Source organism: Oncorhynchus mykiss, chromosome 2, assembly GCF_057628025.1.
Source record: "Oncorhynchus mykiss isolate SJ-2025 chromosome 2, ASM5762802v1, whole genome shotgun sequence".
NCBI lineage: Eukaryota > Metazoa > Chordata > Actinopteri > Salmoniformes > Salmonidae > Oncorhynchus > Oncorhynchus mykiss.
The window spans coordinates 33,245,068-33,387,500 of NC_143023.1; the positions used below are offsets into that span (position 1 = coordinate 33,245,068).

General features: G+C 42.7%; 1 protein-coding gene across 41 annotated transcripts; it reads right to left on the reverse strand.

Annotated features, from left to right (window-relative positions):
- Positions 1 to 60,494: 60,494 nt before the first annotated feature.
- On the reverse strand, positions 60,495 to 120,579 carry LOC110487942 (DNA-binding protein SATB1). Of its 41 annotated transcripts, none has more exons than XM_036946554.2 (14): positions 119,892 to 120,331; positions 107,279 to 107,514; positions 105,218 to 105,394; positions 104,384 to 104,510; positions 99,773 to 99,896; positions 90,744 to 90,855; positions 88,681 to 88,758; positions 85,874 to 86,358; positions 84,090 to 84,317; positions 81,998 to 82,069; positions 81,370 to 81,600; positions 64,223 to 64,432; positions 63,993 to 64,034; positions 60,495 to 62,569 (listed from the first exon to the last, which is right to left on the reverse strand). In XM_036946554.2, the coding sequence occupies exons 2-14, from the start codon at positions 107,487 to 107,489 to the stop codon at positions 61,979 to 61,981; spliced, it is 2,688 nt and encodes an 895-aa protein (XP_036802449.1). In that variant the 5' UTR covers positions 107,490 to 107,514; positions 119,892 to 120,331; the 3' UTR covers positions 60,495 to 61,978. The 41 variants fall into 41 exon arrangements, with proteins under 41 accessions (XP_036802449.1, XP_090054000.1, XP_090053871.1 ...); XM_090197874.1 differs by having other exon boundaries at positions 81,370 to 81,525; positions 84,105 to 84,317; positions 85,874 to 86,361; XM_090197745.1 differs by having other exon boundaries at positions 84,105 to 84,317; positions 85,874 to 86,361.
- Between the last annotated feature and the right edge of the window lie 21,854 nt (positions 120,580 to 142,433).

The following is a 142,433-nucleotide window of genomic DNA, read 5'->3' on the forward strand; positions in this document are numbered from 1 at the left end:
CACCACCCTAACCCTACAGTGATTTAACAGCAGTAACAGTGCAGTGTACCATTGGTTCTGTAATTTTTTACGAATGAGTGAATTCAAGATGTAAGTAGGTCTCAATGATCTAACAAAATCGATTGATTGAAATTGTAGTTTTCTTAGATAATGGAGATAGGGTGGGGAACAGGATGAATAATTGAGTATATTTAATGTGGGCAATGAGGTGGCGTTAATGTATTAGCCTCAGGCAAAGCTAGTGGTTTGCAGACCAGACTGTCTAGTCCAAAACATTTGTAGGTTTCAATTTTGTAGTTGTAAATGTCACAACTGACATCACACAAGCACTGTGATTATAGTAGTTCATAAATCACATATAATATTACTCCTGCTTGAACAAGGAATCGACATCATAACAGGTACTGCTTTGAATTTGAACGTTCTTTCAAACCGGTGCAGACAAATCCACTAACTCAACCCATTAAAATCCATTAAAATCCATCCATTCACTCCTGATGATTGCAAACAATGCGGATCCCAAAAAAGGTGCCGGACACAAAGATTAATTTAAAAAACAAACTGTACAATGGACACATGAATTGTTTCATTAGAAGCCAGTGTGCGGATGCAGAAATGCCAAGAAAATATGAATGAGGTCCGGGATGGACAGCGCTTAAGATAAAACAGTCAAAAAATGTGCAACAGACAAAACAGACGATCTGGAATGGAGGAGGCCCCTAATGAAGCCAGCTGGTCCCAGTCCAGACATGCAGAGGAGGGGGAAGGATTGATAGAGGGAGAGACCCAGGGGGGGTGGGTGGAGAGAGAGAAAGCAAGGGAGAGAGAGGAAGACATGCAGGATGTATGACCACTGAAGCAGCTCTATTGTATCAGTAGACACCAGTAGGTGTATTTCTTCCAAACTCAGGAAAAACCTCGAACCATGCCAAATACACCACGTCTGCTAATCATGCTGCAATTACTAACCTAATAGATGTTTTTTTGTTCACTTTCTCCCTACACACAGCCGCCATGTTGTGAAAAAAGGGATAATTATGGGATAGGAAGGCAAATTTCACAGGCCATGGCTACAGCAAAATGTTTTCCCATCTACACAGCCTATTTTAAACATTTATTTCAACGTTAACTTTCTCTAAAATGTGGAATTAGTTTTTATTTTACATTGTGAAACATGAATAATGCGTTAATAAAGTTAATAACCTATATAATGTCTTTCTCAAAAAAACATTCAGAATGTCCTTAGGTTTTAAGTACAGTTGTAAATGGCTAAATGCTTTAAAACCTTAAAATAACTGTCCAGTGTTTCCAGATTTCTATGAAATATAACCTGTAATTAATTATAATATAAGTGAAATATCTTTCCTTGCTAAAGTGTGTGTGTGTGTGTGTGTGTGTGTGTGTGTGTGTGTATGTGTGTGTGTGTGTGTGTGTGTGTGTGTGTGTGTGTGTGTGTGTGTGTGACAAAAATAACCAATCTACAGTCCTATACCTTACTAACATTGCTAACACAAGTTTTATCCTCTCTCTTTGGGACATCTACTGTTGCATACAGTATCCAATTACGAGACATTTAACTTTGTGAGGCTGCAGTTAACATAATGGCTGTGTCTAAAAATATCCTAAATTAAACGACTGATCATTACTATCAAACTCTTTTTAGCCTACATCAGCCTGATTGCATTATGGTAGATCTAACTGAAGTGCTTGATAGACCATTTTTTTAAAGGATGTGCGCATGACTACAAACTTTTCCACGAAAGACAATTTTTCATGCAATAAAACAATAAGCTCAAAAAATGTTAAGCAATAAAATATTATCACAGGTTATCAAGTACATTGGCAATGTAATGTTTTTATTCTTTATCAATGTACTTATTTTGTCTGAATAAAATATTTTTGCTGTTAAGACTTAAGTCCAAATTGAAATGATATTCCCCTAAGCTACAGTATGTCTCTCAATGCACTATTTGAACCATTATGCACTCGCATTTACCCTTACAATGCAAGGACACAGACACATTCAATCAGCTCAATAGCAGAAAACAAAAATGTATGTACTGCAATCTAGTACATATCCATTAACCCTTTACTGTGGTTGTAGAAAATGAAGAATGCGTCAAAGATTCAAATTGGTATTCTCTGTGTTTTGAATTTGTGGACAGTCACAGGCTGAATTGTAATTAAACACAAGATACAAAATCATTTCAGCACACCAAGTTTATTTTTTTATTTTTTTTGTTCGAGCCACAGAGCAGCGTATTCACATATGCTGCTTGTTCCAAAGTGGTTCTTACCCAATTTGCTTCAGCAAACTGGATCCTTCATTCTCACATTATTATGTATTTTCGTCTTCAAACAAACCTCCCCCTTTAAACTTCCTGCATTACAAAACATTAACATATGGGCTTATGTTTTTTAAAATGAGTTTGTAAATCATGGGCTGTCTATTACAGAACTATTTTCTAAATATATGAATGCTTTTATTTAGTAAAGAGCGTTTCCCCTGGGTTTTCCATAGTTAACATTTGGAACTCATTATTAAATGTTAATTTTAAATGGATATAAAAACACAAACTTTTATTTTTCCCCTTCATTTCCTCGGGTCACTAACATGCTAAGCAACTCATTTGAAATCGACAATCTATAGCATAGTAAGGTTTGGTTTCTTTCTGTGACCAATGTCCTTTCACCATTGTAAGGTACTCTCAGACGGGGCACCATTTATGTAAGGGAATGTCCTATTCCATCCAACATGTTCACATTTTTCAACATATGGCATTACGACACATCACTACACTGTCTTCTTAGTCATAGATTCGTGCGAGACCTATGATTACTGGAAGTGGTTTCGAGTTAGGGTCTCTCATGCGTACACACCACAGCATCTTGGACTTTAATGACACTCCGTCTATAGTTGGAACGTTGTAAATTTTACAAGACTGACTGACACCCCCTTCATTTAATTCCAAACATTTCTTGACCTCCATGACAACACGTGTGAATTGTTATCTCAGTATCAAGGAGAGACATTTCACCTCTTCAACTATGGCAAATGGCCTATGACAGAGAATGAACACTGGTGAGCCAGGAAGAATTCTTCCTCTTTCCTGTAGGAAACACATTTTACCAGGTTTCATTAATTATAAAATGATGTGGTTACATGCTTGGTTGTAACAACATGGAGTGACCCCTTACAGCTATTACTGAGCTCAAAAACATATTGTTGAGGTGCTGGAGAGTGTTTCATGGCAAGAAATTGAGCAGCTTTTTTTTCTCTCAACAGCAGCCATGAAGCGGTACTGCTTTGCAAACAAAACTTATGGATGACACCTTTGACACAGAGTTATCATAGGTGTAAGTATTTCCGTGATGGGACCTCGAAAGAAACTGCACAAACATTGTAATTATCATCACTACAATTATATTCATTATAACTCATTCCAAAACAACAATATACAGTTGAAGTCGGAGGTTTACATACACCTTAGCCAAATACATTTAAACTCAGTTTATCACAACTCCTGACATTTAATCCGAGTAAAAATTCCCTGTCTTAGGTCAGTTAGGACCACCACTTTATTTTAAGGATGTGAAATGTCAGAATAATAATAGAGAGAATGATTTATTTCAGCTTTTACTTCTTTCATCAAATTCCCAGTGGGTCAGAAGTTTACATACACTCAATTTGTATTCGGTAGCATTACCTTTAAATTGTTTAACTTGGGTCAAACGTTTCGGGTAGTCTTCCACAAGCTTCCCACAATAAGTTGGGTGAATTTTGGCCCATTCCCCCTGACAGAACTGATGTAACCGAGTTAGATTTGTAGGCCTCCTTGCTAGCACATGCTTTTTCAGTTCTGCCCACAAATGTTCTATATGATTGAGGTCAGGCTTTGTGATGGCCACTCCAATACCTTGACATTGTTGTCCTTAAGCCATTTTGCCATAACTTTGGAAGGATGCTTGGGGTCATTGTCCATTTGGAAGACCCATTTGCGACCAAGCTTTAACTTTCTGACTGATGTCTTGAGATGTTGCTTCAATATATCCACATCATTTTCCTTCCTCATGATGCTGTCTATTTTGTCAAGTGCACCAGTTCCTCCTGCAGCAAAGCACCCCCACAGCATGATGTATCAACTGTACCTACTGTATAAACTTGCCACACTAGGGTTGGGCGGTATCCAGATTTTCGTATCGTCCTTCTCTAGTCCTGGTATTTATGGTATTACTGACTTAGTACACCACGGGATGCCAAAAAATGCAAAAAAGGCCATTGGGTGTCTATTACCAGAATGCTAACAAAATCAGCTCAAGTAATAGCAAATTTCCATAGAGGCTGCTAGCTAAATATTCTAGCAAGTGCAAACAAAAATAAACAAATTGCAAAGACAAGAAATCCAGCTCATAAAGTTATACATATTGGTAGGGGCTACCGAATGTCATTACAAGCAAATGTGAATGAGACATTGTGCAAATGAACAAAGTTTTGACGCATGCTTGTCTGACGGAAAAACAGTACTGTGTACCCGCTGTGTCTGTGTGGAGTCGCTAAGGCAACGGGCCTGCCTGCTCTGCACAGAGAAGATGGGGAGGAGCAGACGGGCTGAGAACTGAGGAGAAAAAATGCAAGGTAATCAAGCTGCTGTGACAGCTGTACAGATAACTCATCCAAAGTGCTTTGACTTCTCAAACACAGCAGAAAGCTAACACAGTATGATGCACCATCACCTTATTAATTTAGTCACTTACTTAGATAACTAGCAAGTTAAACTTAGAGGTCGCGTTAACGCCTCATCGCCACCAGATGCATTAAACTCTTTGTATTCTAGCGGAAGTCATTCATTATCAATAGAGCAGTCCGCAACAGCTACATTGGGGGTGCCGCACTAGGCTGCGGTGCGTTCTGTGTACTGCATGCATTCAATATTTTCTTTCAACTTATGCATTGCTTTACCATGCAGTCATACAGACGGAAGTACACACATACGCTAACTAGCTGAAAAGCAAAGCAGGTGTGCATCAAGTATGGAAAACGTGGGCTAGAGTTCTGGTAAAACAAAACACATACCAATCAGGTGGACATCAGGCCTAAGGCAGAAATCTTTGTTCTTCACGCAGGAAAAAAAGATAAAATGCATAAGAAATATTGCTGCGTTTTGTAAATTCAGATCTAAAATGCTTTTTATTGTAATTTCTGCTTGGCATCAAACAAATGTTGTGCTTCAGTTGCACTTCTCCACTCACGCCATTCTATCAGCAGACAGCGCTCTGACTGATGTGTAGCTACTTTTCTCAGCAAGCCTACTTTTCTCCAGTAAAATACAAGATTAACTTTAAAAAGAACATTAGGAAATGTAGCTGGCTACATTCCTTCAATGGTAAATATTATAAATAAATATGGACATGCATCATGAAGAACTTCAAAGAAATAGTTTCAATGGTATTGACGGTATTGAAAAAAACATTCCATGGCCTATGCCACACCTAACAAAGAGTTACCATCATCACATCTCCACAAATGTTGTTGATGCTATATTCCCAAGTTTTGGAGAGAATAGCAGAGCTGGGACACTATTATTCAAAGTTACTATTATTCAAGTCACAAGCAAGTCACAAGTCACAAGGTCTGAGTCTCAAGTTTGAGTCCCAAGTAGAACGGGTCGAGTCTTGAGTGAAGTCCAAGTCGTGCATTCTAAGAGCAAGTCAAATCGAGTCTCAAGTGCAGTAAAAATATATATATTTATGCAACTGTCACACCCTGATCTGTTTTACCTGTCTTGTGCTTGTCTCCACCCCCACCAGGTGTCTCCCATTTGTCCCCATTATCTCCTGTGTATTTATACCTGCATTTTATGTTTGTCTGTTGCCTCTTAGTCTTGTCCCGTCAAGTCCTACCGTGTTTCCTATGCTATAATTTGTTTTTTATAGTCTTCCCAGTTCTGACCTTTCTTCCTGTCCTGACCCAGATCCTGCCTGCCGTCCTGTACCTGATTTGGATTAAGACTCTTTGCCTGCCTTGACTTACCTTTTGTCTGCCCCTTGACCTATAGAAAACTCTAAGACATCAGCATCTGGGTCTTAGCCTGAGTCGTGATAGCAATGACTTGCTAAAGTACAAATATTTGTCTTTTTTTTCAATTTCGTGGTATCCAGTTGTTTTTAGTAGCTACTATCTTGTCTCATCGCTACAACTCCCGTATGGGCTCGGGAGAGACGAAGGTTGAAAGTCATGCGTCCTCCGATACACAACCCAACCAAGCCGCACTGCTTCTTAACACAGCACGCATCCAACCCAGAAGCCAGCCGCACCAATGTGTCAGAGGAAACACTGCGCACCTGGCAACCTTGGTAGGCCTGCACTGCACCCGGCGGCCAGTTACGACAGAGCCTGGGCGCGAACCCAGGGTCTCTGGTGGCACAGCTGGCGCTGCAGTACAGCGACCTTAACCACCGGGAGGCCATTTGTCAATTTTTTGAAGCTACCTGACAGCCCTTTTGATTATTTTGTTATGTAATTGTAAAATATGGACCTTGTAGCAGTGGTAAGGGCATGAAATCAGCAGAAAGCAAGGCAGGTTGATGTGCTCAGAGTGTAGATTTATTTACTGGTCTTGGTGATCCAATGGTGAAAGCACCATATCATACAAAATATTTAAGTAGATTTACCAAATATACACACACGGGCAATAGCCCAAAATAAATAGCCTCTATATCAGGCTTAACCTGTCCTATCTGAACTGACACAGCTAGAGGGCAAAACTGCCCAGCCTCCCCTTAAGAAACCACATTGAATCTGTCTAAACGGAGCTCAAACAGGTAGCCTACAAGCACTTTACCCCTTCCAGGACCATACAACTACCCAATTGGCAAACAGAACCAATAAACTGGTTCTACAATGTAATAGGCAATTTCCACATCCATTGTTACATCCGTCTTAGTCAGACTTAATGATTATTAATGATATTTCATCACCATTCATACATGGAACGATCATTTTCTCTTATTCAACGTACTGGCAGGCCTATTTCTATGTGCACTGTGGCACTTGCGCTCCTATCACAACCAGAATGACAGAGACATAGGACACAGACACGCGGAACTCCGACATAGCCCGGGAAAATGAACAAAGGAAACCATACATTGAATGAAATAAACAGAAATTCCACCTCGTGAGTCTTGCAAATGTTCATGTGCACAATAAACATTGCGCCCACTCGGAGGGTAAGAAATGGTAGGCTAAATTAAAATGTATCATATCAAACATGAAACAAGTGTTGCGATAAAGAGTATGGGGATGGAATGATGAAATGCTAGCAATTATTGTAGGATTAGATTGAATATAGATTTACCACATATGCATTTATTAAATGTGTGAAAACAACATCAAACACTTAAACAAGAGAACAAAGCCCTCGCCTCTGCGTCTTCGCCACAATAATAATTTTATCAACTACAAATTTTACAAATTCAAAATGCAAGCTTCATAAATAAATGACCAATTTAAAGCAATTTTGACATACCAGAAGGCCAGTAGGCCTATGCTGGTAATTGTTGCTTGATGCCAAATTTCTGGTGAACTTACAAAGTAAATAGTTCATATTCTTGATCACCAAACAATTTTTGGAGTTGCATTTTATTTATTATGTCAATCTTCTCTCGCAACAATTTGAGGTTTGCGCTGCACCTGATCCTATAGCTGTGCAGCAAATCAGCAATCTGTTCGCTAGCTCACCCGACCTGTGTTGATTGACAGTTTGCTGGTCCAATCAGAGGGCAGAATGTGTGTTTCACTAGCCAATCTATTGCACTTTTTTTTTCAATGGCGATACTGCTGCTACTGTCTCAGACTGCATGGAGAGTAATCTATGGAGACTCTGTGCCACAAAATGAGTGACAAAATGATACAAAACCTGGCCAGATCATTTCTAGTCATCAGTTTCAAGTCAAAGTCAAGTATCAACTTATTTTATTTTATATCATGTGGAGTCTCAAGTCAAATTTGTGACTTGAGTCAGACTTGAGTCCAAGTCATGTGACTGGAGTCCACAACTGGAGAAGAGAGTGTAAGTATGAGGCATCATGGTTGATTTAGTGCTGCTATTTTCCTTGCAAATGTTTGACTAACACCTCAAGCATCCCATATACTCCCTGGGTTCCTCCATCCCATCAAAGCTTTGGAGCCTAAGTGATCATTAGGTTAAATGAGGAGCCCCTCTCGCCACGCTGTTCGTCTGGATGGTAATGGCACTGTAACTCTCTGCAGGATTGTCATAGGAGGCAGAGTATGGGAGGCTACTGGGCTTTTAGCACACCATGCCCCCGACTCATATACTTCCTTCTATCATCCCATTACTCTATTGAATGCTGATATTAAAACAGTAGCTAACAATGTGGGTTCCAGATGCTGTGAGATAGATGCACGTCCCCGGCTTGTTAAGCATGCATTTAGCAGTTATCCTTGCGCTTAATTATTCAGATACTACACTGTTGTAAATGACTGGGAACATGACAGAAGTAAATATCAGGGGCTACAGTAACAATGGGTTTTAATGTAGCATTCGTGTCACTGTCTGCGATGACACTGCTAATTAGATTGTGAAGAACCCTGTCAGATATTATGAGCCAGGGCAGATATCAAAACAGGAGATCCTTTAGGGGAAATTGAGCAGTTTATGGTTGACTGTAAACTATAGTACAGAAAAAATAATGTGTCATACAGTATCTCAAGTACATGCTGTACAGTTATCTTCTTATGTAATATAGCTACCAAATATCTCTGGACTTCAACTACTACTTGGGTTCCAAAACTCAACAAAAGAAGTCAGAGTCTCTGGCCTGGAACTATAAGTTGAAGACCCCGAAGTTCAACTGTTGGTGTGCTTGTGCAGCAAATCAAATCAAATTATATTTGTCACATGCGCCGAATACAACAGGTATTCGATCTTACAGTGAAATTCTTACTTACAAGCCCTTAACCAACAATGTAGTTTTACAAAAAATACCACACAAAAAAGAAATAATAGCAACAAATAATTAAAGAGCAGCAGTAAAATAACAATAGCGAGGCTATATACAGGGGGTACCGGTACAGATTCAATGTGCGGGGGCACCGGTTAGTCAAGGTAATATGTACATGTAGGTAGAGTTATTAAAGTAGATAATAACAGAGAGTAGCAGCAACGTAAAAGAGGGGGGGCAATGCAAACGGTCTGGGTAGCCATTTGATTAGATGTTCAGGAGTCTTATGGCTTAAGGGTAGAAGCTGTTCAGAAACCTCTTGGACCTAGACTCTGGTACTGCTTGCCGTGCGGTAGCAGAGAGAACAGTCTATGACTGGAGCGGCTGGAGTCATGGACAATTTTTAGGTCCTTCCTCTGACACCGCCTGGTATAGAGGTCCTGGATGGCAGGAAGCTTGGCCCCAGTGATGTACTGGGCCGTACACACTACCCTCTGTAGTGCCTTCCAGTTGGAGGCCGAGCAGTTGCCATACCAGGCAGTGGTGCAACCTGTCAGGATGCTCTCAATGGTGCAACTGTGGAACCTTTTGAGGATCTGAGGACCCATGCCAAATCTTTTCAGTCTCCTGAGGGGGAATAGGTTTTGTCGTGCCCTCTTCATGACAGGACCGTGTTAGTTTGTTGGTGATGTGGACACCAAGGAACTTGAAGCTCTCAACCTGCTCCACTACAACCCCGTCGATGAGTATGGGGGCGTGCTCTGTCCTCCTTTTTCTGTAGTCCACAATAATCTTCTTTGTCTTGATCACGTTGAGGGAGAGGTTGTTGTCCTTGAACCACACAGTCAGATCCCTGACCTCCTCCACATAGGCTGTCTTGTCGTTGTCGGTATGCAAATTGGTGTGGGTTTAGTGTTTCTGGGATAATGTTGTTGATGTGAGCCATGACCAGCCTTTCAAAGCACTTCATGGCTACAGAAGTGAGTGCTACAGGTCGGTAGTCCTTTAGGCATGTTACCTTAGTGTTCTTAGGCACAGGCTCCACTCCTTGAAAGTGGCAGCTCTACCCTTTAGCTCAGTGTGGATGTTGCCTGTAATCCATGGCTTCTGATTGGGGTATGTACGTACAGTCACTGTGGGGATGATGTCATCGATACACTTATTGATGAAGCCAGTGACTGGATGTGGTGTACTGCTCAATGCCATCGGAAGAATCACGGAACATATTCCAGTCTGTGCTAGCAAAACAGTCCTGTAGCTTAGCATCTGCTTCATCTGACCACTTTTTTATTGACCGAGTCACTGGTGCTTCCTGCTTTAATTTTTGCTTGTAAGCAGGAATCAGAAGGATAGAATTATGGTCAGATTTGTCAAATGGAGGGTGAGGGAGAGCTTTGTATGCATCTCTGTGTGTGGAGTAAAGGTGGTCTAGAGTTTTTTTCCTTCTGGTTGCACATTTAACATGCTGGTAGAAATTAGGTAAAACGGATTTACGTTTCCCTGCATTAAAGTCCCCAGCCACTAGGAGCGCCGCCTCTGGATGAGCGTTTTCCTGTTTGCTTATGGCCGTATACAGCTCATTGAGTGTGGTCTTAGTGCCAGCATTGGTTAGTGGTGGTAAATAGACAGCTACGAAAAATATAGATGAAAACTCTCTAGGTAGATAGTGTGTTCTACAGCTTACCATGAGATACTGTACCTCAGGCGATCAAAACCTTGAGACTTCCTTAGATATTGTGCACCAGCTGTTGTTTACAAATATACATAGACCGACCTTGTCTTACCAGAAGCTGCTGTTCTATCCTGCCGATACTATGCTATTCATGTCGTTGTTCAGCCACGACTCGGTGAAATATAAGATAATACAGTTTTCAATGTCCCATTGGTAGGATATACGTGCTTTTAGTTCGTCCACTTCATTATCCAGCGATTGCGATCGGTACAATTGGCCAACGTACAAAGGCAGATTAGCCACTCGTCGCCAGATCCTCACAAGACACCCCGATCTCCTTCCGCGAAACCTCCGTCTCTTTCTCCTGCGAAATGACAAGGATGTGGGCCTGTTCGGGTGTCTGGAGTAAATCCCTCTCGTCCGACTCATTCAAGAAAAATAATTTGTCCAATTCAAGGAGAGTAATCACTGAGAGTAATCTGATGTCCAGAAGCTCTTTTCGGTCATAAGAGACAGAAGCAGCAACATTATGTACAAAATAAGTTACGAACAATGCAAAAAACTAACAAAATAGCACGGTTGGTTAAGAGCCCATAAAAGGGCAGCCATCCCCACCAGCGCTATTCTCTTCATTGACCATCATTAACATAGTGAGAGCACTGGGATGTCTACAAAGCCCAAGAGGACACAGTTGATGTCACTCTTCTCACCAGAATGCAGACCGTCTTTCTCAGAGTGAAGTATGTAGCGATAACGATAGAGCAGCGGAATAATTCAGTTTGAGTCGTCAGGCAACTCTGGTGTAACATACTCTCTAAGTAAGTTTTTCTTGTCCTCCTAGGAGTCACCCCATACAGAACTGTGTAACGTGAGTATAGTGCACAAGAGAAGCAAGCCCTTGCAACTGTACTGTTAGTACAACAAATCTAAATATAAGCCTACAGTAAACAATAAATACATTGTATTACGTACGATATGCTGACATTATATTACGATATGCTGACATAATTTCTAACTAATTTCTTGGTTTGTATTGAATTCAAGGACCGTGTTTGTTTAGTGCGCATTTGTTTTTAAATCATTTAAATCTCATGAAACAAAGCGGCTTTTCTGTGATTTTCTTTTTTTAAACACTAGCAAAGAATGCATAGTTTCATAATGTTCCATTTTTGAAATTGCAGGAAACAAATTAGACAACAATGCATTGTGTCTTAAGAATGTTGCAGACAGAGGCAAAGCAAGGCAATAACAGGGGATGGCATTGTTTGAGGATCATACAAGACCGTGTGCAGTAAGTGTGTGTTTCTGCGTGTAAGTACATTGTTAAGACATCAGCAACAGAATATCATTCGTTTGGGGGGTGAGGAGGGAGAAAGCTGTCCTCTGGGGAGAACAGGAGTCAAGGGTGCTGTGTCTGCACTGAGCTGGTGTGTGTTGCCCCGGTGAGAGAACCTTGACTCAGTGGCGTTTCCAGGGGGTACAGAGAGGTTGTGTTTTTGGGCAGGATGCGGCCTCTGTGAGGGCATAGTCTACAGAGACCGTACTGTACCACAGAGACTGTCTCACCTGTCAATATGACCAGAGCCACAAAATAGTCCAGTTTCACTTTCAGTCTGTACAAATTAACATTTGATACCTCATTGCTAATGGAACAAAAAATATCAATATGATATTCATTAAATCGAGAAGAAAACATTCACAGAGCAAATATATCGTACGCTGACAATGAATAAGACTTTGCGGTCTCCTTATTGATACTCAATTCATTTCATTTTCATTCCATTTTATGGCAATATGTTCTACAAATCAAACCAAAATGAATCCAGAGTACATTGCAACATCTCATGTTAAAAACCACGTTAAATAACATGAAATGAAGCAGCCTGTATCCCTCTGGTGTAGTAACAGCTCTATTTACCGTCCCCACGGACCTGCACTTGTCAGCGAGCAGCTCTAGAGAGTTAGATCCTTCCACTGACTCGCAGAGAAATCACCTCGTTTGTTTTATGTTAATCGACTCCATTCGCTCCCTGCTATTGTTCCTTTACTTTCTCTGCACCTGTCCTTGTGAATACATTAAAGATATCTAACCTCGTTTAGAAAAAGAGACCCAAACGGTCAACCTCACTGAATCAGATGCGTGATCAAATAAACTTACAACAAATAGCATGAAGAGAGAATTATGAATGATTCTATATTCTAAAGGAATGACAATCTTTGTACAAAAGTTAACACATCATACCTACTAATAGTAAAGAAATATTAACTTAGTCATATCGTCTTTAACTTTTAACTGCATAGGTTTATATCTCGTAATCATTCAGTAGAATAATTAAGGAAGAATGGTCTAATTTCCTGGAACATCAATTTGCATTGCATTACTTAAGTACACACTATTATTTGTCTTCTATGTACATGTCATGTAGGCTGATGGGGCGAAGAGAAACGTCAGGAGGTCTAACTGTTAATCACAGTTGATTCATGTTGATGTTCCTTGCTTTGCTTGCTTCCTCAGCAACATAAGCCATGCTGTGTGAGAGACTTTCTTACCACCTTCTCTATTAGGGAAAACATTCCCAACCTGTTGGAGGCGACAGAGTTAAAGCTGTACACACAAGTAGCTCCAACAGAAATAAGAACTATTGTTGAGCAGAATACCAGCGCAGGTGCAGACACCCCCACTCTTCCCTCCCTCCACCCCACCGAGCCCCCGTCGCACACAGATGTGTCCCATCAAAGGCTACCCACAAGCCTCTCCACCGTGGAACGCAAACCAAGATAAGGACTTATTCAAATGGAGGGATCACTTTACACCATGCACCTTGCAGCATGTCTTTCCTTTCTCTTCACAATGCACACTTTTAGCCATGGAACAGTTTATTTTTTATTTTTTAGGTCACATATGGTTGAGCGCTGTGAGCAAAACATTCACGCTTTACCCCCGTGATAGGCGTTTGTACATTGACAAGAAAAGCTGATAATGCCAGAGCAGTGTTTCGGCGCGGAGGAAAAAAGCGAATGATTGAATAACAGTAATTAAAGCAGTTATTCGTTCGGCGAGCACCTGCATGAGGGATGATATTGCGCCTTAATTCAGCTCAGTTTAACTTCTCTCAGCCGGTGGTTCCAGCATCGCCTCATTAATCGCTGATTGGCATCGAGCTGTTCACAGGAACAAACTGTTTACTCTGTCATCGCCTGTTAAAGGCCTGCTTTAAATACTGCACTTTACTGTGTACTGTAGGCCTATATATGCTTTTGAATGTAGACTCAAACAGTAAAGAGTATTTATTTTGAGTTTAAAGTTACGGTACCTAGCTGTTTCACTGTCACGTTTCTTGGGGCAACGTGAAGACAGACATTTCACTCTCACAGTCTCTAAGGACATCCTCCAGTCATGTGTCTAAGTGGGGTCAAATCCCAGAGGGCATTGTGTTACGATACTTTACCCAAATAAGCTGTTTGACTGGAGGATGGAAATAAGTCCTATAGTTGTTATGTAGTTGTTTCTTCGTGAACTAATCTACCATAGTGTGGCATATTAATGGTAAATATATTAGGACACTGTACTCAATATTTAGAAGAGAGATGTGCGTCAACAGTCAAACAAGGTAGAAAATAAAGTCACCTTAAGTTCTTTTTCAAATCTTTTTTTTTTTTCAACAATGAATGTGATGGTATGGTTAAATATTATAATGATCTTTATCTTTCAGTTACAATTGATGATGTTATAACCACTTTTATTGATAATCATTAACTACGATAATATTACGTTACACTTGGTAATTTGGAGGATTACAAGTTTAGCCAATTTACAGCTTAGAGATATGCTCACTATTACAAGTGGTGCAACACTTCAGATATCAGTGACACATTTGAACTGAGCAACATACATAAACACACACTCACATTTCTCACATCAATATGTGTTGTTGTTCCATTATTGTTATGGTTTAGAGAGCATGTGAAAGAGAGAGAGAGAAAGAGAGAGAGAGAGAGAGAGAGAATGAAGTGAATGAGCAGCTGTAGCTGTCTTCCCAATATTGACTCTGCTCCACAGAGTGCTATTGCACAGCCCTTCGAGGAGCTATCAAACACCCGGAGATGGTCGCAAGATTCCTCCCTGTAAGCCACAAGGTTTTACTTGGGAGCGAATACCTTCTGTCTGTAGGATTTGCAGCCATTTCATTTAGTTCCGTCTGTTTTTAAGTTAAAAAATGAGAGGGAAAATAAACGTCTATTGAACAGAGCATGTTTGTGCATCATATTGTGCTTGACGTAATGTAGGTCGGTCTTCTGCAGAGCACCAGATAAGACACGGGGAACAAGTGTTGTGTGTACTTACAAGCAAATATCTGTCAAAATAGCAATTGACAGATCTACAAAAGCAGTTTTGGCTGGAGAAGTGTTCCTTCGTCATTAGCATTTTACAAAAAAAGGCCAGAGATTTGGGCCTATCTGCCTCCACTCGCTGCAAAGCCAGTCTGGCCCAGGTTGTTATCTGTTCAGTACAGAGGTGCAGCTGTTGAGCAAATGGATTTGCAGATTTTTAAAAGGAGATGAGAAAAAAAAGAGGGAGAAGAATCAGGTACTCGCAACCCTCCCCAAACCGCCATTCAGTGCATGTGTGTGTGTGTGTGTGTGTGTGTGTGTGTGTTTGTTTTTGTGTTTTCTTATAAACCATACCTTCTGTTTCTGGGGCCCACATTATTTTTGGAAACGGCATTAGACAAAAAAGCATGAAAAATGCTTATTCTCTCTTTCACCATTTTCTTTATTCACTTTCCAGTCTCCTGAGGGCCCTTTTCCTGAGCAGCCGCCATCATCGCTGCCTGAGTGGACTGAGGGAGCCGGTGAGAGGATGGGGAACAAATGGGGTGCTTTAGGTGGGGTAGGGATGTTGTTGCCTTTGCTGCGGCTTCTGGCAAGTGCCTCTCCTTTGTCTAAAGCAATCCCGCCATGGCTAACACAGACACACACACATACAGACACACGTGATGGAATTCTGGCCCTAGTCAAGGGCCCCCACGGGAAAGAAAAAAAAGGCCCCAAGCCATCAGCACAGACACAGAGGGTGGTTGGCTTTGCTGAGCAGGAGTGTTAACGTGTATGCACACACACACAGACTCAGACATACACAAACACAGACACACACCATCTCACTACTGTAGCTGCACACACACACACACACACACACACAGTCCCAGGCTTCACCAGGAGGGGTCGTATTAACAGAACGGTGGATAGAATGAGTCTACTGCTAAACAGATTGAGGTAAACTCCCACTGGGGGAGACCTAATCCTGAAGACAAGCGTTCTAACCATGTCAATGTTTCTCTAACTATTATACAAGTTCTACCACTGCTAACTAGTCGAATCATACAAATACCATTTTTTGTTGTTGTAATAGTTTCATAGAAACGTATTCTTGTTAAGATTAACTGTTGTCAAAGTTATGGCAGAAAATGTATATTTAGGGTACTTCGCATTTCTTATTGATACTGTATATTGAATAATCCATTGTGTTGTTAAATGTTTTCACAATTTTGGGGGCTAGGGCTAATGTAGGTAATGACTGAACGTGTAGCTTTGAAGAACAGTGAACAAAGAAATCTATTCAATTAGAAGCGAGCCGCATGCAGGTGTTCCTTAATTTTATTCATCAGTTTCTTTTCAGAGCCATTGCTGCTTTTTGTCTTGTACATCTATTAAGTGGGCGGCTAAAGCAACAATGAAACTATTGTTAAGACAATTGGAAACTCAAAGTTGTATTTAGAGAAGATAACATGAAAAAAATCACCTGACTATAACCCCAAAATATTCTCAACCTAATGAAACAAAAAAAAGTCAACCAACAAGGTTTGACTTGTGTATAATTTAAAAATGCTATATCAAAGTTGGGGAAACAAATGGAGTTGTATTCAAAAAGGCTGAAATCAGGATATATCAATTAAGCTCTTTAGAAATCATATTAAAATGTGCACCAACATCTAAGAGTTAAAATAACGTAGTTAATCATGTAGCTTCAGCTTGAGGTAGGCTAGCATTAGCAATTGCAATGTTGGATGCTAACAAAGGTGAATGCACACCAGTAATCCTTTCCTCAGAATGTGAAAAAAAAATTGGCCTTCATGGGGGTCTAACAGATGCTGACTGTCCGCATGTTTCTCCTCTCTGCCAGAAATATCAGGCCGGGAATTAGTGGAAGCTATCTATTATTTAACGTTACAAGTGACAGTTCATATGGTACTGCAGTAAAGACCTACAACAGGAGTGCATCTTGATGTTAGGGATCCAGGCAAGCCCGAAGCCATCGCCTCTCCCTCAAAGTGGAGGAGGAGGGAAGGGAGAGAAAGAAAAACGACAAACACCAACAAATGTAGCCTATTCCCTAGTACTTAGCGCTCTTGGTTTCTGCCGAAGAAAAACTCCAGTGCAGTATAATGACTTTGCATCGAAACAATAAGAAATAAATACCTTGGAGCTCCTCTATTAGTCAACACTTAAAATCTTTTTTCTCCCCTCTTAATGAGCCTCTCATTGGAGGGAGCTTGAGCGGTAACGAGGGCCGCCGTTTTGCTCTGCGGCGTTTGTGAGGAGAGTGTTCCTATAATCACGCGGCGGCTTGAGATGGAGGGAGACTGGATTAGCTCCTTTGCCGTATGTGGAGTGTTTAACATGGCAAACGCGACAGGCTCTTCCCTTCTTCACTAGACAAACACTCGCTGTCATTAATTTCATTTGCTTATCACAATCAGCCCCCATTCCCTCCCTCCCCAAAAAACCCTCAATTTGGTTGTTTCCTCCTTCTCGTTTCAGGCGTCAACGCAAATTATTGTTACCCGCTGCTAAGAATTAGCAGGTAAAGAAGCTAAATGAAGATGAAGAATTGGAAAATGTTTCCAGTTGGAAGAATGTTGATTACCAGGCCGTGGTCCTGGAGGATTCCTCACTATTTCTTCTCATATTTTGGGCTGCCTCACCCTTCCCATTCCCCCCTCGACTCTCCAGGGGCCCAGAGAAGCAGCTTGCACTCAGCACTGCCAAAAGAATGTATTAGAGCAAATGGTATTGTAAGCCCTATGGAAAGCATACCTTATGTGGAGATTTAAAAGATATTAGGAGGATGGTGCGGCCGGGAACCCAGGTGTGCCTGGTAATAGCCATTGTCTTGTGTGTGTGTGTGTGTGTGTGTGTGTGTGTGTGTGTGTGTGTGTGTGTGTGTGTGTGTGTGTGCGTGCGTGCATGCATGCGGGGGGGCTCATCATGCCAGGAAGGAGAGGTGAAGGGGGAGCAGAGTGCACCCAAGGCAACGTGAAAGACTCAGCCTGGCAGGGAATGTTTCTATGTAGCTACCGCACTGCACTGCACTGTGGTGGAAGCTGCACCAATTCACAGCTTTAGCACCATCAACACAGCACAATGCAAAATGATCCTGTGGACTATTTTTACGTAGGATGGGCATGTTTTTAAATTGGGTAATGGTACTTATAGTATGGTATGCTGAAAGAAAAGACTGATATGAGCCAGGCCTTTTGATCAAATGACATGGTTCTACAGTCAATAAAACAACAACAACAACTATGAGCACATGATAAAAAGTATGTCTCATGACTGCCTTTTTAATTCGAAGGATCCCGGTGACCTAGAACACTGTTAAAGTCGATGGAATTCAAACCCTGTGCGGACATTTCGCTACACCCGCAATAACAACTGCTAAACACGTGTATGCGACCAATCAAATTTGTTTTGATGTGAAGGCCTCTTCAAAAGTCTCACATGGTGATGAGAAGTTCTAACTGCAACGATATCCAAGTGAAAACTGTGATAAGCATTGTTTCATAACGGCCAAAACTTTCCCCTAGCCAATTCCACCTGTCTCACAAACCACACTTTTACTTTCAAATTGAATAATGATTTAAGCTTTTCTACTGATTGGAACTGTTTTTGGTTCCTGAAATGCATAACAGTTAAGTATAGTATGGTATCAACACCTTATCCACATTATGCAGCTCAATTATTCCATGTGCAACACCTGCAAAACAAATTTGGCATTCAAATTTGCTAAGGATGATCAAACAACACCGAAACACTGTCATTATTTCTCCCTCAAATACAGCAGTGAAAAATGACTTGTTTTCCCTAGATTTACCAAATTAGCTATTCAGCTGGAAGTAAACTCCATTTTATAGGTTTCATTTACTTCATTTCCCAAAAGTGTATTCAACTGTCATAGCAAAAACACAGACGTAAATGTGTTTGGACCCACAAAAATCACACCTGCCACAAAATTTCACTCTGGGAAAAAAACTCCAAATGGAAGTTTTCAAATGTGTCAAAGTGTTAGCCTCAACATTTAGCGAAGACGACTAAATTCAACTCATTAAAACAGATAACTCCACAAGAGTGGCAACTGTCCTCCCCCTACATACTGCATTCTAACCCAAACCAATAGGTTTCTCAACCAAGATTCAAATCCTTCTGAAGACACAACTGCCTCCTATCTGGTTGGGAGGAAAATAACATTTATCTAGCACTGCACCGCTAAGCTAGCCTTGCCCTCCAATGTTAGATAAAGAGAAATGAGGGCTAATGAATTGCACCTCCCCGGATATAATTCTGTAATAGCTATAATCAGGCTGTTCCGAGTCCATGAATACACATGGACAACATCAGCTGCAATCCTGTTGGTGGTCAATATTCTTGAAGCCCTGCCAGTTTGGGAATATTCTCGCCTTCCTCTCTCCCTTAATGTTATCAGGTAACGCACACTGGCATTAAATCCCACAACATAATAAAATCTTCTTTCTGGAAGCTTTCACAGCAGACAATGCGGCTCTCGCCGAAAGCCCTTTAAGTGTTCGTGTTTTAATGTCATTACGGCACCACGAAGCACGCAGGCCGGGCAGAAAAGGCGCAGCTTGAAAAGAGAAACCCTACACAAGACCTCAAGGTACATTTGCTCAGAGGAGAGACAAAAAGGCTTCAGCAATGGCAGAAACAAACAGACGGGTTTATTACGTTTGTGCGGTGAATGGCAGAACAACAGTTCCAGCCATCCTCACTGACAGCGTCTAAAGCTGCAGATTTGTGCCCATTAGTCACACATTTTAGGGAGAAGGTGGTTTGTAAAGTGCATTGATAGGGATTACAGTTCTATCCTTTCCTGTCTTTCTTTCACTGCTGAAACATGTGGTTGATTTCAGAGCCGCCAGGAGGTTCCTCCAAAGAAGAGAGTGGGGGGACTATTGTATTTGTTTCTAAAACAGAAATCCATTGGATATTAAGGGGCTTAATCTGTGATTAATATTTTAATGATTCAAATAAGCACAGCATTTTTTAAGTTTCATCGTCCTACACTGTAGCATTACCCTTATTTACATTTTTCTGGAAGGAAAAAAAAAACTAATTTGATTTAGATTACATGGTGGCACTTTGGTATTATGATTACACCAAGAAGGATTTGAATAATCTGGAGTCTATCGAGTTCAAGATATTTTGTAATCGTAGATTAGTTTGAACAGAACATGTTCATGTTCTGGCAGCTTCATTAAATAGTACCCGCAAAACACCAGTCTCAACATCAACAGTGAAGAGCCGACTCCGGGATGCTGGCCTTCTAGGCAGAGTTGCAAAGAAAAAGTCATATCTCAGACTGGCCAATAAAAATAAAATATTAAGATGGGCAAAAGAACACAGACACTGGACATAGGAACTCTGCCTAGAAGGCCAGCATCCCGGAGTCGCCTCTTCACTGTTGACGTTGAGACTAGTGTTTTGCGGGTACTATTTAATTAAGCTGCCAGTTGAGTACTTATGAGGCATCTGTTTCTCAAACTAGACACTCTAATGTACTTGTCCTCTTGCCCAGTTGTGCACCGGGGCCTCCCACTCCGCTTTCTATTCTGGTTAGAGCCAGTTTGCTCTGTTCAGTGAAGGGAGTAGTAGACAGTGTTGTACGAGATCTTCAGCTTCATTTCTCAGAACAAGAATAGACTGACGAGTTTCAGAAGAAAGTTCTTTGTTTCTGGACATTTTGAGCCTGTAATCCAACCCACAAAGGCTGATGCTCCAGATACTCAACAAGTCTAAAGAAGGCCAGTTTTATTGCTTCTTTAATCAGCACAACAGTTTTCAGCTGTGCTAACATAATTGCAAAAGGGTTTTTTAATGATCAATTATCCTTTAAAATTATAAACTTGGATTAACTAACACAACGTGCCAGTGGAACACAGGAGTGATGGTTGCTGATAATGGGCATCTGTACGCCTATGTAGATAGTCCATAAAAAAATCTGCCATTTCCAGCTACAATAGTAATTTACAACATTAACAATGTCTACAATGTATTTCTGATCAATTGGATGTTATTTTAAAATGGACAAAAAAAGTGCTATTCTTTCAAATACACTGACATTTCTAAGTGACCCCAAACTTTTGAACAGTAGTGTACCTATATGAGAGTGGATTCTCTGCCCTCACTAGCATGAAAACTAAATACAGGCACAGACTGTGTGTGGAAAATGATTTAAGACTGAGACTCTCTCAAATACAACCCAACATTGCAGAGTTATGTGCATCCTTTCAAGCACATCCTTCACATTAACCTGTGTTGAGTTATTCACAATTTCCGATGAACAAATAAGGTTTTATATGTAAGATGGTTAAATAAAGGACAACATTATTGATTATTATATTATTATTTATGCCCTGGTCCTACAAGAGCTCTTTGTCACTTCCCATGAGCCGGGTTGTGACAAAAACATGTTTAATAAATGTATCACATAGTGTTGTGTGGCAGGCTTACAATGATGGCAAAAAACAACATTTGAGAGTATGCTGACCCTGGTGCTAGAGGGGGTAAGCAGCTGGAGGTTGAATGTTTGAAGGGGGTACGGGACTATAAAAAGTTTGGAACCACTGCTCTAGGATGAATAACACTGACAGTGTTAACCAATGAACTCCTGGCCTCTAAGAGTAAGTCTCTTCTTGAGGATTACTCTTGTGTTTTTGATGTTGTCCACCAGATGTTTAACGGTGAGCGAGCAGGGTTGGATAGGTTACTTTCTAAATGTAATCCATTAAAGTTGCCTGGTTACTTTCAGTTACTTTTTGATTACCTTCCCCTTAAGAGACATTAGAAGAAGACAAAAAGGAAGACACTGAATTTAATGTCATTGAGAAAACAGAAAGGTGGCATAATGTATATATATTTTTTTTTACAAACATCCTTTCTGAATTTAAAAGTAACTCAAGAAGTAATCATCTAGTTTTTCAAAAGTATCTGTAATCTGATTACAATATTTTTCCTTGTAATGTAACCGATTACAGATCGGTTTTTTGTAATCAGATTACATCTAATCAGCTACTCCCCAACCCTGTGAGCAAGGTAGGCATTGGTAGTAACTGGGTAAGCCAAACCATCAGCATATCAAATTATATTAATTCCACAAACAGTTTTCTACTATAACCAGGTTGTCATGACAGAATTTGAGGCAGTGTGCTGTGGGGTCAATATCACTGTCTTTCTTATGAAGTCCACCCCCTATAGGATTTCCATGATGGATGAAACATATGTACATAAAATAACAATCCAAATGACATATTTATTTAAGAATTAAGACATAATCCTCTTTGTTAATTCCTTTTTTTGAAGAGAAAGTTACAGGTACATAAAAACTATATTCCGCTTCCTTTTTGACTCTACTTTGATGGCAGTGCTATAAAAGACAAGCTTAAATATCAATATCAATAGTCATCCCCACGCCTATGGTTCCCATTTACACTCCCCTTGCCAAAATACTAATATTAGTATCTTCAGAAAATAATCTCTCTTTATTCTGTAACTTCCCTGCGAAGGCATTCATATTCACATCTATCAGAGGATTTAAATGCGGATGAAATAGTATATAAGCTGGATCCCCTCAGGAGAGGTTCTCATTCTCTTGTATTCTTTCAGATGGGAGAGAAAGAGGGAGGATGCTGCACCTTGGCGGAGAAAGGGAGGAGGAGGACGAGGAGGAGGAATTAATTTTTCCCCTCTGGGAAGAAACACATGCTGAATCTCAAGAGTTAGCAGTGAATCTACCTATCTTACTCTGATTGGCATTAAGAGGGAGGAAGAGAGATAGACATAAATAAAATAAGAGATGATGTGGTTGTTGTTAATGGTTTGCTGTTAAAAGCAATGTGACAAGTGTGGTTGTGGTATATGGAGACAGTCAATTCTATGTTATTGACAAATGCCATAACAAGTTAAGATCATCTGTTCTCAACATCAGACAAATAGCTAAATACAGACGTACCCTATGATGAATGGATAAACATTTCCCCCTATACTCAGAATGGAGAGCGGAGGACAGACAGAAGGTTGAGGAGCTGCATATAGATCATGCATGTATTGACAAATGAATTTAAGGGCTAAGTCCTTCTGTGCAAATTGTGGATTTAAGTGCCACTACAGTTCATTCCACTTAGTCCCAACACTCACAGTGCATATCTTACTCATAATCCCACAGCATGGGCAGTCAAGCTGTGAATTCTCCTGTTAATTATTATAAAATAATATCATGGGATATAATAATATAATGCTCTTGTGATTCCTTCTGAAAAATGACCTGACAGACTTGTGTTATTCAAAATAAATAGGCCTAACCTTGTTCTTATAAGGAACTTGCAACACTAAAATGAATCCTGCGATGCTGATATAAGTACTATGCAAATAATGAGCCATTAAGAATTGTAAAATAACATTTGTAGATATGAAATTGAAAGATAACAAACAAAACATAAGGTTTATTTTCCTCCAAGATTTGAGTCTACAGACAACATTATAAAGCAATTAAACATAACTATTACATTATAAAAGAAAGGAATTCACTTTCAGTAACTACACAGTCAGTAATGCATGTTTTCTTCACACACATGTTGGAAATTAAACTCTTCATTAAGGATAAAAAAAAAATAACAAAGGAAATTAGTCAGGAAAATGAGCCTTTAAATGTTCATTATTATTTGTATTGTTGTAATGTGCACTCCGAGACATTGTGAAAAAGCAACCACAAACTTAATGAAATAATAACTTTATCTAGTTTTAAAGTTAATATTGGAAAAAGTAAAACAAGTCATGAGCTGAAATCAGGCAGTAGTTTTTCTGCAGCATTTCTTATACAAAGACACAGCAGGTGTTGGCTCAGGAGAAGAAGTTTGGGTAAATATTGATCCTCTAAATATATGCGCTTTTCACCCCCCCCCCCTCCCCCCTCTTCCCCCTCCTCTGCCTCCCCTCCACACGAAAACATGCTCCCTCCCTGGAGCCAATGGGGAGCTAGTTAAGTGAGGTATCATCTTCGGCCCGCGACTAGCCCAGATACTCCCACAAGGGCATTGTGGGTAGGGTACAACTGTTGCGAGTGGGTGGCACGTCTGTTCCCCGAGACAGGCGAAGCCCTGGGGGTCACCCCTTGCCTCGGATAGCATTTCAGACAACACTGCTAATAACTGCTCTGATATCCCTGTTTAGCCCCAGACAAAGGGCCTTCGCAGGTCTACTTGGCGTCAGATCCGAGCCACGACATTTCTAATAGAGGGAGCATTAAAAGTCATGCTTGTCTTATTCTCCTGCGTCTTTCCATCTGGCATACCATTCCAGCGGCCTAAGTATATTCAAAGTGTACACCTCTGAAATTGAATAAATTCACAATAGATGGCACAGCCACTCGATTGTAGCACCATATGTACAGTTCACCATTAACATATACTTGCCAGGCTACAAATGGTAGCTGCTGAAATATGTAAAAGAACAATGTGGATTACCAATTTATGCATGAAAAGAGCATCACATAATACCTCCATTCACCACAAGACGTTCGCTATCAAAATAAGACTTTTGAATCTAAGATTTGTCTAAGTAACTAGTGCTCAAAACACACAATAGCCAACAATACACCCCCGCATTAAACGAACAAGTTTCAAATCCAACTGTGGCTCTGCTGTGATGTCGCTGTGTGTGGTTGGCTGAGCCAAGGGGGAAGAAGAGAGTGGGGGAGAAAGAGACAGGTGAGTTTGTGTTTTTGTATTGGAGGTGGAGGAAGAAGAGGGTGAGTGTGTGTGTCCATGGGGATGGTTCACTAGCGCATGGGAAGCAGCGATGGCTCTGGTAGTAGAGGGCGAGAAGAGAGCGTGGAGGATGAAAGATGGAGTCTAATCCTCCACATGTGGCCAACTGGAGCCATTCTTTGGACTGTAGGCCAAGGGCTCCGGGAAAACATTGCCTGAAGCCAAAGCACATAGTGTGAAATGAGAAGCTAAAGCTTGAATGTGCTTTTGTTTATCGGAAAAATGCACTCTAAGTGGGATTGGCAGTAGAGGGCCCAAACTCCATAAGTCATATAGACTGGCGCCGGCCGGAGTGGGGATGGCACGGGGATGTTTCAGGCATGAGCGGCCCAGGAAAGGCATCTCGACAGTCAGGCGTTTGGCAGTCTCCCTCCCCTGCATCGTCTGTTCCCATAATCTTGGTGCGAGCACAAAGGAGGATCAGAGGGGTCAATCTAAAGTAAGAAATGTGGTCACAAGTTGAGAACGGGAGAGGAAACAGTAAATATCCGCCGGTCTGGTTGGAGCAACTGGAGCTGTGTAGGCTAAGGAAGCTGCAAAGGCCAACCTAAGCCTAGGGAATTGGGGACGCAGATTTCTGGGCAAGTGGTGGCCAGCGGGTGCCAAAGACTGATCAATCTTCCACAATAGTGCTGTTCTGTTCCACGTTCCTCCGCCGGTGGGTGAGATGGATTGCCAGTGAGATCTGCCTTGGTCACGTGCCTTCGGCTTCAGAGTCGAAGAAAGACAACTCAAACGTCGGCACAAAAGTTAGAGGAGCTAGAGGCTTTGGAGAAGTATCTGAGGAGGTAGAGGAGTCAGTATAGCGGCAACTAGAATAGAAGACAGTTGAATGCAGTTCATGGATATTTTCCTCCACAGAAAACTTTGTGTGTGGTGTCTGTTGTATGAAAATACAAATATCAGAGCTAAAGGTCAGAGTGATTGGCTGACTGTTCACTATGACATTCTCTGATTGGCCCTTTTTGCACATGGCTTATTGCCAGGGCAATTTGTAGAATTGCCGGCATGGCATTTGACAGTGTTCTCTCTTGTTTTAGTGTTGGCTAGAAGTCCAAATGAGTAACGCATCAGTGGGTCACTCAACCTCATGCAGGTGATATTCTGCAACACATCATGGTAAATTAAAGCCTTAAATCTCCCAAACATTGCATCATGTAAAACCAACCAACTAAGTTCACTGGCGATAGATACTTCCTGATGTGGTCCCTGTTGAAAAATCTTTTGGAAAAAACACACCACATCATACGATCATACTGTATTTACCCTAGCTAGTACAACAGCCCTGCTTTACTCCTTCATTTAAAGCCTACCATTTTTCAGTCACACGAGGAGAGAAACAAAGAGCAGCCGCTTCTAAAGGCCCTATAGTGGAGCCCAGTGAAATTATTCAATTAGTGAATTTAGCACCTGATCTGGTTAACAGCCCTGAGGACGCCACAGCTGCAGTGCAGTGCAGTGCGAGAGAGAGAGAGAGAGAGAGAGAGAGACAGAGAGAGATAGAGAGAAACAGAGAGAGAGAGAGACAGAGAGAGAGAGAGAGAGAGAGATGGAATTAGAAAGACTGGTCAGAGCAGGTTTGGGATTCATTACCTCCTATACCATCCTTTGTTTTAGAAGGCGGAGAGCCAGATGAGCCAGAAAACCGTCTCTGAAATATATATATTAGTACTACTTTACCATCATTCATTCTGTAAATACCCTATGTGCTTTATGTTTGTACTTAGTAAGTTTTCACTGAAAAATTTGCCTTAAATTGGAAATAAAATTATGACGAATTTGAAAGGCTAAGCCCAACAACAAGCAGAGCGAGCAGCAATTAGACAGATAAGCGACATTCATTTGAGAAAGAGAGGAGAAAGCGAGACGGAGAACAACCACATACACTTGTAAAGTTCTTGCTTATCAAGTCATATAGACTGCACTTGTGTAGGAACAGTATTGTCTGTTTGGTAACAGTGAGAGAGGGGAGAACTCGAACCCCATTGTATTTCATAGATTGCATGAGGGGCACTTTTTAACAGATCGTTGATTTGTTATTCATATTGCTACATTTCCTGAGGGTTCCCTCTAAAACAAATCGTCAGAAATGGGGAGACGATATCTCCCGGTACCACTGTGTGGCAAGTGAGGGGCACCAAAAAAGACGTACTTCGGCACTGCATGAAAGAGGAGGCAGGAAAGTGCTACAAATGCTGAAGTCTTCCAGCTGCTTGTTCAAATTGCCGTGTTTCCCTAATTTCTTAGTTAGTTAACTTTCATTCACAGACAAACCGCATTTATGAAGCTCCGTTCTCACTTCCTTTAGTGTACAATGTACCAAAGTGGGAAAATGTCAGGGGCTTTCTTAAGATAAAAAAACAAACAAACGTACGTACAACACTTTGCGATACTTTGTTATTAATGTTTTCTTTTATGTTTTCAACACAGCCTTGCAGTAATTTTTACATGTACAGTTGAAGTCGGAAGTTTACATACACCTTAACCAAATATATTTAAACTCAGTTTTTCACAATTCCTGACATTTAATCAGAGTAAAAATTATCTTTCTTAGGTCAGTTAGGATCACCACTTTATTTTAAGAATGTGAAATGTCAGAATAATAGTAGAGAGAATGATTTATTTCAGCTTTTATTTCTTCCATCACATTCCCAGTGGATCAGAAGTTTACATACACTCAATTAGTATTTGGTAGCATTGCCTTTAAATTGTTTAACTTGGGTCAAATGTTTCGGGTAGCCTTCCACAAGCTTACCACAATAAGTTGGGTGAATTCTGGTCAATTCCTCCTGACAGCACTGGTGTAAATGAGTCAGGTTTGTAGGCCTTCTTGCTCGCACACACTTTTTCAGTTCTGCCCAAATATTTTCTATGGGATTGAGGTCAGGGCTTTGTGATGACCACTCCAATACCTTGACTTTGTTGTCGTTAAGCCATTTTGCCACAACTTTTGAAGTATGCTTGGGGTCATTGTCCATTTGGATGACCCATTTGCGACCAAGCTTAACTGATGTCTTGAGATGTTGCTTCAATATATCCACATCATTTTCCTCCTTCACGATGTCATCTATTTTGTGAAGTGCACCAGTCCCTCCTGCAGCAAAGCACCCCCACAACATGATGCTGCCACCCCTGTGATTCACAGTTAGGATGGTGTTCTTCGGCTTGCAAGCCTCCCCCTTTTTCCTCCAAACATAACAATGGTCATTATGGCCAAACAGTTCTATTTTTCTTTCATCAGATCAGATTTTTTCTCATTTTGTCTGTCATAGTTGAAGTGTACCTATGATGAAAATTACAGGCCTCGCTCATCTTTTTAAGTGGGAGAACTTGCACAATTGGTGGCTGACTAAATACTTTTTTTGCCCCACTGTAGATACTTGTGTACCTGTTTCCTCCAGCATCTTCACAAGGTCCTTTGCTGTTGTTCTGGGATTGATTTGCACTTTTTGCACCAAAGTACATTCATCTCTAGCAGACAGAATGCGTCTCCTTCCTAAGAGGTATGACGGCTGCGTGGTCCCATGGTGTTTCTACTTGTGTACTATTGTTTGTACAGATGAACGTGATACCTTCAGGCGTTTGGAAATTGCCCCCAAGGATGAACCAGGCTTGTGTAGGTCCACAAGTCTTGGCTGATTTCTTTTGATTTTCCCATGATGTCAAGCAAAGAGGCACTGAGTTTGAAGGTAGGGCCTTGAAATACATCCACAGGTACACCTCCAATTGACTCAAATTATGTCAATTAGCCTATCAGAAGCTTCTAAAGCCATGACCTAATTTTCTGGAATTTTCCAAGCTGTTTAAAGGCACAGTCAATTTAGTGTATGTAAACTTCTAACACACTGGGATTGTGATACAGTGAATTATAAGTGAAATAATCTGTCTGTAAACAATTGTTGGAAATATTACTTGTGTCATGCACAAAGTAGATTTCCTAACCGACTTGCCAAAACTATAATTTGTTAACAAGAAATTTGTGGAGTGATTGAAAAACGAGTTTTAATGACTCCAACCTAAGTGTACGGAAACTTCCGCCTTCAACTGTACTTGTGAAATGAATAAACACAAACAAAAAGGGGGAAGAAATAGTTGGTTGCTCTGATATGACAGGATGACGCTTTGATAACTGTAATTAATGAGGCAATTATAGACAACTGATGAAAGAAGTTTCATGAGTTGAGAAGAGATGGAATAGCTGTGAACAGCTATGAACAAGCCTTTTAGGGTTGGGTAACACTAAAAACACTAAAAACAGTTTAAGGTTGGGTATCTACACTGAACGAAAATAGAAAAATGCAAGTTGGTCCCATGTTTCATTAGCTGAAATAAAAGATCACAGAATTTTTCCAGTTGCACAAAATCATATTATTTCACTCAAATGTACATCCCCGTTCGTGAGCATTTCTCCTTTGCCAAGATAACCCATCCACCTGACAGGTGTGGCATATCAAGAAGCTGATTAAACAGAATGATCATTACACAGGTGCACTTTGTGCTGGGGACAATAAAAGGACACTCTAAACTATGCAGTTTTGTACATACAATGCCACAATGTCTCAAGTTTTGAGGGGGTGTGCAATTGGCATGGTGACTGCAGGAATGTCTACCAGAGCTGTTGCCAGATAATGTAATGCTCATTTCTCTACCATAAGTTGCCTCCAAAGTCATATTAGAGAATTTGGCCAAACGGTTCACAACCACAGACCACGTGTATGGTATCGTGTTGGCGAATGTGTTGCTGATGTCAACTATGTGAACAGAGTGCCCAATGGTGGCGGTGGGGATATGGTATAAGCTACGGACCACGAACATAACTGCATTTTATCGATGGCAATTTGAATGAACACAGATACCATGACGAGATCCTGAGGCCCATTGTCATACCATTCATCAGCCACCATCACCTCATGTTTCAGCATGATAATGCACGGCCCTAAGTCACAAGGATCTGTATAGAATTCCTGGAAGCTGAAAATGTCCTAGTTCTTCCATGGCCTGCTTACTCACCAGACATGTCTCCCATTGAGCATGTTTGGTATGCTCTGGATCGACGTGTACGACATTGTGTTCCAATTCCCACCAATAACCAGCAACTTCGCACAGCCATTAAAGAGGAGTGGGACAACATTCCACAGGACCACAATCACCAGCCTGATCAACTCTATGCAGAAGGAGATGTGTCGCGCTGCATGAAGCAAATGGTGGTCACACCAGATACTGACTGGTTTTCTGATCCACGACCCTACCTTTTTTTGTGAGGTATCTGTGACCAACAGATGCATATCTGTATTCCCAGTCATATGGAATCCATAGATTAGGGCCGAATGAATGTATTTCACTTGACAGATGTATTTATATGAAGTGTAACTCAGTCAAATCTTTTAAATTGTTGCATGTCGAGTTCTGATTTTTGTTCGGTATAATTTGCGCTTGCAGCAGTATAGTAGATGCTTTTACTGCTTCGTCGGGTACACAGTTGTTGCTTGATCCCTATTCTGACAGACCTTTCAGACATGCCGAACAGACCAGCTGGGTTCTGACAGTGGAAGAGATGTTTTCTAGACTGTTCCAGCGCTGACGAAGGATTTTCCAAAAGTTTAAAAGTTACAGTGGCAACGCTGGCAACAATCACCAAGATACCATGGCTATGTAAACATCAAAGTTATGAACATGTATGAAAATATTCCAGAAAGAAATAGGACATTTTCCTTTGGCTAAGAATTCTCTCCTTGAGAATGGATTTCCACCTCTGGAGTAACTGTACAACACATTGGAAAACTAAAGGCCAGAGACGTTATGCTTTCATAGCACCAACAGTGGCTGAGGGGGCGACAACACCCTTCATAAGAGATGAGAGTCACCTGACGCTGACATCACATAAACAGGATGGGCTCTCTGGCCCGGTGGCCGGTTCCGTTCCCAGTGTGTGTCTGGGGCTTTATACGTGTGCACCGTGTGCCAGCTCTCTCAGCGGAGAGGGTGGCCGAGGAGAAAGCCGGGGCCTGGGGGCAGACTCTGTGTCAGCAGATAGTGCAGGGGGTGGGCAGGGCCAGGGGGAGGGAAGCATGCCTGGGCGACAGAGGCTCGCCAAGACCCACACTCTTTTGGCATTTTGGCAAGGGCGAGCGGCGCAATGAAATGATCCAATTTAATCTGGTTAAGGAGCGCCGGAGAATATTCAAATATTTATTTTTGCAGGGCATTTGGGAGGCTGTGCTGCTCTGACTGCAGATCACCAAAGCCCAAGTTCTCCTCTCTAAGCTCCGACCGATGCCATTTTGATAGCCAGTTGGCCTCCAGTGGTGGAAAATGGATCTGACGATGGTGGCGGGTGAATTCCGCGTTTTTGCCCTCTCCTCATTCCTCTATATCTCTCTTCATCCTTGCTCTCTCTCTCTTCCTTTTACATTCTGCCTGTCTTCTTCTCTGACTGCCTGGGTATCCCTTTGTCAGGTTCCCTCTCTATCCTTCCTCCTCCTCTCTGCACCACTAGAGCTCACCATTGTTTTTCTGACCAGTACTTCAAAAGTGCTTATGACTAATACTGTTTTAATATTGTCACAAATATATTCACAAATTCCAATTTTAAGAAATAATATAAAGAAAGTCAATATTTGATAAAACACCAATACAACATAACCAGAATAAGAAGACATGAACAATATAAATGATGAGACTTCTCTAATACGTCTACTTACTGTAACCGCTGTATGTAAATCAGCTTCGTACATCATGTCATTTATTTTAAACTAAAATGATTTGGCTCCATCTTTCTCAATGTCCAATGCCAATCAGTCACCAAGTGCTGTAGGTCTATAACGTTGACATTGATGCCTGAGAGGGGAAACTTTGTAATGACCGCATTTAATGTCATTATTGTTATTATCGTTATTATTACAGCTAATGAAGGAAATGCAGCCCTGGTTTTCCTCAGCAGAAATTTCACCATGGAAATAAATTAGTAAAACAAAAAACTTTATTGAATTACGCTAAAAGCAATCTCAAATAAATGGGTCTTGAATATGTCTCTATATGAGCTGAAGCTTAGCATCCTGTAATTTCATTGTGCAGAGAGAGGCTAGGAACAGGGAGGGCAAAAACAGAGCCATGATACTGAGACAACAGTTCAGTCTTATCTAGGCTTAGCAAAAGCATTGAACATTACATTCTTTAGTTTTTGACTGTGATGATGAATATATCAACTATTTACTTATGTAACCTTTTAGCCTGTATGTTTTTTTTCTTCAAAGCTTGCTAGGCCAACACATTGTACATTATTTCCAACAAAAACAGTTACAAGTGATTCAGACTCATACCGTATGTTTCCATTATATGCATGTCAATTGACCTCAACAATGATGTCAACACCACACAGACATTTATATATCTGTCCACTCTATAAATAAATGTCAACAATACTAAGAGTTAACAACATACTCATTCTATACAATGGACTGCCAACTCATGTACATGAGACACATCTTGACATCTTTGACTGAACTGTGTTCAATGATCTTACTGTAAAAATTGCTAAGGGCTACGCTCCATTGTGCTTGAATAGAAATAAGTCACGTTACCATTAATGCCCCTGAGAAATCAGTGTCAACCAGAGATGTAGAACAGCATAACCTAGTTGGTGACAAGACCCTTTACCTGACTGCCACATGACAAGGAGATGATTGTGGACTACAGGAAAAAGAGGACAGAGCACGCCCCCATTCTCATCGACGGGGCTGCAGTGGAGCAGGTTGAGAGCTTCAATTTCCTTGGTGTTCACATCACCAACAAACTAACATGGTATAGGCACACCAAGCCAGTCGTGAAGAGGGCACGACAAAACGTATTCTCCCTCAGGAGACTGAAAAGATTTGGCATGGGTCCTCGGATCCTCAAAAGGTTCTACAGCTGCACCATCGAGAGCACTGGTTGCATCACTGCCTGGTATGGCAACTGCTCAGCCTCCGACCGCAAGGCACTACAGCGAGTCGTGCGAACGGCCCAGTACATCACTGGGGCCAAGCTTCCTGCCATCCAGGACCTCTATACCAGGCAGTGTCAGAGGAAGGCCCTAGAAATTGTCAAAGACTACAGACACTCTAGTCATAGACTGTTCTCTCTGCTACCGCACGGCAATCGATACCGGAGCGCCAAGTCTAGGTCCAAGAGGCTTCTAAAACAGCTTCTACCCCCAAGCCATAAGACTCCTGAACATCTAATCAAATGGCTACCCAGAAAATTTGCATTGCTCATAAGTAAGCATTTCACTGTAAGGTATTCAGAGCAAGTGACTTGATTTGATTTGAATTATACTGATACTGTATGGAGTTGCTTGTCATTCTTATCAGACTTCTCATGTTTATTAAAAAGCATGAGCACGACCCACATTTTTTTGTAGAGGTGCTGACTAACGAGTAGTCACACACTCCATATATGCGCCAAACAATTGAATTGTTATGTCTGTGAATGAGTGAGTGAGTGAGTGAGTGAGTGAGTGAGTGAGTGTGTAAGACGCAGAGGTAATACACACACAGGTCATGTCTAATCATTAGTAAATTTGGGAAATTCACACGCAATCTTAATTAACATACAACAGCTTACTATAATAAACTGTTTCCCGTTTTCCCACACAGTATCACCCAAAGACTTCAGTCTTCAACAATGAATTGAAAATGATCTGAGACTTAATAACAGAGTGAGTAGAGACAGAAGAAAGCTCACACCAGGGGGCCTAAAAATAGTAGAAAAGCGCTCAAAGCTCCCAAGGAGAAGGGAATTATCATTTGTTGAGGCACGTAACAAATCAACCCATTTATCCACTACTGACTCCAGGACCCCAGAGCATGTATCAATTCATTTATTACACGAAAAATACAGTGAAATTAATATTTACACTTATGTTGCCATGTCTTGTCTCAGTGCTGAGTGCGTTTTACTCATCAACATCCAAGTTAACTGAGCCATACATTTACTGCACACAGATTGTCACCGCTGTATCTATAGGTCTTCAGCTAATGATTTATTAAAATAACATTGTTGAGTGCTGTAAAGTATAAAAACATGATTTTGTAAAATTTTACTGCGTTGTTAGGAGCCACTAACCTAAGTATTTACTGCACCCACTATAACATCTGCTAAACTGTGTATGCGACCAATAAACTTTGATTTGATTTGATCCCAAGTTAACGTTTATTGTATGATTTCAAGAGAAGCAGGTGATGAAATGGGTGGGTCCATTCAGCCAAACTAGCCACAAATGCAGCAATACCAGTAAATACCCACTGGGCACAGACGCCAACTAAAGCGTCTATTCCACAGTGATTATGCGTAATTTCCTTGAAATGACGTGGAAACAACATTGATTCAACCAGTGTGTCCCCAGTGGGTATATTGTATTGGTCAAGTACAGCATATAGTGACACTGCCTCCAAACCATGATGGGACTAAGGTAGAATAGTTATAATATCAGTTACTTACAGTAATACATTGTTGATGTTGTAAAGTTTCTATGTCAAAGCTCTCATAAGAGCTTGCATAATGTTGCCCTCACAAACAACTTAACTTCGTAAGATTTGATATAGGATTAACCTCTGTTGACACAAAATATGATAAAAATGGACGGGATTATGTTAGGCTGTCACTCAATGACTAATTTAATCCAAGGAGAGCTTTAAGATTTAAATTAGAGAGGAGGTACTAACTAGGAACCAGGACATTGTTGATTAAAGGGGCAATATGCAGATGCTACATACATTTTTGGGCTAAATAAATGAATGAATATAGTATAGAATATAGTATAGCCCTTGGTTCACTCCAGACCTGTCTGCCCTTGACCAGCACAAAAACATCCTGTGGCGTTCTGCATTAGCATCGAATAGCCCCTGTGATATGCAACTTTTCAGGGAAGTTCGGAACCAATAAACACAGGCAGTTAGGAAAGCTAAGGCTAGCTTTTTTAAACAGAAATTTGCATCCTGCAGTACAAACTCAAAAAAGTTCTGGGACACTGTAAAGTCCATGGAGAATAAGAGCACCTCATCCCAGCTACCCACCGCTCTGAGGCTAGGAAACATTGTTACAACTGACAACTCCACAATAATTGAGAATTTCAATAAGCATTTCTCTACAGCTTGCCATGCTTTCCACCTGGCTACCCCTACCCCAGTCAAACGCCTGGCACCCTCCACAGCAACCTGCCCAAGCCCCCACCATTTCTCCTTCACCCATATCCAGATAGCTGATGTTCTGAAAGAGCTGCAAAAATTAGCCGGGCTAGACAATCTGGACCCTCTCTTTCATAAATGATCTGCCGAAACTGTTGCAACCCCTATTACTAGCCTGTTCAACCTCTCTTTCATATCGTCTGAGATTCCCAAAGATTGGAAAGCTGCCGCGGTCATCCCCCTCTTCAAAGGGGGAGACACTCTAGACCCAAACTGCTACAGACCTATATCTATCCTACCCTGCATCTCTAAGGTCTTCGAAAGCCAAGTTAACAAACCATTTTGAATCACATTGTACCTTCTCCGCTATGCAATCTGGTTTCCGAGCTGGTCATGGGTGCAGCTCAGCCACGCTCAAGGTCCTAAACGATATCATAACTGCCATCGATAAGACACATTACTGTGCAGCTGTATTCATCGACCTGGCCAAGGCTTTCGACTCTGTCAATCACAACATTCTTATTGGCAGACTCAACAGCCTTGGTTTTTCAAATGATTGCCTCGCCTGGTTCACCAACTACTTCTCTGATGGAGCTCAGTGTGTCAAATCGGAGGGCCTGTTGTCCGGACCTCTGGCAGTCTCTATGGGGGTGCCACAGGGTTCAATTATTGGGCTGACTCTCTTCTCTGTATACATCAATGATGTTGCTCTTGCTGCTGGTGATTCTCTAATCCACCTCTACGCAGACGACACCATTCTGTATACTTCTGGCCCTTCTTTGGACACTGTGTTAACTAACCTCCAGACGAGCTTCAATGCCATACAACTCTCCTTCCATGGCCTCCAACTGCTCTTAAACGCAAATAAAACTAAATGCATGCTATTCAACCGATCATTGCCCGCACCTGCCCGCCTGTCCAGCATCACTACTCTGGACGGCTCTGACTTAGAATACGTGGATAACTACAAATACCTAGGTGTCTGGATAGACTGTAAACTCTCCTTCCAGACTCACATCAAGCATCTCCAATCAAAAATGAAATCTAGAATTGGCTTCCTATTTCGCAACAAAGCTTCCTTCACTCATGCTGCCAAACATACCCTCGTAAAACTGACCATCCTACCGATCCTTGACTTCGGCGATCGCATCTATAAAATAGCCTCCGACACTCTACTCAGCAAACTGGATGTAGTCTATCACAGTGCCATCCGTTTTGTCACCAAAGCCCCATATACTACCCACCACTGCGACCTGTACGCTCTCGTTGGCTGGCCCTCGCATCATACTCGTCGCCAAACCCACTGGCTGCAGATTATCTCTGCTAGGTAAAGCCCCGCCCTATGTCAGCTGGCTAGTCACCATAGCAGCACCCACTCGTAGCACACGCTCCAGCAGGTATACAGTGCCTTGCGAAAGTATTCGGCCCCCTTGAACTTTGCCACATTTCAGGCTTCAAACATAAAGATATAAAACTGTATTTTTTGTGAAGAATCAACAACAAATGGGACACAATCATGAAGTGGAACGACATTTATTGGATATTTCAAACTTTTTTAACAAATCAAAAACTGAAAAATTGGGCGTGCAAAATTATTCAGCCCCCTTAAGTTAATACTTTGTAGCGCCACCTTTTGCTGCGATTACAGCTGTAAGTCGCTTGGGGTATGTCTCTATCAGTTTTGCACATCGAGAGACTGAAATTTTTCCCATTCAACCTTGCAAAACAGCTCGAGCTCAGTGAGGTTGGATGGAGAGCATTTGTGAACAGCAGTTTTCAGTTCTTTCCAAAGATTCTCGATTGGATTCAGGTCTGGACTTTGACTTGACCATTCTAACACCTGGATATGTTTATTTTTGAACCATTCCATTGTAGATTTTGCTTTATGTTTTGGATCATTGTCTTGTTGGAAGACAAATCTCCGTCCCAGTCTCAGGTCTTTTGCAGACTCCATCAGGTTTTCTTCCAGAATGGTCCTGTATTTGGCTCCATCCATCTTCCCATCAATTTTAACCATCTTCCCTGTCCCTGCTGAAGAAAAGCAGGCCCAAACCATGATGCTGCCACCACCATGTTTGACAGTGGGGATGGTGTGTTCAGCTGTGTTGCTTTTACGCCAAACATAACGTTTTGCATTGTTGCCAAAAAGTTCAATTTTGGTTTCATCTGACCAGAGCACCTTCTTCCACATGTTTGGTGTGTCTCCCAGGTGGCTTCTGGCAAACTTTAAACAACACTTTTTATGGATATCTTTAAGAAATGGCTTTCTTCTTGCCACTCTTCAATAAAGGCCAGATTTGTGCAATATACGACTGATTGTTGTCCTATGGACAGAGTCTCCCACCTCAGCTGTAGATCTCTGCAGTTCATCCAGAGTGATCATGGGCCTCTTGGCTGCATCTCTGATCAGTCTTCTCTTTGTATGAGCTGAAAGTTTAGAGGGACGGCCAGGTCTTGGTAGATTTGCAGTGGTCTGATACTCCTTCCATTTCAATATTATCGCTTGCACAGTGCTCCTTGGGATGTTTAAAGCTTGGGAAATCTTTTTGTATCCAAATCCGGCTTTAAACTTCTTCACAACAGTATCTCGGACCTGCCTGGTGTGTTCCTTGTTCTTCATGATGCTCTCTGCGCTTTTAACGGACCTCTGAGACTATCACAGTGCAGGTGCATTTATACGGAGACTTGATTACACACAGGTGGATTGTATTTATCATCATTAGTCATTTAGGTCAACATTGGATCATTCAGAGATCCTCACTGAACTTCTGGAGAGAGTTTGCTGCACTGAAAGTAAAGGAGCTGAATAATTTTGCACGGCCAATTTTTCAGTTTTTGATTTGTTAAAAAAGTTTGAAATATCCAATAAATGTCGTTCCACTTCATGATTGTGTCCCACTTGTTGTTGATTCTTCACAAAAAAATACAGTTTTATATCTTTATGTTTGAAGCCTGAAATGTGGCAAAAGGTCGCAAAGTTCAAGGGGGCCGAATACTTTCGCAAGGCATTGTATCTCACTGGTCACCCCAAAAGCCAATTCCTCCTTTGGTCGTCTTTCCTTCCAGTTCTCTGCTGCCAATGACTGTAACGAACTGCAAAAATCACTGAAGCTGGAGATTCCCATCTCCCTCACTAGCTTTAAGAACCAGCTGTCAGAGCAGCTCACAGATCACTGCACCTGTTCATAGCCCATCTGTATACAGCCCATCTATCTAGCTCATTCCCATTCTGTATTTATTTATTTTGCTCCTTTTGCACCACAGTATCTCTACTTGCACACCTACCATTCCAGTGTTTAATTGCCATATTGTAATTACTTCGCCACCATGGCTTATTTATTGCCTTAACTCCCTTATTTGACCTTATTTGCACTCACTGTATATAGACTTTGTTTTCTTTTTTTTCTACTGTATTATTGACTGTATGTTTTGTTCATTCCATGTGTAACTCTGTGTTGTTGTATGTGTCGAACTGCTATGCTTTATCTTGGCCAGGTCGCAGTTGCAAATGAGAACTTGTTCTCAACTAGCTTACCTGGTTAAATAAAGGTGAAATAAAATCAAATAAAAAATGTACCCATTGATAATTCAAGAATATAATGTATAAATGCTTCATGATCTTAGATCAATTGTGGTACGCTAAAATTGAAGCTTTGTTTACTCCAATGTTTGTAAACAAAGTAAATGTAAACAAACACTATATAGCCTGAAAACAGATACAACTATAAGTTTGATATCATGGATGATCAGTCCTTGCATCCATAGCTCTGCGTATGAATTTGAGAGTGGCTACATTTCTCCAGCCCCATCCCTCACACTTGGTTTTTGTTTCAACTACTTGATTACCACTTTAAGTAGAAGTAGAAAATGCTTGAATATTAGGACAACAGCACCATGATGCACTTGATGGAGTAAACTGATTGAAACGGTTTGTGTTGATAGCTCTACTAATAGCAAAGTAAGTAGTGACGTTGGAGCAGGCATGTGCACAGATAGGGGTCTAACTGTAATTATATATTATGAAGTTATTATTTAAGAGCATTAAAGATAAATCACAAACAGTAGGGAAAAAATTGAGCTAGCTAACTAGCAGATTTAGTTCAATCATCAACAAAAAATGATCAGCTGATAGCCCACCAACTTTTCCCAATGTCAACCATGTCTTTAGGAAGCACTGTAACTAGCCTGCTTACAATTTGTGATAAGTGAGTGATTTGTTTCAGAAATATATAGGCCTATGCGGGGAAAAAAAATAATATAATAATCACTACAGATGCAGTTAGTATGTTATGAATTTCGAGATATGAACAACAACAAAATGACGGTCTGTGCACCGCCATGCGTAGTAATGATATATTTACAAAATAATTGTAAAAACTGTGTCAAATAAATACCAGAATAAGATAAACAGACATGTAAGACACATGATATACTAAGAACAGTGACATGCTTATTGCCTGGGGGAGAAGCTGTGAAGAAAACATTAGTTTTCTCTTTCAGAGTGTCTTTATAAACACCCAGGCAGAAAAAAAAGCCTTTACGTCTCCATTAATGGTGCTCTTAGCACACATTTGCTACCTGCAAAATGTGGCACGTTGAGACACCTGCGCGTTACCGCAACGAGAGGCCTCCTCGCCCCCCTACCATTTACCCTGGCAAAGATAACAGCAAGTAGTGAGTCGGCGGCGAATTGCGAGGGGACTGTTAACTATGAGGGATGATGCCGATTTATCATGATATTACAGCTCTGACAGGGAAACACACCTGTACTTTTTGATGTAATTTATTGACTGGTTGTGGATGCTGAGCGAGAGAGGGAAAAAATTAGCGCGGCTTTAATTACTGCTGCTGCTGGTTAAAATATTAATGGGGCACAGAGTGTTGCATGCTCATTTCTGTTGATTTTTAATTAGCAGTAATTCATTTCGCACAAAGCATGTTGATGCCTGTGCCGCAGACATTAGTGAAGAAGCTGAATAAAGATGTTTTTCAGAGGCGAGAGCGTGCATACTGAGAGTGGTGGGCACGCTCGAGACGCTCTCGGGCCAAAGAAGAGGCAAGGACAGCCGTCTCCAAAGAAACCCCCTCCATCATATCTGACAAGACCAAATCAGTGCCTCAACTACTGCTTTGAGGAAATGGGGAGATGGGTTGAAGTGAAAGAAGATTCCAAGTGAATACAACCTGGCTCTCTCTCTCAGTCTCTGAGCAGACTCTTGGTTGAATCGCAGCCATTTTGTCACAGCATAATCATGACACAGTTTAATACACATTGTCTCAAAATTTGTTGAACAGAAGTGAATTGAGTTGTGATGACTTCCAAGTCTGCATCCATCCCTGTGTTAGTTTTTATGTGAAATTGGATTAATTCCATTTTTTCTTTAAACGAAGCAATTTGTTTCTTAGTGACAGATGTGCACACGCAGGCCTATTAGAACACAGACAATTAAAGAATCCTTGGACAAAAACAGCTATCTAAGACGTTGATTTGTGTTGGGCACGGTGCCAGGGCTTCTTTAACTGTTGTGTCACGCTGTACCCACGTTCCGCACCCTGACCCCATGTCCCTTTGACTGGAGAGATGCTCTCCCCTAGCCCTGCTCTATTACCCAGAGTTCCCTACTTCCCCCAGTGTGCGTGCCACGCCAGAGTCCGGGTGGCATCTGGGAGGCTGTGATTGAGAAGTGTAAATAAATAATAATCCCTGGAAAGGAGACCGGCACATCAGCATCTGTCTACTCCCCAGCTAATAGTTTTATTGTGGTGCCATCAATTTAGCACTCTTTGTTTCCATGAATCCCTCCATTCGGGGAGAGATAGCTCCGGTTTTTAATTGAACTGAACAGCTTTTGTTTAAGGATCTTTCCTTCCGGTCCTTAGCATTTTGGAGTAAGAAACAGAGATAAACTGTTGATACTTATTTGAGAGCACTGAAAACAATGAATACAAAGCTTTTAACCATGCTGATACTATGCTATCACATTTAGAATGCAGAGAAATTAGACCATCAGCTCATTTCTGTTCAGTGTACAGTATGTGTGTGTGTTCAGTGGTACAGGGATGTGTGAAGGGATGCATGCACACGCATATACAGTTACTAGAGCATGTGTGCATGTGCAGTATTTGGGTCATTGAGGTTGGAATGGCTGTTGCAGATAGAAACTGAATGGTGTTAGTGGAGAGGAATATAGGGCAGTTTACAGGTTCTAGATGCGATAACGGTGCCCTTTTGTAACCAAAAACCATATAGACATACTGTATACGATCATCTCAATGTCCTTATCTTTCCACAAATAGTGAAATAGTCGCTATGATTGACAGCTACAGAACCAAGTCATAACTTGAAATGTCAGCTAATTGACCAAATTGTACCTGTTCCACGATTCCAAATGAAAGACAGGAGCACATTTACACACAAAATCACAAAAAAGTGGCGCCCTTGCAGAAGGCAGGTGCTATGCTGTATGTGTGAGTTTAAAAGGAAAATATATGCTGGTGTTTTGTGGACATGGGAAGCTGGCTGATGGGTGCATAAATAAGGCATGTTGGAACATCTGGTCTTTGTTGTGCGTTCAGCTTTTTCATGTCTTCAAAGAGCAACTCTGACGCATCGCTGACTACCACTCCTTGCTCCCGCTTCATTTTAGCACAGAATAATAAACCATCTTCAGGGAATTGCAGCGGCTCTCCCCTCTCCCTCTTCATTTGGATACGCCACTGCCATGTTCCCCCCCCCCCCATTTACGGCAACTTTCTTTTTTACTTAGTTCATTTTAAATGTTTATACCTCAGGGAACACCAGTGTGTCACTGTAGTTGGTGGCCGTGTAGCTGCGAGCACAATTAAAATTCACACACACTTCCGTCCTCATTCCCTGTATGCTCTTGCGCTGCTACAGTGGAAGGCACCAAGACGGAAAGTTGTACATTTCTGATTATATGATGAATATATTTAGTCTGGAGGGGCCCTCTCAACACAATTAAGCACCCAGAACCCATAAATTAAACACATATAGGATTTCAAATAAGAATGATAAAAAATGAATCCACTTGACCAAGAGGGCCCTGTTCAACTTGTATATTCATTATGGCTGCCTGTAGGCCTAGTTAGTGCTGTGTTAAAACAGCACTGTCTTTTCTAAAGTCAAATGAAGTAGCTACGCGACACATTAGGCTGTTTTCCATCTTGCCACAGAAAAGTTGCTCCATTGTGGCAGTGGCACTCTGCGAGATGGCGACATACACGGTAATGTGTAATGTTATTATTTTAAGAATTCATTCACTTTCACACAAGGTAATTGAAAGACGACGACAGGCCTCTATTCCCTTGGAGAATGATAATTCAGTAATGGTTCAATGGTAGGAAATGTCGAGGCACAAAAGGCCTTTTTATGGCTTTACTGAAATCAGGTTGGGGAAGTAAATGCTGTGAATGTGAATGTGTGTGTGTGTGTGTGTGTGTGTGTGTGTGTGTGTGTGTGTGTGTGTGTGTGTGTGTGTGTGTGTGTGTGAGTGTGTGTGTGTGTGATGAGATCAGGTCTGTATTGTTAGACCATGTCCTGTCCAGGATGATGGCAATGCTATTTTGTGTGCAGAGAGTATACTTTTTTGTTTGGGTTCAAGCAGAGGTGTGAATTGCCAGGATATGGCATGTCTGTAAATGGTTGCCTCATCAGTAAAAATAAATAAATGGCCTACTGTACTTTACCTTCCGCATCTAATACTGTCAGGTTAGTGTAATTAAGTGTTTACTGTTGACACTATTTTGTATAAAAGAAAGATGCAGAACAACTAGATGACTTTCATTCCCTTATTTAAAATATTGTTCTAACTATGTATTTATCTATATACCACAATGATACAAACAAGCCCCCACTCCCTTTCTCTGTGAAGAAAACAAACAAAAAGTAGGTTTCCTTTCCACTCTCTAACCTACTGCAAAGCAAATCTCCATTGCAGACCGCAAATAATCAAAGTCAAATATACTTTGGCTAATGCAGTCCCCCCAAAATATGACAAAATCAACCAATAGACCATGAATAATAGGCCTTTCTCTGATTACTGTTGATATTGATAGACTTTACAAACAACCTTTAATTGATTAGGTGTCACGAAATATATATACAACACATTTGAAAAAGAGGCTTTAGAAAAACATTGAAATCACCAAAACACGGTTACAACTAATAGTATGCACCCACAACACTTTACTAAACTATACTGCAATACTTAACTGGCCACAAGAGGCTCTGCTGCTAACTTTAAGACAATTACATTCCCTCAGTTGAGTGCAATATTGTAGGCTTCAAATGGTTACAGATTTGACACAGGAAAATGAATTAAAGTGGAAGACTCTAAATAACTATGATACTGTGTTGGTGTTACCTGGTGAGCTGATTTCAAGTCCGTGGATATGATTCTCTTTCTTCCATCTCACTAGGCATTGGCTTACTGCATGAGTAGCACATCCCCATTCCCCTGAAAAATCCAAATGGAGCTGGTGTAAACGTTTTTTTTTGCATTATGTGTAAAGGATGACAGCACGACTTCTGTCTACATGAATCTGAATATCAATTTGCTGCCTGCAGTGCAGTTTGAGAAAACAACAGACATAAGTGCAACGTCTCAACTGCATCTGTGCCACACCATAATATAATACAATACACAAATAAAACCATTTGTAATTCTCAAATACTGAAAAAGTTACCATACATGCATAGTTATATAGAAAATGAAAGCAACAGGCACCAGTTCACAACTGCATACACACCTATTGAATATTTTGTTTATTTATTTAACCTTTATTTAACCAGGTAGGCCAGCTGAGAACAAGTTCTCATTTACAACTGCGACCTGGCCAAGATAAAGCAAAGCAGTGCGACAAAAACAACAACGTACAGTCAATAACACAAAAGAAAAGACAAATTGAAAAATATATGTAACGTTACAGTGTGTGCAAATGTAACGTTAGAAGAGTAGGGAGGTAGGCAATAGGCCCTAGAGGAGAAAATAATTACAATTTAGCATTAATAGCAAATCAATATAACCCTTAGTGCCTGACCAGTGAAAATACAATTCATGTGTTTTGTTTTACCACAGGAAAAACAGCCTAGCAAAAATGCTTAACATGCTAAGCTGCATAGTTGGCGAAATACTAAAAACAACAAGTGCTAACGTTAACTTAGCTCCTGTTCAAAATGTAGGCTACTAGTATTATGATAAACATTCCATTAAGTTCATGTACAAATATAACTTTCTAAACAAACAGAATTCCATCTTGATTTTACAAATTACGTTCACAAGGAACATATTAGGCCTACACTACTTTTAAGTAGCCTAGAAACAGAACAATATTTACATACTTTTAATGTCAGAAGCCGATCAGAAAAACACACCTTCTTCAAATGGGAAATAGGCGGGAAAATAATGTTAAATGTTGACGTAACAGTTCACGGAAAATGGACTGAACCATTCTACAATTATTGGTCGTCATATTTTCTTATACCAGTTCTGCTCAACTCAGATGACTTGCATTGATTTTTAGAAATTAATGATACACCAGCATAGTCATGGTAAATGAATAAAGCAATACCACAATAGAAGATGAATTCAGAAATACAGTAACCCAAAGTGAACTAGCTCATTGGCCCATTCCAATATACACAAGATCACTCTGTTGAATCAAAATAAAAGCAACAGTCTAGGTGTCATACCTGTTCCTGTTGTTCATAATAAGTAGGCCAGGGAAACAGCATTACCACATTGGAATTTATCTTTAAAATATACACTTTGATTATTCAGTCAAAGCAAAATCATACCCAAAACGTACCAATCAATAAGACAGCACAGTTCCAGGACATAGTGTAAATGTGCTTCAAGTGGACGAATTTATACCAAATGTTAATGTTTTTCTATACTATCTGTTTTCCTTCTTACGTCTTCCCTACTAATTGAGGCACCCTGAGAAACACTGACACAAACATTTGTTCGTACTACTTTAAAGTGGGGATGGAGAAATAGCGGCGGTCCTTGCACTAACCGTACATTCCTTGTTCGCTGTATTGTACATTTCTCACCAATACACATTTTTAAATGGTTATTAGCAGAGTATACATGATCCCAATTTTAATTCCAAGACGCTAGCAATTTTTTCAACAGAAAAAGTAGATTGTGCTGTTTTATTGTCACATTAAACTATATCGCACACCGTAGTTTTAAAACTAAGTGGATAGTGCTAAAACAATGACATCATATCTGAATCCTGCCATATTTATGTACATTCCATTGACTACTACTTGCCTCACAAAAGTTACCATTGTCAAGACTTCCGCCGAAATCGGTTCCTCTCCTTGTTCGGGCGGCGTTCGGCGGTCGACGTCACCAGTCTTCTAGCCATCGCCGATCCACCTTTCCCTTTCCATTTGTTTTGTCTTGTTTTCCCACACACCTGGTTTACATTTCCCTCATTACTTGTCATGTATTTAACCCCCTGTTCCCCCCAAGTCTGTGTGTGAAATGGTTTGTTGTAAATGCTTGTGCACATTTTGACTTGAGCGAGACGGGTCTTGTACCCATATTTTGTTATTTCTGGATGCCGTTGGTTTTGATAATTAAACTGCTCCTGTTATTACCCAATTCTGCTCTCCTGCGTCTGACTTCCCTGCCACCAGTTACGCACCCCTTACAACCATATAAAAGTGTCAGAGCTTTTGCCTTCAACCCGACAACAGAAAATGGATCGCATCACATGCATGAGTCCAAAACCCCTGGTTTCATAGAATTACCTTGATTTAACTTTTCTGAACATCCAACCAACATATAAAGCCTTCATAACCAACTTCATTATAGGTGTAAACTACAGATTCCCGATAACAGTAATAAAGAGGGTTATACTGTACCTGCACCTTACACTTTTTCCCTTGAAATCAACCATTAATTAGCTATAAACATTTCTCCTTTATTTCTAATTGGCTCGTATTTGTCAAGATACAGTTAAAGAGAATGCTTAATTAATTAAACATGAAAGTAACACCTTCCGTGAGTGTAAGAGAATACAGATGCCCCTCTGAAATCCTGCGCTTCCATCAGATTTGTTCTCTTTATCACGTTAATTAGCACCTCACTCCTGTCCCCTTTGCAAATGAGGAGGAGGTGAGGAGGTGAGGGATTTGATGACTTAAAATGCACAGAGCTAACGAGTTGTTCATCCCCTCCACAGCTGTTAAGACAATTTAACCGTGTCTACTCCGAAGGAGAGGAGCATAGTGCTGAAGGCCTCACAACTGTTATAACATCTTGGGAACCTGAGGAAGGCCTCAGGTAAGTCCAGAAATGGGCGCAGTCTAATATCCACCTGTAAATTATATTCATCGATACCTTACAATTCCGGAATTAGATCCAAAAATGTGTGCTTTTTTATAACTCATATGTCACTCTAGGAAAATTGTGAAAAAGCAATACTGAGTGAAGGCGGGTGTTAAGACCACTTACAAGCTTGATTATTTTCATGAGCTCTCTTAGACCGTGGTGCATGTTATAAGGGTGGATACCGGTGGATTGCAGTATTTCCCATCTGTCTCTGTGTAAAGATGGTCAGAGAAGACGAGTATCACACCTTCAGACCTCCTGCTATGTGGGTTGCCTGGTCCAGAGAAGAGCAGGTCAGAACACCTGGAATGGCAGATCCCTGTCGTAACATTAGCAGTAAATTATAATAGTAATACACAGTCATTAATTGAAACCTACAGTATCTCAGGTGTGTCATATCTAGGCCTACTCTGTCCCCTATACTCTGCCACATCTAGGCCTACCTTGTCCCCTATACTCTGTCATATCTAGGTCTCTCTGTCACATCTAGGCATGCTCTGTCAAATCTAGGTCTACTCTGTCACCTATACTCTGCCACATCTAGGCCTACTCTGTCCCCTATACTCTGTCATATCTAGGTCTACTCTGTCACATCTAAGCCTACTCTGCCCCCGTGGAAATCTAATTAGCATAATTTAAAAATCCCCATCAAAATCCATCTGTTTAAGATAGAGATATCTGTTTTTTGAATTGGCTACAGCTCAACTCACCTCATCCGTCAGTCATTTACATCTGCGGTGGAAGGTGGCAGAGATACAGCAGTGTTTGTCAGACCATGAGACATCCCGAAAATCGGTCTTCTACCGAAAACTTCTGTAGCTTCTGAACGGTTTGGGCTACAAACTAAATGAACCCCTCTATGGAAAGACGAGACTTTCTATGACCCCCCACAAGTGTCACAGGACTCGTCTGAAGTCGATACCATTGATGTGCCAACTTCTGTCTGTAGTGTCCGAACAGTTTGGGCTACTAATATGACCCCACCATTAGAACACATTTGGCTCTACAACACTAAACTTTCTTATATCGCTCAGATATAGGACAGACACTTCAAAACATATTTCCTTTTGATCATTTTTTTGCCATGTATGAATATGTTATTCAATATGTTTCTATGGGCTAATAGCAGTAAGGACAAATTCAATTTCATCAACTAAGTTTTACAGGGGTCCTAAAATACAAAGAGAAATAGCTAAATGATCCTTAGCATGACCATCTTAAAACAATTCCATATGTTAGCTTAGTAGAAACCTGTGAACTCAATGTAAAATCAAAAAACATTTATTTATGTTAATTAAAAGTTGGGCGAAAGACAAAACACCCATACGTTGATGATTTTTGCAAATCTTATACATTTGTACACGTTCATTCAACGACATCACATAGATTATTTGGGTTGAAATGACATGGAAACAATGTTGATTCAAGCAGTTTTGGCCCAGTGGGTCATCACTCTTTCCCCTGAAAAATAAAATCCCCAGTACAACACACCATGCCAATGTTGGTTTACAAAATAACCTCAACTTTGAATATATTAACTGTAATTCATTGAACAAGTGGTGACACACTACAGTTAGATAATGAAGCGATGGCGGTGAATTGTGATGTGACTTTTTGCGTGGAGTCTGTTTTGGTCACTGCCTAAGTGGAGCCATCGAAACGAGTGGTTACTGTCGAGTGGTGTTGTTCATCGATGAGTTATTGCTTTAAAATTAAAGCGGGGAGGCAGGTTTAGAAAAGGAAAATGGGTTCAACGAGTACTTCAAACAACAAGAGGCCACTTGAGCTAAATTCCTAGAATATGAACAACAGGCCACAGACTCTGTAAATAGGGATGATTTTGTTGTTCAGTGTAATGGTCTCCCTCCCCGGGTGAACAGTAAGTACTGTGAGGTTGTTTGCCTTTAGAGACGAGAACCACGGGTAGATTGATCCTCCCATCCCATGGTTTGTGGGTACAATACCCTACTGACCAGAGCCTATCCTCTTAAAGAGACATGTACACAATGATGAGTGTACTGTATAGTGGGCTGCATGTATGCAGGGTGAGGTGTACACATACAATTGTGTATCAAGTCAACTTCCTCATGTTAATAGAAAATGTGTTGTTTATAGACTTATAGAAGTGGCTATGGGTGGTCTTTCAACTGTGTATTTGCTGGGGAACATTTTAATATTGACTGATTGACAAGGTGCTTGGACTTAAACAGTAGGTGCTTGGAGTTATTGTATTCAATGTATACAATACAGGCTTTGGCATTGTGAGAACTGAGGTAAGTTACTGCAGCTAAGCTCTGGGCTTCAGTGGTCATTCAGTTATTCCACATCTGGAATGCAAGGTCTACACACTAAACTGTTGATGCGTCAGATAAGACACTTCACTTTCACAATGATTTTGACCAAGTCTTTGAAGACAAGCTGCAGTTTTTTTTGATGCTCCAGATATTTATCTGTCCATTGCTCCAGAGGTGAATAGCCTCAGTTCAAAGAAAGCTTGGCTAGGCTGTTATGACTGCTTCACTTTTCAAACAAAAGTTGTTTTGGCTGGGAGCAGAGAGGGTGATAAAGAGCAAGATGTGTCTGTCTGTCCCGACGATAAACCCCAATATTGTAACAGGGATCAGTCAAAGACAACATATAACTTGCCAATGACCTCCATTTTCCCAGGGCAATGGATCAAAGGGCACAAGGGTAAACAAAGTCCAACATGTGACCTATTGTCACGTTCTGACCTTAGTTATTTTATTATGTCTTTGTTTTAGTATGGTCAGGACGTGAGTTGGGTGGGTTGTCTATGTTCCTTTTTCTATGTTTTGGGATTTCTGTGTTTGGCCTGGTATGGTTCTCAATCAGAGGCAGCTGTTTATCGTTGTCCCTGATTGAGAACCATATTTAGGTAGCCTGATTTCACTTTTGAGTTGTGGGTGATTATTTCCCGTGTTAGTGTTTGTTACCACACGGGACCGTTTTGTTTGTTTCACGTTGTTATTTTGTATTTTTGTAGTATTCAGTTTATCTTATTAAAATGAACACTTACCACGCTGCGTATTGGTCCGATCTCTCATACTCCTCGTCAGAGGAGGACGAATCCCGTTACACCTATAACCTGTGTTTCCTGCAAACACTATTATATCCATAAATGGGACCTTTATGTTACCTTTTTGAATGACATTTCATTAATATGTTTAGTGTATAAACTACTCACTGAATTATATGTTTCTGTTGTCCTTGAGGAAAGACCAAATTTGAGCTCATTTTAATGGGGCATTGTTTAGGCCTAGTCGTCACTGTATACCACTGAAACTAGACCTTCAGTGGACTTCACTAAGTTATAGCAATGCCATCTGAGTGAAAACATGTTCAGTGCATACTGAAAATAAAATTTAAACATGATAATAAAATGTATTATGATAATATGGAGCCGTGTGCCAGTTTTTCTAAGAATTCCCATGCATATTCATGTAAGTGTGATGTTGCTCAAATTAATGTGTTCAGAAAGATGCTTCAATCCCCCTGAGCTGGTCCTATGTTTAATCTGCTCTGCTAAAAACTGGAGGGCAAAGGGCAAGAGCACAGCGGGGAAAAGCAACGTGGCGATTCATGTTATCAATTCTCAAACCCTAACCTTCTGTTTCCGCTCCTTCAATTCGGGAATTCAAAAACAACATCTAAAACATTTTGGCTTTGCCAAATGATTCAGCAGGAGAGGGATAACTTCCTGATTTACACAGGGCGATTCCGCAGAGATCGCTATCATTAGAATAACTTTATTAGGCTTTCTGCTGCATTTCCTGTTTGATTTACTGCGCAGTCCCAGGGGCTGTGTGGGTAGACTGCTGAGCCAAGGAGGACTCCTCTGCACGAGGCAGACCTGGTTACCATTGTTGTGCAGCAACCTGAGTATAACGTCCCTATTAATCTGGAGTTAAACGTTGCAGAAATATTACCAAGGCCTTAGCCGATAAATCAGCACCACCGGGCCTTTAAATACAGCACATGCATGACCTGGTGTGTAAACGGTGTGTTGATAAATGATCATCCTCCACTTAGACCCTACTGCACTCCTCCCTGGCTTCCCCCGTTACTGCCTACAACAACATATCATCTGCTGTTTTCAAGGGAAAAAAAGAGCATTGACTGGTTAATGAACCGCATGATGGGTTGGATATCTACATCTTAAAATAGCTTTCAGTACATCAACAAATGATCGACAGAACAGGGCAATGCCAGACCCACATTGGGTGCAAGTGACACAAATCTCCCTCAAAAACAGGTTTAAATAAGGTGACAACTATATCTGCCTCATTCCCAAAATGGTAAGGCCATAGAGGGAAAGTGGAAGAAGCCATGTTGGGAATATGTGTACTCAACGTAAAGTGTTTCCTCACAGTACTTCTATAGCCCACTAACTTCTTACATAGCTAATGGCAGTAGTCGAGGCCTGAGGTAATGACGCCACTGAATCATCAGAATCTCCATTGTAATTGTGAATACATTGTGTCCATGTTTTATATGTTTATGAGATGGCAGAGTGTTTTTTAGGGGCATATTTCATCAGAGAATGTGTTATCTGTCAATAAAATAACATCAGAGAATGTGACATCTGTCAATAAAATGCTGTGGGGGGCTTACAGGTATTGGATCTTAATTTGAGCCAGTTTGCTACAGCAGGAAAATAATCCTGCACAAACAGGAAATGTGAATTATTATGTGGATTATAATGAACAGACCTATTTGCAGGTTTTTTTGTTAGGGCAAATCAAGCCTGACATTTCAAAGTGGAAATACACACTTTAGAAGCCTTTGTAACCCTGAAATACACTACAAGTTAGCATTTCCTTTGCAGGAAAATTCTTAGCAAACAAAAGAGTGATCAAATCAAGATCCTACGTCTGTAGTTGCCTCTTCTAGTTCCCCTTCCTACAAAGACTGCCCATGATGATACTCAACATCTTTCAATGTGCTGGAGACTCCTGCCCAAATCCTCCCACTGCAAGTGGAGAAGTATTGAGCTATTTGGTGACCCTATGCAAGATTTGGTTTGGGGGTTCCCCACCTCGCAGGTAAAACATTTTAGTGGTCCCCCCTTGAAGGGCGGAGAGAATGTTTTTCGTTTTTAAGTTAATTTAGTGCAATTCTACACATTTTGTCATGGGGTGTAAAGAAAATGTGGTTGTTTTAAAGCACATTTTCTGCAATTCTACACATTTTGCCATGGTGCGGCGAGAGGAAATGTTGCAGTCTTAAAACTAATTTCATGTAATTCATTGTGCCATGAGGCGGACAGAACATTTAGCCATTTTAAAGCTAATTTCCTGCAATTCCCCCCTAAAAATGCTATGGGGTGGAGAGAAAATGTTTCATGCAATTCTACATATTTTGCCATGAATTATGCCATGTTCATATGATATCTGAGTAAAAGTGATGAAACAAATCTATGTGGGCCACCTGGAGGTCAGGGCCATTCGTCAAGTGCCTGGTCGATAATTTGACCATGATTACTACAAGTTTAGAAGCTGGCTAAACTAATTTACCAATCTAAAAATGTTTTGCTGACAGTGACTGACATAACAAGGGAAAAACTTCTGATTAACAACAAATATTGAAATTGCACCTTGTGTATTCTAGTACTCCAACTCTCAACAATAAGTTGAAACCTCAAGTGAGTTAAGGGTCCAACAAGCGGCCGGGGGCCCTAAGCGACCGCTTATGCCACTTATGCCTTGGGCCGGCCCTGTGTATTATACTGCCACCATAATAGAACAAATCTAACAAACTCTGAAGCTGAGACAAACAACTAGAGCCCCCGGTCAACACCAGTGAGAATGGAGTTGGAGAATGGGTTGGAGATAGCTTGGGACTACACAGGATAGACCCGTGTTAAGGATGTGAGGATATTAAGGCTTCTCATAGGTCAGTCAAGTCAAACAACTGTTTAAACTGTGTGTACTTGAGTAAGTGTGAGGTACACCTTCTGTCTGTCTACTATATGTACCAGGGCTGGGGTCAATTCGGAATTTCTGAATTTAATTAAATTCAAAACATTTAATTGGCCACTCCCTACAGGAAGCAGAATTTGAATGGAATCAGGCGATGGCAATTTCCTCCTTTTATGAAGTTGAGATCTGTCGGACATTTCCACCTGACCTAATTAAAGCGCCCCTGGCCCAGCTGAGTAAGTGGCAATGAATTAAAGGATTATTCCACCAACTCCATGGGCCTTTTCTACAGCCAATCCGGAAATGTGTTAAATTCCACACTCCTCAAAAAAGGATCATTGCTCCCCGTCCTCTGTCATCTCAGGGAGAAGGAATTAGTTGGGTAACTGGCCGGATATATGTCCGGTTCTTCACCTAGATCTCCACTTATCTAACACGACCATCGGTCCCAGGCATGGTCTTAGTGATACAGCCCACCGGGCAGGAGGCTCGAGGCAGCTGAGGGTCCACCATCATTACTACTTGGCCAGTTTCCAGGCTGGCCATTTCTCTCCGCCATTTCCCTCTGTGCTGTAGACTTGGTAGGTAAAATGGTCAACTAAGATCTGGCTGTGTCGCCACCGGCGTCTGCCAACGAGGTTGGTATCAGCATACAAGGCTTGAGGAAGTGACGCATCTCGAGCATCCCATCAAGAGCATATTCGGTGTAACCGGATCGGGGTCAGCGATGTCTGCAGAGAGATATCCCAAGGGTTTGGAGTTCAGTATCCCTTCCACCTCTATCAGGACGGTCCTCAAGACAGTGACAGTTTGGTCCCCTAGTACGACTCGTAAGGCCGTCTTTACAGATTTGATCTCTCGCTCTCATATTCCTCCAAAATGAGGAGCTCCTGGAGGGTTAAATTTGAATGACATTTGTTGGTCCATCAGCTGATCCTGGAGGCTGGGTTCCATGGCTTGGAAGGCTTCCTCCAAACGGGCTTCTCCTGCCTTGAAGTTCGTACCTCTGTCAGCCAGGATCTCATAGGGTTTCCCCAGTCGGGAGATAAACCGCCGTAGGGCCATGAGGAAGGCTTCAGTATCCAAACTCTCCAGTAGGTCCAGGTGGACACATCTAGTTGTCAAACACTTGAATAGAATGCCCCAGCGCTTTTCCACACGACGACCTAGCTTGATCATCAAGGGGCCAAAGCAATCTACTCCTGTTGACCAGAAGGGTGGTTTAAGGAGGCGCAAGCGAGCAGGGGGTAAATCTGCCATTTTGGGCACCGTGGATCTCTGACATTCTACGCAGGCGTATTGGTGCTTACGAATGGCTCCTTGTCCTCCAATTATCCAGTACTTCCACCTCATCTCCCCATAGACCCTCTCTGGCCCTGGGTGGAGAAGCCTCTCATCATAACTCTTAATGAGGAGCCTGGTAAGAGGGTGTCTGGAGTCAAGGATAATTGGGTGGATAGCATCGGGGTCCAAAACTTCTGCATACGCAGCCTCCCTCCGACTCTGATCACTCCAAGGATTTGATCGTATTCTGGGTTGAGAGAGAGAAGACTGCTCTCCTTAGCAACTTCCTTACCGGCTTTCAGATCTTTTAACTCCTCAGGGTAGCTAACTGCTTGTGCTTGCTGGAGGAGTAGTGTTTCTGCCGTGAGGGAGATGGGTATAGAAGCCACCCCATCTGAGGTCTGGTTTGTGGCGGCGATCAGATCCGGCAGTGTTTGGGATTGTGCTAGGTCAGGGAGAGCTGTTGTTGGTTCCGTAGAGATGCTGTAGCATTGGGCGGACTTCCTTAACTAATGAGCTTCAGTTGGTTGCGGAGGTGCCGCACGCCTGTGGGCTGTCGGCCACTGGTTCTCTGGTTGGGACAAGAATGGTGGTCCCAAGCTCCAGCGATGGAGTTGAGCCAGTTCCTTTAGGGTTTTACCGCGAGTAATGTCATCAGCAGGATTGTTTATGCTATCAACATACCTCCAGTCCTGGACTTCTGTTAGGTCTTGGATTTCCGCAATGAGAGTTCCGACGAACACCTTAAACCTGCAGGACTCCGACTTGAGCCAGGTCAATACAGTGGTTGAATCACTCCAGTAGATTACCCTTTGGATTGGCAAGGTGAGCTCGGCTCACAAGGTAGAGGCCAACTGGTCTCCGGAAAGGGCAGCACTGAGTTCCAGCCTAGGCATTGACAACTGCTTCTTGGGTGCGACCCTGGACATGGCCATGACAAAGGAGACATGGGTGTGGCCTGCCTTATTCTCCACTCTTAGATCGGAAACCGCCCCATAAGCTCGCTCCGAAGCGTCACAGAACATATGCAGTTCCAGGCATGATCCCAGTTGGTCAGCACAGGGTGGTACATAACATCTTGGCATTTGGACTTCAGAGAGCTCCGATAACTCTGTTTCCCAACAGATCCATCGTTCCACTAGGTCACCCAGGTAGATCGGTTCATCCCAGTCCCTCTTGGTCTGCCACAGGTCCTGGACTAAGACTTTGGCCCGGGTTGTGTATGGCAGGATATACCCAAGGGGATCGTAATGACTGGCCAGGGTCCGATAGATGGTGCGCAGAGTGGGGGTTTCGGTATTCACGGCTGAGCGGTGCTTGTACCCGAGGGTATCCGGTATTCAGCTCCATCTCAGTACTAGAGCGGGCTTCTGTGGGTTAGCGCCAGACTGCGATAGCCATAGTTCACTGCTACTGGACCTGGCTTGTGGCGGGAGGTGCTGGATAACCTCTGCTCTGTTACTCGCCCACTGTCGGATCTCAAATCCCCCTTTGAACAGGAGATTCCGTACTTTATTAAGGAGTGCTTTCGCTTCAGCCGTGGATGGGATGCTCTGTAAGCAGTTATCCACATAGAAGGCATTTTCCACTGAATCCCATACCTCTGGGTCACTGTCTGGGTGCTCCCGTGCATGTCTCTGCAGAGCGTATATGGCACAACAAGGACTGCAGGTGGTGCCAAATGGGAGTACTTGCCATTCATACAGTGCCTTGCGAAAGTATTCGGCCCCCTTGAACTTTGCGACCTTTTGCCACCTTTCAGGCTTCAAACATAAAGATATAAAACTGTATTTTTTTGTGAAGACTCAACAACAAGTGGGACACAATCATGAAGTGGAACGACATTTATTGGATATTTCAAACTTTTTTAACAAATAAAAAACAGAAAAATTGGGCGTGCTAAATTATTCAGCCCCTTTACTTTCAGTGCAGCAAACTCTCTCCAGAAGTTCAGTGAGGATCTCTGAATGATCCAATGTTGACCTAAATGACTAATGATGATAAATACAATCCACCTGTGTGTAATCAAGTCTCCGTATAAATGCACCTGCACTGTGATAGTCTCAGAGGTCCGTTAAAAGCGCAGAGAGCATCATGAAGAACAAGGAACACACCAGGCAGGTCCGAGATACTGTTGTGAAGAAGTTTAAAGCCGGATTTGGATACAAAAAGATTTCCCAAGCTTTAAACATCCCAAGGAGCACTGTGCAAGCGATAATATTGAAATGGAAGGAGTATCAGACCACTGCAAATCTACCAAGACCTGGCCGTCCCTCTAAACTTTCAGCTCATACAAGGAGAAGACTGATCAGAGATGCAGCCAAGAGGCCCATGATCACTCTGGATGAACTGCAGAGATCTACAGCTGAGGTGGGAGACTCTGTCCATAGGACAACAATCAGTCGTATATTGCACAAATCTGGCCTTTATGGAAGAGTGGCAAGAAGAAAGCCATTTCTTAAAGATATCCATAAAAAGTGTCATTTAAAGTTTGCCACAAGCCACCTGGGAGACACACAAAACATGTGGAAGAAGGTGCTCTGGTCAGATGAAACCAAAATTGAACTTTTTGGCAACAATGCAAGACGTTATGTTTGGCGTAAAAGCAACACAGCTGAACACACCATCCCCACTGTCAAACATGGTGGTGGCAGCATCATGGTTTGGGCCTGCTTTTCTTCAGCAGGGACAGGGAAGATGGTTAAAATTGATGGGAAGATGGATGGAGCCAAATACAGGACCATTCTGGAAGAAAACCTGATGGAGTCTGCAAAAGACCTGAGACTGGGACGGAGATTTGTCTTCCAACAAGACAATGATCCAAAACATAAAGCAAAATCTACAATGGAATGGTTCAAAAATAAACATATCCAGGTGTTAGAATGGCCAAGTCAAAGTCCAGACCTGAATCCAATCGAGAATCTGTGGAAAGAACTGAAAACTGCTGTTCACAAATGCTCTCCATCCTACCTCACTGAGCTCGAGCTGTTTTGCAAGGAGGAATGGGAAAAATTTCAGTCTCTCGATGTGCAAAACTGATAGACATACCACAAGCGACTTACAGCTGTAATCGCAGCAAAAGGTGGCGCTACAAAGTATTAACTTAAGGGGGCTGAATAATTTTGCACGCCCAATTTTTCAGTTTTTGATTTGTTAAAAAAGTTTGAAATATCCAATAAATGTCGTTCCACTTCATGATTGTGTCCCACTTGTTGTTGATTCTTCACAAAAAATACAGTTTTATATCTTTATGTTTGAAGCCTGAAATGTGGCAAAAGGTCGCAAAGTTCAAGGGGGCCGAATACTTTCGCAAGGCACTGTAGATGGTGGGCTCTGCCTCTCGTTCCATATCTCGCCATATGAACCGGAGCAGTGTGGTGTAGGAAGGCAGTAAACGAATCTGATGAAACATGACTTTGATGTCTCCACTGATGTCTGTAGAGTGCTGCCGGAACTGGAGAAGGACACCGAGCAAGGAAGGACCTAAGGTTGGTCTGGGGAGTAGACAGTCATTCAGGCTTTGACCTGCAGCTTGGAATGAACAGTTGAAGACAAGTCTGTACTTCTCACCGTGTTGCTGGATAACATGGTGAGGGAGATACCAGGATTCACGTAGTGCGTTTCCCTCTTCATGAGCTGTTACTTTAGTGACATAGCCTGCCTTCACAAGCTTATGAATCTCTCGGTTATGAACTTCTGCAAGCTCAGGATTCTTCACCAGGCATCGCTCCATTCCACGCAGTAGTGGGAGTACAGCCCGAGTCGTGGTTGCCAGAGGAAGATGGTTGGGCACCCATAGCAGTGGGGTCGCATACCTGTGAACGCCATCCATTTCAGTGGTGGTGGTGATCTTCTCCAGGAGGTCTAATGCATAGGAGTCATATTTCGAGCGAGTGACCTCCTGTAGCCTCCGGTTGGAGAAGGTGTCCATCTTCCAGAGCATCTCAACATTCCGAAGGAGGTCAGTGGCTGCACAGGGGGATGGATCTGGATTGCTTCTGGTGAAGAGGACTTGCTGTGACTATACAGCTTGGGTGGAGAGAAGAAGATGGGCTGGACCTTGCACAGCCCAACCCAAGGATGTATGGACAGCAATGGGCCCTCCTTCTCCGAAGGAGAATAAATAAACAAGGTTTTTCAGTTTTTTATTTTTAATATATTTGCTAACATTTCTAAAAATCTGTTTTTGCTTTGTCATTATGGGTTATTGTGTATAGATTGATGTGGGAAAAAATATTAAATCCATTTTAGAATAAGGCTGTAACAAAATGTGGAAAAGGGGAAGGAGTCGGAAAACTTCCTGAATGTCCTGTACATGGGACAGCAGCGTTGGCTGAGTCTTGAAAATGAGCTCAGGTGCATCCTATTTCTACTGATCATCTTTGAAATGTTTCTACATGTCAGAGCAAAAACCAAGTCATGAGGTCGAAGGAATTGTCCATAGAGCTCCGAGACAGGACTTTGTCAAGGCACAGATCTGGGGAAGGGTACCAAAACATGTCTGCAGCATTGAAGGTCCCCAAGAACATAGTGACCTCTAGCATCCTTAAATGGAAGAAATTTGGAAACACCAACAGAGTTCCAGAGTTCCTCTGTGGGGACCTAAAGGACTCTCAGACCATGAGAAACAAGATTCTCTGCTCTGATGAAACCAAGATTGAACTATTTGGCCTGAATGCCAAGCTTCACAGCTGGAGGAAACCTGGCACCATCCCAACGGTGGAGCATGGTGGTAGCAGCATCATGCTGTGGGGATGTTTTTCAGCGGCAGGGACTGGGAAACTAGTCAGGATTGAGGCAAAGATGACTGGAGCAATGTACAAAGAGATCCTTGATGAAAACATGCTCCAGAGCGCTCAAGACCTCAGACTGGGGCAAAGGTTCACCTTCCATCAGGACAACAACCCTAAGCACACAGCCAAGACAATGCAGGAGTGGCTTCGGGACAAGTCTTTGGATGTCCATGAGTAGCCCAGACAGAAACGGACTTCAACCAGATCGAACATCTCTGGAGAGACCTGAAATTAGCTGTGCAGCGAAGCTCCCCATCCAACCTGACAGAGCTTGAGAGGATCTGCAGAGAAGAATGGGAGAAACTCCCCAAATGCTGGTATGCTAAGCTTGTAGTGTCATACCCAACAAGACTCGAGGCTGTAATCGCTGCCAACGGTTCTTCAACAAAGTGCTGAGCAAAGGGTCTGAATACTTATGTAAATGTGATATTTCAGTTGACATTTTGAATACATCTGCTAAAATTTCTAAAAACCTGTTTTTGCTTTGTCATTATGGGGTATTGTGTGTAGATTTATGAGGGAAAACAACGATTTAATACATTTTAGAATAAGTAAAAAAATGTGGAAAAAGTCAAGGGGTCTAAATACTTTCCGAATGCACTGTATATAGAGATACAGTTCCCATTTATTTTCTACTGCTGTACATATCATTTATAGTATATATTTTCAGTTTATATACGCATAGATTACGTTTGGATGACTGATAGTGTTATTTGGGTTGTTAATTGGATTCATTTTGACATTTCCTGATTTCTTGTTTTTAGTTTTTGATTATTTATCTACTTGCTTGACGTTTTAATGCACTGTTAGGAGCTAGTGACACAAGCATTTCATTGGACCTGCTATAACATCTGCTAAACTGTGTACATGACCAATAAAGTTTGATTTGATAATATACATACCATTTCAGATATTAGTTTGATTATAACTTAAAAGATGCAAAACAGTATTTATCTTTGTCATGGGATGTAAGTTAACGTTCCCTTCCATGCTGCAGTGTTTGATCTAATGCATTCTGGGAAATATTTTTTCCGACATTTTTAAACATATTTTTAAGGGAATTATGAATTATTATAGACAACCCACAACATGATCTTAGAATATTTCCAGACAAGTGTATTTAAAATTGTTTTACAAGAATGAGTTTTAAAAATGAAATGTTTCAACCTTATGCTACATGTTATTGGTAACCATACATTATGTCAAAATACACATTTCTATGGTGATAAATGAGCCATTTGAATTGAATTGAATCTAATTCAATTCTATTTCCTTTAATTCAATTCAAATTTTGCTTCATGTGGGGTGTGGCCAATTCAAATTAAATTCAAATTCAAGATTCTAATTGGAATTAGAGCCATTTGTAACACAATTCCCGATTTGATCCCAACCCTGGTATGTACACTCTTAGAAAAAAGGGGGACAGCCGAAGAACCCTTTAAGTTCTAGATAGCACCTTTTCTTCTAAGAGTGTACAGTGTATGTTAAACTACTGTGACCCTTTCTCCTTGAATTATAAATAACCTAAAGTGCTCAAGAACTCAAATCTCCGGTGATTGAAGCCCTTAGAATCAATCCCCTTATGTGAATATGAGATTCAAGCATCTGTGCATTTCTCCTCCTTTGCTTCAAACACACACAATGTTACACTGGCCTTTATTTTGAAAAAGGAAAAAAAGAGCAAAACCTTGAGGGAATCCAGCCCAGACTGGCTGGCACATATCTGATGGTGTTAACAGGTAAAGGTCATTTCTGTGTGGAGCAGACAGACACCTGAGTTCACCTGGGGTTCAGGGAGAGGTCAGGGAACCTGTGCTGTTTTGATAGGTTATCTCCCTGTAGAGGGCTTCGTTAGCACAGGAATTAACACCCCACTTGTATTTATTGTTCAGGTCTCACAGCTACTTCAGATTCTCAGGAGAGTATCAAGATAAAAGATGCAAGAGTGGAGCTCATGTACAGTGGTTTTCAAAGGTACTAGATATGCACATATTGTTAAAAGTGTTAACTTTTGCATAGAAATAAAAGAAAAGACAATTATAAATTGTGATACTTACAAGTATTACACTTTTTAGGATAAAAAATCAACTAATTTGACTGAAAAGTCATTATATGTTGTTACATACTGTTGAATATGGTAAGTGAAACCTTGTTCTATAGGTGCAAGTAGTGTGGTCACATGAATGGCAAGAATCTGGGGTACAATACAAACAGTTTAATTGTGTAATTAACAATAAAGAATCACTCCTAGTTAGACAATTTCTGCATAAAGAAACCGAGAAACACTTATAAAACAGTCAGTTGTAACAAAATAACTGATGTTCTCATTGAAATAAACTCATAAAAAAGAAAAAAAAAATGTATACAGGATATTTATACAGGAATAGCTTGAATTGGATTGTTAACCAAAGGAAGACACATTGCAGACATCGATATTCACACAGATTGCATATGTTTTTCTCTCTAAGGTGTTCTATAGGTTAGTAATTTACCTATGCTTATTTGCATGATAGTAAAAATTGCATACAACATTAATTGTGAAGCTTGTAGCATGAGTTGCTTGACATACAGCACTTTTATAGGCAACCTTTAAAGCACATTGTCCATTTAAAACGTTAAGACACTTTTTGTTTTTACTGCCCATCAAAATTACATTTATAAATAGAAAAGGATCGGTGAAAAAAAAAGAAAAAAGCTCTATGTAACAAACTTTCCAAAAAAAGTCATTACATCAGAAACACTGCATGAACTGCAAATAAATAATGTAGAAGACAACAAAAAACAGAGTTTGTGATTCACATTTTTAAACTGTGTGGCTGATTCAAAAAGTTACAGTGACAAAGGTTTTGCAAAATAATCTAATCGGCAGTGCCATATAGTACAAGGCATTTATTGGCATAGTTTCTTTAAGACTGTATTTTTTTTTTTACAGTTAATATAATGTCTATATATATATTTATATTTCTTCCTAACAAATAATATGTAACGATTGAGCTATTCTCGGCGACGCACTTGGGGTGCGTTTTGGGTTCCAGAGTTTGAGTGATCCGTAATCACTGTCATGTTTTTCGCTTTTTCAAAGAATAACTAATTTGCCAGCAGGCTTCCAGATGTAGTACCTCATCATTAAGGCCTTGTCATCCACTTGTTCCATGATTTCATATGCATTTGAAAAAATCCAGTTAACACCACATACGTAAACACCTCCTATCCTATCAAACTCCATGGGGGCTTTTTATTATAATATCAGTAGCTCAAAAAGAAAGGAAATCAGTGTAAAACAACAGACATTAAGTGCAGTCAGCAAATATCCACGGCAACATACTTCAAATATTTTTTTGTGCAGGTTATTTAAATGATGCATCAGTCTTTACAGTGAATAATACAAGTTTTACAAAATCAGAAAAAGCAATACTTATTCGTATTACTGTAGTCTGTGGAAATGGAGGGTTTCCAGCGTGAGAATGCTAGCGTTGCGTAGCCTTTCAGTCTGCATTGATATATAAACGCTAATCGTACGCATAGAGTCCAGACTCTGCATTGATAAAAACACTACTCTTTTCTCTCGCAGCGGCAGCACTGCGCTAGCCAGACCATTACCCGTTAGCAATGCATTCAGTCTCTGTGTGTATAGCAACACTACTCTTTTAGCACAGTGTTCAGACTGGGGGCTGCTCTCTCTACTCCTTGGACTCGTGGTCAGATTCTGAGAGGGCCTCAGAGCGGGCCAGGTGCTCCTCGATCTTGATGGAGAAGATGGTGCTGTTGGTCTGTGTGCTCTCTTCCAGCTCCTTCAGCAGCTCGGCGCTGCCCTCCCTGAATTCCGACAGTTCCTCCTCGAAGGCAGGGCTGCTGCTACTGCTGTTGCTGGGTTCCTTGGGCGGCTTGGCCGGGTGGTTGACGTAGAAGCGCTGGTTCTGGAAGAACTTGATGATGGTGAGCTTGGGTAGGTCCAGCTGGGCCGATAGGGTGTGAATGGCCTCCTCGTCTGGGTACATCCCCACGTCCTGGATGAAGCTCTGCAGAATGCCTAGGGCCTCTTGGGAGATCTTGCCCCCGCCGGAGCGAGCCTTGGTGCCTCCGCCACCACGGCCCTCGTCCTCTGTCTCTGCCGGGGAAGCGGTGGAGGGCTGGCGAGGGGGCAGCCGGGGGCCCATGGGTGGTTGCTGCTGCTGCTGTTGCATGGGCTGCTGGGACAGTGGAGGCTGGGAGGGGTGCTGGAGGGACATGGGGGGCTGGTGCTGCTGCTGTGGCGGTTGATGGGTCTGAGACTGTGGTGGGAAGGGGGGGGGGGGGGCAAGAGACAGGATGTTATCAGTGAACACTTACCGGCGACTTAATAACGCCTTTCATTCAAATCAATTGAGTTGTGTAGAATGGGCCCACTGTGTACAGAACAGGCGCTCCGCTGAAGGAATTTCCATGTAATATCTTATTGAATGTAATCAGTCCTTGAGATTTTTTTTCATGCGGAAATTGTGTCTTTCATTGTGGGGTAGAGGCACCCGTACTCACATACAAACCTGCACGCGCACACACACACACATGACACACATGCATGCAAACACGTAGAAAGACACTGAGACGCTGAGAATTCACACGGAAACTGTCCATTCTGGTTGGTACTGCCAGACCACGATAAACAAACTCAATGTGTGTACAATTCAAAACGCGATCGCCGCCGATTGCCATGGGTGTGAGAATGCTAACGATGGCTTTGCTTTGCCCTCAGTATCCCGCTAGTGTAAACACATGACACATTACTCCTAAAATGTCTCATTGTTTGCGTGGAGAGAGGGTTGAGTGGGCAACTCGTGCTCTCTATTGACCACACAACAGTTTGTTTCTCCCCTGAGTCAGACACACTCCAATTGGAGTTTGGTAATGAAGTTTAGAAAACACAGCACTTTACAGATAGCTTACCGGCCAGCTGCACATGTTCACTCAAAGATACAATTTTACACTAGAACACACACATATAGCGAGCTTCACTAAAGGAAGCTTCTCTCCACGTCTGTGAATCACTGCATTGCAACAGGTCTCTCTTGAGAACAAGCTTTTTAATCAATAGACTGACCTGAGTTGACAGAGGTTCAACGCCAACACCAATAAGCACTATGAATTGCAAGTGTCAGTAGTTCCTCTATGCATTACAGTACTGAGACATTTTACAGGAAGCCAAAACATTTCTATTTCATTAGTGGTTAACTTTTCTGCGAAGTATCCCAAATTGGTCATTTCTTTTCACTTTTTTAAATCTGATATTAGGCTCAATGAGAAAAATATGATTATTTCTACACTGGTGCTTTTACATGGAACTGGCCATATGTTTCTGGCTAACAAAATAACTGATCAGCCATTCAGCTGCCACTATGTTTAATTTAAGTACTTATGTTTAGAATTCACAATTTTAAAAGTTTCAAGTGGGTCTCAGGTTTTTGTGTTCATTTGCAAACTGCCTTTTAAAAATAAAAATAAAAGTTCAAAGTAAGAGTAAATTTAAAAAGTATTTAATTAAAAACACAAACCTTGACTATTACTATGTTTGTGATTAATATAGATAATTTGTAGAAATGTCCCCTTACTGCTGGTTATTATGAACACCAGATAATTACAATGTAAAACTAGGGGATAATACTGGTTGCTTATTTGAAATCACAACATAAATAAAATAATACAAATTCTCTCTCTCACCTGTAGTGGGTCTGTGTGGGACATATACATCAGAGTTGGGTTCTGTGGGTACAGACATCAGAGTTGGTGTCTGTGCTTTTGTGTGTATCTCCTCTCATCTTCAATGGATATGTATGCGTGTCCACTGCACATATGTACGTGTGTGTATGTGTGTATGTACATGTCTATGTGTATTTATGCGCTTGTGTGTGTGCATGTATGTATTAATGTGCACGTCTTTGCCTCCTCACCTGCATGGGATCAGTGGACATGTGCATTGTGTGCGGGGGCCGGTCGGCGTGGTGCTGCTGCTGGCCGGCCGTGCTCTCCTGTTCGTAGATGGCGTCACGCTCTGCCTGGGCCAAGCTCAGGAAGCGGCGGATCATGGACAGGTTCTCCCACAGCGTACGGTTCTCCGGGCTGGGGTCCTCCTTCCAGCGCAGAAGCTCACACAGCCAGCCCTTTACCGAAAGGAAACGAGAGAGAGGTTTAGCCTTACCCTCCACTTTAACTTTACACTTTATACATTTTAACCCATTCCTGTAACATGCCAATATAATACAATTCCAAAGGCAGCAAAATAACACATTCTGGGACCATTAGGTATGACAACATACACATGTATGTAGTATTCATAGTATGTAGCACAAAATGAAGGACCCATTTAACAGTTTACAGGAAACATTATACTCTAGCCCAGCAGAGGGCCATGAGAGATGGGACTGTGGGCCATAGAGGACTGTCGCTACACAATATTAATTTACACAGAGCATGTATCTGAGAAGCCCCAGTCAAAGGCAGCTTGTGTGTGTGACTGTGTGGGTGCAGCTGAGCGGTACAGTACGGTAGAGACGGAGCCCATCTATGGAGCTCTGTGATGAGGTCCTGTGACTCAGTAATACAGCACTGGATGTGGAGGGAACTCAACTGGGCCGTGTGAGGGCAGGGCAGGGGGGTGATCACCATGACAGAACTGAAGCAGAGGGTGAGAGAAAATAGTGTGAGATGAAGAGTAGAGAACGAGGGAGCCAGCGAGAGACAGAGAGAGAGAGAGAGAGAGAGAGAGAGAGAGAGAGAGAGAGAGAGAGAGAGAGAGAGAAAGGAAGAGAGACAGAGAGAGAGAGAGAGAGAGAGAGAGAGAGAGAAAGGAAGAGAGACAGAGAGAGAGAGAGAGAGAGAAAGAGACACAGAGAAAGGAAGGAAGAGAGACAGAGAGAGAGAGAGAGAGAGAGAGAGAGAGAGAGAGAGAGAGGGAGAAAGAGACACAGAGAAAGGAAGGAAGAGAAACAGACAGAAAAATAGGGAATTTTAAATGACCGTGGCTAAAAGAGAGCTGTAACGGGTGAGAAGGCAGAAGGAGGGAGGGAAGGAGGGAAAGCAGCTTCATTGAGGGAGGGTGAGAATGTGTGTGTGTGTGAGAGAGAGAGAAAGAGAGAGAGGGAGGGGAGAGAAGGGAGAGCGATGAAGCTGTTCAGCCGGTAGTCTGTCCTGGCAGCGTGACAGAGCAGTACTGTAATCTCCCAGCCAGTGTGCGGCAGCACCTTTCATTTCCACAAGATTACACTGCGCTGGTCACACACACACAAACACACACACACACAAGGCCAGAGCCACGCCACCACACTGCATGCAAGAGATAACTCAGCATTTCTGTTGTCCCCTGTTCCAACTCCTCCCCTAAGCCACATCAAACCCAGGAGGGTTTTGGAGAAAGCCGGGAGCGAGGGAGGGAGGGAGAGAGAGAGACAGAGGGGGACAGAACAAGGAAGAGAGAGAGAGGAAGAGAGAGAGAGAGAGACGGAGAGGGGGACAGAACAAGGAAGAGAGAGAGAGGAAGAGAGAGAGAGCAAGAAAGACAGGGAGAGAGAGAGAGTGTGAGAGAAAGAAGGACAGGGAGAGAAAGAGAGAGAAAAAGAGAGAGAGAGAGGGGTAGAAGGGACCTAAAGACTGCGTGCCCACCTTGTTCTTCTGCCACGTTTATTGTTGCCTTTTTTAATTTGCATGCAGAGGGATTTGGACCGCGTTACCACTTTGATGTCTGTTGGTTTCGGCTGATTCGGTATTGAGGAACACCCCTCTTTTCACCCCCACATGCCTCCCTGCCTCTTCCTAGCCAGAACTGAACCACACTACCTAGACCACGATGAAGTAATCCAACTCAAACACTCCCCAAACCAGCAGGATTAAACCCAAAGTACTAAAGTCAGTCAAACAAGAGGCCAACATTAAGCCCATAGTAATTCTGGGAAATCCTCACATAAATGAACTAGCTAGTTAAAAATAACTACAGTAAAAACAAGAGGTAAAGTCTTAATATGTTGTCACTATGCTATTCATATTTTGCTGAAAGCTCGTTGACAGAATGTTGTACGACTAAAGTAAAGGAAGTTTGGCGCAGAGAAGTTTAACATTTAAGCAAAAACTGATAAAATTATCACAAAAGTGTAGTTAATGTCAAAATGGCAGCTTCCCTCAGTCGTCCCCACACAAGTGGACAGTCAGCATTTTCCCTGGGGGTTTAAAGAGCTGAAGTTGTGTTTGTGTTTGTCTAATTGCATTGCTTCCACAGGCCTGGCAGAAGCATTGAGGGAAGAAAGAGAGGTGGGAGAGCTGGTCAGAGGAGGTGGCACTTGGCTCTATTGCCAGCAAACTCAAGGGGGGAAAACTTGGTTTTGGTCAATAAATGTGATGTGAAAACTTCATTTGGAGTGAGGATTTCTGTCTAATAATCACAGTGACAATGTGACATGGTGGAAAAATCCAAAAAATCCAGCTTACTATCATATCTATGACTTAACCATTGTTTCAACTTCTATTTGAAATTGTGCAGACTTTTGAAGCTTTAGATAGACTTTGCAGAAATGTATAAGCAGCATCAATTGGTGTAATAGTTATTAGGTTGGCTGCACAATGCATGTTGTGTTACTGTGTTGAAACAGGAACTTTCAATAAGAACCAAACATCTCTGTTGCTCTGTGTACTACCTCCACATTGTTCATTTCCCCCTAACAACAGTGCTTGGATACGCCGTACTTACACTGCTCACCAATTCTGAACTACCTCGAACTCTCTCAGAGTTAGTGAAGAGCTCTCTATAAATAAAAATGTATTATTCATAATGATTAGCATGGAGAATGGAGAGGTGAGGAGAGTGACCACCCTGCCTGTTTTTTCGTCCAATCTGACCGTCAGCACACGGGCTGAGGGGGTCAAGAGGTGCAGAATGACAGAGTAATATACTCTTCAGCAGCAGGCCTCACGCTGCCCAGCAGAGCTCCCATTGTTTAGCACAGTATAAATAGCAACCAGGCATTCTTAATTATTTCGCTCCCAACACAATGCTGAATTCATGCGCAAGATTCACCTAACTACGCAGCGGCACACCGTACCATGTTTGTGTGTGTCTGCGACAGTCACAAGCTGCCAATGAGAGCATAGGCTTGAACTGTTAGGGAACAGCCCGGTAATCACGCCCACCCCTCTTCCCTTCACTTCCCTCCCTTCTCCCTTCATCTCCCTCCCTTCTCCCTTCACCTCCCTCCCTTCTCCCTCCACAACATGGACGCACACTACTGCATCAATAAACAACACTCTGCTGTGAAACCCTGCATGGAAAAAAGAGAGATGGAGAGAGAGAGAGAGAGAGAGAAAGACAGAAATAGAGAGGTGAGAGAGAGAGATAGAGAGAGGCCTACCTCCACAGTCACACGGCAGGGCCAACACCTATCTCTAATCTCATTTGGTCATTATGAGCCCCATCAGTCCACCACCGAAAAATAAGCCGGCAGATGTCCATCAACTGTGATTCTCTTTTTGTTAGGTGGGGTGGGGGGTGGGGGGATTATAACACAATCAAATTGAATATGGTGCTTTATATAATAATTGTCTACACTGAAACAAAAGCACATTTGACCTTGTAGAAGCAAAACATCTGTTACAGGAGGGGAGGGGGGGGGGGGGGGGGGACTTGTGACAGTTGGGAGAAAAATATTGCGATCCATTGTTGTGGCTGGACTTGTGGAACTTGTCAGAGGAGGGATTGAGAGCTGCAGAGAGCCAGACTCACATCTCTGTCCGAGAGGGAGAGAGAAATAAAAAGTAGGAGAGACAAAGCATTATTGTCTTTCCCTCCTTGAACCTGGCATAGGGCCCAGCTCCACTAGCAGACAATGCTATGCAGATAAATGCAGCTGATAACACGGTATGTTCAAACCTGTTTCTCCTCTGCAAGAGCGTCACCTTAGAGCGCGTTCACCCCACACAGTTACCAGCACTGGGTTGTAAATACGGCACCATGCCCATCTGTTGACGGGAAATACCAACCTGCTTGATGTTCAGCATATGAGAATCTCCCGCAACAATAAGCAAAAATTTACTGTGGAAAACAGACCCAGTGTTTTGTGTGTGTGAGGAAATCTTAATATGCAAATAAGGCAAGTCCGAGCACCTATTCAAATAGTCTTGGCGTGGAGAGAGGAGAGGGGGGGAACAAGGGGAAATGGGGTTGAGGCCCTTAATTGAACTCAACCATTCTTCCCCGGGGGAACTGGAGGTCTAGCTACCATGTGGCCATCCTGAAAAATCTTACACTCTTAGCATGCATTCCCAGTGCTGACTAGAATCTCACTCATTCCGTAATAAAACAACGAGTAAAGATTTTAAAGCACTTAAAAGTAGAGTAGTACAAATACGTCAAATAAAATAAAATGGTATTTGTCACATGCGCCAGGCTTAAAAATAATAATAAAATAAAATGTAACACAAGGAATAAAATAAAATACACAAGAATGGAGCTATGTAGAGGAAGTAGCAGTACCAGATAAATGTGCAGAGGTACTAGGCATTTGAGGTAGATATGTACATGAAGGCAGGGTAAAGTGACTCGGCATCAGGGTGGATAATAATAAGATTAAAATAAAGAACAACAGCACCATATGATGAGTATAAAAGTGTGTGTGTGTGTAATGTGTATGTATGTGTGTTTGTGTTATGTCGGTATGCGTGTATTTGTTATGTGTGTATGTGTTTGTATTTATTGTATGTTGAATGTGCGTGGGTTTTTGTGTGGGAGAGTCAACGTAGGGTGTATATATTGTCTAGTGAGTGTGCGTAGGGTCAGTGCAAAATAGAGTCAGTGCAGATAGTTCAGGTACTATTCATTGACTATTTAGCAGTCTTGCTATTTAGCAGTCTTCGGCTTGGGGGTAGAAGCTTTCTTGGAGCCTGTTTGCCGGGCGGTCTATGGCTTCGGTGGCTGGAGTCTTTGGCAGTTTCTCGGGCCTTCCTCTGACACCGCCTGATTCAGAGGTTATGGATTCCAGGGAGCTCGAACCCAGTGATGAACTGGGCTGTCCACACCACCCTCTGTAGGGCTTAGCAGTCAAGGGCGGTGTATTTGCCATACCAGGCGGTGATACAGCCAGTCGGTGATCAGGTCTTCCACCGTCGCATAGTCAGAAAACTTGATGATGGTGTTGGAGTCGTGCGTGGCAATGCAGTCATGGGTGAACAGGGAGTACAGGAGGGGACTAAGCACGTACACGTGAGGGTCCCCAGTGTTGAGGGTCATCGTGGCAGAGGTGTTGTTGTCTACCCTCATCACTTGGGGCCAGCCCATCAGGAAGTCCAAGATCCAGTTGCAGAGGGAGGGGTTCAGTCCCAGGGTCCCAAGCTTGGAGGGGACTATGGTGTTGAACGCTGAGCTGTAGTCTATGAACAGCATTCTCACATAGTTATCGTTCTCTTGTTCAGGTGGGACAGGGCAGCGTGAAGTGCAATTGAGATTGCGTCCTCTGTGGACCTCTTGGGGGGGTATGCGAATTGGAGTGGGTGTAGGGTGTCTGGGATGATGGTGTCGATGTGTGTCATGACTAGCCTTTCAAAGCACTTCATAACTGCAGATGTGAGTGCGACAGGACCATCGTCATTTAGGCAGGTTACCTTGGAGCTCTTGGGAAAAGGGACCATGGTGGTCAGCTTGAAAGATGTTGGGATTACAGACTGGGACAAGGAGAGGTTAAAAATGTCAGTGAAAACACTTGATAGTTGGTCTGCGCATGCTTTGTGAATGTGCCCTAGTATTCTGTCTGCCCCGACGGCCTTGGGATTGTTAACCTGTTTAAAAGTTTTTCTCACATCGGCCACGGAGAGTGAGATCACACAGTCATCTGGAAAAACAGCAACTTTCACGCAAGGCACAGTGTTATATTCCTCGAAGCGAGCATAAAAGGCATTTAGCTTGTTTGGGAGTTCTGCATCGCTGGGCAACTCACGGCTGCGTTTCCTTTTGCAATCCATTATCGTCTGCAAGCCCTGCCACACACAACGAGCATCGGAGCCGGTGTAATAGGATTCCACCTTCCTCCTATATTGTCCTTTAGCATGTTTGATGTCTTGTCGGAGGTCGTAGCGGGATTTCTTGCGTCCATGTCCGTGTCCCATTTCTTGAAAGCGGTAACTCTGGCCCAGTAGGTAATACAGTTGAAGTCAGAAGTTTACATACACCTTAGCCAACTACATTTAAACTCAGTTTTCCACAATTCCTGACATTTAATCAGAGTAAAAATTCCCTGTATTAGGTCAGTTAGGATCACCACTTTATTTTAAGAATGTGAAATGTCAGAATAATAGTAGAAAGAATGATTTATTTCAGCTTTTATTTCTTCCATCACATTCCCAGTGGGTCAGAAGTTTACATACACTCAATTAGTATTTGGTAGCTTTGCCTTTAAATGGTTTAACTGGGTCAAATGTTTCGGGTAGCCTTCCACAATCTTCCCACAATAAGTTGGGTGAATTTTGTCCCATTCCTCCTGACAGAGCTGGTGTAACTGAGTCAGGTTTGTATGCCTCCTTGCTCGCACATGATTTTTCAGTTCTGCCCACAAATCTTCTATAGGATTGAGGTCAGGGCTTTGTGATGGACACTCCAATACCTTGACTTTATCGTCCTTAAGCCATTTTGCCACAACTTTGGAAGTATGCTTGGGGTCATTGTCCATTTGGATGACCCATTTGCGACCAAGCTTTAACTTCCCGACTGATGTAATGAGATGTTGCTTCAATATATCCACATAATTTTCCCTACCTCATGATGCCATCTATTTTGTGAAGTGCACCAGTCCCTCCTGCAGCAAAGCACCCCCACAACATGATGCTGCCACCCCCGTGCTTCACGGTTGGGATGGTGTTCTTCGGCTTGCAACCCTCCCCCTTTATCCTCCAAACATAATGATGGTCATTATGACCAAACAGTTCTATTTTTGTTTCATCAGATCAGAGGACATTTCTCCAAAAAGTACAATCTTTGTCCCCATGTGCAGTTGCAAACCGTAGTCTGTCTTTTTTATGGCGGTTTTATGGCGGTTTTGGAGCAGTGGCTTCTTCATTGCTGAGCGGCATTTCAGGTTATGTCGATATAGGACTCGTTTTACTGTGGATATAGATACTTTTGTACCTGTTTCCTCCAGAATCTTCACAAGGTCCTGCACTTTTCGCTTCAAAGTACCTTCATTTCAAGGAGACAGAGTGTGTCTCCTTCCTGAGTGGTATGATGGCTGCGTGGTCTCATGGTGTTTATACTTGCGTAATATTGTTTGTACATATGAACGTGGTACCTTCAGGCGTTTAGAAATTGCTCCCAAGGATGAACCAGAGGTCTACAATTATTTTGCTGATTTATTTTAATTTTCCCATGATGTCAAGCAAAGAGCTACTGAGTTTGAAGGTAGGCCTTGAAATACATCCACAGGTACACCTCCAATTGACTCAAATTATGTCAATTAGCCTATCAGAAGCTTCTAAAGCCATGACATATTTTTTTCTGGAATTTTCCAAGCTGTTTAAAGGCACAGTCAACTTAGGGTATGTAAACTTCTGACCCAGTGGAATTGTGATACAGTGAATAATAAGTTAAACAATCTGTCTGTAAACAATTGTTGGAAAAATTACTTGTGTCATGCACAAAGTAGATGTCCTAACCGACTTGCCTAACCGAATTGTTAACAAGAAATTTGTGGAGTGGTTGAAAATGAGTTTTGACTCCAACCTGAGTGTATGTAAACTTCTGACTTCAACTGTACATGGTTTGGATATGTTCTTATAGTAACTGTGGGGAAGAAATCGTCTACAGTGCAAAAGTATTCAGACCCCTTGACTTTTTCCTAATTTTGTTACATTACAGCTTTTTTCTAAAATTGATTAAATAAAAAAAATATACACAAAATACCCCATAATGACAAAGCAAAAGCAGGTTTTTAGAATGTTTGCAAATGTATAAAAAATGTAAAATAGAAATACCTTATTTACATTAGTATTCAGATCCTTTGGTATGAGACTAAAAATTGAGCTCATGTAGGTGCATCCTGTTTCCATTGATCATCCTTGAGATGTTTCTACAACTTGATTGGAGTCCACCTGTGTTCAATTCAATTAATTGGACATGATTTGGAAAGGCACACACCTGTCTATATAAGGTCTCACAGTTGACAGTGCATGTCAGAGCAAAAACCTAGCCATGAGGTCAAAGGAATTGTCCGTAGAGCACCCGAGATAGGATAGTGTCGAGGCACAGATCTGGGGAAGGGTACCAAAAAAATGCTGCAGCATTGAAGGTCCCCAAGAACACCCTGGCCTCCATCATTCTTAAATGGAAGAAGTTTGGAACCACCAAGACTCTTCCTAGAGCTGGCCACCCGGCCAAACTGAGCAATCTGGGGAGAAGGACCTGGGTCAAGGAGGTGACCAAGAACCCGATGGTCACTCTGACAGAGCTCTAGAGTTCCTCTGTGGAGCTGGGAGAACCTTACGGAAGGACAACCATCTCTGCAGCACTCCAACAATCAGGGTTTTATGGTAGAGTGGCCAGATGGAAGCCACTCTTCAGTAATAGGCACATAATAGTCCGCTTGGAGTTTGCCAAAAGGCACCTAAAGATTCTCAGACCATGAGAAACAAGATTCTCTGGCCTGAATGCCAAGCTTCAGGACACCTGCCACCATCCCCACAGCATCATGCTGTGGGGATGTTTTTCAGCAGCAGGGACAGGGAGACTAGTCAGGATCGAGGCAAAGATGAATGGAGCAGAGTACAGAGAGATCCTTGACGAAAACCTGCTCCAGAGCGCTCAGGGCCTCAGACTGGGGAGAAGGTTCACCTTCCAACAGGACAATGATCCTAAGAACACAGCCAAGACAACGCAGGAGTGGCTTCGGGACACGTCTCTGAACGTCATTAAGTTGCCCAGCCAGAGCCCAGACTTGAACCTGATCGAACATCTCTGAAGTGACCTGAAAATAGCTGTGCAGCAACGCTCGCCATCCAATCTGACAGAACTTGAGAGGATCTGCAGAGAAGAATGGGAGAAACTCCCCAAATACAGGTGTGCCAAGCTTGTAGTGTCACACCCAAGAAGACTCGAGGCTGTAATCGCTGTCAAAGGTGGTTCAACAAAGTACTGAGTAAAGGGTCTGAATACTTATGTAAATGTGATATTTCCGTTTTTTTGTCATTATGGTCTATAGTGTGTAGATTGATGAGGGAATTTTTTTTTTTAAATCAATTTTAGAATAAGGCTGTAACATAACAAAATGTGGAAAAGTCGAGGGATCTGAATACTTTCCGAATGCACTGTATGCACTTATTTATGAAGCCCGTGACTCTTGTGGTAAACTCCTCAACGTAAGTATACAGCTATTGTTTTGCATGTTTTGCAATTGTTTTCAGGATTCACCTTAAGTCAATGGTGACACAAGTAGAGTGAACTGTGAAAGAGCTCTTGCAGATGTCTATGTGCACCCTTACATTATTTGCACCTGGTAGAGCTCAGGTCCTGGGCTTTACTCACTGATCCTGCAGGTGATTGTTCTGCGCATGGTAATACACTGTAATACTCTTGACTGTTCATAGCTCAACCATCTGACTCCCTGCAAAAGGACTCATTGGACTGGGGCCATTTGTGCTATAGAATGAATCTATCGATTAACACTCTTTAGAAACAATGAATGAAAAGTGATGATTTGTGTTGAAGGATTTGTACACAAAACAATCCAGTCAAATTGTGAATCCTTAGTAGGAAATATATTGCTCAACAGAATTTAATGTCATCTGCGATTTCAATCCCTTTTTTTGGACATTTATACAGATTTTAACCTGTAGCTAAATAAAAACATGCATTATGTCTTGTCAAAGAGGAATTCCTTCGAATCGGTTGCCAGATTGGTTACCTAACCCCGTTGCAGGAATGTCAACAGTAGAGTATACATACATACCCACATCTGCTCAATCTGAAACAAACAAGGCAACCTGTTTCCCTGCATTCATTTTCAAATTGAAACATGGGAAGTCTTGACCGACACATTTCAGACCCGCAGTGGAAGATATATGATGTCAAAGACACCAGCTGGGAAACATGGGATATCAGCGTTTACCGAGTGAAAGGTCATGCCCTCTCGCATCACAATGCGCCAGTTGTCAACAATAGCAGACTGGAACATCTACATTGCACATATGCTGCGGAGTGAATGCATGATTGTGCAGGAAACGTTCTCTTTCTCAGCATTTACTCTCAGAACAATGGCAATCGGTTCATCGTCACAGAATGAATTCCTAAAACGGGAACACTTAGAACTAGGACAGAACGACCAGAGCAGGTCAACAAAATGTCAAAATCCTCAAATACAGAACATGACACATCTGTGCTCTGCTCTGCCAGGCTACAAAATGACAAAACAAATCACTATGTTGTATGCTGGGTCTCTCTGTCACACATTAGGAGGCATGTTCAGTTGACAGTGGAAAAAAATCAATCAATGGTTTTGATAACTATTAAACACAGAGAGAGAGAGAGAGAGAGAGAGAGAGAGAGAGAGAGGGTACAGTAAAATATCTTTAACATTATAGCATCCCTCTGTTTACATCTTCTATGGAGTCTACAACAGCATTGAGGCAGCTACAGAAACAGGAGAACAAGTAAGAGAGTGAATGAATGCACAAAGGACCACTAACTCACAAAAGAGGAAGAGAGAAGAAGGAAGTTTCAGAGCTAAACAGCATCTGAATTAGGAACACACCAATCACCTATGAGGAGTGTGATTCCATCAATTATAAGCACTTGATTGAGATTGAATTCAAAGCTGGAGTTGAATTGCTAATATCAGAGCATAATTATACTGATAAATCATGGCTGATCTTAGTGAATTATGGATAAAAATTTTCAGAAAACCTGCAAATTGTGTATGTCAGCTAACAGCTAACGCCACTGTTAAAGGGACTGTTAAAGTTGTTAAAATCTACAAATATGAACTTTGGTCAAAATCATCGGTCTCAATGAAATATATGTATGAGATGTGAGGGACGTCTTAACCCTCTGTATGAAATGAGAAGTCATAGCTATACCGTATGAAAAGTCTACTTTGTGGAATCATGTGTGTAGTAAGAGAGAGGAGAGAGACAGGGTCTGAAGAGAAACAAGTAGAAAGAGAGGGAGAGAGAGAGAGAGAGAGAGAGAGAGTGAAAGAGAACTAGAGCGAGAGATAGAGAAATAGAAATAGAAAGCGGGAGCACACAAGCATTCGAATAGGTCCTAATGTCTCCCCATTTAATTCCCATCTCTCCCTCTCCCTCTCTTACTCTCTCTCCTCCTTTCTCTCTCTCTCACACACACACACAGACTAACACATCCCCACACTGCATCTGCCGGAGCTTGTGGCTGTAGTTAAATTGAAATATTTCCCGGCGTGTGTCAGAAGCATGCAGAATGGTAATTATGACAGATCTGATTAGGCGGGCCGAGTCGGGCGGCTCCGGGCTGCAGGTGCGACCTTGTGCATTCCTGCGTGTGTAAATAAAATTAATTACAAGCGTGGGGGCGCGCGGCGCGTGACATCAGTGCGCACGGGGGGGACTCCCACAGGGGGCACCCTAATGGAATATTTTCCCCGAGTCTAATAATACAGTTGGTATTGACTTGAGGTAATTAGGGGGATCATTAAAGCACTTTTCCCGGCGTATTTGCCTGCCTGATCAGATTAGCCAGAATGGGCCTCAGAACAAGCCCTGTGTGGTCTGTCAGAGGAGATAGTGGGAAAGGGCTGGAGCTGGAGCGAGGCTCTCCCCACACTGTTAGCCCGGCCTGGGAAGGAGAAGCAACGGGGGCGTGGAGGGTGAGAGCTAGCTCAGACTTGGGACAGCGGGGGGAAAATGTCAGGGAGTGGAAAGTGGGGATGGAGGTAGGTACAGTAGGTGTGGTGGAGGGGAGCAAAAGGGCAGAATGGAGGAGAGAAAGAGGGTGTGAGTGTGTGAATGAAAGAGAGAGAGAAACAGACAGTAGAGTAGTACAGTAGAGAGGTATGTGCATGCTCTCTGGGGGGTTAGAGGTGGCTGATGAAATGAGAGGCAGTGGGATAGATGCTGGTGGGAATTCTTCTGTCCATTAAACAATAAGGGAAATGCTAATTTTAGAGGGAGGAGGAGGAACTGCCTTTTGCGAGATAATTCATACACTAAATTAATTATTCAGACATCTGGGCCTCCGGTTCCAAAAATTGTCTCTTTAATATTATAGAGGATCTGCCACCGTTTCCCCGACAACCTAATAACCAAGCAACCGGATAAATACATTAATTAATTAATAAACAGTCATGGCCTTTCTTTCCCTTTTGGTGATGCTCTCTCATTTCTAATCTGCCTCAGCTTCGCAGGGAGACAATCCGGAGTCTGTAAACAAACAATGGAGATATTATGTTGGCCGTTGCACCACAGAAACAGAAGTGAAACTTTGGGAGGTGACTTATAACTTCACTCTGGATCAGCCCCATAACCGTACCCCATTCATTTTATCCATGAAGGCAAAACACTCAAGTTATAAAACCCTCACATTTTTTATCTCTAGGTTCATGGCTCATGGTGTAGGTGGTCATGCCCAGTTTCTCCCTAGGCTCTTCCTGCTTCAGAAGATCAGATAATTATTCAATTCTGTCAAAGCAGTGAGTCTATGTTCCAAATGTCATCTCCTGTAACATCTGCCTCTTAGACTCAGCAGAAAGAGGTATCCAGGAGGGGTCTATGCACTGAGTATTAAGGAGGTGGTTGGGCCATATGAGTGGGATGGATGTACAGCGTTCAAGCTGTCCCAGTCAAAAACAACAACACAGATTCCACTAACCCAGGATATGAATCATTTCAGAAATTATGGGCAGGGGGGGCAGGTCCATTAATTCCACCACCCTCCTCCTCCCCTCTGTCTCTCTCCCTCTCTCCACCTTTCCACTCCAGACCAGCGAGGCACTCAGTGTCCCTCCCCCACCCCCCTGGAGAGCTGCGTGCCAGGCGGGCGCAGGGTGACAGATGGCACACACCAGGCCCCCCCCCCCCCCCCCCGGTGGCGCAGTGGCGGACCAGATCAGTGCCATTCTGTCTCATTAAAGCCTGGCTAATTAGCGTAGCCTCTTCCAGGGGAGAGAGAGAGAACGAGGGACAGAGAGAGAGAGAGATAGGCACTTGGTGGTGGCTTTACTTTTTTGTATTCCACTGGTCACTCTGTGTGTGTGTTGGGGGGTATGAGTGCTAGCCCTGTGGCGCAGGGGCTCCCGGATCGCTTGTTGTGTGACAGCAGGGACTCTGATACAGACAATCACAGCTCCCTGTCAGGATGTGTGTCAGGCAGTTTAGACACCAAAGCCATGTTAGGGGCTCCCCACGGCTAGCCTCCCACCGCTAGCCACCCATCGCTAGCTTCCGCTCCTTTAGCAACCAACAACATACAGCTAGCTAAACACCCTCTCTGTTAGCCTAGCCAATATGGATAGCCTCCATTTCACTAGCTAAAACAGATAGCTAGCTAGCTACCACCTCTACCGGGGCAGCTTTGTTAGCACTGACAATGGCTCTCATCAAAATCTAGCCTCCATCTTTTCGAACGCTATCACTAAAGGGGCGTCTCCTAATGCTAGCTGCGGATTCTGGCGGCATTGTCTCCTGTGGCTGGCTTCAAACCAATAGGCTATATCATCAACAAAGGCTACCTCAATACTATAGTTACCCTCTAACAACCTGCTCAAACTAGTATACAGTACATCTCCCACAGCTGAATGTTGGCTCTACTTTGAATTTGAGAAGAACGAAATTTGACAAAAAATGAAATATGAAGGGTTATTGGGTTCTATCTTAATGTAATGTATAGCTGTACAAATAAATCAAAATGGGCTGTAGTATCAATATATACTGTAGGCTGCATGACTAAATTTGATGTCAACCAGCAGCAGAATGGAGATTTTCAATTGTACTTACTCACTACACCCAAAATGTAGAGGTTAAAAAGGTGATTGAAATGCTACTGTGAATATGAGAGAGAGACCTACCAGTTAAAGGCTGGCAGAAAGAGAGGTCTGCTGTGGTTACAAGCCCTGAGAGGGGACGGGATGGCTGTGTTCCAAACCCCATCCCCCATGCAACACACCCATGCACACAACAAACACACACACACACACTGGAGTGTAAGCCAATCTCTAAACTCCTGCTTAGAGCTCTCCCACTCAGGGGACCACCACTGCTCCCACCCTCTCCCACTCCACAGCCCCCTGCTCCCCTTCTCAGATCTCCTCCCCTCTTCTCCGCACTCCTCCTTTCCCCTCCTCTCCTCGCTCTATCTACCTTTCACAGGGGCAGGGCTAGACGAGGCAAACGCACACACAGACACACACAATAGCTGTCTGAGCCAAGCTCTCCTGTCCTTCAACCCCCCAACATTCGCCAGCTCTTCCAGGGTGGTGGGCTGCATACATGCGAGCGTGCGACCACTGAGAATTCCTGCACTGTGCCGGGATGGCAGTGGGGGTACGGCACACCAATCAGACACGCATGTGCCAGCCTCCATATTGACACTGAGCCTCCCCCGCCCCCAAACCCCCGTTCCTCCTTCCAGTCTGGACCCCAATGGATGGACCCGTCCCCCAACACCATCCACCACCCCCAGCTCCTCACTCCCTCGCCCTCCAACCCCAGCACCAGCAGCCCCCACTAAAGTGCAGAGCCTGGGCCTGGGTCTCTGGTTCTGAGTCTGGGCCTGGTGCGAAGTGGAGCCGCCACTGCCCCTGGTGGTGGTGTGGGCCAGGAGGGGCACCAGCTGCCCGGGGAGCGCCCATTACGAGATGGAGCCAGAGATAAGTGCTCTCCCAGGCCCCCTTTCACAGGCATAATTAGCACACTTCTTATCTGCTGCTCAATTCACATTCACACCCTCCGCCTCCATCGCCATGAATGGAGGAGCAGGGAGACAGGGAGGAGAGAGAGAAGAGAGTGAGCGCGAGAGAGAGAGGGAAGAGAGTGAGCGCGAGAGAGAGCGAGAGCGAGAGAGAGAGAGGGGGGAGAGAGAGAGGGGGGAGAGAGAGAGAGGGAAGAGAGTGAGCGCGAGAGAGAGCGAGAGAGAGCGAGAGAGAGAGAGAGAGAGAGAGAGAGAGAGAGAGAGAGAGAGAGAGAGAGAGAGGGGAGGTAGGAAACACAGTGGAAACCTGTTCACTCACAAACGATAATCTGAGAAGAGATATTTTTTCTCCCCCTCTTCTCTCTTCTCTTCCAAAAATACTTTGAACTCCTGAACAAAAACAATGGTTTGTGCATCAAACTGCAATTTGGTAAAACAAAGATATCTGCCCCTATAATCATGCCAATCAGCGAAAAAAAACACACAGATATTTCCAGATAATTTGGCCCCTGTTTAATCTATTTTCTTCTTCTTCATCAAGTAACAATTGTGGAAACATTTTCAACTGTGCTCCACCAATATATCAAACCTTTAATGCTCCGCATTTCTTTAATTAGTTTTAATAAGAGTTAAACTGATGGTAATTTTGCTCACACAAACCAGTATTCAACGAGTGGGTTGTTCCCTGGGCGAGATAACAGGCTCCGCTTTAGCTGAGAGTCATTCAGAGCACAGCTAATATAAACAGGTTTGTTTTGTGTTGAAACACTGTCTGCTGTTCGCTAAACCCACAATAAAGGAGACATGTCATTATGGCGATAAATCACCAGTCGGAGAAGAGAGGAGAGTTGCACAATGTGGCGCTTCAGTTTTTGAACCCCCTAACTGGTGAATGTCTCCAGATCTGGTTTTATATCGTGTTTTATTCTTTTGTTTTCTAATGTTTCATCAACCACACTGGAAAGGAGACAAAATGTCTCCACGACAAGTTTAGGCACGAAATTAAAATATTAGCTCTGTAAATATTGATGTGTGCATTATATTTGAAGCTGGAACATCCACAAAACTGTAACTAATAGTTTAATAACATATGTTCCCAATATTATAGCCAGAGACATTCTTTTGTTCAACATTTTCTTTCAATCTTTAGTGCCAATTTCTCCCAAAATGAGACCAGTTTCTTTGTTGACCCTCTTCAACTGCGTGGCAAAGCGGAAAATAATACTTATTGCATGTGGTGTTGTTCTGCAGGTCTGTGTGTCTGTATCAAACTGTGCTCTTAGTGGTCTGTGGCCTAGAACTGTATGTTGTGTGTACAAAAATGGCATCCAGAGTCTAAGTCAACGTATGGGTCTGTACCTGACTCTTGGAGGCGGCCACCTTGGCAAACAGAGTCTAAGTCAACGTATGGGTCTGTACCTGACTCTTGGAGGCGGCCACCTTGGCAAACAGAGTCTAAGTCAACGTATGGGTCTGTACCTGACTCTTGGAGGCAGCCACCTTGGCAAACAGAGTCTAAGTCAACGTATGGGTCTGTACCTGACTCTTGGAGGCGGCCACCTTGGCAAACAGAGTCTAAGTCAACGTATGGGTCTGTACCTGACTCTTGGAGGCGGCCACCTTGGCAAACAGAGTCTAAGTCAACGTATGGGTCTGTACCTGACTCTTGGAGGCGGCCACCTTGGCAAACAGAGTCTAAGTCAACGTATGGGTCTGTACCTGACTCTTGGAGGCGGCCACCTTGGCAAACAGAGTCTAAGTCAACGTATGGGTCTGTACCTGACTCTTGGAGGCGGCCACCTTGGCAAACAGAGTCTAAGTCAACGTATGGGTCTGTACCTGACTCTTGGAGGCGGCCACCTTGGCAAACAGAGTCTAAGTCAACGTATGGGTCTGTACCTGACTCTTGGAGGCGGCCACCTTGGCAAACAGAGTCTAAGTCAACGTATGGGTCTGTACCTGACTCTTGGAGGCGGCCACCTTGGCAAACAGAGTCTAAGTCAACGTATGGGTCTGTACCTGACACTTGGAGGCGGCCACCTTGGCAAACAGAGTCTAAGTCAACGTATGGGTCTGTACCTGACTCTTGGAGGCGGCCACCTTGGCAAACAGAGTCTAAGTCAACGTATGGGTCTGTACCTGACACTTGGAGGCGGCCACCTTGGCAAACAGAGTCTAAGTCAACGTATGGGTCTGTACCTGACTCTTGGAGGCGGCCACCTTGGCAAACAGAGCCTGGGAAACCTTGGCCCTTTTCATCTCCTGCTGGATCTCGTCATAGATGGAGGAGTTGATGTTGAGGATGCAGCTCTCCGTCTTGCCGTTCCACTCGCTGGGGAGCGGAGAGGCCTTCACCTGGGCAGGATAAGGAGTGTCAGCAAAAGGGTTGGAAAACAAGGTGATGCTGCCGTGTTTTCTGGATTCGGGGATCTGTCCAGAAAGGTAAACGGAGGAAAGAGAACATGGTTTAAAACATGGGAGACAATTTCACTTGAAATGGTTTCATACAACTCATCATTTGTCTAATTAACTTCCCTTAACAAATATAATATGACATATTGGTAACGCCTGATTATAACTTTTATTAAGAATTAACAAACAATTGATGAACTATTAATAAATACATTTTTATTATTTGAATTACTCATAAATAAGTCTTTCTACTAAACTTCTAAATTCTAAAACTGTTATGAGCAAATCATGCTACAATATACATAAAATGCCACAACATACATTATTACGATAACCATGAATCGCAATGTTATTGATACAGTACAGTAACGGTGAAAGTGTTACAAAGAGATGGTTCATTGTTGTGTTTTCTTACAGGAGAGATGCCCACAGGGATTCTGGGGTTCCAGTCCTCAGGTCTGACGTTGTTACAGTCTTCTCTCCTGGGCTGCTGGGGCAACAGAGACATGTTTGTTTAGTCCCACCCTTAGAAAGGGGATTTAACAAGACATGAACACACATTAGCACAGACAAACACGCACGCACGCGCATGCACACACACACAACAAAACATTGTTAGGCTGTATCAACACAAAGGTGGTATAGTTCATGTGCAATGACAACTTTAGTACACTGCAGTCTCATTGATGAAGATAAACTGATCAGAAATCAGATTGCAGAGAGATACATGGAATTGAATCAACATCATTCCGGAGGAAACTCTTTTATACATTAAAAATGTATTTGCGATTTTTACAGATTGTTTAGGGCAAGTTTGTAACTGACAAGATTAATGTAAAAAAAATATATATATATATATATACATTTTTTTTTACGTGTAGGCAATAATTAAATTACTCAAGTATTAATCTTGTCAGTTACAAACTTGCCCTAAACAATCTGTAAAAATCGCAAATACATTTTTAATGTATATGTCTAGACATCTAACAGGGGAACCATTTTGGTGGTTATGAAAAGATAATGGACCCCAAATTTGTGGTAAACTGGAATGTTTTAAGATTCCTGGGCATCTTTTTAACCATTTATGACTCAGTAGGCGAGGGGTGTCAGTGTGTGTACTGACTACCAACAATTTCCTCAGTAGCTCTAATTGTTAAGCTTGGGACATGCAGAGACTGGTGAGGGCACTGGAGCCACCCATGGGCACACATGAGAAACATACCTCCACATCTTTTTTTAGGAGGCCTATAAAAGCCTCCCTGTCTGCTCAATTGCTACCCTGACTGATTTATGTGGCTAAATCTCCCAACGCATTACTTTATACTTTATAGGAGCTGTCAGTGGGAGTCTGGCATATGTCCAGGCCAAATCATACTATGATACAGTAGGACTCAGTCATAGGTGAAGGGAAGAATAGAAAAATGCATATTAGGGCTAATGATCATATGGTACTATGACGTTTCATGTTCTGCAAGAAGTAAATAACTGTATAGTAAATGGTGGGAATTTAGATGTGACCTATCGAGAATAAGCCAGTTATAATGAAGCGAAAAGCTCTGTGTGTCCTGTACTGCCCCGTAAAATTATGCATTTAGTATACAAGCCCAAGTCTACAACTACAAAAACTGAAATCCCAGCCCTGGAATTTGACTAACACAATTATTCAATCCAGAAAGGTGTGTGCACCTCCTGAACCACACGTTTGAAATGGACGATACTGAAGTAAACAGAATTAGGGCCTGAACAGAGGTATGTCTGATAGCAGAAACATGGTTGAGTCTAGTCAATGTGTCATTGTACGAGGGACAGCTCTCTCTCGCTCACTCTCTCGCTTTCTCTCTCTATCACTCTGACTCCCTCTCTGTGTCTGTCTCTCTCTCTTCCTCTCTCTATTGGATTTCTCTCCCTTTTTCCATGTCCAGCTTTCACAGCCAACTGACTGTTGAGGAAGACCTGTGAACTGTAAAGTGGCCTTTTCCTAGTTTAAAACCACTGGTTCAGAGTCTGATTCTTCCCTTTCCTTCCAGTTTTGTAAGGACGGCCACTGCGATCTGGCCATGTAGTCAAAGGGGCCTCCCTGTTTGGCCAATGGGTGGCACAGGGACATTCTCTCTCTCCCAAATAAAAGGCAGTCTTCAGTCCGAGGCTGAACAGAGGGGGCCTTTGTCTGGCCCTCTCCGCCCCAGACACACTCGACCGCACTCAAAATGTGCTTAAGTGGAAAAGTTGCCACATACCTGTCCAATAAAGGACTTTGATTGTGGGAGAGACAGTGGAGAGCTGGTGGTCAGGCAGTTGAATGAGGGACTGACTGACAGACTGGGGGAGATTTGCTCCTCCACAGAACTTGTCGTCATTGAGTTGCTTCCTATTTTAAGAGTGGGGTGGGTAGTGGCACTTGCTGTACAACTTAAGGTCAAAATAAATGTGTTTGTGTGAGTATGTGTGTGTGTGTGTGTATGTGTGTGTGTGTGTGTGCACGCTGCTCTGTCTGTGTGCATGCTTGCCTGTTCGTTCCATACCTGCACTGGCCGGGTGGGCGGGGTGCTGATGAGTGGCGCAGGCCCCATGGCCGAGGCAGCCGTCAGGCTCCTTTCCCTCTCGTCCTGGTAGATACGGTCTCGCTCGGCCTCGGGCAGCTGCAGGAAGTTCTGCATGGCCCGCAGGTTGACCAGCAGAGACTGGCTGGCCGTCTTAGGATCCTCCTCTTTACGCAGGATCTCAGACAGCAGGCCCTGGGAGGAAGAGTGGGAGAGGGAGGGAGAGAGAGAGAGAGAGAGAGCGAGGGAGAGATGCCCTATTTGTAAGTCCTGAGAAGACTCATACATTGACTTCATGTCCGTTGTGAACATTCTATTTCTACTAGTAAACTCTCCCAGACCCAGAGGATGATGTAACTACTACAGCACATCGACTCAGTGAGCATCAGCGTAGCAATCAGTGTATCCGCTGTTCCTTTTCAATAGCTATGAATCCTGTAATTACGGGAATCACTGTATTATCAGGACTGTGTGATCGAGGCTTTTCATCCGCCGTTGGACACACACTGAGTGATCCATTTTCAGCTTCTCTTCTTCAATAGGTGTGTGATTTGGAAATAAACAAAATGATTTTGTAATAAACATCTTGAGGTCAGTTCTGTTGATAGTTAGACCAACTACCGGAGATGGAACTTGTGGCTCCGCTGTTTAACTAATGGTACGGTGGTTTAAGAAACATACTGTGCTTGTGACTTAATGAAACACTGACGGACATTGGAATAGATTCACTTTATGACGGAGCCAAGTATGTATAACTAGATACAGGTATCAACTCTGAACGGAGAGACAAGCTTTCATACTGACATTGAGTGCATGTCACAGGTATTCTGAAGATTGTGCGAGAATATGTGTGTGTGTCTTATGTGTTTGCGTATACGCGTGTCTGTGTGTGTGCAATTGTGTTTGTGTATGCTTGCATGTATATTACACCCGGCCATCTCCCCACTCAATCGGCCGCTTCTACAAGAAAGGGACGGCGAGCCCCGGTGCGTCCAACCCGCCCCGCCCCGCGTAGACACCACACCACACCACACGCAGCCTTATTAACACCCTCGGCAGAAACAGAAACAGGAAGAGAAAAACACTAACACACAATAAATAATACAAGAGGAGGCTCTCAAAAGGCACATTACTATTTCTTCATACCGGAGAGTTAAGGCTGAAAGGAGAATGGCTTGTCAATTTGCACAAAAACACCACTGTCTGCTTGCTATCCACTTAACTGTATTTGTGGAGAGAGTGTCGGTATGCACTGATTCCAATAGATTCTTATCAAGAGGTTTCGCACACAACTTCAAAGTGGCGGAGGAGTAATGAGGTTTGCTGCCACCTCCCCCCAAAATATGCGGAACATCTTAAGACATTATCTCTGTCAGGGCCCTGCTGCGCTGCCTTCCTGTAGCTGCCTTCCTTAGCAGAGGGAGCGCAAGCCGTGACCGCGCCTGGTGCTCTGACGTTGCGGCTTGCCAGGTGTACTATAGCTTTTAAATTGTTGTTGTTGTGGTGCTAGGTTGTTGTAAGCGGTTATAAGATTAACTGTTTGCCGACAAGAATGCAGAGTTTGACTTTGCGGCACTACAACTCAAAACAATTCTGTCTTTGTGACAGATGTGTCAGAGCTGTTTGTCGGAGTGCTTTAATTTCCAGTCCTATTAGCACATCTTGAGATGTTGCGATCTTTCCCCAAATCTCCTATTGGCATCAATGGGTGATTTATGCAAAAGTCTGAGTTAAATTCTGACCCTCCTCACCTGGGTCCTGTTGAAAGCCACGCGGGCGAACACGGCTTGGGAGATGCCGGCCCTCTTCAGCTCGTCCCTCACCCACTGGTATATCTCCATGGACACCTCGGTGTTGCTGGCTACCTGGGGCTCCAGTGGCTTGGTCAGGGAGTTTCGGTTGACCGGTGGGTGGTTGAGGTACTGCTGCGACAGCGACTGCTGTGCCAGGAGCCGGTTGACGGCATACTGCTGGTTGAGAATCTGGGCCATGACTAGCTGCTGGTTCACCAGCTGGGGGCTAATGGGGGTGGACACCAGGCCAGGGTGATGCAGGCCAGGGGGGAGCTGAGCCGGGCGGCCGGGCGTCTGGCCCCCACTGTGGGACGGAGGGGGCAGGGGGAGAACCGGGGAGGAGGGGGGCTGCTCGGCCGTGCTGCCCGGGATGGGCTGCTGGGAGAAGGTCAGATGGTTGTGGTTGGGGCCCGGAGGGGAGTGGTCGGACAGGCCGTCAATGTCTGCTAGAGGAGGGGAAAGAGAGGAGAGAGAGGGTCAATTTAAACACTTTGAATACTGGCTGAAGAGTACAGCAGAAAATGCCCAGACAGAATGTACCAATGCACACTGCCCAACCCACTCAGATGAGTAAAACAGACTTTGAAATTGAAAACAGTGCATCAGGCCAAATCTCTGAGCAACAAAACTTTACAGCCTCTGAACAAACCTGTGTCCCTGTGAAAAGACATAGCTGTCCAGACACTTGCCTGTCTTAAAAGCCTCACCCTAAATTCAGGCCCCAGACAAAGGGCCTCAGTGGGCGACCTGCAGACAGCCCCCAGAGCCTTGGCAGCTCCCGGAATTAGTTTATAAAGTTAGTTTATATGGCCCAATCATGTGAGCAATAAAAACAAGTGTGTGTGTGTATGTATGTTTGTGTGTGTGTGTATGTCTGCGCATTCTGTGAGACAGATAATCCCTGAATCGCTCTTTATGTCCCTAATTCTAAAACAAGATACGGAAGCTAGGCAATATGATATTTTTGGGGACGGCCTAAATATAACCCCAGGGAGGGGAGAAAGAGAGAGAGAAGAGAGAGAGAGAGGAAGAGGATCTCTACCTTGTAAGGAGCATCCTAGACATGACCTCTTCCTCGGGCCTAAGGAAAAATGAATGTACTATTTATGGTGTCTCTCATTTTGGGAATATTTAAGTCCATAATGGCAGCTTGTGAGTATTTTGAGCTCTGTCTAAATTACACGTCTGTGGATGAAAATAATAATTTACAAAATCTAAGAGGATATCAAAGTGACTATGAGTGAATGTGAGGTTTCGTCAGACTGGATCTGCTTGAATCTGAGGTTTTCTATCTAAAGAATTCATATAGATTTAAACATTTACATGCACTGAACTCAGAATAGTGTCTCTTAAATAATCCATACCATTTACACCTAGATGTGTGCAACTGCCAACATGGGGCCAAAAAATCATATTGAATCATATAAATCATATTTCTGAGAAGCACAAATTGGTGTTAGGAAGAGAAAATCTTCCACAAACTCCATATTTCAGCGAGAGATAAAAGATTGAGTGCCTGGAAGGGTTCCAAAAATCCACACAATAATCCCAAGTATAGCAGCATGTTTTGTTAACTGTCAGGAAACACAACAACCAGCCAAAACTGTTCTTTTCAGTATTTGTCAAAACAAATTATTAAGGAAAAAAGGGGGGTAATAATTACATCTCTCCCATAATCCTCGGCATTCCCTGGCTGTGATGTTTCGCTCTTGTCTCTACTCTGTGCTCACACACATTGCTGGGGGGCATGCTCACAAACACACACACACACACACACACACACAAACAGCATTTCCATGAAAATAAAAAATAAAAAAGGGGTGTCAGAAAAGCACGGCAGGCCCTGGAGAAAAGGCAGCCACAGATGCGGGAGTCCTTGTGTGGAATCCAGCCACAAAAGAGTCCCGGATTAAACACACAATGGGAATGGGATGTGGGTTGAGAGAGGGATGGAGAGAGGGGGAGAGAGAGAAAGAGAGCGAGAGAGAGAGAGGGGGAGAGAGAGAGAGAGAGAGGGGGAGAGAGAGAGATTGAGAGAGAGAGCGAGAAAGAGAGAGAAAGAGAGAGAGAGAGAGAGAGAGAGAGAGAGAGAGAGAGAGAGAGAGAGAGAGAGAGAGAGAGAGAGAGAGAGAGAGGGAGGGAGAGAGAGAGAGAGAGAGAAAGAGAGAGAGAGAGAGAGAGAGAGAGAGAGAGAGAGAGAGAGAGAGAGAGAGGGAGGGAGAGAGAGAGAGAGAGAGAGGGAGGGAGAGAGAGAGAGAGAGAGAGAGAGTAAGGGGGGTCCAAACCCCATGGAACTCTTTCTCCTGCTGGATAGGGGGAATGCCCTGAACTGCTATCACACTTCAACAGAGTAGAGACCACTTTGCTGGGTCCCATAGAGGCAGCTCTGACAGCAGAGACTGTGGACCAGGACTCTTCAATGTGTTTAACCAGACGCATTTTCAATTACAGACAGTGTCTCAATGTAAGGCAAGATAACTACACTGCCCATGTGGTAGACTAAGTGTATGTTTATGAAACTACAGTGGCACTGAAGCACAAAGGAAAGACTAACATGCTCCCTTTCAACAGTGCCCTCTATGCCATTGCTGCCACTCAATGGGCACGCATAGTAGGCATCCTTTCATGAATATTAAGGTTGAGAGTGTCGCCGCGGGCGACAAACAGCCACCTGAGGGGTGCCAGCTTTCGCAGGGACTGGGTAGGGACACAGTGCAGTGTGTGCGCCCACAGACGGTGTGTGTGTGTGTGGCCACGTGACGTACCTAGTGTGTTGCCACGCGGGCTATCGTGGAGGACACACGTCCCCAGGTAGCCCTCCAGCTGCGAGGGTTGGCGCATGCCTGCACAGACGTGTGGGCAAGACCGCAAACACACACACACACACACAGAGAGAGAGAGAGGACAAGACACACAGTGTACAGGTGAAGAGAGAGAAAGAGAGGTTTAATGCCCCATACAATCTACATGATAAATGACCAGGGGAAGAAAGGGTTAATGTGGACATAAGGGATGCCACAGCGTTGATACCCACTATGCTTCACCTCATATCCCATGTACACATAAATATGACATTCTAAATACACACAGGACTTGTCTAAATGTGTAGTTTCAACATCGCTGTTACTTGAGATCCTACATTCTTTATGTACTCTTCCATAAACCATAAAGACTGTTAGGTAAAATGTGTGTGTGTACACAAGAGGATGGGGTAAAGGGGCCAGTGGTGTTATGTGTCCATGTTGTGGTGTTATGTGTCCAGACAAATGGAGTACGATATGATCAGAACAGTGTGCACTTGCAAAACCATGAAAACATTCTGGTCTTATATCTTGACCAGTGAAGATTCCTCAGAGGAGGACCACCCTACTAAGTGAATTTCATAAAAATGTCAATAGTGAAACATTTAAAAAGTTATCCTTTTTAGATTAAACTCTACTTAATATAGTCACATCACCAAATAACTGATTAAAATACACTGTTTCGTAATGAAGGTTTACAGTAGCCTCAACAGCACTCTCTGGGGAAGCACCATGGTGTGGCCAGAGGACAGCTAGATTCCGTCCTCCTCTGGGTACATTGACTTAAATACAGAACTTAGGAGGCTCATGGTTCTCATCCCCTTCCATAGACTTACACAGTAATTATTACGAGTTCCGGAGGATGTACCTATCAGAGCTCTTGCAGCATTAACTGACATGTTGTCCACCTAATCAAAAGATCAGAGATGGAATCTAGTACTAAGCTACAGCTCGCTAGCTGTGTAGTGCATAAAATGTGGTGAGTAGTTTACTGAAAACGAGAGAAAGAAAATATTTGAACAAATTTGAAGAAATGTATTTCTTCTAACTGAATTTGTCCAATAGAAACTCTCAATTGGAACTGTTTGAACTAATGATTACACCCTAGATCAACTAGATGCAAGCATGAGTGTGCAAGAAGGTATTGAATGTGTCACTGTCTTTCATCTTGATTACTTCCATTCGTCTCTCGACCAGTTCCCCCCAAGTTATAAACGTTTATTCGTAGGCTAGGTTGTAGCAAACTCATGATGGGTACAGGGAAAATGAAAGTATCACGTTGATGTTACATTGAGCTGGGTTAATGGAATATGAATGACAGTCATACAATATGCTGTAATAGAAATAATGCCATGCTCATAAAAAATCAATCGTCCTCCTTAATCTTAAACAGCACCGACCGCCACTAATCTTGAATGTAATCAACATGAGCACTAGCTTGTATAGGAAGCTGGATTTCTACACAGTAGGTTGAAACAAATACTCTAAATGACTGTATATTAAACTCTATTAATATGACTGGTATAGTATTTCATGACCAAAACACATAAAATAGACAGTATCTGAATTATGTGACCTAATTTCCAAACAGGGACAAGGAGGACTAACCGAGTTATCTAAAATACAAAGCCAGCCTTGTTCTACTTTGACAAGGAAAAACAGATTGATTTCAAACCAGATGATGGCCAGGAAAATCATCCTTACTGCATGCATTTGTAGGTAACTGAAACAGTATTCATAAACAAAGGTCGCGGACCTCAATTTAGTCTGTGGTTTTGACAGCCATTACCGAATACTAAACTACATCTGATAAGCAATAATAGATTACTCTGAATGGATTCAGGAAAAACGGTGAAAACATTGTGCACCTGAGCAGTGTACAGGGAAATATCTGAGAAGAGCCATCATTAGATGATGTGATTAAAATGTGTTTAATGTACCGGGAAGGGGGGGACCATGGGGCAGACATATTGGAAATGGTGATTGGGGGGTCTGATAAGACAGTGTTAGTGTGACATTTTGCTTACCCATCATATCTTTTGTCTTCTTGAAATGTTTATACCAGCGCCCAAATTCCTGACACTTCGCCGCCGACACATTTGCATAGTAAGTGCTGTTCACAATGGAGGAGATCATACTCTGAAAGAGAGAGATTGGTAAAGAGAGAGAAAACCTTCAGGATCCGCAATGTGCGGCACGAGGACATATATTAACGCTGGTGTGACATGCACTGATACTGTGTTTTCTTGTCAAAATGAATAAAACATTTCGGTGCACAAACAACAATAATCTAGCAAAGACCATTTTTTTTATCAGTCATGCACAAATCTTGGTCTTGTCTTTCCAAATGTAAAACAAATCAAAATGAAATATAAGAGGTGTGTCCCTTTATAGCAAATGCCACGGAGTTTGAGAGAACCTTTCTGGGAGGAAGGCAAATAGTGAGCTTCACTGAATTGGCAGCCTTGTTGATATCAGGGTGAAGTACTACAGTAAAGAGCAGTTTGCTTTCAAAAAGTAAAATAACAAACAGCCTATTAAAAGTTAGCATCTGGAAATCAGGCAATGTAAACAGATGAATATTTTCTTTTTTCTCTGGCTCTCCACAATATGTTAAAAAACATCTTCAAGAGACATAAGGCTTTTATATCTGTGCCCTCTCGCCTTCTCCACAATTGACTCTACTCTTCCTTATTTATTTCTCGAACGCATTCCTCGCAAACAAGGCGCAGTCTTCTTTTCATTAAATGTTTTAACACCTTCCTGGCCTGCGGGTGAATAGCAGGAGAAATTGTTTTGATTGTTATAAATATTCAAAAGATGAAACCATCTGGTTTCAAATTACAGGTATGCCATCTTTATCATATCTTTAATATGAGCACTTGGGGACGGGAGGGAAACCTTCTGGCACAACAGCACTTCAGTGAACAACGCACGACGCTGGCAGCAGAGCCGCAGCCTCATCTCCCACTCCTCCTCACCGGAGATGGAAGACGAGGGAGGATTGAGTCTGCTGCTGTGGATCACTATGGACCTGATGCTGAACTCCTGACCTCAACACCTCTACACAACTGGCATACATTACAATCCCGGTGAATTGCGGAATGATCATTGAGGATGAGTTATTGAGGATCTGACAATTGGTATCTTCAGTAGTGTTAACAGAAAAATGGCACATACAGTACAGTATATCAGCCGAACCAAGTCCATATGAATGCACTATTTTGGTGAGTACAGTGTAGTCCGTATTGTGGCATAATGGGAGCTATTCCTTGGGCGTAGCATGCTATATTTACAGTATCTGGGCGAGGCAGAGCCAGCTATAGCAGGGCCCACCCAAGACACACTTCCTGTGTTCATCTTCGACACAGATGTTCTAATAAACAGTCCTGATTAATCAGGCATCTCCCTCCATACTTCACACCTCTCACTGGGGCACAAACACACACACGCACGCACGCACGCACGCACGCACACACACACACACACACACACACACACACACACACACACACACACAGGCACAGACAAGGTACACACACTTGCCAAGCCGTGCAAATAACCACCGCCACCTCGTGCCCACGAAGCCTCTGCCAGCCAGCAGCCATCAACAGGTAGTGGTGGGTACTGTGTGGCACCAGGATGCTGCCGCCTGCCTGCCCTGGGCCCTTTAAGTGATAGCCATCTACAGCACAGGAGCTTATCAGTGTCCCCAGGAAGTTGCACAGGGCCGTTATCTGCCCCAACTATCTACTCCACTTTCCGTCATGGGAGAGAGACGCGTGAAAAAGACACGTTGGTAAAACCTGCCATGGCCTGCAAGCATATTGCACACACACACACACACACACACACACACACACACACACACACACACACACACACACACACACACACACACACATAAACTAACTAAGACACCGTACACTCACCCTTTTCTTGTTCCCTAGCTCTGATTGTGGCTAATATCTTGCTTCTCCTCCCCCCCCCCCCCAAACATCTAAAACTAATTACAGTCAATTCCACACCAATTGGGTTAAGCGTCCCCACCCCTCCCCACACACACGCACACATGTTCACACGCCTGCACACACACACACACGCACACATACACACCAATAGACCCTACTGCTACCTCAGCTGCTGGCAGCCTCAGAGCAGAGCCCAGACTCACAAAGATGGCATTTGATGGTTATTTGCTGCTATGCAACAGGACAGCTGCTCTGCTGGGGGGGGGGGGGGGGCTCTTTTGTTGCCGTAGTTTCAGAGGAGCCTGGGGGTTAAGTTCGCTCCCAGTCACTGAGCCGGCACTCTCAGAGAGGGTGGTGATGAGGAGAAGGGGGTGGACGGGAGTCAAACTTTTTAGTGAGACCCCATCTACTTTTCCTCTACTGGGGGCATTACACTCAAACTCCATCTGAGCGCAGTCAAATGATATTCCACTGGGAACAATAACAATAGTCACAGTGGTGAATAAAGTCTCTTTTCTCTCAGGCCCCCCTCCCCTCTCTTGGAGTCGGAGTCTCTTCAGGGCATTTGTAGGCCAAACACACAAAGCATGACTCCCCACCACAAAAGAATGAACTAAATGTTTGACAAGACCCAGAACAAAGGCGCCGTTTTTTCAAGATCCCCCCCCCCCCCCCCTTTCTTTCTCTCTTTGAGCTCTGTTCTGAGGTAGGGTTCATTCTCTCCCCCAAATTCTCTGTTTATTAACCTTTCTCTCCCCAGGATTACCCTCCTGAATATCAAGGAGACACTAATCCTATAAAAGCTGCCAATCATCCAAGCCTCCGAACACGCCCTTTCCTCTCCCCGGGCGCTGTTGGCTTCCCAGAAGCTTTAGGAGCGCCTCGGCCTCTGTGGCTTCTCACCTGCCGCCCATCACGTCCCCCTCAGGCACTATCATCAGAGACTCTGAGCCAGAGTTTAATACAGATAGGAAACAGGAGTAGCCACGCAGGTATAATACTGGGCTCAATGGCCCAAATGAGACTTATAGAGAGACCTATGAAAAGCAACAACACACCTCTCTGTGGGTATAGCAATGCAGAACCCACAGTGTAACAGGTGTCAGATATGTTCATGTTGGGCCATCTGTGAACCCCTACAATGCAAGTAAAAACATAGCTGCTTAGAGTATATCATATGTGATATTTGGGATTAACAATGCACATCTCAACTATCATTTCATATTTCCAGTAGCCTGTAAAACAGACCTTCTTACCAACACAGAACATCTTACAATGAGTAAATAACAATGGCTGAACAACGGAGTAAAATCAGAGAGTTGTTCACATACGGACCGTAAACAGGGTGATTACCGGGCAGAGAGGGAGGGAGCGGCGGCACGGCTCAGCCTGAACACCACCGGGGGACTCTTTACATCATCGCCACGCTCTGCCCGGCTAAACACAAACAAACACACCACGGGCCTCTGGGTGACCGTACGGCAGCCTCGGTGAGGGGAGAGTCCACTCCATACCGCACACCATAACATACACACTCCATACCGTAAGCGCTCACACACACACTCTATATCGTAAGAGCACACACACACACACCCAGACGGCTCATGTGATAGATATACTGCAGTTTCTTTCCTGCAGAACAGCTTCTGTTATGAGCTATGATATACGACGAAAGCTGCAATTCTATAGAGTCAAGCTACTTGAATACAGAGTGAGTGTATTACATAACGGTCAGAGAAAAAAACAGACATATTTCTAGCCTGACGTATAAAGAGGAGAATCGAGATTATTCTGGGTTGGTCCATTGTTTACCCAACAATAACCCTGCATGCAATCAACAGTACTGTCATGTACTGTCATGTTGTCTTGTCTCTGTCCTTTCCCTTCACCCTGTCTCCCTCTGCTGGTCGTGTTAGGTTACCTTTTCTCCCCCGCTTTCCCCCAGCTGTCCCTTGTCTCCTCTAACTACCCATTCACCCCGTTCCCCACCTGTTCCCTTTTTCCCTCTGATTAGGTCCCTATATCTCTCTCTGTTTCTGCTCCTGTCCTTGTCGGATTCTTGTTTGTTTGTGTTATTCATGCCTGAACCAGACTATCGTCATGTTTGCTGCAACCTTGTCCTGTCCTGTCGGAATCTGCCGGTCCATCTGAGCCTACGTATGTTTTGTTATTAAAGAAGCTCTGTTTACGTTAATTCGCTTTTGGGTCCTCATTCACTCCCCGTAACAGAAGAATCCGACCAAGAATGGACCCAGCGACTTCGGATCCTCTCCACTCAGCCGTCGAGATCCAGGGAGCGATGCTAGGCAGACACAAGCAGGAATTGTCTGCTGCTCGACATGCCATTGAGACCCTGGCCACCCAAGTCTCCAACCTCACAGAACAGGTTCACCATCTCCGCCTCGATCCACCGGCCACTTCCAGGGCTTTCGAATCTCCGGAGCCCAGAATCAATAACCCGCCGTGTTACTCTGGGGAGCCCACTGAATGCCGCTCGTTCCTCACCCAGTGTGATATTGTGTTTTCTCTCCAGCCCAACACTTACTCCAGGAGCACTGCTCGTGTCGCCTACGTCATATCTCTCCTTATTGGACGGGCTCGTGAGTGGGGCACGGCAATCTGGGAGGCAAGGGCTGAGTGTACTAACCAGTATCAAGACTTTAAGGAGGAGATGATACGGGTTTTTGATCGATCTGTTTTTGGGGAGGAGGCTTCCAGGGCCCTGTCTTCCCTATGTCAAGGCAATCGATCCATAACAGACTACTCTATTGAGTTTCGCACTCTTGCTGTCTCCAGTGGCTGGAACGAGCCGGCCTTGCTCGCTCGTCTTCTGGAGGGTTTCCGCGCAGAGGTAAAGGATGAGATTCTCTCCCGGGAGGTTCCTTCCAGCGTGGATTCCTTGATTGAACTCGCTATTCGCATTGAGCGACGGGTTGATCTTCGTCACCGAGCTCGTGGAAAGGAGCTCGCGCTCTCCGTCGCCTCCCTCTCCGCATCACTACCATCTTCCTCTGCCGGCTCGGGTGCTGAGCCCATGCAGCTGGGAGGTATCCGCATCTCGACTAAGGAGAGGGAACGGAGAATCACCAACCGCCTCTGTCTCTATTGCGGTGCCGCTGGTCATTTTGTCACTTCATGTCCAGTAAAAGGCCAGAGCTCGTCAGTAAGCGGAGGGCTACTGGTGAGCGCTACTACTCCTGTCTCTCCTTCAAGATCCTGCACTACCTTGTCGGTCCATCTACGCTGGACCGGTTCGTCAGCTTCCTGCAGTGCCTTAATAGACTCTGGGGCGGAGGGCTGTTTTATGGACGAGACCTGGGCTCGGGAACATGACATTCCTCTCAGACAGTTAAAGGAGCCCACGGCCTTGTTCGCCCTGGATGGTAGTCCTCTCCCCAGGATTCAGCGTGAGACGCTACCTTTAACCCTCACTGTTTCTGGTAATCATAGTGAAACCATTTCTTTTTTAATTTTTCGTTCACCTTTTACACCTGTTGTTTTGGGCCATCCCTGGCTAGTTTGTCATAATCCTTCCATTAATTGGTCTAGTAATTCTATCCTCTCCTGGAACGCCTCTTGTCATGTGAAATGTTTAATGTCTGCTATCCCTCCTGTTTCCTCTGTCTCTTCTTCACAGGAGGAGCCTGGTGATTTGACAGGGGTGCCGGAGGAATATCACGATCTGCGCACGGTGTTCAGTCGGTCCAGGGCCACCTCTCTTCCTCCACACCGGTCGTATGATTGTAGTATTGATCTCCTTCCGGGAACCACCCCCCCCCGGGGTAGACTATACTCTCTGTCGGCTCCCGAACGTAAGGCTCTCGAGGATTATTTGTCTGTAGCTCTTGACGCCGGTACCATAGTCCCCTCCTCCTCTCCCGCCGGAGCGGGGTTTTTTTTTGTCAAGAAGAAGGACGGGTCTCTGCGCCCCTGCATAGATTATCGAGGGCTGAATGACATAACAGTGAAGAATCGTTATCCGCTTCCTCTTATGTCTTCAGCCTTCGAGATCCTGCAGGGAGCCAGGTTTTTCACTAAGTTGGACCTTCGTAACGCTTACCATCTCGTGCGCATCAGGGAGGGGGACGAGTGGAAGACGGCGTTTAACACTCCGTTAGGGCACTTTGAATACCGGGTTCTTCCTTTCGGCCTCGCTAACGCTCCAGCTGTCTTTCAGGCATTAGTCAATGATGTCCTGAGAGACATGCTGAACATCTTTGTTTTCGTTTACCTTGACGATATCCTGATTTTTTCACCGTCACTCCAGATTCATGTTCAGCACGTTCGACGTGTCCTCCAGCGCCTTTTAGAGAATTGTCTTTTTGTGAAGGCTGAGAAGTGCACTTTTCATGCCTCCTCCGTCACATTTCTCGGTTCTGTTATTTCCGCTGAAGGCATTAAGATGGACCCCGCTAAGGTCCAAGCTGTCATTGATTGGCCCGTCCCTAAGTCACGCGTCGAGCTGCAGCGCTTTCTCGGCTTCGCGAACTTCTATCGTCGTTTCATCCGTAATTTCGGTCAGGTGGCAGCTCCTCTCACAGCCCTTACTTCTGTCAAGACGTGCTTTAAGTGGTCCGTTTCCGCCCAGGGAGCTTTTGATCTCCTCAAGAATCGTTTTACATCCGCTCCTATCCTTGTTACACCTGACGTCTCTAGACAGTTCGTTGTCGAGGTTGACGCGTCAGAGGTGGGAGTGGGAGCCATCCTTTCTCAGCGCTCCCTCTCTGACGACAAGGTCCACCCATGCGCGTATTTTTCTCATCGCCTGTCGCCGTCGGAACGTAACTATGATGTGGGTAACCGCGAACTGCTCGCCATCCGGTTAGCCCTAGGCGAATGGCGACAGTGGTTGGAGGGGGCGACCGTTCCTTTTGTCGTTTGGACTGACCATAGGAACCTTGAGTACATCCGTTCTGCCAAACGACTTAATGCGCGTCAGGCGCGTTGGGCGCTGTTTTTCGCTCGTTTCGAGTTCGTGATTTCTTATCGTCCGGGCTCTAAGAACACCAAGCCTGATGCTTTGTCTCGTCTCTTCAGTTCTTCAGTAGCCTCCACTGACCCCGAGGGGATTCTCCCTGAGGGGCGTGTTGTCGGGTTGACTGTCTGGGGAATTGAGAGGCAGGTAAAGCAAGCACTCACTCAAACTCCGTCGCCGCGCGCTTGTCCTAGGAACCTTCTTTTCGTTCCCGTTCCTACTCGTCTGGCCGTTCTTCAGTGGGCTCACTCTGCCAAGTTAGCCGGCCACCCTGGCGTTCGGGGTACGCTTGCTTCCATTCGCCAGCGTTTCTGGTGGCCCACCCGGGAGCATGACACGCGTCGTTTCGTGGCTGCTTGTTCGGTCTGCGCGCAGACTAAGTCCGGTAACTCTCCTCCTGCCGGCCGTCTCAGGCCGCTTCCTATTCCCTCTCGACCGTGGTCTCACATCGCCTTAGATTTTGTCACCGGACTGCCTTCGTCAGCGGGGAAGACTGTTATTCTTACGGTTGTCGATAGGTTCTCTAAGGCGGCTCATTTCATTCCCCTTGCTAAGCTTCCTTCTGCTAAAGAGACGGCACAAATCATCATCGAGAATGTTTTCAGAATTCATGGCCTTCCGTCAGACGTCGTTTCGGACAGAGGTCCGCAATTCACGTCTCAATTTTGGAGGGAGTTTTGCCGTTTGATTGGGGCTTCCGTCAGTCTCTCTTCCGGCTTTCACCCCCAGTCTAACGGTCAAGCAGAACGGGCCAATCAGACTATTGGTCGCATCTTACGCAGTCTTTCTTTTCGCAACCCTGCGTCTTGGTCAGAACAGCTCCCCTGGGCAGAATACGCCCACAACTCGCTTCCTTCGTCTGCGACCGGGCTATCTCCTTTTCAGAGTAGCCTCGGGTACCAGCCTCCGTTGTTCTCATCTCAGTTCGCCGAGTCCAGCGTCCCCTCCGCTCAGGCTTTTGTCCAACGTTGCGAGCGCACCTGGAAGAGGGTCAGGTCTGCACTTTGCCGTTATAGGGCGCAGACTGTGAGAGCTGCTAATAAGCGTAGAACGAAGAGCCCTAGATATTGTCGCGGTCAGAGAGTTTGGCTCTCCACTCAGAACCTTCCCCTTAAGACGGCTTCTCGCAAGTTGACCCCGCGGTTCATTGGTCCATTCCGTATCTCTCAGGTCATTAATCCTGTCGCAGTGCGACTTCTTCTTCCGCGATATCTTCGTCGCGTCCACCCGGTCTTCCATGTCTCCTGTGTTAAGCCCGTTCTTCGCGCCCCCGCTCGTCTTCCCCCCCCCCCCCCCATCCTTGTCGAGGGCGCACCTATCTACAGGGTCCGTAAGATCTTGGACATGCGTCCTCGGGGCCGTGGTCATCAGTACCTAGTTGACTGGGAGGGGTACGGTCCTGAGGAGAGGAGTTGGGTTCCCTCTCGGGACGTGCTGGACCGTGCGCTGATTGATGATTTCCTCCGTTGCCGCCAGGTTTCCTCCTCGAGTGCGCCAGGAGGCGCTCGGTGAGTGGGGGGGTACTGTCATGTACTGTCATGTTGTCTTGTCTCTGTCCTTTCCCTTCACCCTGTCTCCCTCTGCTGGTCGTGTTAGGTTACCTTTTCTCCCCCGCTTTCCCCCAGCTGTCCCTTGTCTCCTCTAACTACCCATTCACCCCGTTCCCCACCTGTTCCCTTTTTCCCTCTGATTAGGTCCCTATATCTCTCTCTGTTTCTGCTCCTGTCCTTGTCGGATTCTTGTTTGTTTGTGTTATTCATGCCTGAACCAGACTATCGTCATGTTTGCTGCAACCTTGTCCTGTCCTGTCGGAATCTGCCGGTCCATCTGAGCCTACGTATGTTTTGTTATTAAAGAAGCTCTGTTTACGTTAATTCGCTTTTGGGTCCTCATTCACTCCCCGTAACAAGTACTGCTTCTGCAAATGACGGAGGAAGAGAAGAAGAGGAGGGAGGGGGGTGCATCTATATGGACGACAATGGGTATTGATTTGGATTGTCTATGGAATTCTCCATCGTGTTCCACTCTATCAAACTCTGGGCATTTGAAAAAGGGACACTGGCAGTCTTTGGCAAATGGAATAGTGGGGGTTTGTGGACGGCTCCAGCACCTGTGATAAGGGACATTCTTTTGCCAGAGAGCTCTGGTTCATGTCTTTGAGTAACTCCTTGAGGGCATTTCTTACTGTAGAGTGGGTCCACTGCTCTGGCGGCAGGTCCTCCAGTTTAGGACAACTGTGAGACGAGATAGGAGGTAGGAAGAAGAGATAGAGGGGGAGAGAGAGAGAAAGGGATGAGAGTGGGGGGAGAGGACAGAGAACAGGGAAATTGAGACAGGGGAAGGGGGAATAGAGAGAAGGAGAGAAAAGAGAACAGGAGAGAACAGGGGGAGAAAGAGAGAGAGAGAGATGAGCACAGGGCCTTGCTTTCCTGCTGCAAGCGCCCCTCCAAGACAGACAGATTTCATTTGGCGCATCAAGCAGATGCATCTGGAGATTGCTCTCTCTCCCTCCCTCCCTCCCTCCCTCCCTCCCTCCCTTCTTCGTCGCTCTCTCTCCTTCCCTCTCTCTCTCCTGATTGTTCTGATTAGTTAATTACTTTATACAACACATCTGCTGTATTGATGCATGAATTATACATCAGCTGCATGTGGCGACTATTATTTCATGTTACTTCTACCTTCCTGGCTCGATGTGCTCGGTGAAACAATTTAAGGTGTTACCGGCTAGATTTCTGCAGCGGGGGGAAAGGAAATAACAACATGCCGCACGTAAAAACACACATTTTTGATAAAAAGACAAATAATGTATGGGCCTATGCGATATACGAATGTACTCTATTTACAGACAAGTGGACCCCCTTTCAAACCAGATCATTTTAATGAGGGGGAATTCGAAAGTGAACAAGCAGGTCTCCAGTGAGAGAGCCCTGTTCGCTTCAGATAAGGATCTCTTCATTTGATCAAGCACGCGCCACGCAGACGTCACGTGTGTGGGACATATGGCCGTGTTCGCATTGCATGCATTCCTGAATTATGGCAACGACAAAAGAAACACGTGAACCGTACACTCCACAGTTGGTATGGGTGTCTATTGAGTTTATGTGTGTGTGGTGGGGGAGACGGGTTGCTATTGTCTTCGAGGTTATCAAAATGTTGTAGGTACTTTGATATATGTGATGCATATATAATAAACGGAAGGTAGATAGGTAGAAGTTTGAGGATTCAAAGATAGAGGGCGAACACACACACACACACACAAAACACACACACACAACACACACGGCTCTGGTTGAGGCTTTGCCAGAACACCTTAAACGGCTGTAGCAGCAAGAGAGCCTCTGGGGAAAGCAAAGGAACAGAGGGGAGGAAAAGAGAGGGGGGCGAGTGGAGATAGACAGACAGCTATCCATGCAGGCACACAAGCTTGCTGGAAATAAACACAACCGTCTGTGTCCTGGCTGGTGTGTGTGCAGAGGAGGGGAGGAAAGAGAGGGAGGGAGAACAACCTGTGTGTGTATGTGTGTGTATGTGAGTGTGTGTGCGTGTGTGTGTGTGTGTGTGTGTGAGTGAACAGCCCCCCAGAGGGTTGCATTAGCAGTGAACTAGTGAGGGTAGGGCTGAGTGTGTGCAGCTGGCACAGGCCTCTACACCAGCAGTACCAATCTCAGTGTGTGTGTGTGTGTGTAGTCTGTGGCTGCTGTGTGGTCTGTAAACAGTATGTGTGGGCTGTGTGGCCAGACTGGTCATTAGAAATAGGCGGCGATTTTGGATGTTTGAAAACGTCCTGAGAATGTCGATATATGCCTTCCTCGGCTCTAACACCAGCAAAAAGATCAACATTTTGCCCAGCAGTGGGCGAGAACTGATGATGATCAGAGTGAGACCACTGTGCTACTGCAGTTCACAATGCACTAGCAAGCTTGGAGAACACTGTGAATACTGATGATACCTGATGGTAATATTGCATGTTTTTTTATTATTTAGTTGTAGCCTTTTCCTGCAGTCAAATGAACTAGTGGCCTTATAAGTGGAATGTTATAAATATTTTTCAGAATTTCATCATAAATAAACATACCTTTTCTTTTTACGCCAAAAATCTGTGTTTCTATGTCAAACGGTTTTGGTATATTTCCGTCTTCTGTGATGTATATGAAGTGTAATATTGGGATGCAAACTTAAAGTAGATTTGTTTAAGACTACCAAGAAACACTCTCTGTGACCCTGATTTAGCCCACTGGGGTGAAAGGTTAAGCCTTCCCCAAACCATAGCCCTAACCTTAACTATTAATGCCCAAACTGTTAACCTTTGAGTTGTTTCTGTTTTAACCCTGTACCCATGTGGAATTAACCCTGTGACCACACGTAATAAAAGCGTAAAAAATAGACATTCATCCATAATATGTTGAATTTCGAAGGGAAACTATGAGATCTTGTTGGTGTGGCTACTGACTGTGGTCAACGTATTACATTTTTATTTTATTTCACCTTTATTTAACCAGGTAGGCTAGTTGAGAACACCTTTATTTAACCAGGTAGGCTAGTTGAGAACACCTTTATTTAACCAGGTAGGCTAGTTGAGAACACCTTTATTTAACCAGGTAGGCTAGTTGAGAACACCTTTATTTAACCAGGTAGGCTAGTTGAGAACACCTTTATTTAACCAGGTAGGCTAGTTGAGAACACCTTTATTTAACCAGGTAGGCTAGTTGAGAACACCTTTATTTATCCAGGTCGGCTAGTTGATAAAGCAAAGCAGTGCGACACAAACAACAACACAGTTACACATGGAATAAACAAACGTACAGTCAATAATACAATAGAAAAAGTATATATACAGTGTGTGCAAATGAGGTTGGATGAGGGAGGTAAGGCAATAAATAGGCCATAGTGGCAAAATAATTACAATATATCAAACAAACACTGGAGTAATAGATGTGCAGAAGATGAGTGTGCAAGTAGAGATACTGGGGTGGAAAGGAGCAAAATAAATCAAATAAATAACAGTATGGGGATGAAGGAGTTGGATGGGCTATTTACAGATGGGCTATGTACAGGTGCAGTGATCTGTGAGGCACTCTGACAGCTGGTACTTAAAGCAAGTGAGGGAGATATGAGTCTCCAGCTTCAGGGATTTTTGCAGTTCATTCCAGTCATTGGCAGCAGAGAACTGGATGGAAAGGCGGCCGAAGAAGGAATTGGCTTTGGGGGTGACCAGTCAAATATACCTGCTGGAGCGCGTGCTACGGGTGGGTGCTGCTATGGTGACCAGTGAGCTGAGATAAGGCGGGCTTTACCTATCAAAGACTTATAGATGACCTGGAGCCAGTGGGTTTGGCGACAAATATGTAGTGAGGGCCAGCCAACGAGAGCACACAGGTTGCAGTGGTGGGTAGTATATGGGTCTTTGGTGACATAACAGATGGCACTGTGATAGATTGCATCCAATTTGCTGAGTAGAGTGTTGGAGGCTATTTTGTAAATGACATCGCCAAAGTCAAGGATCGGTAGGATAGTCAGTTTTACGAGTGTATGTTTGGCAGCATGAGTGAAGGATGCTTTGTGGCGAAATAGGAAGCCAATTCTAGATACAATTTGGGATTGGAGATGCTTAATGTGAGTCTGGAAGGAGCGTTTACAGTGTAACCAGACACCTAGGTATTTGTAGTTGTCCACATATTCTAAGTCAGAACCATCCAGAGTAGTGATGCTGGACGGGCGGGCAGGTGCGGGCAGCGATCGGTTGAAGAGCATGCATTTAGTTTTACTTGCATTTAAGAGCAGTTGGAGGCCACGGAAGGAGAGTTGTATGGCATTGAAGCTCGTCCGGAGGTTGGTTAACACAGTGTCCAAAGAAGGACCAGAAGTATACAGAATGGTGTTTTTTGCGTAGAGGTGGATCAGAGAATCACCAGCAGCAAGAGCGACATCATTGATGTATACAGAGAAAAGAGTCGGCCCGAGGATTGAACCCTGTGGCACCCCCATAGAGACTGCCAGAGGTCCGGACAACAGGCCCTCCAATTTGACACACTGGACTCTGTCTGAGAAGTAGTTGGTGAACCAGGCGGGACAGTCATTTGAGAAACCAAGGCTGTTGAGTCTGCCGATTAGAATGTGGTGAATGACAGAGTCGAAAGCCTTGGCCAGGTCAATGAATACAGCTGCACAGTATTGTCTCTTATCGATGGCGGTTATGATATCGTTTAGGACCTTGAGTGTGGCTGAGGTGCACCCATGACCAGCTCAGAAACCAGATTGCATAGCGGAGAAGGTACGGTGGGATTCAAAATGGTCGGTGATCAGTTTGTTAACTTGGCTTTTGAAGACCTTAGAAAGGCAGGGTAGGATAGATATGATAGATAACGTAAATGGTGTGTACAGTTTTACAGTAGGTGCTATGAGCAAACCTGACCGCCATGCACAGTTTTTATATGGACTGGATAGCTACCATTGCTATGTCCAGCCCATCCATGACTATGGGGTCTATGGCTGGATTCCAGGTATGTCTTTGCAGTTATGGCTGCTGCAAAGTCTATGGCTATAATGCTAATTTGAGTTAGGGTGGAAGCATGGAAAGGAATGGTAGGCCTATGTGTTGGTACGCATGCTACACTAGACTGGCATAGCTGGGTGGTGGGGTCAGGAGGGTGATGTGGTTGGGTACTTCACTGGACTTGCATTGGGTGGGTAGTTGATTGGGCAACAGGGTGTGGAGACTGACCTGTGCAGCTGAATTTTCAGCGTGACCACATGGTACACGTCCTGCAGCATGTCTGCCACGGTGGCGTCCGGCGCGTCCGTCACGTAGGACAGTGGGACCGGGTTCCACTTGCCCACCTGAATGAGACCTGAAATGGAACGAGAAACACAAACACAATCAATGGTAAATGTTATGTTTCTCAAAGTTAGACGCATACAGATAAACATTTACAATCATTGATTGATTCTGTATTTTCCTAGCAAGGCCACATTAAGATTGACATCTCTTTTCCCAGTAAGCCCCGCCCAGGTATGTGTGTTAGAGTTGCAGTCAGCTGCAACGGGTTCCACCTTCACTCCCACTGAGTGTTCTAGCTAGAGGTTTACAGAGCAGAGAGGCCCTGAGAACTCCTGAGAGACATGTCGTTGCATCCCCTGTCTGGGATCAATGTCAGCCTACGTTACTGAGCCTTCAGATCAGCTGGGAAACTATCAGAGGCCTGGACAACTAAGGCGGTTGTGTGTGTGTGGGGAGCGTGGGGGAGGGGGCAGTGTGTGTGTGTGTGTGTGTGTGTGTGTGTGTGTGTGTGTGTGTGTGTGTGTGTGTGTGTGTGTGTGTGTGTGTGTGTGTGTGTGTGTGCGTGTGCGTGTGGATGGAAGGGGGGAGTGTATGTGGGGTAAGCTGTGGGAGAAGCCAAATCATAGCAAGGCCAGTTCTATAGTTCGTGGAGCGGGCCTGTGTGTGTGCGGGTGTGTGTGCGTGCATGCCTGAGTTGGTATGTGTGTGTATGTGCGTGCATGTGTGTATGTGTGTGTGAGCGGGTCATCAATAGAGTGGGGCTTGTGCCAGTCCTACCTTTCGCCTGTGCCGCCGAGCTGTGCGAGTAGCCCAGTGACAGAAGAGCCATCTCGATGAGCTGGTTGAACAGCATGTCTTTCCTGACCAGCACAAACTCGGCGTGCTCCTCCTTGCTGTCAAACTCGATGGGGCTCTCGTAATGCTCCACCACGCAGAACACAGGGAGCATGTTGCCTGGAGAGACACAGACAACACAGCGAGGGCTCAGACATGACAAATGGTGACCTTCAATGGGGGGATTAATATTACATTTAGACACAGCTGATACAGTCAGACTACCTCTATTCATGAATGAATGAATGCCAGTGCCATTCGTATTATCAGTGACTGCACAATGATAAATATTGCATTGTTTTTTTTATTAGAATTTCCATATTAGCCTTATTCACATTGATAGAACTAGTTGTGGTAGCGGTAGTAGATGTGGTGGTACTGTGATTTTAGTTATTCAATCATGATCAGTGACATCATGATTAAAGCAATGTTCTTAGCCATTATTAATGACATCATTACTCAATTTGAACTAAAGTCTAAATAAATTGAATGCTGTTCAGATGAATCTTGGCCTATCTCAGCTTTCAACCACTTTTGGCTGAGATCTGTTGATTCATTGTCAAGGAGGAGCTCAGATCACATTAGACTGCTTCTGCCTCTGCTGTCAACCCCATATCACCTTCCCATGATGCAACGCTCCAAATCCCAACACTCTGGTGCGCCCTGAGGTTTACTAGTCTGTGTAAACACTGCACTGCTATTAGGTAGAAAACGAGGAATCCTTGTCCAAAGACCTTGAGTGTTCGGGGTGCACTGTGCAAATTTTACATTATACCATTTGGGTTAAAAACTACTTTTGATAATTCGGTGGCTTAAGTTTTGGAGCATCATAACTTTTTTGGCTAAAATGTTCCTCTATAGCCTTCAGTGGTGATGATATGCCACACATTATTCATGGGGTTTGAGCAGTTGCAATGAACCATATTTCTAATGGCCGGCATCCTGAAGATGCAAACATCTCTGACAAACAATCAATAAACAGGGTAATCACCAGCAGGTGCCAGGGAATGTGCTGAAATGCTGCTTCTCTCCCTGATGTTAATAGATAGAGATCTAACAATAAAGACTGCTGTGTAGGTTCATTTGGGGATCAATACAGCCTTTGTGTTCATGGAACGGAGAAAAGCCCATGGTAAATATTATTCAGCTCAAACAATGCCCACTGTGGCCATGCGAAACTTCAGCAACAGACGCTTCTATAAATTTCACAATTTCCTCTCGAAAAAAAGGCAAAAAATATACTGGAACCTTCTGAAAAACGGGAGGGCAGAATGATGCAGGGCTTTCTCAGGTGGTGTTTTGTGACAACTGAGAGAGGAACCAACTAAGAGCAACAGCGCATCAAGGTACTCAACGCAACATTCTATGCTTCCAAAGTCCCCAAAAAACACAACCGAACAAACAGTCGAGACATAGCGGCCAACCGCTAATAAACTCATGAAAATCTGCAGGTCTGAATGCTCGTATCTAGCCCCAAAAATTCATAACATAGTAACATTATTCATGTGATGACCAGGCCAGTAGTTATATAAAAAAGCTATGTCATCATCTCGAAATGAAGGCCCCTTAAGCGGCAAAGGCTCTTAAATGACATTCTCTTCAATAAACAACAGGAGAGAAACAGTGACACAGCGTTATGCAGAATAACACAGTAATAATTCTTAAACGGCCTTGGTATAAAAAATAGGTCTTTGTAGATAGGCCTAAGTGTGGGTGTGTGCACTAAGATGACTAAGGGAAATTTAAATCGGTTTGCGCAGGAAGATGGAAACAAAACCATGACAACATGACACTTGTGAACCATGAAAACATGGCAATTGTAAACACAGACAGCACACACACACTTGCGACATTCCACCTCTCTCCCATCTTGCCAAACACACACAGGCCAAAATTTGGGCCTACTTGTACTGAGGGCCCTTTTGAAGTGTCTGAGGGTTTATATTATGCTATCTCACACACCTACACACACAAACACACACCACCCTGACCAGTGTCACTCACCCCTCTTGTGGCAGTTCTTGAGGAGGTGTCCCGAGGGTTTGTAGTGTACCCCGGCCAGCTTGGCCCCCGTGCTGCCCCTGCCCACGGGGCTGCCGTTCTGTTCCAGCCGGGCCAGCTTGGCTGGGGGGGCCTTGGAGTCGCGGTCGCCCATGCTGTTGACCAGGTCACAGTTCTCCTTCCCCAGGCACGCCTCGCTGAGATGGTCCATCATTCTCAGCACCTCTGCTCACTATCACCTGGGAGGAGATAAGACAGGGACATTCTGGGTGTTCACTAGCTGGCAGAACATTAGGGGGTTTCATGGACATGTAAGGCCTTCACACAGTAAGCACATCATATTCAATTGCATGATATGAAGTATGCCAAATAATATTTTTAGGGTTGATTGTTTTGACATTGAAAATGTTACAACAAAGAGGGTGATAACTTGTCAACATGAACATCTATCTGCGGGAAAAAGCACATAACAAAAACACAACAGTTACAACAATAACTGCCAATTCTGTGCTTTCATTACTTGGCACTCACAATGTTTCGTGCCATCGTAATGTTCCCATTTTTCAGAGCATGTATTATTTATGTCTGTCCCACTACGGATTCCCATATGGTGGGCAAACAAGACCATTTTTTTGCAAACACATTAATTTGCAGAGAGATTCCACTCCGATGATTACTGCAGTTCACAGCACAAGCCCACAAGCCCACAAGCCTTGCAACAGTGAAGTGAAGGCTGAGAGAGTAGAGCTAGCATATTCATCTTGAGTCACTTTCAGCACTCCAAAAAAACAAAAAATTACCAGACAGGCTTTTGGGAAAAAAGCATAAAAAGGCAAAAGACCCACAAGTGGTATCACATGTGCCTAAACAGGACATGATATAAGGAATAAGAATTGTGTGGGATGTCTCTTTAAATTTCTCTTTCAATTTCAGAGAAGACATTACAAAATGTGAGGTAAAACTGAATGAAAGCAGTACCATTGAAAAGATGTTGACGTTTTATACCTTTGAGCGTATCAGAAATGAAAAGTGCAATCAGAAAAAATTATGGATAAAGCAAAGCCTGACATGCCAGTTGCATTTGATAAGTGTACAAAACATTTTTTTAAATTTAACTAGGCAAGTCAGGTTAAGAACAAATTCTTAATTACAATGACAGCCTACCAGGGAACAGTTTGGGGCAAAACGCCAGATTTTTACCTTGTCAGCTCGGGGATTCGATCGAGCAACCTTTCGGTTACTGGCCCAACACTCTAACCACTAGGCTACCTGCCGCCCACATACACAGCCACTGACTGCAGGAAGCACACAATCAACATCTTGACAGGCTCTCCACAACTGAATGACATGGTTAAACACCTAATACACACCATTTTCTATAGCAACATTTGAATAATTATCTGTTAATGGTGTTTCATTCTTTTTGGTAAAAAAATAAGGCTAAATTCAGATGGGTTATTATACAGTGTTTACATTGTGCAATAGAAAGGTTTTTTCAATATTTAAACAAAAACTGAACAGGTCAAAATAATGTATCCCCACCTTCCCACCAGCACACAAATGATCATGAACTATCTCATTCATGATATGCAATGAAGCAACTAATTATTTAAATAGGGGGGGCAACAGAATCCAGACCCGGATATGGTGGTAGTCCAGGGCAGGATTTCTGAATGACCTTTAAAAAAGACAAGCAAGAGTGCAAAACACAAGTTAAGTTACATTTAGGACAAACCAACCTGAAACTCAGCACGTCAAAACTCGAAAGCATATAATGCAGTCTTGGTGAACGATGCCTTCTTCAAGTTTTGTCAAGGGAAAGACAACTTCAATGTCGGATGCTTTCTAGGTTTAAATGATAGGTCCTCTACAGAAATGTGTTCTTCTTTTGAGAGATGAAAGGTTGATATACAAAAGAGCAACCCAAATCTATATAAAAGAAGACGTCGAGACAGACTGGGATACGATAACATTGGTAAGGAATTAAGTATGTACAGTATAGCCTAAATAAATCGAATTATTTGCTCATTCTTACGTCTTATTAGAAGTAGCGGAGGAAAATAACACCTGATACAATAAACTGGCTAACTGTCTCGGGCATAGTCCATCGGTTACAAGTGCAACGAGTTAACACAACGTATCCACCACGATTATCAGTCAGTCGTTCGTGAATAGAACATCGGATAGTGGTAAGCGGTGCTGAAATCTGTTATTTCTACCAGTCGCGAACAATCCTGATGTATAAACGCATACAAAAATAACGTGTATTAAATCAATTCGGCTTCTCTAGAAAAAAAAAATCGACAATGATCTGCTATCTCATGTAGAGACGATGGCGCAACGATATGCACACCCATGTTAAAAAGTGCGATTTACTTTCCAATGTCGAGTTAAGGCTTGCTATGGATGCACAACATCTGCTTGCGATATGTTCTTTCTGCTGGTTTGATTAACGTCCGGACGGGAGCTCTTCTTTCTTTCTCGCTTTCCCCCTCTGTGTCCCCATTAAATTATGAGTTGTATTGACTCATCACTCCCCTTGCTGGTGCTGCCTGTGCTTTCCCTTTCTCCTCCTCATTTCAAAAGAAAATACCCCCAAAACAAGACGATTTAACCCGCATGTCGAGTGTTGAAGGCAGCCACCCGCGACAGCCGATGTCCTGGCGGAGTGGAGAACCTAAAATAAAGTAAAAAGTGGAAAGAAAACAGAGGATGGTGCGATTTCCGGCTGTGCGCGCAGGAATTTTTAATCAGCTTGATTAGAGTGAGGCGGTTCTGCATTTATTACTGAATAACACACATGCACATACACAGAGGCGCGCATAGGCTATACATATTCGAGATGCTATGCGAATGGACATTATATAGGCTACAGGAGGACCATGTGTGAAATTGTTAAAATAGGCCGATATAAACCGCGCATCCCTGGAATGCTATCTGAGAGAGCACAATAGATTAACTCCCATGCCATTTTGGCTATTGATCTACGTCAGTCCTGAGTAGCCTACTCGACCCGTAAGCTATTCTTATTGTACAAACAAATACAGAAACAAACAAACAAAACTGTTATCCCTGTTTGTTTATTACATGGTTACTATTATTTTCCTGAACTTTTCCCATAATAAGATGAATAATAGCCTACAATAATAATGCCGGGCTCCAATATTATGATTATTGAAGACAGATCAAATCTGTTAGGTGTGAACAAAAGCCTGACAACTGTGTTTGCATATCACTTAGAGGTGCCTCACTGGCTGAATATGTCCTATTGCTACAGCACACATCATAGAAGTAGAGGGTGTTGAGCAAAAGCTGTTCTGGTGCCTTTCTAAAATAGCTTATGTACACAGTGCATTCATTTCACACATGCTACGAGCAGCCCTACACACGGGTGACAACGCAATAGAGAGCATAGCCAAACCTCTACTACTAAAAATATTGGATTACAGTACTGACTTTCCCTGACCACAAATATGGCACTGTCCTAACCTCGTACAGGAGAGAGGGGGGACTGGGAGAGAGTGAGTGTGACCTTCCCAAGACCCTAGAGGCGCACCTCAAGGACATCACTGTCAAGGCAAGTGCCTTACAACCTCTGTTATAGACAAAGTATTGTCTATAACTGAAAGCAATGTTGCTGTCTATTACTATATACATCACAATACAATTATTCTCGCTCAAATGGGAATGTGCACAGCACAGCGATGCTATAAAACATATGTTTGCACAAACAACGTAGAGAGAACATCAATTGTCACACAGAATCAAAGAATGCAAATCATTACAGTTATCCTGCATACCCTGAGATAAAACACTATTCTACACGAAAAGATTGTCAGCAGGGGACTATAAACAAAAACATATGTGGGTGTAAATACTTACAGAGACAGACCAAGATATTAGGTACAGTATATCAGGCATGTTGTCAACACAACATGAAAACAAGGCAGTCCAAATTCATAAAAAAAGCTAAAAAGGAAACCAACCAAGACAGGACGCATTAATACCTGGCAAACCATAAACACAAACTCTATATGTGCAGTGATTGCCTACCTCTTTGGTCAAACACAGAGGAAATGCTGCATATAGAAACAAAATGTTGCATATATTGTAGTATTTAATCATAAACCATGGTAAGGCCTATAGCTCCCAGAAATGTTAAGCCAAATCATAAATCTCTTCCCACACAACAACAAAAAACGGTTGTTTTGTCAATAACGCATAGAGGCGAGCAGAAGGAGATATCTGAGGGGAAAAGATTTGTCATAAAAAGTCCAACTCTTCAAAGGAGGGTTTCTCTTAAATTCCTGAGAGATGGTTCCTAGAGATGAGACATCTTGAGCTCAGGGAAACTCTTAGTTCATACCTGTTTATGAAGTTTTAAGCCAAGAGGGTAATACTTTATGGTGTTCAAGCTTTATAAGGATTGACCCAGCAGATGACCTCTTTATCATATAAAAATGTAATTGTTTTATGTTTTTTGATAGAAAGAGCACCTGAGTCACTATTCCCAATGATTGTATTGCTGAAAAACGTTTGAGCCAGAAGTAAACAGAGCAAGGTAAGATTCAGCGGTATCAAGTTGAGGTGGAACACTGTCTTGAGTAAACAGCAACATCTAGCTCAATGTCAGTCACTTTCAAAGCAGTGAGTCTGTGCTGCCGGTAAGTGATGCTGTCCCATGTCTGTGGCCTGTCACCGGAAACCCATACTGTATGCTCCAATGTTAAAACCTTACTGAGGTTCAAACTAGTCAGGTGTATGTCACAATTCAATAAACTTAGTAGCCTATCTATAAAATGTTGGGTTGTACAGAGATGTAAAAACTGTCTAAACTGACAAATTCATATTGCATTCATCAACAGAGTACTGCAGTATTACTTTGTTTTAATCAAGTAAGGTGCATGATAATAAAGATGAAAAGGACAACGCAATATTCTGGGGCTATTACTATGTTATTACAGTGTTACTGCTGGTGATGTAGTAAAATGTATAAAAACAACTATCAATGTTTTTGGGTCAAAACCATTGCTCATTTCACATGATATCACCTGTAATAGCAGGGTCAAGGTTTTATTTAACACATTGGGAAAGTTCAAAGCTAAATACATAAAATGTTTTTTTTATCAAAATGGTTTTTGAGAGACTACACATGACGCTTGCTGTACATTTGGTTGGGTGTACATTTTCATATCTGTCAGAGTGGGCATGGACATAGAAATAACAGCGAATGCGAGCTGTAGTCGGGCAAATTGTTATCTGCCGTGACGCAAGCAGCCGCTGTCATTTCCACTGTGATTGTGGGAGACCATCAGAGAGCATTGATAACCCTGCCAGCCAGGTTCTGGCACTGCCAACAGGTGCTGCCACTGCCAGCGACGTTGGCACAAACATGGCTGTGAAAACCCTCTGACATCCAGAAGGGCACAGATTTGCACTGACTGCACCACTGAATCAACAGTACTGATTATCAATTAACATATAGGTTTTTGTATCAGAGAGAAAAAAAATAGTTTTCACACTGAAAGGCCTCTATCAATACCAGCTGATTACAAACACACTATTGTGATAGATTTACCAGGACCAAGGCATATGTGTTATTACATGTTTGTAAGAGATGGGTGATGATATAGCTGAGCTCCTTAGTATGAAGCAGAGGTTTGGCATGCACATCTTCAATAAAATAAACAATGTAAACATAATGGATGTCTTTAAAGATGTATCTCTGTTAAATAGTGTAATACTTGAGCCATATGATTTAGTTACAATACAAAGCTTGTATCAAGATTCATAGACATAAGCAGTAGGCAAATCACATGCACGTGGCCTTTATAAGTAAGATAAGAAGTCAAAAATGGCAATCATAAATCGATTTCACTATCATTTTACAACACCTACTCATGATCCCTTCTATTGCGCTGTCCCCTTTGCCATCTTTTGCACCACCATAATATATAACCTTACAAATGTTATTGCCATATTGTAGCCCCTTCTTCGACCCTCACTATACCATCACATAGAACGATCATGAAGCCCCTTGTTAAATAATGGAGAGAAAATAAGTACGAGGTCAGTTTTAACAACCAGTTTATAATCTACTCTTTAACATGTCAAGATCCTGCGAAAGAAAGCGTCATGAGCGAACGCTGCAATGTTGGCTTAGCGTCTCGGACGACGTGGCTTCTTTGTTGTCCCCAGACGCCGAACGCGTCATCACATACAGTATGTAGGTGTTGTGATATCGTCATGCTCACTACTTTAGTGGGCATTAATACGATTATTTGGATTATCTAATACAAATGAGTCTGTCTGCATCTTAGCCGTGTGTGAATACTAACAGCATGGGGTAATGCTGTCAGTGCAGACCTCAGCTGGCTGTGTAGGATCTGGGAAATATGAAAGCACACAAAAAAAGAAGGCACTAATAAGCCAATGAGGTATTCAATAATCTGTGTATTATTAATATTGGTGTGCTGATGTCAAAACATTATTATAGTACATGCACAAATTCCCTCTCCACTAATGAGATATTGTTAATACAGTAGTAGGTATTTGCAAGTGTCTTTGCATTGAGAGTGTGTAGACAGCAAACCAATTACCAAAGTCACATGAAAACTTGAAGAGGATAGTGTCCGGTGCAAATTGTTTTAGTTGAAGGGACATTTCCAGCAGTGTTGCATGGTGTGCCACATATACAAATAAACTATTACTAAAAAGACATCAGTGAGAAATTGAGATATCCTTTTAGTACTCAGTCGTTAAGCAGTGAACCTGAATATGAAAGATATTCCATATCAGCAATGGATAGTGTTCTTTAAACTGAACGAGTTGTAGGCTCTCTATTTGGCCCTCTTAGTCAGTATGGTTTTTAATTAAAAGTGAAAGAAAGTAAATCATTTTTTTTAAATTCTGATTTGGCAGTGTTGTGTCGTCATTGGAGAAAGAGAGTGTGATTCAAATGAACATCTTAAAGTTTCCTAAGTGCTTAATTCTTTTATAATCACATGAATGTCCAAAGTAGAACCGGACGACGTCCCCGCCCACTTACTGGAAGACTTTTTCACTTTCCTCTGAACAGGCCTCACAGTATGCGTCAAGTCGTAGACGCCGGCATCAAAGAGTAACAGAAATGAGACGGTGACGGTTTTGAGAAGCCGCATGCTCTTACAAAATATACTATTTGCCTCACAGAACGGAACTCTGACGCCCACCACTAGTACGATGTGTGGTGTGCACTGTACAACTCCCCCCACACACGGAAACACAGGTTTCTCGGTATCCGAGATTGAGCTGGTCTCAGCTCTCTGGGCCTATATGCATCATAAGGTCAAGATCGCTGTCCCGAGCCGCAGCAGCCGTAGCGACAGTGGTGCCACGACGACGACCGGGCCAAGATTAACACAGGGCCAGAGCTGCCCACAGGAATCTTTATTAATGATTCAAAACAAATTATTGTTTCCCCGAGGCTGGTGAGAGGACCCTGTATCGGCTTGTTTATCCCCCTTCGCTTTTATCGAATTATAAAACAAATTAGTCATAGAACAATTAACTAGCATCAGTTTCAGGGCCTTGGAAATTACTTTTCTGTCACTGGTTGCAGGGCCAGTGCTCATCACATGACTGAATAATTTGAACTATAATTTCTGCCTCGTGGATTGCAACATATCAACAATTAATAGCTAGAGAGACAGGGTTGTGTGTTTCGGGAAGCGACACTGAAGATGGCTTTGTCCACACTTTGATGTTAAGCTACACAGTGAAAAGGGAGGCTAAAGATGGTGCAAAGGATGCCATATACTCTGCTGTGGAGGATACTGAAAGGACAAAACTATGGTTGGTGCAGGAGAACTCTTAAGAGTGTTAAGTGATTGTGGGCAGGTGAAACAAATGTTTACTACGCCCAGTACACAGAAAGGCTACTGAGCCAACCATTCCATAGGCCTGGGTGGGAGCATTGGATAAGGAGTGCCAACATGTCAATGCAGTTGTATCTACATATTTTCCTCTGCACATTTAATCTGCAGTCAAAGGATGCATCATCCACCACTGTACAAAACATTTGACAAGGGGATGGTTGAGGTTGTGTTTGTGTGTACAAGAGAATACAGTATCGGTTGAATTTGTTTCATCGGAGTATGTGGGTGGGTATTAACAACCTGATCTTAGCAGGATGCAAATTCCACCAAAGCACTCGGTTCCTTTTTTGTTGCATTATCTGAACAAAGGATTCAGGAAAACCTACACAGATCGGATAATGACAAGCATAAAAATAAAACACAATCACATTTTTTCAAGAAATCAAAACACATGTTGGGCCTGAAATAAGGTGATTTGAATTATAAAAAGTTCAAAGTATCAGTCAACATGTATTTCAAATTGTGTTTGTTATTGTGCAGTGAAGCATGCAAACAATTGCTATTCCATTTTTTACAGAATTGTCATTTTGCCAAACCGTGACAGAATCGACATGACAGACGTTGGTTATTTATCTCTGTGGAAAGACAGGCTCCCCATTGAACCAAACAGTGCTGATTGTGAGGACCAGAAACAATGCAAGCTTTTATCGTTAAGCCAAGGAATCTGGATCAACAGTATGCAAAGCATATGCCAAAATAAATTGTTTTCAACATGCTGGGGCAACATATCCCCCTTTTAAAGGAGTCTCAGATCATGGCCAAATGTGCTGTAACTCTGCAGTTGCATACAAACGCGCATCCAGGGTGGTATGTCTGTAATTGCCAGGCCTTTTTACATTTTTGACACTGAGCCCTGGAATGTGCAAACAATCCCTATTAAGACACAGACCTTTTACCAAAACTGGTTGCAGCATGTCATCAAAAAGTCTCAGATTCATTGTTACCTTTGTTCTCTATTAGCAATCATAACAGACCTATTTCAGAGGAGGTGGAATCCCCAAAGAGCCACACATCAAAAAACCAGACAGGCCTCTTATTTACTGGCGACAGTCTAATAAATGCATTTGCTGGCAGCTAAACAGGTATTTACTCTGCTCCCTACCACAGGTATAATTTCACTGTTTGCTGAGCTGTTATTTCTACACTGCTAATTATCGAGGGTGGTAAAGACGATTAATGGTTTTACCCTAGATATCAGTCTCAGCCCAGCGAGACACAACCCAACTCTAGACTCTCCAAGTACTTTGCTGTATGAATTTTAATAGCGTAGAGATCTTCGTAGGAGGTATTTTGAACAAGCCCCAAACTCTTTTAGCTACACCCTAACCTGAAGCTATCGTTTAGTCGCAAAAGTCTGGAGGTTCTACCATTTAACATCCACATCATTTTTTCTTCTTCTTCAAAAACAAGCTACCACTGCAAGGCGCTTGAGTGAATAATTCAGTTTCAAACGTCAGTGTTGTTGAGTGTCATTGAGACATCATTGTGTGTTTTTTGAGGAGAGGTAGCAAAGAGGAAACCTCTATGATGTACTGTACTGCCTAAGTGGTCTCTTAGGGTCAGGACATGAACTGAAGACGTTGTTTCCTCTCGCCCACCTATTATGTACGTTAGTATCTATTACTATGTACTTCCAACCCTACATCCCTTACCACAACTGCTGTTCAACGGCTGTGGGGACCTCATCTGAAAGAGCACTATGAGTTGCACACCCTACTCCTGTCTTCTGTACTGTATGTTAAGAGCAGCAGCCAATGTTCAGCTGAGCCTGCAATGCCTCCGCTCCCTCAGAATCTTCTGCTCCCGTATGCTAGAGCGACCTGACAAATGAAGTGGCAATTATTGGAGATGTGAGGCAAACGTGCCACCAGGATGACAAGGGTGGAGAGGAGAGGGAGAGATCCCCTAGGTGTGTTTCTAACAGTTCTCAAACAGTCGGTTGATTTCCTGCTATTACAGAGCTGTCAATAACAAAGGCGGACACTACTTTCACTTTGGTGCCTTGACAAATATAACCTGACTTTTGATAACCTCAAAAACATCTATAGGCAAAGAAAGGCAGTTAAATGTCTTGGTATTTCTTCTGCATTTATTCTTGATAATTGATCGCCTTATGGTCATTATTACATGTCAAAGGAATTTGCAAAAGGGTATGTGAACATGAAATTATGGCACAATGATAGGCTTCTTCAGAGCATCACTATTGGATCTGTGTCCTGTTAGGTATCTGGACTGTTAGCACTGTCCTTGCCATCTGACTTGTGTCGTTCCTGTCAAATAAGGTTAAGTAACAGATTTGTGTGTGTGTGTGTGTGTGTGTGTTTGTGTGTGTGTGCCACTTTCACAACGGCTAGCTAAGTGTTAAGACTGGTTTTAGTAAGCAGAAAGTGAGACTGAGAGGGCTAACAGAAGCGCTCAACTTTCAACATTCAGTCTTTCATCTTAAGCAGGACTTACAAGAAGTGACACGGTCGCTAAAACAGGAAAAGGGCTGTGACATTGTTCTGTGAAATAGTGACCAGATTAACTACAACAGCTCCTCAGACTGTGAGAGATTTGACAAGATACAATCACCTCTATTAAAACCATAACCTGGTTTTCTCCAGCTTGTGCTACTTTGACTTCTTAAAAAATGTATGAGCACTACTAATGGCATGACTATCAGACTCTCAGCATACAGGACTATCAGACTCTCAGCATACAGGACTATCACACTCTCAGCATACAGGACTATCACACTCTCAGCATACAGGACTATCACACTCTCAGCATACAGGACTATCACACTCTCAGCATACACGACTATCACACTCTCAACATACAGGACTATCACACTCTCAATATACAGTCAGCAGTGGAAAGAAAAATGTTTACACTCTAGATTTGTCTAATCAACTTCTTCTATAACATATTCCATAGGCTTATTAGGCTAGTTACAAATAATAGACATACAAACTTTACCTCCTGTAAAAGAATACTTAAAACTTAACTATAAGATTACTTAAAACATAACTATAAGATTACTTAAAACGTAACTATGGTAAATGGAATTCTCCATATCATGCTGTTTTTACCTGATGTCCCTGTGGAATAATTGTTTTAATAAATGCATATTTTCCATATTGAATTATTTATTCATATTAGGTTAAATAAAGAAACCATTACATTTTTCAGGGCTGAGACAATAGACAGCTTGTTTACCTATCGGTGATCAGTGAATCAGATCAGATTAATCTAAGTCAGCAGCAATGCTAGTGATTATGGCATGTCAAGAATCCAAGCCGTACTGAGATACGTGAAAGAGACTGTCTGTCGTGAACCTGAACAAAACCACAACACACCTATGCCCACACAATCTCACAATGGGACACTACAACTTCCCATAACATGCCCTTACACACACACTCATCTGGATCTTTCTAAAAACACTGTATCAGCACAATTACAAGAACCTCAATTAGACAAAAAATCAAGGCCATCATTACTACTTTTACCCAATATGCTCACCATCAGTTGCAATACATGTTGTCAACGCAACCACTGCATATTCATTATGTCCGCAATCCACTTTATTTCTTAATTTACTATTTGAGTTCCATTAGGCTACAATGCATTTGATTATGAAGCAATTATAAAGCAATTCTTCATGAAGTGCAGCGTTAGATATTTAAGTAGTACGGTATAATAACTATGTTCTCTGACTATTAAAGATCACCTATTGTTTGAATCCTGGAAAATGTAAAGTTATCTGGAGAACTATCTTAAACTATGTGAATGAGTTGGAGTGTGTGAGTTCTGTCTTAAAATAAGCATAAGAGCATAAGCATACATTTGAACGATTATCACTTGACTTCATAAAACACCCATTGGCAAATTAAAAAGGGGGGGGGGGGGGGCTATCATGGCCTGTTGGTATAGGCTAATAGACTACTTAGCCTACTTGTTATTAACACGTGATACAAACTGTCACGTTCTGAAAGTATATAATTCATCTAACAGTATGTAAAACAACTGCCGCGACAAAAAAAAAACTTTTGTCAAAGACACTGTTATCTATGCCTATATACAGTTGTATAACAATAAAGGTGGCTAATGTTTTTCTATTGTGGTTATTCCAAGACATCACTCAAAACAAATACTGGTCAGGTAATGCATTTTTCGAGCCAAGTTTGCAGGTAGCCTAGGCTACATCACGGAACTGAAAAGATAAGGAAGCACAGAGATGGTGCGTTCTCTCAAGATGCGCAATATACATGAATCGGTTTAACCTCATTCAAGAGTGCCTATTAAGCCTGGAATATGCCGAGTTATTATTTACAACTGAACTAAACGCGACACAAAAGTATAGACATTTACATAGCATAGCCTATTGTAGTATTTCATCTATAGCCTATCATTAAATCATGCACTCAGAGCGTAGAGATTGTCTTCTCTAAATAGAAGACATAAATGTGCCAATATTTAGATGCATTTTGGCCTTCAGTCGGTTATCGAGAAAGGGTCTGAAAACTGTTGGTCAACTGACCTAAATGCTTACTGTCAAAGACTACTTCCGTTCATTCAAGGATCACACCTACATGTTTTAAATAGGTGGACATTCCAGTCTGTCCGTAGCTTACAAAATAGCAAATAGCAAAAAATAAGCAGGTTCTGTTGAATTGAAAGAGAAAAAATGAATTCAGGAGAAAATGTAACAATACCTTCAAAGTTAGCAGTTACCGTGAAGCCTCTTGTTTTCCATCAAAAAGTTCAGAATTCTAATAGAGTCTGCTCCACCTTGACGGATCCAAAACTGCTCGGACAATTCCGGTTGAGAAAGACACACGAGCTGTCAAAATTGCACTCGCGAAGACTGCGCAAAGCTGAACTTCGGAGAGACAGAATTGAGCGCAAATGCAAGCAACGTGTGCTGCGGGAGTGTGCTAGATTTGAGTAGCGGCATGAGAGGAGGGTTTCTTTGAAAGGGTGGCAGGTAAACGAACCGCCCCTCCCCGTTTCTGATGCTCAAATCGATGATTTGCCAGCTGTGGCGCAGCTTGTCTCGTGCCCCACTTTAGTTTTTACAACGCTCTTCTCCCGGCGCGCTCTCCAGGGTCTCCAGGGAGCTCGACTCCGGAATAGCAGATAGGAGCCGACTGCCAGGAGAGCGTTCACAGTCATTCATTTTCATATCTACGCGCCACATGTTTGGGTGTCAAGAAAAACGACCGATAATATAAAACATTGCGTGTTCATAAGATACATTTGTTTGAGGGTGCGCATAGCCTCTTTTTAACAATGGTGCATGGCAAAACAGATCATTATATTGTCCAAACTCTCAAATTGGTCCTGCCGGATAATATAGAACTATATAGGCTTCCTAGGCAGTGGTTTGTAGTGTTGGTATCTAACCTGGTCTCAGAGCACAACATTAAGTATCAAATCAATTACCGCACCGGATATCATAGCCTAACATTTCATCCATGGTTAACCAAACAAGCGATAAAAAAATAACCACTTCATTGTTTCATTTCCATCAATGTCAGTTGAAAAGATAATAAAAACTGCTATACGAGACAAACTTGTTGAAAGGCTTTTGCATTGAAAAGATAACACACACACATTTAAAAAATAACATTAATTACATTTACAATGAATACATTGTAAAAATAACAATAATAATACATAAATAATATAGCCTACTTTCTACGTAAGAAAAATGCCTTTGGCATTCCATACCCACCATTTAAATCACTTAAGACTGCAAGCTGTTGCTTCAGCCATAGTTAATACAGTAGCCGACATTTGCGCATTTATGGCTACTATATGGCACAATCGAATTGAAAATCGTCTTGTGGTCGATAAGAGTGCCACCTATAAGGCTTTATTAGTCCAAAGCTAAAAAAAAATACTGAATTAGATTTTCTATATAATTTTACTCAATTCGGTTATTACGCCTGTTTGAAAATGTGTTAACAATTTAACAAAACGCGGTTGGAAGGAGAGAACATTTACATGTATTTAATTTGCTAAAAGTTAATTGCAGTCTATATGAGAGGTTTTCTCAAATTTCTACTAAAACAATTTAAATAGGTATTTGCTAAATCCTGTAGGTTCACCTGTATAAATTTGATGCGTTGAAAATATAAATGCAGTCGGTTGAAAACATTTTGCCAATGTGAAAACGTGCGTAATGCTTTGTAAAGTATAGGTAAATAAATGTAGGTAGCTTTGATATGTTTCATAATGTGACTTAAAAATGAGTGACCAAAAGACTAGTCAATGATGGCCATGCACTGCAAAAGGTATGCATGTGTAAACATTCAAACGAATAGAGTGGTTGTATTACATGACCAAACTATGTAGCCTATGGGCAAGAGGACATGGTCATTTAATAGTGTAATTGACTTTTCCTCAGAAGGTGTTATCTACTACATTTTTGGAATATGGCAGAAGGAACGTTTTTTAATCCTATATGATAGTGGGCTTTTGTTGTTACATCATTTTCTCTCTCTCTCTTAGGTGTGTGTGTGCGTGCGTGTAGAATACGTTGTCTGGACTAAGTGATTGACGATTTGATCTTTGATTTATTATTTTAACGTGCAAACAGAGGTAGCAGTAGTTGCAGTTGTGCTGCAATGAGGCGCTGCAGCACAACCATAAAGAACTAAACTAAAATCACAGGAGTTGTAGCATAACAATTACTTTACCGGTAGGCCTACTACTTTGTAACAAGTAAGAATGATGTAACGTTAACTATTTTAAAATGGTTCTATATGGATGTAGGTTTATTGTAAGGCACAGGAATAAAAACTTCTCAGAAAGGTGTATTTGTTGTGGGTTTGGGAATCCACAAAAGCCTTTTTGGTTTCATAATGAGTTATATCTGAAATCTACATTTTAAAAAACTCAGTTTCTCTGTATGATTAATTTACTGCACTCTCATGGGAGAATGAAGTGGCTTCCAAAGTTACAGTTAAAAGGACTCGGAGATTACGTTTTTTACTGTTATTTTATGTTTAAGTTTGCATTTTGCCTAAATAGTTTTCAAAGATATGGATAACAAACAATTTATGTATTTACTCAAATGTAGACTTATCCTCTTCCACCTGATTAGTTGCTCAAGCACTGGTATGTTTTTCCCATTTAGGCCACAAGGGGGACTACTATGACGTTTGCATCAGACAGATGGCAGAACAGAAAAGTGATGACCCTTTCTCCCATAATCCTGATTTCTTACCCATCAGTCAGTTCGGGCACATTTTATAAAATTGTTTTGCTTTTCATCTCATTGACCAACAACCACACATTAAAAACTTTACAAAACTGCACAATTTAATGTTAATATGTTTAAAACTGGAATAGCTGTATAATAACTATCTCTATAGAGACATTACACTTTGATAGTTTTGAGTATTGGCGAAGTATTATGGATATTCCAAATAGCAGTGATAATGCATATTATCAACTATTCTACACTGAGCTGTAGTAACATGGTGACCTCTCTTGCTAGGAATATCGTTAAAAGAACTGAGATGTGAGAAGTGAAGTTTACACAAACCATGATCAAGCAACACCATGGGCTGGGTCCACAAAACATTTTAATTGTCTGTGTTTTTCTGAAGACAGTAAACAGTACTTTGAAGATTACAAGGGTTCAACACTCTAGAATTCATGTTTCCGACCAATTTAATGGCAAGACATCATTGCATTTCCATCAAGTGGGTCTATTTTAATTACAGACTATTTTCGACTGAATGTAATTTGTCTAAAAAAGATGCCTTGAGCCACGAGTCAGACGTCTCGTCTAAATCTGGAATGTGTTTTATTGTTTTGATTTTGTGGTTACTGTTCACTGCTCGCTGGAGTTACTCTCTTTCATAATTAACTTCTCATCACCTTTTATGCTTAACAAGAATTCCTGAGGAATCCAAACTAGCACTTGTCATCTACTTGTATTTTCCAGAATTTCATGTTTTTTTCTGATCATTTCACCATTTCACAAGGCGTATTGTCTCTATTTTCACCCGTTAGAAATCAAATAGGGAATTTGAGCTCAATCCCTCCCTACCCTCCCTCCACTGTAGCCTCTACCTCTCCCCAATTCTGTATGTGGCGATGGGACCTTCATGTCTAACTTGATGTGTTCTGCTGTGCTAAACATGCTCACAGCCCAGATGAAACGCTATTAATCCTCATTCATCTGCTCCCTCAAGATGCTGCTGTGCTCCGTCAGGGAGGACTTTGAAGTGGAGAACCAAGCAGAACAATAAGCTGACCCACAGAGGCCCTATCCAAACTGCACATGCCTAATATGCCTACTGCGCTAATGGTGTGTCAGTCAGTCAGTCAGGTTCGCAGTTCTAGGTACTCAGTAAAAGTATTTATCAGTCTGTTTGCCCACTGGTTGTTAATGGCTGCTAAATGTCAGTAAAGTGTATCAAATGTATTTATTTATTGTCCATTTGTTACAGCGAACAACATAAATGTGTCTTCCGCTCAGTTCTAAACCCCCTGACAAAACACATACAGGTGAGATGAGCAGAGGGTCAAGCTGCAGTGCAGCGCGCCTGGATGGAGAGCGTGTTGTGGGGTAATGGGACCAACGGTAGGGGAATGTCTTGAGGATGTGAACCCAGCAGCCCTCCAGTTTCCAGATGAATTCTGACTGTTTTTCCTACGCCTGGCCTGGGATTCATACCTGCCACCTTTTGGCCACAGCTCCATCTCCGTAGCCTTTGGGCTAACTACCGCCCCAAGTCAGTGAGGTGTCGCTATAACAGAACATTCAACAGTGCATTTCATACCCTTGTCATCCAAATTAGTCTTGTGAGACCATCCTTACAAACCTTGTCTAGTTGAAGCCTGGGCTTCCGAGGCTAAATCCATACTTCCTGTCACCTTTATGCTACTTGTAGGTGAAAGACGAGAAGAAAAATGATCTTTCAGTTTTTACAATCACACAAGCAAATTACATTTACATGTCAAAACTCAGTTATTGGTAGGCTACAAGCAGAGTTTACAGTATGCTGAAACATTCCATGGACAAATACAGTAAGTTCTGTTGATTAACTCTCCCAGTAGTTGAACCTTATCTAATCCGCAGCCCTCCACTCCTAGCTGCCTGGTCTGACATGCCTGCCAATACAAAGCATTTGAAGTCCCCACAATGCCCATGTCTGTGTGTTTGACATGCATCTCAGCACGGCGCTCCAGTCACAGCAAGACATCATATCTTCCAGGAGAGTCTATTAGCCGTGCTTAATTAAACTAATGTAATTAGACATATCCAAACTCAGACGACTGAATCGTTGATAAGGAAGCGGCCATGAGAGGAGTAGTGTTGCCACATCCCCTGGCTAGACATTAGTAATGGTAGGCCTACCTATTACACAGTAATACGCTCTTCGCTGAGCTTGAGAGCTTGTGCGTGGATAATGTGTCTACTTGTGAAATAAATGCTTGGGATGTACCCTACTGTATCTGAAGTTTTTCAGATTTTGTAAAACCAACGATGAATATGGGTTGATTGAGCAAGCAATGCTCGTATTGTAAACTAGAAAGCTTGTGACTGGCAAATTACATATATTGCTTCAAACATATGTTGGGTGGGCCCAAAGGATGATGACAATCAATGACTGATGAACACCAAAGGATAATTTCTCTCTATATCATTATTTTGATTTGTTTGGAGCCATTGAGTGTGTGAGTGACTCATTGAGTGTAAGTTAGTCATTGAGTGTAAGTGAGTCATTGAGTGTGAGTGAGTCATTGAGAGTGTGAGTGAGTCATTGAGTGTGAGTGAGTCATTGAGAGTGTGAGTGAGTCATTGAGTGTGAGTGAGTTGTTGAGAGTGTGAGTGAGTTATTGAGTGTGTGAGTGAGTCACTGAGTGTCATTAAGTCATTGAGTGTGTGAGTGAGTCATTGAGTGTGAGTGAGTCATTGGGTGCTATTAAGTCATTGAGTGTGTGAGTCATTGAGTGTTATTAAGTCATTGAGTGTGTGAGTGAGTCATTGAGCATGAGTGAGTCATGTAGAGTGTGAGTTAGTCATTGAGAGAGTGAGTGGGTCATTGAGAGTGTGGGTGATTCATTGAGAGTGTGAGTGAGTCATTGAGAGTGTGAGTGAGTCATTGAGAGTGTGAGTGAGTCATTGGGTATGAGTGAGTTATTGAGAGTGTGCGTGAGTCATTGAGTATGAGTGAGTTATTGAGAGTGTGAGTGAGTCATTGAGAGTGTGAGTGAGTCATTGATTGAGTGAGTCATTGAATGTGAGTGAGTCATTGTGTGAGTGAGACATTGAGTGTGAGTGAGTCATTGAGATTGTGAGTGAGTCATTTTGAGTGTGAGTGAGTCATTGAGTGAGTGAGTGAGACATTGAGTGTGAGTGAGTAATTGAGTGTGAGTGAGTCATTGAGAGTGTGAGTGAGTCATTGAGAGTGTGAATGAGTCATTGAGTAGGAGTGAGTTATTGAGAGCGTGAGTGAGTCATTGAGTGTGAGTGAGTTATTGAGAGTGTGAGTGAGTCATTGAGAGTGTGAGTGAGTCATTGAGAGTGTGAGTGAGTCATTGAGTGAGTGAGTCATTGAATGTGAGTGAGTCATTGTGTGAGTGAGACATTGAGTGTGAGTGAGTGAGTGAGTCATTGAGTGTGAGTGAGTCACTGAGTGTGATTGAGTTGTTGAGAGTGTGAGTGAGTCACTGAGTGTGTGAGTGAGTCATTGGGTATGAGTGAGTCACTGAGTATGAGTGAGTCATTGAGTATGAGTTAGTCATTGAGTGTGAGGTACTTTAAGCCTATGGCCAGTTGTTTTGCTTGAACATGTGACCTAATTTCCCTTGCCCTTTAAGCTATTGAGGGGAAATGAGTCATCACTCAATTCAAATGACTCCCAATTACCAATACATACTGGACTGTGTTACTACTGTAAAAAAAATAAAGAATTACAGTACAGTAGTAGTATTGGTACAGTAGCAGTAAAGTACAGCGCATTAGCAGTACAGTGGCGTACAGTATATTGAATATGTCAGAAGTAGCTCTGCAAATTAACAGAGTTCCAAAAAGTAACAGGGGAGCACACTGAATTCCAATTTGAAATTTCTCTGCCCCTGTATCTCAGGATATGGTGGTTGAAGTCGTTTAATAATGAACTCATTACTAAAGGGCCAGCTAAACTCAAGATATCCAGGGCATTGGATTTTTTCTTAACAATAGTCTTCCTATCCTATCTCAGACCAAAATGAGGACTTTGACTTCTGACAGGGCATGAGGTAATATGCCCTCATATGTTATTGGGTGACTCGCTATTCAAGCTAATGAGGTCGCCGATATTTCTTCCAATAGTTTACTTACGCAATTACCAAGAGTTACTTTCATTAATGTCATTATTTTTATTTTGTCAATATGTGAGACAGTAAGAGCATCAATTAAGTGAAGTCACATATGACTAAATATAATGTAGCCTACACTCCAGATGACATGGATCATCTCACTTTGCTCAAATAGTTTGAGAGAGAAGAGTAAGAAGTCTGTGTGGGTAGAGATGGGAGGCGAGTGGAATGTACTGTACTGAGAGATATATTTGCACTATTTTGTTATGTTGAGGAGCCACGTCAAGTTATTCCACATAATTATATAGGAGTGGAATACATGATGTAACCATGGCAACATCTGTAAGCGTCAGGGCACACCTGAGGCCAATCAGGGGTGGGGTAGTGTGACGGGGGGAGAGGAGGAGTGAGTGAGCGTGTCGCAAGTGTCAGCTTCATTAACGCCATCAAAACACTTCAGCCTAGCATTTACGACCTGATTCAATTAACATTTGTCCAAGAAGATAAATAATTGAGAGAAAAAATTGCATCCGTGTTAAACTATTTAACAACTTTATAGAGAGTAGACATACACTTGTTGACATATAAGGAGAGTTCACTGATTTGAATTTATTTCTTGGCATCCATTCTTTCTTTGCTATATCTTTGCTTCCATACTTTGCCCATTGCAATGATGCAACTATCAGCAGTGTAAAACTCCTGTGTAAAACCTTTAAATGTTGCTGCATGTTGACGTAAGGCTTGTGCGATATGTGGCAGGTCATTTCTTCGCGTCCATACTGTGCCTTATTATACGTTAACTGTTGTACTCTAGAATCATACAGAACATGAAACATGAAATGCCAAAGCAGTAATAAATGATCCATAACATGGTATTTACAGTATTTACAGTATTTACAGAGCCTTATGAAAGTATTTACACCCCACCCCCGTTTTCACTCCTTTTTGAATTTAAAATTGATTCAATTTTGATTTTTGGGTCACTGGCCAACACACAATACCCCCGAAATGTTAAAATAGATTTAAAAATAAAAAGTTGAAATGTCTTGAGTCAATAATTATTCAACCCCTTTATTGTGGCAAGCCTAAAGAAGTTCAGGAGTAAAACTTTGCTTTACAAGTCACATAATAAGTTGCATGGACTCACTCTGTGTGCAGTAATAGTGTTTAACATTGTTTTTGAATGACTACCTCAAAACAAATACAAAAGGCAGACATTGAATATCCCTTTGAGCATGGTGAAGTTATTAATTACACTTTGGATGGTCTATCAATACACCCAGTCACTACAAAGATACAGGTGTCTTTCCTGACTCAGTTGTCGGAGAGGAAGGTAACCTCTTAGGGATTTCACCATGAGGCCAATGGTGACTTTAAAACAGTTACAGAGTTGAATGGCTATGATAGGAGAAAACTGAGGATGGATCAACAACATTGTAGTTACTCCACAATACTAACATAATTGACAGAGCGAAAAGAAGGTAGCCCGTACAGAATACAAATATTCCAAAACATGCATTCTGGTTTGCAACAAGGTACTAAAGTAATACTGCAAAAAATGTGGCAGAGCAGTATTACTTTCTGTCCTGAATAAAAAGTGTTTGCGGCAAATCCAATACAACACATTACTGAATACCACTCTAAATATTTGCAAGCATAGTGGTGGCTGCCTCATGTTATGGATATGCTTGTAATCATTAAGGACTGGGGAGTTTTTCAGGATAAAAAAAAGAAACGTAATGGAGCTAAGTACGGGCAAAATCCTAGAGGAAAATGTCTCCTTTCAGCATGACAATAACCTAAAATCCCAGGCCAAGTCTACACTGGAGTTGCTTACCACGAAGACATTGAATGTTCTTGAGTGGCCGAGTTAAATTTTTGTGTTAAATCTACTTGAAAATCTATGGCAAGACCTGAAAATGGTTGTCTAGCAATGATCAACAACCAATTTGACAGAGCTTATGGAATTAAAAAAATAATAATAGGCAAATGCTACACAATCCAGGTGTGGAAACCTCTTAGAGACTTACCCAGAAAGACTCACAGCTGATATCCCTGCCAAAGGTGCTTCTACAACATAAGATATTTCAGTATATACAAGATATTTCTGTATTTAATCTTCAATACATTTACAAACAGTTCTAAAAACGTGTTTTCACTTCATCATTGTGGGGTATTGTGTGTAGATGGGTGAGAGAAAAAAACAATTTAATACATTTTAAATTCAGGCTGTAACACAACAAAATGTGTTATAATTCAAGGGGTATCAAAACCTTCTGAAAGCACTGTATATCACATGATCGTTAAGTCAACAGGCAAAGATAAAGGTTTTACACAGGAGTTTCAAGCTGATCATATTGCTACATCATTGCACTAGGCCCTGCTGAGTTCCTCAGTCCCACCATCTCCACATTAACACTATCTTGTTCTAGTTTACCCATACAGTAACCCTTCATCCTTCTGTGCCCCAAGTTGCTTCTGACAGCAGCTTAGCCTCCCTCCTCCCTCCTATTAAACCCAACCAGGGGGTGTGGAGGGCCCTCAGGGCATCAGCACGCCCCTCCCCCCGCTCCTGGTTGCCCCCGGTGACGGCGACAGAAGTCTGTAATTGCCACCTCGTCAGACGGCTTCATTAAGACCAGTATTGTCTGTGCAGCTGAACTGCAAAGGATGGAGGGAGACAGCGAGAAGAGGAGAGAGCGAGAGGACCCATAATGCAATTACTGCAATGCTGTGACAGGTGGGGCCCACATCCACCATGTCTATTGGGCCATCGCGCATGCTGGGGAGTACCCGGGTAGACACGTCATTTTTCACCCCCCTGTCATTAGCTGGTAATGATTGGATTATTTTGCAGATGAATCGCGGTATACGTCTTACTCACAAACACTTCCTAGAGATATTAATCAAAACCATCAAGGCAAAGCAGTCGGAGAGAATTAAAATAACAACATGTCTAAATAAAAAATGACAGTAATCTCTCAATGTGTTTGTAACCCCTTGGATATATTCGTGTTGAAGTGGCGCGGTCTCGGTTGAATTATTTTGTTACTTGTGACAGTTCTTATGAAATGATATATGTCTCCAAGTAATTAGCTATAAGGATAATACGTCTCACAAAGGAGAAAGCTGTTGCTACTGCAATAAGACAGACAATGAAGAAAATGCAATACTGATAACTCCCTCTGATTCAGTGAGTACATTTAGAATAGAGGTGAAATTGACATAATTGATATACTGTAAAACTAACACTTGCTTTCCATTGTACTTGGTAATGTGACTTTAACTGTCAACTAAGATAGTTGTACTATAATCTAAACCAGGCCTCACTAATGACATGGGTACATTATACACTTCAATCTCAAAATGCCAATTATTCTACAGTTAAGTATGGGTCCATTTTAAGCCATCATTGACTGGAACCCTATGAGAGAGGGATGTGATGTGAAGGCAGGTGAACTCCCTCTCTCCAGCAGGCCAGCTCCAGTTAACACATTCCCTTCATCCTTTCAAATGACACATGACTGACATGGCCCTCGGTGGAAGGATATTATAGTCATCCACTGCTCTGGGAAGGATCTGTGGGGCGGTTCAGCCCATGCCAAGCGCTTGAGTTGGTCGAGAGCCCCAGGGAGGCCGGGGCTTAAGTCTCCATGGGCCAGTAAGCCCACAGGCCCTGTAGCCCAGGGAGACGTAGCAAATCACAAGAGCACCTTGGCAGTGGGGCCCCCCTAGCCTTAGGACTGCTGAAGCTAAAAGACGACTAATGGTGGCCAAATACAGAGCGAGTGAGACTGGCATATTGGGGAGCGTGTCTGTAGGTTCATCTGGATTGGCGTCGATAAGGAGCCTCGATCGTCCTCCTCTGCCTATCACTACCCTGCACAAGGTGAGAGCCGAGTGTGACGGTCGATGTCTGTGTGTGTGTGTGTGTGTGTGTGTGTGTGTGTGTGTGTGTGTGTGTGTGTGTGTGTGCGTGCGTGCGTGTGTGTGATGGTGGCATATGATGGGGGACTGGCAGCTCATCTCCTAGATGCCAGCAGTGAGCTGATGCCACACCAAACACATTCCTTTCACAGAGAGCAGAGGCACGGTCAACACCATGCCAGCACACAGGCCCTGAAGTCATCCCCCTTCTCCTCAACTAGAGACTGTCAGTGAAGGCATGACTGTCCTATGGAATATGTGGGATATGAGAAGATAACATGGTGAATTGAATCAATGGAATTATACAAGTGGCAGGTTGACAAAAAGAGAGGGGAGTAAAAGGTTTGATAAATGTGACTGCACTGAAACTTTTCTGCCCAATGTTTCTGTGTCTGTTTTGCCTAAATGTGTGCTATCAGTCCATAGAGAGGGGAATTCTGAGTATAGAAGTGGCCCTTAACATCCACAGACTCACAGAGAAAGCCATGAGCATCACATATACCTTTTTGGGGGGTGATTTTCTTTGTGAGGGTGTGTTGCTGGAGAAGGGACACTGAAAGGAAAAATATAAGTCCATAAAAGCTATACAAACAAACTTTTCAACCAGTCACTCAAACTAAAGTATTCCATATTTCAGATCATTTCAGGGGTTGCAGGGTATTCAGCCCTCAAAGCCCCAATGCTCTACCAAGGCTTAAGTGATGACATGGAATGATTATGGCACAGTTAAATAGCAGTGTAATGAGCTAATTAGCCCTATTGACACCCGTGGCTGTCTCAGTGGTAGATCAGGTATCGTTTACACACTCCTTAATCACAACAGATAATACTATTTAACCCTGAGATGCTAAAGCTGGGCAATGGAGATCCACAGTGATTTCTGCATTCAGATATCATCATTTTAAACTCAGATGCATTTTAATAAAATTTGCTCTTCTTGTATCCTCCAAACATGTGTACGTTCATTTTCAAATCAATATTTATTGTTGGGAAAAAAGATAGTACTGAAAACCTTTCACATGCCCATGTTACTGTTGAGACCTCTATCTCACGTACATTTTTTTACATTTCCAAAACAACTTCCTAAAGTACAAATCTCTGTCACTATCTCTTCTTATTTGACGTTGTTTGGTGTGATTTCATGGAATAAACCCATGCTATCTTACACAGAATGGTATGTGAGGATAAAACAGAAACGTTTGGGGCCCTGTTTCTCTCAGTTCACTTGTCTTTGTACCTTGACTTCTTTGTGGTCTAGCAAAGTGCTGGGAAAATTGTGTTGAATTACTTCAGGTAAATTGAGGGCGTTCTGAAAAGAATTACTGCCACAACAAAGCATGGGAAAGTTCAAAGTATTTGTTCAATTCATATGTTGAGTCATACCATAGGAACTGTAATTGGCGGGGCGTCATTTTCAGAGTTCATTTTGACATTTGGATAGTATATAGTATTAATTTATTTACCGTCAAATGCCATAATCAATAAACTGTGAGATTATATGAATAGAGCCTAACCCAGACTTGAAAAACCTTAGGTATGTAGCACGATCACTGATCAGTCATTGATCATGACTGATAGGTTAAATGGATACCAAGCAACTGCACTCTGATTCGTTTGCAGAGGTAATGACATATTTGAGGAGTGAGAACTGATTGTGTAAGTTTAAATTGTAAGTTAGCTACCGAGGACATTTTTGTGACAATTGGAAGCAGGAAGCAGATAAAGAGCTAAGAGAACAATGTTCCACGACGCACCAGACAGACAGACAAACAGTAGCTACCTGGGCAACATTGAAGTTGAGGGAAGTGGCACGTAATCATGGCAAATAGGGCTGTAAAGCAGGGATTGAGTTTTAGTGAGGTCTGAAAGGGGGGTGTGTGGAGGTTCTAATAAAACGACACACAAACAGACATCAACAGAGCACACAGATGATCGTATTCTCACATTCACATGATGTATTAGAATATTACTTATGATTCTGTATTAATATCAGTGATGTAGTGGTAAATAAAAAGGTGGGTAATGGGTTAACTATGAACTCCAGTGGGTGATCGAGGTAAGATGAACAACCACCAATATATAAATGAAAATGTATTTTTAGAACTGTATTGTTTGATTGCATTTCAATATAGGCCTACAGGGAAGATAGCATATTGAAACATATATTTTTGTTGTTCAAGACTTGTTTGATAAGATTAGAACAGATTTTCTTAGGGGCCCCGCATGGGGCCCCAACCCTACGTTTGGGAACCACTGTACTAGCCTCTGTCTCTGCTTGCTTCTTCTCTCTCTGTCTCCTCTGCTTCCTCCTGCATGCATTGCAGCCAAGGAGCCAGGGTTTCCGGTCTAGAAGCACGGTTTTGATTGATCCTATAGTTTTGCTTCAGTACTGCAGTTGAAATGACGCCCGGCCCAGAAAGACAATTTCCACAGACGGCCACATAGAGAAGTCAGATTTGAAAATTCCTAATAAGAAACTTTCGTCATCACAAAACATCCATTTAATTATTCAAATAATAGTCGCTGAGGCCTATTTTTTTTCTTCATAACTCACAGTCAAAGATATTCAAATGTTATATTCATCCAACGTCTGCCAGGTTTTTGGATGACGTGATGACTTCGGTGCTGCCCGCGCTGCTCCCTGTGCTCACTGATTGCTAGGGCTCATGTGGTGTTGGTCAACCCAGATATACATGGTCCATGAATTGGCGTATGAGAACGTGAGTAGATTACCTTGAAAACAACAATTGGGCATCTTGGACGCAGTCCCCGTTTTTTATTATACCACAGTGATTGCAGACTGCCTCAGCCTCACCACTGAGCGACACATCACTCACTGTCTGTCTCAGTAGCCTACTCTCTGTAAAAAGAGTAAGTCATTATGAGAACTTAGTATCCTATTTTTTTGCTCCAGCTGAGGAAGGCCCCATTTAACGTTAACCTATTACTTATACCCCATAATGTCAAAGTGGAATTTTGTTTGTAGAAAATGTTTCAAATGAATAAAATATGTAAAGCTGAAATGTCTTGAGCAAATAAGTATTCAAAGACGTTGTTGTGGCAAGCCTAAATAAGTTCAGGAGTAAATATGTGCATAACAAATCCTATAATAGGTTGCATGGACTCCTTCCGTGTTCAATGATAGTGGTTAACATTATTTTTGAATGACATCTCTATACCCTACACATACAACTGTCTGTAAGGTTCCTCAGTTGAGTGGTGAAGATCAGGGAGGTTTTTCAATGCCTCGCAAAGAAGGGCACTAATTGGTAGATGTGTAAAAATGTAAAAATGTCTGAATATCCCTTTGAGCATTGTGAAGTTATTAATTACACTTTGGATGGTGTATCTATACACCCAGTCACTACAAAGACACAGGTGTCCCTCCAAACTCAGTTGTTGGAGAGGAAGAAGACCCGTCAGGGATTTCACCATGATGCCAAGGGAGATTTTAAAACAGTTACAGCTGTTGTATTAGAAAACGTTTTGCAAGATGCTCTCTCTGACCTTCTGAAAATGTCACTGTGTTCCATAGGCCTACACGTAGCAAATTATAAATGTACACATATCGTCATAACCCGTCTACCTTACAAAGTAAGGCATCAATCTCATCAAATTGCACACTAGTGCAGTGTGTACGTACAAACTAAGTTATTCTACAAAAAAAAAGTTGCCCTCATGAAGACATTGAACATGGTTGACACCAATGACCCTCAAAACTGGGACTGCCTTGTAGAAGAAAGCAGAAGAAATACAAGCCTGCTGAACGAAGCACGAGATTGAACTTCACTCAACTTTCCCTGTTGGTTAACACTATATCAACTGTTTCCCTTTACTGTGGCAATTGTGATCGAATCAACGCAATATTATCCACTTGAAAAGCAACATATCGAAATAAAACGAACTATGCAAGACTCAGCATGCAAAACGATGCAAGAGATTTTGTTGTAGGTAGAACACATTGGAGTAGGATTCTATTGCACAACTCAGCCCGACTCAGCCCGTACTCGGCATAACCAATTAGAGCTGTATTAGACATACATTATTTTTGTTAATATCCTTTGCTAGTTAGTGAGTTACTATCCCACTTATAGATCATTTGTAGTCAGCAATAGGGGAGTGATTGCTTCCTACAGGAGCACAACACTTTGAAAAGTGAGTCAGGTAAAGAGATTTTACATCATAAAAGGGCAGTGTTGTATTTTGAGGAATGCTTGAATAAGCTAAGTAGCTAACATAATTTGTCTGATTCTCTGTAATAATGGTATGGGAATAATAATGCATTTTATTTTGTAAAATGGTTTCTTGCATCAAACAACACAACAACATGTTCAGTCACCTCCTTGTCTGAAGGACAAGTGGATGAACAGGTTCATGTCAAGCCCTGCATGTTTTTTTTCAAAAGTCTCATGGAATGTAGACCTACATTGAACACCGCACATTGGCTGCTACTGTAGGCTGATTGATAGAACAGCTGTTTCCATGTTATTATGAGATGCATTTTCTCCATTGTTTGGATGTTAGGCCACTCTGGTAGGCCTACATTATGATCAAATAGCCACAGTAGCCTACTTGGTAACTGTTAAAACTGTAACTTAAAGTGGGTACAGCCTCAGTGTTCACAGTAAACGCGTGCTGGAAGTTGCACAGAATACATTTACTTGATTGACACAAATGCAAGTCTCAAAACAAACAAAAAACATAATTCATTTGAGCGAGATACCTTAATTTGAGCGCAACACAGGCAGACTCCTATAGTTGCAAGATGAAGTACATTTTTTATCAGCTGCTGTCCCACTGGACACGGCGAGTGACTGTTAGACTGACTCTGTCTGTTTCTCCAAGTGGCCACCTGGGAAGACCAATTAGGCGTTCCCATGGAGAGCGATGTGGCCTTAATAACAAATGGAATAAGATGAAGCAGAATCAATTACACTGATGCTGACCCTCAGAAGGAATGTGACTACGGAAAGCAATGTGGTACACAAAAGCATTTGTCTCAAGACAACATTTGGGATGGAATATTTATCTTTTCCTTCAGCACCAACGCAAGGCCTTTCTAAAGTCATGATGTGAACCACAAGAACAGGAGGAAATAGTCTGTGAGTTTATATTGTACACAATGCACAATGCACTGTAATGAGAATTCAATAATGCAGTTTTGGGTCTAAGCCACTCTCAAACTTTGGCAGAATGCACTTTGTTGTACCCTTGTAATCATGATGGCTTAATCCTTACTTATTTAAATGGATTGTAAACCTAAATCCTCTGGAATTTCAAACAGCCATTGATTTCAACACTTTAGTGACAGTTATCTTCTCTAGACTTAAACCTCCTTTGTAGTGATACAATTCAGGGCGACATTTTTGACAAGGAAATTAGATAAACAAGTTCTCACAACCTATTTCACTCCATGTTTTGGAAAAGGTAGAGCAAAAAAACGAATTCATTGAAGAGATATGCAGTGCATTGTGGGTGATTTCCTCTCATTTATGTTTCGGGAGCCGTCAACAAGATGCAGAGAGGCGTCAGCAAAACAACATAGGCACCTCGAGAGATGGGAAAGATAATGAAAAGTTTGATGATCTAACTTGCACCCAGTTTTTTAGACAATCATTTATACAAGAAATTAAATTCTGCATACCGTTCTCTTAATTTGACTTTAATTAAACAATGCTGTATAAATGGTACTTTCAATGACCAAATGTTCCCACACAGCTAAATGGAAGGCCCCGAGCCATTAAGAAGAAAATAAAGTTGGTCCCGGGAGGCTGTGATAGAATCTGATCTGCCCAAATGACAGCTGATGGCTTAGAAAAGATAATTAACTTTACAATTAGTGCTGCATCTGACATTGCCGTGGTGTCTAGTCAAACAACTAGACTGCTGTTTAGGGAGACTTGGGTAATAGATTGACACACTTTGCATTATTTAGGTGTTTGAAAGATGTCATTTTTGTAATGTGTTGTGCTTTGAAACTTTGTGAGATATTGTAATTTTCCAAAATGTGTTTGCTATTAGCTCTCATAATGACATTTAATCTGGAAAATGATAGTTATAAATCCAGTGAACACTAATAAAACCCTAAATCCAAGCACTGATGGTTTTTATTTAAAACACTACTTTTACCCTGTTTATCAAAAGTGTTGGAACAACTTGTCAATAATCAACTGACTGGCTTTCTTGATGTCTATGGTATTCTCTCTGGTATGCAGTCTGGTTTCCGCTCAGGTTATGGATTTGTCACTGTAACCTGACAGGTCCTCAATGATGTCCCCATGGCCCTTGATTCTAAGCAATGTTGTGCTGCTATTTTTATTGACTTGGCCAAATCTTTTTTTTATGGTAGACCATTCCATTCTTGTGGGCTGGCTAAGGAGTATTGGTGTCCATGAGGGGTCTTTGGCCTGGTTTGCTAACTGCCTCTCTCCAACAAGCTTTCTCTACCTTTAACCTTGTTCTGAACACCTACAAAACAAAGGTCAAGTGGTTTGGTAAGAAGAATGCCCCTCTCCCCACAGGTGTGATTACCACCTCTGAGGGTTTAGAGCTTGAGTTAGTCACCTTATACAAGTACTTGGGAGTATGGCTAGACGGTACACTGTCCTTCTCTCAGCACATATCAAAGCTGCAGGCTAAAGTTAAATCTAGACTTGGTTTCCTCTATTGCAATCGCTCGTCTGCCAAATGAACCCTGATTCAGATGACCATCCTACCCATGCCGGATTACGGAGACATTTATAGATAGGCAGGTAAGTGTGGCTAGATGTTGGCGGCTAGATGATGGCGGCTAGATGATCTTTACCATTCGGCCATCAGATTTGCCACCAATGCTCCTTATAGGACACATCACTGCACTCTATACTCCTCTGTAAACTGGTCATCTCTGTATACCCGTCGCAAGACCCACCAGTTGATGCTTATTTATAAAACCCTCTTAGGCCTCATTCCCCCCATCTGAGATATCTACTGCAGCCTTCATCCTCCACATACAACACCTGTTCTGCCGCTCACATTCTGTTAAAGGTCCCCAAAGCACACACATCCCTGGACGCTCGTCTTTTCAGTTCGCTGCAGCTAGCGACTGGAATGAGCTGCAACAAACACTCAAAATGTTTGTTGGCAGCTTCATTAAATAGTATGCGCAAAACACAGGGTACTTTTTAATGAAGCTGCCAGTTGAGAACTTGTGAGGCATCTGTTTCTCAAACTTAACACTCTAATGTACTTGTCCTCTTGCTCAGTTGTGCACCGGGGCCTCCCAATCCTCTTTCTATTCTGGAGCCAGTTTGCGCTGTTCTGTGAAGGGAGTAGTTCACAGCATTGTACCAGATCTTCAGTTTCTTGGCAATTTCTCACATGGAAAAGCCTTCATTTCTCAGAACAAGAGTAGACTGACGAGTTTCAGAAGAAAGGTCTTTGTTTCCAGAGATTTTGAACCTGTAATCAAAACCACCAATTCTGATGCTCCAGATACTCAACTAGTCTAAAGAAGGCCAGTTTTATTGCTTAATTAATCAGCACAACAGTTTTCAGCTATGCTAACATAATTGCAAAAGGGTTTTCTAATGATCAATTATCCTTTTTAAAGGATAAACTTGGATTATGTCACGTCCTGACCTTAGTTCCTTTTTTATGTCTCTGTTTTAGTTTGGTTGGGGTGGGCATTCCATGTTTTGTAGTCTAGGTTTTGTATTTCTATGTGTTTCGCCTGGTATGGTTCCCAATCAGAGGCAGCTGGCAATCGTTGTCTCTGATTGAGAACCATACTTAAGCAGCCTGTTTTTCCACTATGTGTTGTGGGTAGTTGTTTTCTGTCTCTGTGTCTGCACCAGACATAACTGTTTCGTGTTGGTCTATTTTTGTTATTTTGGTCTTAGTGTTCTGAGTTATAATAAATATGAACATGGACACTTACCACGCTGCACCTTGGTCCTCTCCTTCTTCCACCTACGACAGCCGTTACAGATTAGCTAACACAACGTGCCATTGGAACACAGGAGTGATGGTTGCTGATAATGGGCCTCTGTACGACGATGTAGATATTCCATAAAAAATCAGCCTTTCCAGCTATAATAGTAATTTACAACATTAACAATGTCTACACTGTATTTCTGATCAATTTGATGTTAATTTAATGGACAAAATAAAGCGCTTTTCTTTCAAAAACAAGGACATTTCTAAGTGACCCCAAACTTTTGTACGGTAGTGTTTATATATATATTTTTTAATCCCAGCCCCTGTTCCCACAGCAGGCCTTTTGCCTTTTGGTCGGCCGTCATTGTAAATAAGAATTTGTTCTTAACTGACTTGCCTAGATCAATAAAGGTTAAATAAAATAAATATATAATACTCGTATATCACCTTGTTGTACCTATCACATACAATACATACCATCCTCCATATGTTACTGATGAGCTATTTGAGCAATATTAGATAAAATATCCAAGTCTTTTGTTTGGAAGCTACAGTATCTCTTGAATGTGATATTTTCAATTAGCTCATGATTCCTCATTTCCTCTTAATATTAAGGCCCACACTGTGTTTTAATTGAAGTGGCTGGGTGGCTGTGTGCAGTGACGTGGGGACAATGTGCTAGCGCTGCGCTACTCATTAGCCTGACTGTGGCATACACCTGGGGTTCATCCAAACCAGGGGTCAGAGGGTAGGGGAATTTGTACGATAATTATTGACAAGCAGATGTTATAAAGTCATTTATGGTAATGCAATCATAATAAATGGCTTTTGTTGCTGGGTGGGGGGTGGGGGGGACTTGATGTGGGAAAGGGTGGGGAATGGGGAGGCCGTTTACATTTTTTAAACAAAGCTGTCCAAGTGACTACTGCATATAGGCAGTATCTATCTAGGAGATGAGCTGCCAGTCCCCCATCATATGCCACCATCACACACACGCACACACACACACACACACACACACACACACACACACACACACACACACACACACACACACACACACACACACACACACACACACACACACACACACACACACACACACACACACACACACACACAGGTATTTTGTTATGGCACCATACATGCTTAGGAGGAGACATTTGTTTATATTCTGTTAAATCAGAGGATTTAAGGTGAACAGATCATGGCCTACATTTATACTCCATAGAACCTTGGTGGGGTGTTACGCTGCAGGTAGCATTTCTCCTCGTACGTGGAGACTAAAATGTCTTATTTATTCTAATTGACAAGAGCATCTATGGCAACACCATCACTTGTGTACAAAAATAACCCCACGTGAGGTGATCTGCACAAATCAGATATAAGGACCTCGAGGGGTGAAAGCGCCATGTGTAGTTGCTTTTACCTATTGTCAGTAGCCATAAGACAACCCTATCTGCCTCTCGAAATGTGTCAGGAATTACCACCATTTGAGCCTCCTATTCCAAAAACATGCATTAACCCCCTCCTTAGGTACAATAGTTCTTTTTAGTGTGAGCAAATATCGCAGCGAAGCAGCAACCTGGCAGCTGGCTGAATATAGCCCTGCACAGGAAGAAAGCATCCATGTTATCATACACACACATGTGGCCTGGGTAAAGATTAAGCTGTATTCATCCCTGGCTGCCTCCTTTTCCTGCCTCAGTCCATCACAGATATGGCACCGATTCAGCCGGAGAAGCAGGAGAGGTGCCACGGATTTCACGGCGTTCCCAAATCAGGCCGTCTGGAGACACGGAGTTGTGCGGCACTGCTCGCAACTCGCTTTGGCTTTCCCAGGATCACAATCCTCCCTATTCCAGAATTTGGAATTTTTTAAGATGGAGGCTTCGACAGAGCTCCCCCTCCCCTACACAGGCCCCTGTTGTGTGCCTGGAATTGGGAATTGTCTGCTGATTCATGCTTTCTGTGGACTATTGTTTGGGAACATGTTAATATTTGCTGCGAGTTTTAGGGGAATGGATTTAGTTAAATGAAAGAAAGAGGGGAAGAAAGAGAGTGATCATTTAGCATGGAGAAGTGCGGGATCATTGCATGTCCCCACTGACATGTACATTATCACTGAATAGGACTGGGGATCAGAGTGTGCATGTTGGCCTTGACTTGGGGAAGAGGCTTACACCCCTCAAGCTACTTAGAGGCCCATTCAATGCTAAGCCTCTAATAATTCCTGCAGTTCCCTTAAAAAAGCGATACACACAAAGGCGAGACAAAGTAATGAATCCTTGTATATGGTAATAGTAAGGCCATGCTGACAATGAACCCCAGGCCTCCACAAAGACCACTCAGCTACTGGGAGTGGCTGCTAGGTCACATCAGTTCCCTCATAATAGCGAACCTGCACAAAGTACCCTCTAGTTTTACCCTCAGAATCACTGGAAATTCTTGGAACTAAATGTCACACCTGATTGGCTGTAGCGACAAGGTACAAGGTGAGGAGATAAGAGATAAAATTACTGGACCCTTCTGACGCTATCATATTTCACTGTCATGATCATGATGATGAATAGAAGAACAAACGGTTCTTTTAACAAAGTTAAACAACAATGTTAGTTATACAAGTCAATTAACATTAGAAGAATACGGTTTAACTCCCTGAGTAGAGCAACAAATTTAGAACATTAGTGGCGATAGACTCGTCAAAACTTGATTTAACTGCTATTAAATGATAAAAAAGACCTTTCTTCTCTAAAACACATCCTTACTTGGGGGATTTTTTATATATAGGAGGATAATAATTACATCAATCTTAACCACACGTACAAGACAGTGATAGTTAGCGTTCTTTACTTTCATCACACTATGTTTGAGGGTAAAATGTGATTTACTAGGAGCAACATAAAAAAAACATGGAATTCATACATTCTATTTAGTTATGTTTTCCTAGATATCTCAACAAATCAAAGTTATGTCAAACCAGGAGTCACTAATCACACCGGTGTACCCAGGCATAAACGATGCAGTAACCCGGCTGAATGTTCAAGGTGACGCGGTGCCATGTTGTGTTGTGTTTTCCAGGCACTCGCTTCACCAGTCACGGATTAGAGGGGCATTTTTGCTGCGACGTTGACTACAAAGTGTTTTCCCTGTGTCAGTCATTTTTTATTTTTTATAAAAACCACTGGTGCAGTATATTAGCCATAATTTATGTTTATCATCTCTTGTTCCGTAGTTGACTTCAACAAACCGGTTAATACTTAAGCTGGTGCATATGGCTCCAGTAATAGCTATTCTGCTTGGAGGAGCACTTTAAAGAGTTTAAATCATTTCTTTGGGCAAACGCTAATGAATTATGTCACCATAACCGTGATCTAAAAATGCTTGGGAACCAGTGGGGTAATTAACTAAAGACAGGAAAGGGGGCATTTGGGGGGGCTAGGGAGAGGAGTGAGGGCGCCTTTGAAGGGTACCTACCAAGATCCCTAGGGAAGATGATGGTGTGTAGGGTGTACTTATTGAATACTATGGGTTGGGGATGGGAGAGGGGCTAGGATTTGATGAGGTGATTCAAACAGTCAGACAAATGTTGTATTCTGAAATCAAATATGTATTTGATGTTTTCAAGGTCCTACTGTGCCATTACTTCAATGCCCTCTTTCACCATAAACAAGTGTTTGTTTGTCAGAGTGTAGCTGTTCTGTACTGTATATACTACTGTTATGGTAGGTAGGCATGAATAGTACTCACAGAACACTTCCTATTCATATCCCTCCGCCCATCTATAACCTACACGTACACAGTCAATTACACATCTACTGTAAGCATGGTTTATTAGACTTTTCATTGGGCAAACACGATGACAGTTGGAATATAGCCCCTCACCCCTGAACAATTCCAATATAATGGAAGTTACCATCTCTGTGGATATATGAAAGGTAAATGCTCCATGTTGTTGAGTAAGTATTCAGAGTAAGATGTATTACTCTGTCCTGGTTAAAAGTATGCTAGCTCGTCCTCCCCTGGCTGGCTGGAAATAGTCCCTCGTCTGTCAGGAGAGTGGAGATTAGCACCAGAAAAACACCACA

Coding starts and splice junctions, on each gene's coding strand:
- LOC110487942 (XM_036946551.2), bottom strand. CDS start 107,489: ATGATGGACCATCTCAGCGAGGCGTGCCTGGGGAAGGAGAACTGTGAC. Junction 88,759..90,743: donor GAAGACAAAAGATATGATGG/GTAAGCAAAATG, acceptor ACGTCTGTGCAG/GCATGCGCCAACCCTCGCAG. Junction 84,318..85,873: donor TGGCTTTCAACAGGACCCAG/GTGAGGAGGGTC, acceptor TCTTCCTCCCAG/GGCCTGCTGTCTGAGATCCT.